General features: G+C 39.7%; 1 pseudogene; it reads right to left on the bottom strand.

Annotated features, from left to right (window-relative positions):
• Window positions 1–57,779: 57,779 nt before the first annotated feature.
• On the bottom strand, window positions 57,780–115,809 carry LOC149164304 (sialyltransferase-like protein 1 pseudogene; annotated as a pseudogene).
• Window positions 115,810–144,179: the final 28,370 nt, after the last annotated feature.

Below are 144,179 nucleotides of genomic sequence, written 5' to 3'. Positions count from 1 at the left end.
TCAGTGGTGGAGGTATGGAATGGAGGGTTAGGAAGCTGAATGGTGGCATGGGGGTCCATAGGTCTTCTAGACAAGTTTCTAGCCCTCTGATCCTTTTTTGGACTTGATTTCGAGTTCTTTGGGATTTCTACAGGAGCCTCCTGTAGAATGCATAGAGCCTCTTGAAGGATGCATAATCTCCAGAACAGGTGAGACCAGGGACTGGGAAAAGGCAATAGTGATGGATAAATGGTCTGTCAGGGCTGTATTTGGTTCCGCCATGTCCTTTTTTCTTCTGTGGCCCTCTTGCAACCTGTAATGCATTCAAAAGAAGTTAAATTTTATGTTCCTGTTTTTTCTTCTTCTTTTTTTTCCTTTTTTCCCTTTTTTTTTTGAGACAGTTGGGGTGCCTCCAGGAGGTTTTCACCCTCACTGCCTACCCTGAGCACTTCCAAGGGGAGGTTTTCACCCAGGGATCTTTTATTCTTCTCATTTTTCTTTTCTGTTTTTTCTTTTTTCTTTTTTCTTTTTTAGGGTGTGGGTGGATTGGAGGCAGAGACTTGCTCCACTACCAACACTTTTTTACTCAGATTCTCAATGAATTCTTACTTGGAGAGGGGATTCCTGTAGATTTTCAACCTATGCCCATTGACAAGCATGGGGATGGCTTCTTCATCGATGGTCCTGATCAAAATTGAACCGTTGTCATTGCACCTTTCTACTGTGTACGGTCCCAGCCATCTTGTCCTCAGTTTGCCCTTGAAATATTTATACCTTGAATCATACAGTAGTGCCCAATCTCCTTCTTGGAATTGTTTCTCTTTGAGGTGTCTGTCATGCCATATTTTCCTTTGAAGCTGGACTACCTCTGAGTGGAGAAGGGCCTACAATCTCTATTCATCCAATCCATTTAGCTGAAGTAATCTTTCCTTTTGTGCATGGTTGAGATCTTGGTCCAGTTGAGCTGCCATCCTTAGTGTGTTATATTCAAATTCTATTAACAGCAAAGCCTTCTTACCATAGACCAGCTCATAGGATGTGAACCCTGTGGTAGTGTTCCAGGTGGTGTTATAGGCCTAGGTGGCCTCAACCAATCGATTTGCCCAATCTTTTCTACTACTCCTCACTACCTTGGTCAAAATCCCTTCCAAAGCTCTGTTAGTGACTTCCACCTGTCCATTTGCTTGCGGATGGTAAGGGGTGGAATTTCTGTGCTTAATTTTGTGATGTGTGAGCAGGTCTTCAATCAGATTGGAGGTAAACTGACTCCCTTGATCTGTGACTAATTCTCTTGGATATCCAAACTTGTAGAATATATTCTCTCTCAAAAACTCAGCTACTTTTTCTTCTGTTGCTACCTTGATCACCTTTGTTTCTACCCATTTTGTTAGATAATCAGTGCACACGATGATGTAAGATTTCTTCTTTGAAGGAGGGTTGATAGGACCCACAAAGTCCATGCCCCACTTCTCAAATGGCTCGAAAGTCACTTGAGGTTGCAGGGGCATCTCATCCCTTGGAGTAGGTTCCCCATCCTTTGACATTGGTCACATTGGTTGATATATCTCCTTACATCTTGATGAAGAGTGGGCCAATAGTAACCTACTTGCAAGATTTTAAAGGCAGTCCTCTTTGTTGCAAAATGGCCCCCACAGGGCCCATCATGACAGGTTAAGAGAATGTAAAAAACTTCCTCCTCCCTGACACACCTCCTCAAAACCTAATCTGGGCCAAGTTTGAAGAGATTTCCCCCAATCCAGGTGAAAGGAACACTTTTCCTCCCGATTTTGCTCTTCTCTTTTGAGGACAGGTGTGGCGGAAACTATGCGGAAACCAAGTAATTTGCTATATCAACAAACCATGGAGAGAATACCGAGATAGAAAATAGGTGTTCATATGGCATTTGATCATCCACCATTCCTTCTTCACCTGCAGGCAGATCTATTCTAGACAAAAAATCAGCAACAACATTTTCCTTACCCGACTTATCAACAATGGTTAAATCAAATTGCTGCAATAAAAGAAACCATCTAATAATGCGAGCATTTACATCTGGTTTGTTCATTAAATACCTAATTGTAGCATGATCAGTGTGTAAAAATGTTTGATAGCCGATGATGTAGTGTCTGAACTTATTTAGGGAATGGACTACAGCTAGGAGCTCCTTTTCAGTTACAGTGTAGTTTAATTCTGCCTTTGACAAGTTTTTACTTACAAAATATATGGCATAAGGCAGCTTCTCATCAATTTGCCCTAAGGCTACTCCTATCGCTTTGTTTGAGGCATCTGTATGAATGTGGAAAGGTAGGGCCCAGTTTGGACCTCTCAAAATTGGGGCAGTCACCAATTTACTTTTCAAGGTATCCAGAGCTTCTTGACAGTTGTTAGTCCATATGAACTCAACATCTTTTCCCAAAAGACCAAACAATGGAGAGGCTAGCTTACTAAAATCCTTAATGAATCTTCTATATTACCCTGCTAAACCTAAGAAACTTCAAACATCTCTTACCTTTTGAGGAGGTGGGACCCTTTGGATGATGGCAATTTTGTTGGGGTCCACCTGTAATCCTTGCTGAGAGATTGCATGACCTAGCACGGTCCCTTCAGTCATCAGGAATTCACATTTTTCAGGATTGAGGGATAGGTTCATTTCAATACACTTGTCCAAAACTTTTCCTAGGTTAGACAAATCTTCCTGGAAGTTAGAACCATAAGGGGTAAAGTCATCCATATAGATTTCCATTGCATCATGAACCAATTCAACAAATATACTCAATACTGCTCTCTGGAAAGTGGCGGGAGCATTGCACAATCCGAAAGGAAGGACCCGGTATGCAAAGGTACCCCAAGGACAAGTGAAAGTGGTCTTATCTTGGTCTTCTGGGCTGATTTGGATATGGTTGTACCCGCTAAACCCATCTAGGAAGGAGAAAAACTTCTTCCCTGCCAGGCCATCTAACACTTGATCTATGAAAGGTAAAGGAAAATGTTCCTTCTTGGTGGCCTTGTTTAGTTCTCAATAATCGACACAAATTCTCAACTTCCCATTTTTCTTTGGCACTAGCACCAAAGGAGAGACCCATTCGCTGTCAGAGATAGGGTAGATGAATGATGCATCCAGTAAATTTTGCAGTTCTTCTTTGACAATGTCCTTAAGGGCTGGATTCATCCTCCTTTGAGGCTGCCTGACTAGTTTGCAATCCTCCTTAATGTAAATGTGATGAGTACATACTGAAGGGTGCACTCCCTTCATCTCCTTATAGCTCCAAGCAAAAACATCCAAGTGGTTTCTTAATAAGCTATAGAGTTCTTTCTCCTAAGAGGTGGATAGGGATGAGTTGATTTTCAAGGTTCTTTCTGGGCCGAATTCCATATTCTTAACTCAGAGAGAGGTTGGGTTAGCCACACAGAGATCAACTAAAGGATTGGCTTGGGTTTCTTCCACCAGCTCTTCTAATGGCAACACACTAGGGGTGGATTTTGGATCAAGTTTTCAATAAAATCATCCTCGGTTGGTGCCCCCCCCCCCCCATGGTAGCTTCCACTGCACACAATGGTGTGGAATAGAGTTCATCCTCATCTTCCTCCTCCAACTAGAGAGGTAAATCATGTTCTAACAACGGTTGGACAGGAGGATATAGGACTAGCTGCTTGGACATATGCCCATTCTTGATTTTCATGTTCCCAACTCGACAACTGATGTAGGCATCTACAGTAGCCAACTAGGGTCTTCCCAGGATGAGAGGATACCCAATGAGCTTTGCCTTTGGTTGGAGAACCAGGAAATCAGCAGGGTACTCCCAAGAATTGATGGAGACCATTACATCTTCCACAATCCCTTTAGGGGTCACGATGGAGCGATCTGCTAACTGTAGTATTGTTGTGGTCTTTCTCAGGGAGCCTTGAAGGTTGAGCTTGAGCATAGTGTCCTTGGTCATCACATTAATGGTAGCCCCTAGATCAATCAGGGTATGGGGGATTATGGTGCCATTGATGTGGACATCGACTACAGGACTTCCAAGGTCTAGATATTTCAGATAGATTACCTGCCCCAACATTAGGTCAGACAGTTGTCTTATGACATTGATAGTTGGAGCATCTCTCCTGCACCTGCCTAGGTGCCTGAAGCACTTCTCCTTGATCATGTTGTTGTATATAGGCACATCCTTTATGGCTTAAAGAAGTGGTATCTTTACTCATAACTGTTTCAATTCTCCCAGAAGTTCAGTTTCTTCTGGGGTAGGTTGTGTTGTTCTAGTTAATCTCTCAGGAAAGGGTGGAATGGCTTTTGGTTCGCTTTCCTCTTTTTCTTCCTCATCCTCCTTAGGGGGAGGTTGGTTATCTGGGAGAACCTTCCCAGATCGTAGGTTAATCTCCTGAATCTCCACAGCATAGGTCGAGCATGATTTTTCCCCACTATATACCTGTTGGGCATGTCTGTTATTCGAGTTCGGGTTCGGTTGAGCAGGTATTTGGGGTTGCCTTAATGGAGAAGGAGGTAATGGTTGTGGTTGACCAGGTGGTGGAGGCAAAAGAGTGGGAGGAGAGTTGTACTTGGGCCTCCACCCTTGATAAGGTGCATTCCACTGAGGCTGTGGCTGAGCATAAGAGTGAAATGAATGAGTAGCTGGTTGAGCATGGTAATGATATGGATATGACCAAGGAGGGGGTGTGGACCAGGAAGGATGAGCAGGGGGACCCCAAGAAGGCATGGAAGTGTTTTGATTGGGGTTGTAATATGTCTGGGATGTACCTTGCATTCCCTGCTGGTAAGGTCTGGGCCCATGTTGCCTCCTTTGGTTCATGAAATAGAGTGGTTCAGTGGCTCCTTCAGCCCCCTGGTATGCAGCTTTAAGTCCAGGCAAGGAAGGGCACTGATTTGTAGAATGGTCTTCTTCACAGACTGAACACACTTCTATAGAGTTCAATGGACATTCGTTCCTAGGATGCCTTTGGTGCATCTAGGACAAAAAATGGCCAAAGCCCTCTCTTCTTCCTCTTGTTTTCTTTTGATATGCAGGGTATCCATTTGCATGGCAAGAGTCTACCTCATCTCGCTCTTGAAATCTTCCAGCAGATTTTCAAATTCACCTCTAAGGGATGAACTGGATGAGGCTAAGGTTGACTTCCCCTACCTCTCTTTCTGGCTGCCCTAGAATGGTTTCTAAACACAGTCTTTATGTCTTCATAAGGTAGTTGGTAGATGTCCCCCCCAGCCAGCAAATGGAGGGTATCTAAAAGGTCTTCTGGGACTCCTCTGAGCAGGACCAACTTCAGAGATTCGGGGTCAAGTGTGCACCTGGCCCTTTTATAACTGAGCTGAAACCTCTCTTCATAATCTTCCAAGGATTCATCGCTTCCCATGGTCATTTGAAAGATTTCTTCCTTGGTATCCTTTGACCTACAGTAGTCTTGGTATTTGTTGTTAAAGGCTTGCTACATCTGAGCCCAAGTTGTGATGTTGTTGCCAGGTAACCCCATGAACCAGCACAGTGCTACATCCTTGAGGGTAGAAGGAAATAGTTTCAACTTCTGCTCATCTTCTGCATAGTCATAGGTTCGACAGATAACAAAAAATTCAAACAAAAAGGTATCAGGATCTTCAGTAGCTAACCCATGGAAGTGAGGTAAGGTTGAAGGACTTATGTTCTTCATTTTGGTGTCCCCATTGGTCTCTCGGATGGAAAAGGTACCCTCTACTCTTTCCCCATTCCCTCTAACATTTCTGTTTTCGTCCATGGTCTCAGGAGGGATGGTTTCTTCCTCTTCTTCTACTATAGGATCATTGTATATCTCCGGTGGTTCACCTATAGGTTTTTTGGATCACTGCCACTGAAGAAGAGAAAAGGGTGACTTTGTGATGTGGTGGGGGTGTTGGGTAAGAATTTTCCTGAATTATCTCTGTTTCTACGAGGCATGAAAGGAAATCTCTTTTTTGGTGATTTTTGTTTTTTTTGCTTGTACTTGAAAAAATGAAATTGATTGAACAAACAAATTGCAACAAACTGAAATGAACTTGCTGAAATGAAATTGCAGAATTGAAATGAAAGCAAGGAAATGACTAATCTACTTTGCTGAAATGGAAATTGCAGAATTGAAATGAAAGTGAGGAAATAGCTGATATACTTTTGTTGAAATGGAAATTGCAGAATTGAAAGAACTAGTCTACTTTTGCTAAAATGGAAATTGCAGAATTGAAATGAAAGAAGGAAATGCCTAATCTACTTTTGCAGAATTGAAATGAAACAACTACTCTACTTTTGCTGAAATAAACTACTTAGCGGAATGTTGCAGTAGAAAATAGAAGAAAGCAGTAATCACAAAATACTCTAAGGCTTCCCCAGCAACGGCGCCAAAAAGTGATGAGCACCAGTATTGCAGCAATAATGTTGCAACTCCTGGGGCTTCCTACTTTACTTTTATCAACCTGGTAGTTCGTAAAAAACTTGGAAGCGACGGTGCTCTATGCACAAGTACTAGCTCTTACTGCAGGTTGTCACTTGGTTAGCTGACGCAAGATCACTAGGAGATCAAGCTAGCTTCTATGAATTTCTAGAAGAAGCTTTTAACCATGATGAAAGAAATCTAACTCTATAGAGGCTATTCTATTTGCAGAAAGAGAAAGAAGACTGGAATGTAAGGCAAACCCTAGCAAACCCTAATTTATCCAACTAACCCTACTTTTTCAGAAAAAGAAATGAAAATTGATGAAATGAGTGCCATTGAATACTAAAAAGATAAATTGCATTTATTCCAGCTAATTCTGAAAATAAATGAGAAGAAAACATATTTTTGTGCTTTTGAGTGTTTTTATGTGACATTATTATGCTTGTGATTTATCTGGTTGTGACTGTGCAGAGGTTTGGTGGTGAAAGAAGATGGAGTTTGATTTTGCAGAGGTGGAGGAAGGTGTGGAGAGGTCCTAAGAAGCCACTAGTACCCTTTTGAAGACTTCCATTGCAATCGGATTTCGAAAAACCACTTACAGGGAGTTCTACAGGAGGCTACAGGGGATCTACAAGAGGAGGCCGAGAGCTATTCTTGGAGTTTTGAAGGTGGAGAAATGATGGGAAAGGGTAACTAAAGGCTAGATGAAGGTGTTGAGGTTTCTGGAGCTTGTCAAGGAAGATTAAGAAAGAACAGGATGGTTGGATTTGTTCAAATGGCAAGAGGGTAGCTTATGGAGAGAAACACAGAAATTAGGGCAAATTGGCGAAATGTTGCGAATGACTTGGGGAATCTGTGAATAGTGAGCTGGTGCTAGATGTTTGATGGATGTATGGTGAGCTGAGGTGTCCTGCAAGAGATCTGCATATCTACTTATGAAAACCGATCAAAGAAAGAACTAACTATACTATGAAAACATAGATTTCTCTAGCTTGACCTAATTCCTGACCTATAACAGAAAATGCTGAACAGTAACCTTGGAACAGAAAAATATGTATAGAGATCTATTGTAAAAGAACAGGAACTGATCTAGGCAACTGAATCTGAATCAATATATCAATCTTTTCCAAATCAAGTCATCACACTAGAAATTGCATGGAAGAGAAAAACTGTGTTTTTGGTGGCAGCAGTAGTGCCTTGATCTCAAATCATAGTCCCAAGAAGGGAGAAAGGAGATCAAGGCCTGTTGTTGGCCTTTTTGAATCTTATTCTATCACTGCAGTAACCTACTTGAGCAACTAAAACAAAAACAGCTAAGCAAACCATCAAAAGCAACCTAATCTAAACAAAGCAAAATGAATCTATGTAACAGAAATTAACTCATGAACTGAAGCAAAAACATATAAGTACAAAGCAAGAGGTGTTGGGAAACTTGGGTTGGGCCCTAACCCAATAGCTTCAGCCCTCTGAAAGAGATCAGTGCTAGCTCAAAAATTGTTTCATCTTCATTATCAAAAATAGCAGTCACATTACATAAACTGTTCTAAGAAAGGAACTCAAAAATGAGCTGAACAAATGTTGCACAAAAGTGCAAAAATTCTACTAATGACTGGCTAAAATCTGACTAACCTACTGAGGCTATAAGCCCCCTTATTTATACAAATGGAGTCCTCCAACAGTCCTCCTAAAATCAAGGAACTCGGCTTCCCAGAACTGGAGATAAACAACAGTCCTTCTTTACTTGCTCGGCTAATGAGAATGGTGGATTAAGTCAAATTAAGAGGCAAAATGAGCCCATATAATTACCCATTTCTGGGGCTCATGAGTAAGCACCGCTCCAAGTGCTATACATGACGCATCCACATGGACATGAAACTCCACATCCCATTTCGGGAAGACCAAGATTTGGGTGGAAGCCAGTTTCTCTTTTAGTACATCCAGGCTCTTCATGCGATCATCATTCCAACAGAACGTGACATCCTTTTCGACAGTTTCTCCATTGGCATGGTGATCTAGGCATAGATTTTGATGAACTACCTGTAGTACCTCATATGTCCCAAGGTAGCACGCAACTGTTTAATAATTGGCGGTGCTTCCAAATTCAGAATTACTGCAATCTTCATGGGGTCTACCATTAGTCCCTGTTTGTAGACCACATGTCCCAACAGGTTCCCAAAGGGAACGAGGAACGTACACTTTTTTAGGTTTAGCGTGATTTGGTGTCATCGGCAAGTATCCAGCATCAAGTGTAAGCTTGCTACATGGTGCTTAACCAATCCAAATACAGTCCAATCATCCAGATAGACCTCCAAGAATTTGTGGATATATTCTTTGAATGCTGCAACAACTATGCACGAAAAGATGGCCAACGCGTTCTTTAACCCAAACGGCATAACAGTGTATTGAAAGCATCCCCACTCAGTCGTGAAGGTGGTCTTGCTCCTATCTTCCAGCGTGATTTTAATCTGGTGGTACCCTGAGAACCCATCAGTAAACAAATATGATTCTTACCCGCTGACATTTTCCAATACTTCATCTGTGAACGGAGTCAGGAATGGGTCGTGCACAAAGGCATCATTCAATTTCAATTTCCTTAGGTCCATGCATATTCTTATCTCGCCCTTCTACTTCTTCTCATGTACTACCATAGAGCTTACCGAATCGGATTCTTCCACTGGCTCAATGATTCCTGCTGCGAGAATTTTGTCTAGTTCTACACAGACCTTTTCCTTGTACTTCGGATTCAAGCAATAAGGCCTCTGCTTAGCCAAATTCGTGTTGGGTTTTAGGGTGATATTCATCATCCCTAAATCACCAACGATCCCCTTTAAGTCTGTGATCTTGGTCGGGAATAAGTCTTGGTACTCGCGGAGTAACTCAGCGACCTTATCCATCATGGCATCATCCCAGTAGTCGCCAAGTGTTGCATACTTCGGTTCAGCCTCCGTACCAATGTTTACCTGCTTTGTTTTTATTGGCGTGGTAATGTCAGGGTCTTCAATCAATGGCCCTTGAACCTCGCGATAGCCTTCAGTTTCTAGAATGTTAACTTTGCGCGGATCTTTGTTGTCTTCTTCAATGTTTACGTTGTAACACTCCAGTGTGCAGCTCAGCTGGGTTGCCCATTCAGGCTGAAGCACTTCCATTGGCTCCTGGGGTATTTTAAAGATAACTGCTTTTACTGCTTGTAGCGCATCATCAACAGTATCCCACCAATGATCCTCAAACGTGAAGGTTAACAGGAATCCTTCGCGTAAGATATCCCATTCATTCATGCCATGGTAGAGCTCCATTTCTATATACCAATTCATGGGTATAATATCTAGGGTATGACAGAACAGGTGCACCCACTCAGGTTGGGGTTCTTCCCCATAGACCTTTGTCCATTTTGCGAGGTGTGCACATGGATCATCCTGTTCGTCATACTTATCTTTTAACCGCATCTGAGACTTCCCAAACCGCATGCGCATCATCCTTCTACATGTGTGCCAGTCCTCAAAACTCCTTTGGTGCGTACCACACCTTCTTGCAGGCGTATCTTGCAGTACCCATTTTATAACATCGAACCACTTCTGTTCCAGTACTTCTCTTTCCAATTTGTTCAGGAAGTCATCCACCTCACTCAACCCATCATACGTAGGCAGATCTCTTACCTCTATTGCTACGCAGCGCAGTGACCTTGTCATCATGTTATAGTTGAGCGTAGTTACCTCGTGTAACTGGTTCTGCCATCGCTCTATCTCCTCATTAGAATCTGATGTGCAGGAGCTTTCACGCTCCCAAGAGATTCGACCATCTACGGTTGGATTTTCCCAGTCTTGCTCGCATGCATTTATCTTGTAAATACAGTCCAAGTCATCATCACTGTCGTAGTCGTGCATTGGCTCTATGTAGCGCGATCCTTCTACAGGGTCTAAAGGTACCACTACGTGCAAAGAATTATTCTCAAATATCATCTTGCGCTTCTTTAGATTTATCACTCCATTCATGTCAGTGGCCCAATCTATTCCCAATAGCTCAAGGTAGGGATTGCTGTCATAAAAAATCTCTATCACTTTGAAATCTGCTAGCGTGCTTGCTCCTTCGGTATCTACTGTTATTCCCTGCAATCTCCCCATAGGCAAGATATTTTTTTGGTTTGCCATTCACAGTTGGATAGGAGACCATTGCAATGCAGGCTTGCCCATGCGCTCCCATGTCTACTTTGACAGGACATTCGCGTCCGACCCTAGATCCATAATTACTTGGTCCGTCTCGTATTCCCGATCTACGTGGTCAATCTCATATCCCTTTCTGTTCGCGTCGTGTGCTTCCTGAGATTCTGGACTACGCACGGTTCTCCTAGCGCAGTACCAGCGCATCTAGTTATGCGTTCTTGCAGCCCCTTTACAGCCTTGCTCTTGCGCAGCAGCTTCATGCATGTCTCCAAGAACCTAGTGAGCATCGATAGGTCCATTTCTGGCTCCAGTTTGTCTTTACTTCCTGAAGTGGAGGTATCCGCGAAGCTCCTATTAGCTTCCATGAAGGACTCCTTAGCACGCTCCAAATAAAATTCTGGTTCCTTTTTTGGAGCCTTGCGAACCCAGGTGCTTTCTTCAGGTTGCTTGCCTTTGTCATCCCCTGTCATAATACCACTCTGGAGCATGATATTTACATTAGGGTCTTCCTCGCATGGCTCAGACCTCATCATTTTTAGGTTTTGAGTCGGGGGAGGCTGGAGTGCTCCTTTATCGCGCAACCTCGTTATCAGTGTGGGACAATCCTCTGTCTCATGATTAAACAATGTACAATACAAGCATGATGGTTGTGTTGGGTTCATACAATCGTAGGCTTAATGTCTTGGCCCTTCGTAATTGTAACATATTAGGTGCCCGCGACCTCTTCCTAGTCGCATTCCACCTAGGCCTCGTCCGCCCCCCTGAAATCCAGTGCACTCCATTCCTGCATTTTGATCGAAGGGTCGTGTTTCTGCCTGAGCTCTATAGGTAGGAGTCTGATCCATCATCAGTTCATAACTTCTACAAGTGTGCTCATCATGGCCTACTGACCTACAGAAATTACAGAACAACTATTAGGAATTCTACGGATACTTCTGTAATAGATGGCAATTATCTATAGCATGCTTTCCTCCTATCTAAAAAATCGTGCACCATAATGCAGGCGCTATGCTTGGTCCTACTTGTGCCTCTAGTCTCAATGGCACTGGTCCTCCTCCTGCAAGGTAATTCGCGAACACCGGGTAGTGGTCCTTGTTGTGCCCCTGGTCCTTGCACTTTAGGCACCATACCTCGTCACACACTTCTGGATGAACTGTCCTATCTTGTTTCAAAGTATGCATCTCAAGGCACAAGTTTTTCAACTACATGTGAATCTGCTGAAATCCCAGGTTAGGATCTTGTATCGAAGTCTCGTGCAATCTCATTGCAACCTCCAAAGCCTCAGCCTGAGTGGTTAAACTTGGTTGCGCTAGCGCGTTCCATAGATGCGGCGTTAACGATGCTACAAACCCTTCGCAGTGTTGCTCATCTGTTAATGTCATGTTTGCTTCACGAATTGTGCACTTCAGTCTTTGATCCAACTCCCATGGGGTTTTTCTTGGTAGCATTGTGATTTCCTTGAATCAAATAATCGACTGTGCCTTCGATTTTTGCCTGTTAAATTCTTTGTTTAGCACAACTTGGATATCTACTATCCCCGCATTCGGATTGTCATTAGAATGCTTAATGTACCAGGTCAGCGCACGATCTTGTAGAGAGCTGACCAACGTTGCCTTCTTTATATTGTCTTCTGTGACACCCTATGCTTCCCATACATCTTTTATCACGAACCAAAACTGGTCTAGATCTTCATTCCCTACTCCCTTGAACACTGGTAGCTTTATTGCACTGGCCATACTGCTTCATGGTGGTGGCGGAGGTGGGATGGGTGAAGTCAGGGGTGAACACAGTGAAACTGGTGGTGGTGTGAGTGGGGATGGTATGCACGGAATTCTTTGCCTTATCAGATTGATCACACTTCTTGGCGAGACCTTCGCGAGCTCTTCTTTGCCTCCTTGTAGAGGTGAAATCAAGGGGATAGTCTCTAGTTCTGTGCTACCTTCATTTCTGTAGATTCTCCCACTTCGTGTAGCTCCAAACATCAATTTATTCGCATAACCTTCTTTTCACACAGTAGCATTTTAATCCAATGTTCAAAGATTTAACGTACTTACCTCGCGGTCCCTTGACGAAGCGTCATTCTGCCTCGCTATAGCTGACTGAAGTATCTACCGTGAATTCGGTGATGAATCCTCCTATGATTCGATTGAGCCAGTGGTCGATAGCGCACGCGATCTTATCCTCTGATGCTTCCAGTCTGCACACCAATTATGGAGTCCACACAATAGGTTTGTTAAGTTTACACCTTCCTTAGCTATCTGCTAACTTTGCGATCCACTCGTACGACTCAGTAGGGAAGGATGCAAAGAAAATTTCATGGATCCATATACAAGTAGCAATCTAACCACTCTTCCTTTGATAGTCATGGATTCATGTTTTCCTGCACTGCGAACTCATGAATATTTCTGTCCAACCAATCATCAATTCTTTTCTTTGTCAGATTCCAGTGATACGACATTAGACATCTCTATGCAAATTCTAGTCCCAACAACGGAACCATTTTTTGGCTTGTTGGGGCCTGACCCAGGTTCAGAGTTAATTAGCTAAACAAATCCCAGTACTACTAGCCCTTTCGGCAACAGTTCGAGGAGCGCGGACTAAGGTCTCACCCGAAGTAGTATGGGAGGGTGCTAGAACCATGTTTCCACACCCTGGAGATGTCTTATAAGTTTGATTGGTCCTTTGTTTGTTCCTGCGCGTAGGTGGCTTCACGCACCATCCATTCACGGCCTGATATCTCGCCTTTGTGCAGCCCTAACCAGGGGTTGTGCCACTCTGCGTTATTACCTGAGATCTTATATAACTTCCAGCATTATTTAAGCACCTTCACCTACACAAATGTCTTAAGTATACTTAACAATACAAAACATTCATATAGGTTCGTGCAGTAAATAAATAGTATATTTGCAAATTATATCCAACCATGCATTAAACCAGGAAAAGATACATAGAATTATAGCAAAACTTCTCTTTATTGATTCTCCAATGGTTACAGACTCAACTTGCCCTGTGCACTCAGCTGCGGACTACTAGGCCTTTGTGCACTTAGCTGCAAAGCCTTTTCCTACTCTACGACCCACAGACACACTTTACACTTTGAATCAATCACTTAGACTTCTCATTCGTTATTCCTTATTAATTATCTTTTACACTTAGAGCCTCACTCTATTTATACAATCCCATGGTCTGCGTACCATGGGTAGGTCTATCCAGCCGACACTACATTACAAAATTAGGGTGACAACCCTATGACTCTATCATACTTTCGCGCCCTATGCCCGCAATTCATGGAGCTTTTTACAACAAGATTTGGCCAAAACTTGGCTTTAAGCCCCAAAACATGCCTTGGGGGGATTCCATTCCCAACACCAGGCTTACAAGACAGAGGGGTTACGCAAAGTATATTAGTTAATCGTTGTGATGATGTGCCAGTTATATGGAATGGCAGACTGTGATGTCTTTTTCAGCATATGGGTCCCTCTCATGTATGTTGTCGCCACTCAAGGAACTATTTTTAACTGGGCAGCATCCTCTCATCGCCTTTGAGGACAAACATAGCTACTGCAAAAAGCCCACCCCTCGAGCAGCCTCTGAAATTTTATATGTCATCATACCTCCCTAATGTTGTTTGTTCGAGGTGCTACTTTGAGCACTGAAGCTACAATTGGGACACATCAATAGCCCAACCTGTCCACTACCACTAAAAAGTCTTCTAGGACACAGCTTATAGAAGCATGCTAGATGTAATATCCAAAACATTTATTATCTCATTATACAACCTACTGTTCGGGGAAGAATCACCTTGCATGTCACGGAGAGCCATGAAGATCGTGGTCAAAGTAGCTCATTGGTTCCCCATTGATGAAGGAACAGTCGTCAGAGTGTTCGGTACTCATAAAGCTCCTCACGCCCTTCCCAAGCTTGTCATGGATATAGGACACTTCTGCGAGAGGTCTGTTACCAAATGACGCAGAGTTTCTCAAAGGTTTTGAACAAAGGAAAGAAGAAACCATGGCCACCTTTTCCTCTCACTATTGGGGCATACGTGCTAGAAAACTTAAAACAGTTAGAAGCAGAAGGTGAAGAGTTGGATGGGAGCCATTTCGTGACCCTGAATTACCAAACATATGATCCCAAGAAAGTCGTAGTTGCCCATTGCAAGAAGGTGAAATTAAGTTGGTATTATGCCCACACCAAGAAGGACCTCGAGGATGGGATTATGAATTGGTATAACTCCACGAGGGAAATCAGCCCAAGTGAACAGTAGGCCATAGAGGATGAGCTCCTCAATGATTCCCAGGAGGATGTAAGCCTTAGAGAAATAGCTTCAACTGTGAAGAAACAACGACATGAAACACCAAAGGGATCTGAGGAATCAGGGAAACGCAAAGGAAAAGAGGTTGAAGACCCCCTAAGCGACAGCAAGGAAGAGGAAGTTACGCTCGCACAAATAAATGCCAAATTGGAAAGGAAGAATCGAGAGCTCAAGAGGCAAAGAGAAATGGAAAGCAAACAATCACAGGACTCCGGCGACCAGAGCCAAAATGAGAAAAGGAGAAAACAAGAAGAAGAGAAAAGGTGGCAGGAAGAAGAAAAGAAAGCATAAGACGAGATAGAGAGAAAGAAGCAAGAAGAAGCTAAAAAGAAAAAACAAGCAGAGGAAGCTGAAAGGAAAAAATAAGAGGAGCACAAAAGATTAGAACAAGAGCTGAAGAACATGTAAGAGGAACTAGAGAGGCAACGGGAACTAGTAGAGGGAGAAAAGAGGTAGCGGGAATAAGAGCTTAGGATGGACAAGGAAAAGGAAATTGAGAAAAATGAACAAGGGGAGACAAGCAAGCATACGACTTCGGCTCAGGACAAGGTGAACTTCCTCCCTTAGATGTACCTCTTGCTACTCCCCTCACTGGTGGACACCTTCCCCTCTGAGAGCTGGGCATCTCAGAAGATCAAGAGGAGGAGGTCTTAGATCTAACTAAAATCACATTTGATGAAATAAACCTCAAAATTATATAGGAGAGGAAGAAATATTTCAGCAGGAACCCAGCTGACCCGTTGTCAGTAACTACTATAGGTTTTAACCCAGTACAAAAATTACCTGCATACGAATTCTAAAACACATAAAATAAAAATGCAAGAGCATAACACATAAAACACATATACATAGAGATTTCCCCTGGATCCCAAAACCGGGACTACCAGCTTGAGTTTTCATTATGTTCCTTTCAATGCTATAATACATATTTATACATGTTGAAGCATCCAATACCATGGACCAAAAACCATCGCGTCCAATACCATGGATCGAAAACCATCGCGTCCAAAAAACATGTGCAAAAATCATGCACAAAACCATAGGTGAGTCCACCCCCCCTCTAGCCCCCCGGTTACCTACGTGGAATAGTCGTGGAAAGAATATAACACAACCCAACATTCTCCCACTTGTTGTTTTCTTTCCATAGGGGGCCACAAGAGAGCTTAGTCATTTTTCCAACCTTGAAATGCCCATTGTCTCTCTACACCAAGAGAACTTCTCAGAGCTCACAAATTTTTTCAATGCATCTACAATATTCTTCAAAGTGTCCACCTTTACCAGCAACACCTTTTTGTCTTCTATCATATCCCTCACAAAGTGATACTGAACATCAATGTGCTTTGTCTTTGAATGATATGTTGGGTTCTTAGCCAAGAACATTGCACTTTGGCTATCACAGTCAATCCTTATAGCTCCCTGTACTAACCCCATACTTGAACACAATCTCTGCAACCAAACTGCTTCCTTGCTTGCATGAGTGGATGCCATGTATTCTGCCTCTGTAGTTGATAGTGCCACTACAGATTGTTTCTTACTCATCCAGCTGACTGCACCTCCAAATAGGTTAAACACATACCCACTTGTACATCTTCTCTGATCCATATCTCCAGCCCAGTCTGCATCAACAAAGCCACGAATATCCAACACTCTGTCCAATCCTGGTCTTCCTTGGTAGCACAAACCATAATCATTAGTGCCATGCAAATACTTGAAAACCCGTTTCAGTGTTGTCTAATGCTCCTTCCCTGGTTTTGACATAAACCTGCTCAATACTCCCACTGCATGTGCAATGTCTGGTCTAGTACAGACCATTGCATACATCAGGCTACCGACTGCACTTGCATATGGAACACGGGACATGTCCTCTTCCTCTTCTTGTGTCTTGGGACATTGTTCAGCAGATAACCTCACACCTATAGGAATAGGAACGTTCACCGATTTACTATCCTGCATATTAAACCTCTGCAATATTGGCTCGACATACTTCCTCTGGTTTAACCAGAGCTTCCTCTTTGTCCGATCTCTTTTAATTTCCATGCCCAAAATATAGTTTGCAGCACCAAGATCTTTCATGTCGAATTTGGAGGACAAACGGGTCTTAAAATCCTGGATAATTTCTTTGTCATTTCCAACCAACAACATATCGTCTACATACAAGACCAAATAAATAACATGGTCACCAATTAATTTAAAATACACACAATGATCTGGTTTGCTTCTGGTGAAGCCAAGTCCATGTATAAATGTATCAAATTTCTGATACCACATCCTTGGTGACTGTTTTAACCCATACAAAGACTTCTTCAACTTGCATACTAGTTCTTTCTTGCCCTTCACCGCAAAGCCTTCAAGTTGCTTCATGTAGATCTCCTCTTCCAGATCCCCGTGAAGAAATGTTTTCTTCACATCCATCTGTTCTACCTCAAAATCAAAAGTAGCAGCAACAGATAAAAGTAATCTAATAGAAGTTTCCTTGGCAACAGGAGAAAAAATATCACCAAAATCAATTCTCGGCACCTGGGAATAACCTTTTGCTACCAACCGAGCTTTTTATTTCTCCACCTTTCCTTTTGTGTTTGTCTTCTTCTTGAACACCCATTTTCTGCTAATGGGTTTCCTTCCAGCCGGCAACTCCACCAGATCCCAAGCCTCATTTTTGTGCAAAGATTCCATTTCATCAACCATGGCCTCTTTCCAGAGTTTTCCATCCTCTGAATCCACTACTTCCTTCACAGTTTTGGGATCATCATCAGTAACAAACAAAGCAAAATTTGAACAGAAAGCAGATGGACTATACATTTCTCGCTTCCTTCTTTCTCGAACTGATCTTCTCAGACCTGGAGTTTTTGGCTCTTCATCTTCTGATTCCTCCTCTGTTGTAGAGTCTGATTCTTCCTCCTTTAGCTCAAACTCTATCTTCTTAGGTTCCTTTGGTTGGACTTCATGTTTAATAACATCTTTCACCTCTCTGAACACCACATCTCGACTGTACACAACCTTCCTTGTTACTGGGTTCCAAAGGTTATAACCCTTTAAACCATCCTTATATCCAATAAAGATGCACTTTTCAGATTTACTATCCAACTTGGTTTGTTTCTCCTTTGGAACATGTACATATGCATCACATCCAAATACCCTCAGATGTGAAAGAGAGGGTTTCATACCAGTCCATACCTCTTATGGATTTTTATCCTCCAACGCTTATGAAGTTGATCTTTTGACCAAGTAACATGCAGTATCCACCGCCTCTGCCCATAATTCCTATCCTAACCCAGAACCACTGAGCATGCTTCTTGCCCTTTCCATCAACGTCTTGTTCATTCTTTCTACAACTCCATTTTGTTGAGGTGTATATGGAGTAGTCTTTTGCCATGATATACCACACTTCTTACAGAATTCTTCAAATTCCTTGCTGCAAAACACTCCACCATTATCTGTCCTCAGCACCTTTATCTTCTTCTCTGTCTGATTTTCCACGAGAGCCTTAAATTCTTTAAGCTTGTCAAAGACTTCAGGTTTCTTCTTAAGGAAATATATCCATTTATTCCTTGAGAAGTCATCTATAAATGATACATAGTGCACAGACTTACCTAGTTATGGAACCTTCATAGGTCCAAACACATCATTGTGCACAAGCTCTAATATCTGTTTTGCCCTCTTACTACCAGAGGGGAAACTCACTCGATTCTGCTTCCCATATACACAATTTTCACAGAAATCAAAATCCAAAGAGCTATTACTCATACCATCTACCATACCTTTACCATGAAGTATCTGAAGGCCCTTCTCTCCAATATTTCCAAGCCTTTGATGCCACAACATGGTCTTCTCTCTAGAGACCACTAGATTTTCTGCTCCATTTTCAGGAACCACAGAACTGTTGCACCCATCAAAAACCGTGCTACCTTGCAGATTGTACAAAGTTCCAATCTAAACTCCCCGCATCAATACCAGTGCTCCTTGAACCATCTTGCAGGTATCCTTCTCGAACACTATTTTTACACCTGCATCATCCAACTTGCTTACAGAAATTAGATTTTTGGCCAATGCAGGAATATGCAAAACACCCAGAAGTGTTCTAACCCTTCCACCTTGCAGCTTCAACTTTACTTTTTCGTGACCAATGATTCTAGCCTTCCTATCATCTCCTATGAAGACATCACCACCATCGTATTTCTCATACTCGCAGAACCACTCTCTATGGGGAGTGAAGTGAAAGGATGCACCTGAGTCAATTAACCATGCCTCATGATCTACATGTGTACTTGAAGAAGCCAAGTACACATCCCCACCTTCATCTGAGGTGGTTTTCACCTCTGTAGAAGGAGCATCATCATATCCCTTTCCTTTATCAGGAGCTTTAGATTTACAGTCCCTTTTGTAGTGCCCTTCCTTTCTGCATTTCTAGCACACTAGCTTTACAGGTTTTCCTGGAGATTTAGATCTCCCACTCGATGACTCATTTTTGTTTCTGTTCTGGGACCGTCCTCGTACAGAGAAGGCATCACCATTCTGGCTCTCCATATTTTTCCGTCTCATCTCCTCCGTCAACAAGGATGAGACTATTTCATCAAACTGCAAGGTAGTTGCATTGCTACCTATTGCAATAACCAGACTATCCCACGAATCTGGTAGAGAACACAACAAACTAATGCACTTATCTTCATCTGAAATTTTAATATCAATAGATGCTAACTGACTTACCACAATATTAAATGCATTCAGATGCTTTGTCACCGAGTCTCCATCTTTCATCCTCAGGTTATAAAACTTTTTCCGCAGGACCAGTTTATTCACCAGAGACTTAGATTGGTACAAAGTCCCTAACTTGTCGCACAAAGCCTTCGTCGTAGCCTCCCCTGATACATTTAGCAATACTGAATCTAAGACACACAATCGTATTGTGCTCTTTGCCTTCTGATCCAACTTCTTCCATTCTTCATTGGACACTCCCGTTGGTTTAGTACTTGGATCTACCACGATCCACTAATCTTTATCCACCAACAGATCCTCCATCTTGAGTTTCTGTTACAGGGAAAAGTGTCTACACAGAACTACTTATCCCACTAAGGTGTGATAGCTACCTTAGAAACAAAAAAAGTAAAGCTACTTTCGTTCTTCCTTTATGAAATATAGATGAGAGAAGAACAAAGAAGACCAACCTTTGTCTTGCGCTAATCTCCTATTTCGATTCCTCTCTCTCTTGATAGTATTTCGCTACTTGTTCCCTTGCATGCTCAGCTTCACTTAGTACCTGTAAGATCACAGTAGCATAGCACTATACAAGAACATGGATCTATAATCATAAACAATCTAGGATCAGATGTAAATTGACCATACAAATGCAAAAAACATAAATGACACAAGAGTATGGAGGAAAACTTGAATAGCTTTTATTGATAAACAAGAAAGAGCCAAGAGAGTTACAACCAGTTGTTCTGACCCAACATCATCCTCTCAGCAAGGAAGCCCCTCTTCACCTCATACAAAGCTTAGATCACCCAACAATCTGATGTTGTCTCAAGAAACCAACAGCAATTCCTTACAATATGCAAAATTCCAGCCTCTGGATCTCTGGGATGAGGGATCCATATATAGATATCTGTAAGGGAGATGAGTCAGCTTGTGATTTGATTAGTGTCTTCCCTCTGATAGTTCTTGCTTCCACTTGGAAATTGATGATCTCTTACTCATCCTTGGTCGAATTCAGGGAGGCAAGTGTCACAGGAGAAGTTTCTGGAAGATTCCATGCCTCTCCACCTCGCGGAACGACACTGCCATTTGTCACTTCTCGCCCATCGCACCCCATAGAAGGGCTTTTTGAAATGCAATGCACCCACAGAGTGTATTTAGGTGAGATGCAACGTACTTTGCCTATGGAGCAACTGAAATGATCCTGTTTTGACCAGTTTTGAGGGGTTTTTCATGGAGAACTTCTGGGAGAAGCTGTAATCAGTTGACCTTGTTCCTTTAGGGGTTAGAACAAAACTTTTAGGGACTTAGGAGCCCTTGGTTTATGGACATTTCATGCTTGGGGTTGTAGTGCCCAAAAATGTCTATAACAGTTGCCCCCTAAAGCATGAGGTCGTTAATATTTTGATGTCGGGTGAAATGCTTTATTATGAGGATCCGAAGTTCTTTCAAGCTGGGAGGAGACTTGTAATAAGATACAATACAATACATTATCTTCATAATATTTTCATGATCTAGCTGAGGCGGGCATTCCCTTGCTCATCTTTATAAATTCATTTTCATGTACATAGGACAGACAATCGTCTGAGTGTAGACTGATGATTCTGGTAGAGCCATCATCCCATAGATTGGATGATTATCTATGTAGCAATGATGTACATTTGATGTCTTTATTTTCCTGAATATATATCGCAGCCCGGATGGACGAAACTAAATCTGGAATCTTCAATCTCGTTTGATATTCACTCAAAGTACAAGTCGATCCATGTGAGAGATGTTCTGGAGTCGAACATGGAAAGACATCGCTTGATTACCAGCCAATGATGTGAGCTGTTAACAGGCGCAAGAGGAATCACCGATAATGATAATGACCCTCAAGGTACTGCAGTACAATTCACGTGGTGTGAATAAAGGACTTGGCGTCGAACACCACGCAAAATCTTTCGGTCGAAGGCCATTGATGTAAACCTGTCGCCGGAAGTGAGAAACTTTCCATTGAGGCATGCAAGCTTCAAAGTACTGAAAGGGGTGTTCCTAGATCGACTTCTTGGATAATGAGCTGATTTCGACAAGAAGCGATCTGTCATAGGAGGGCCTTAATGAATCCCACATCAATGACACGGAATGGAGCAAATGATTTTAATGGAGGTGAAAACAGTCTGGTGATATAAGGTTCAGGGTGGCGGTCATGAAAGAATGGAGCGTAAATGTATTGCAGTGGGTGAGACACAAGTGAATTCTCTGAGTGACTTCTCTTGAACATATCGGCGACACTGACATGATGGATTGGTAGCATTAACCCCAAATGTGGATGGTGTGATGTGACCATGGTGATGTGACCGGTGAATGAAACAACCCAACCCGACTTGGATGCGGAGTGAAAGTGTCATGTTCAAGAGCGACTTGCTACCAACAAAGTTTCTTCAAGTTTTCTTCCCAATTTTTCCCCAGTCATTGCTGACCAGTACCTCTTTATTTTTGTCAAGCTTGAGGAGGATAACATATGCTTGTTCTATAATTTGCCCTTCGGGCAAACCCATCGCTATGTTTTAACGAGCCTAGCGATAGTGAAACTCATTCTTGTCTGCTATGGACAAGTTTGTCGCTATTAGGTTTTAACGAGTTTAACGACAAAGATAACTCGGTCCTTTTCAATTTTAGAGAGTCTGAAAAGGGACGTAAAGGAAACTCCAAAAATCTTTTTTCGTTATCTAATCCCTTAAGTCCAAAAAAGTATAAAACAATACAGAAGGGATGAATTTTCGATACTTTTAACGAGCTGAACAAAACAAGCGCTCGATCTTTTTGTGTAATAATCCCTCAGGTCCAAAAAGATTAAAATCTAAAGGAGGGATAGCACTTCCGGTCCCTTTAACGAGCTGGAGAGGCCAATGGCTCGGCAATCTTTTCATATTTTACGAGTCAGTTGAAAAGAGCTTAAAGAAGATTCGTCTTTGAGGAACGAGTGATAAATTTGGGTAGCAGATGATTCCAAGTAAGGTTTGGAATTTTCCAATCATGACAGTGTTACAAGGATGGCTAACAGGATCACTCTTCGCAGTTGTTCCTCAAAAGGGGTAAACAATCAAATGGAGGTGAATGATCGGCCAATACAGAGTGGAGGTGATGATGAGAACACGACCAAGGCTTCAAAGGCTGAAGTACTACATTCACGACGGTTATTTACCGGAAATTGGTTCATTTTTTATTGAGCTTAAACGCTGGGGGAAACATTTGCTCATTGCTTATGTTTATTTTTTAACGAGCATGAATTCCGCGTTAAAACTGCTCGATGCGGGTTTATTTTTTAACGAGCTTGAACCCTGCAGTAACACTGCTCGTGGCGGGTTTATTTTTTAACGAGCTTGAACCCTGCAGTAACACTGCTCATGATAAGTTTGCATGCCCCCAACATAATAACGCAAATCGAGGTGCATGCCCCCCAAGCTTCATTGCATTCAACTCGGTGGTTGGAATGAAGGTTTACCTTTGAGATTTGGAAAGGGGATTTGTTTCATTTTTAATGAGGTTGACACAGTAAAAGAACTATCCTCATGACTCCTTGTTTCATTTTTTAACGAGGTTGACACGAGATAAGAACCATCCTCGAAATCCACCATATTTACAGTATTTGATAGAAAATCAAAAACTGAAGGATGATTAAGGTTGCCGGAATAATCTTCACGGTAATTCGGAAGATGGGAATGATGGTGGTAACCTTCCCATGGTGCCCCGTCAATCATCATTGACTGAACAATTCCTTCGTCTGTGTAATGTACATGTGACCAAGGATCTGAAGAGGTGCCATATTCCTTAGACCTATCTATCCAAACACTCGATGAGCGTTGATTTGCCCCCCAAGCCAAGAAAATTGATTGCTACAATATTTCTATTAGGGCGATGATCCATGTCGTCAAAATGTTCAGGAAACTTCTGAATCTAGAAGATATAGAAGATTTCATATTGCAGGTTTCCACTGTGGCCACTTCCGCCAGATTACTCGGAGGCGGTAGGGCAAAATTACCCATAAAGGCAGGGTCTTTTAGGAGACCTACTTCGATATTTTGAAGCGAATGATTTCTTCCATGGATCATTGGAATGCTTCCCGTAACTTGTGAACTGTTGGGGAGAAATATTTGTTGGTCGACGATTGTAATTCCTCCTTGAAAGGGAAATGCAATCTTCCTGAAGTAGGTCGACACAACTGCGGCCATGGCATATATCCAGGGCCTTCCCAGTAGGATGTTGTAATCAAGGTTTCCGTTGATTACTTCAACATCAATTTCTACTGTTTTGCCCCCTAGTTCAACTTGAAAGTTACTTAAAATCCCGTATGGAGTGTATGATCGTCCATCAAATGCTTTTAACATTGTTGATGATCGCGACAAGGGTGGTGAGCCTAAATTTTTCGAGCAATTCATCGACATAATACATGTAGATGCCCCCTCATCAATAATTGTTCGATGAACAGTTTTGCTGAGGGCTTTCACTTGAATAAGGAAAGCTAGTTGAGCTGGTAACTGAGGGTCATATCCTTTGTGATTAAAGGATACAAGATTGGAATCCATTGGGTCAATCCCACCTATTACTGATAATAGATCCTTCTTTTGGGAGAGGCAATTTTGCGGTACCTCAAGTGTCGACATAGCGGACGACGATTGCGCCAGGTCCTCTACTATATTATAATTCTGTGCTACTTTTGCACGAAGATTAAATGTCAATTTGTGTACTACTCCCTTTAGCGGCTTTATCATTGGTTCAGGAATGATGGGTGGCACAACTTCGGTCAAAGTTGTTGTCGAACTACTAGGTTGTTCATTAGCCTTGTTATTCAACAGCTGTGGATTCCAGTAATCTTTATTCCTTGTCAAAGCATCATTTTGCTGCTTTGAGATAGACAACATAAGCACTTGGGATCGAGAAGCATTTTGATTAGCAACCAGTTTGGTTCCCGGGTTTGGAAACGAATCAGTCAATACCGCTGAGGTTTTTGAACTCTTAAAGAGTTTCTTAACTTCAGCTTTATGTGGACAATCTCTCGTCCGATGATCCTCATTGCATATATGACACCCCGCAGGGGGTTTCCTTTGCCCAGAAGGGTTTGCAGAAGGTTTTTCAGGAAATGACTCATCCTGCTTCTTTTTTCTCCCTTTCTTTTTCTTCTTGCCCCCTGGTTGCTTCAGTTGTTTGCCCTTGTCGGTCGACACGGCATTTACTTCTGAGGCAAGAAGTTCCTCATTTGCATTTTGATCAGAAATCTTACGGGCTTTCTTAGATGTAGCCTTTGTCGATTTCGTGCTTGTCGTACCTATCACACCATCGCCAGCATGAGAGTCTTTGTTTGATTTAGGAGGGGGAGGAACGAAAAATTCCGGTCTAGGAGCATCAGGTATTTTATCATAGAGCGTGCCAGACTGAGTATAGATCAAGTCTAGATATTGTGCACGAGCAATAACTTGCTCTTCAGTGACGACTCCTCCCTTTGCGACATCTTCTGTGATAGAAGGTAATAATGAATTAATAAACCATTCAGCTAGCAGTTGATCAGGAACATATGTTTTTACCATTCTGCGACGACGTCGCCACTCATGAATATGATCAGATATGTGAGTGGCCGTTGTTTGCTTGAAATTGGTAAGAAGTTCTGTTGTTAAAGAGGGAGTCCATACAGGTTGATAGACTTTTTTATTTTGAGGAAAAACCTGTGAACAGTTTTGAAACCAACGTTTCGGACTAGCTTAGTGAGTCCATCATCAGGGCAATGAGATTTGTTTTTGAGAAGAGAGAGCGTGAAAATTACGGAGCTTATTAATAGTTATTTGAAAAGCATTGTTGTTGTCTTCATTAGTAGTCGGCTTATAAATGGTAAATTAATTAATACTTATTTAATTTATTTATTTAGATAGGTATTTATTATATTTATTATTATTTATTTATTTAGTTATAATTTTGTTATATAATTGTTTATTTATATATATATAATTTATTATTTGAATTTCAAATAAAATAAATTTATTATCTATTTATTATTATTTTTATTATTATTATTATCATTATTATTTATTGATCTATTTTTATTTATTTATTATAAAAATAATTTAATAAATATCTATTTATTTAGATAGGAATTTATTATATATTATTATTGTTTATTTATTTGGTTATAATTTTATTATGATGATGATGATGGTGGTTAACGTCCGCTGAGACCAAATAATGATCTATCGGACCTAAAAAGACAAATTATTTATTTATTTTGATTTAAGATTTTATTCCTATGCTCAAAAAGCTTGGAGAGAAGCCTCCCGAGTTCACTATAATTTTGGCATTGTAAAAGGCTAGGAAGGTCAGTATTGTAACAAAGGTTGTGAAATTGAGATCTAATGTGGTTGTATGCAGGGCACTCTAAGAGGAAGTGGTTTTCATCCTCGATGCTCCCATTCTCACAAATATGGCAGATCCTTTCCATCCATGGCGTTTTAGGAACTACCCAGCGGCCAGTTTCGCTATGGAGCTCATGAGAATTCGTTCTAATCTTTGCTATATTAATTTTCTTTTTTGAGCTAGTTAGAATAGAGAGATACTTTTGATCTTCAAGGGTGGGGTTGATGACCTTCTTATAATAACTTAATTTTCTTTTAGACGCTAAATCTTTCTCACACCACAATTTTTCTTTGAACTTAGAAGTAACAATATCTTTAATGTTATTTATGTTTTGCAAAGCATCATTCTCATTGATCTCCCAATAGTTTAACCAGGCCCTTGTGTCCTTATGCCATCCTCGGTTAAGCCTTAGGTGATTTTGGCTGGAATTTAAAGCTAGCTTAGGAAGTCTATGATTGCCTATGTTATTGAGCTTGTGCTTGTACATCAGAAACCTGAGCATAGCTAGGCTATTATTGTTTATTTATTTAAATATAAATATTATTGTTTATATATATATATATATATATATTATATTATTTATATTTCAAATGAAGAAAATCTATTATTTATTTATTATCATTTTTAATAAGTACCTATTTGTTTAGATAGGTATTTATTATATATTTTATTATATATTATTATTATTTATTTATTTAGTTATAATTTTATTATATTATTGTTTATTTATATATATAGTTTATTATTTAAATTTCAAATAAAATAAATCTATTATTTATTTAATGTTATTTTATTATTATTATTTATTAATTTATTAACTTATTATTTATTTATTATAAAAAAATAAATTAATAAATACCTATTTATTTAGATAGGTATTTATTATATTTATTAAATATTATTATTGTTTATTTATTTGGTTATAATTTTATTATATTATTGTTTATATATATATATATATATACTTATTATTTAAATTTTAAATAAAATAAATCTATTATTTGTTTTATTATTATTATTATTATTATTTTTTTTTTTTTTCTAGGTTAAGACTAAACTAAGTACCCACGAGGAATTGAACCAGTGACCTATCGCAAGGAGTGCCTTAACAGCGCACCCATTCACCGTCAATCCAAAGCCCCGTGGGTATTATTATTATTATTAATTAATTTATATTTATTTATTTATTATTATTATTATTATTATTATTATATATTCAGTTATTATTATGTTTATTGCTTTTTTATTTTATTTAATAGGGGTTTCCAGGTGTCACTTAACTTTAGTTCTTCGTCTCTATTCATATTATTGGAGGATTTTTCGATTTCAATTGCTTCTTTTACTCTTCTTTTTAAATAATGGTCTTCTTTATGGATTAATTTTGCTTGTTCCATGAAAATATAATGTGAGGAGGAACAAGCGTGCTCAGCTAGCCCTGATTTTTCTAACCTATTTCTTGAGATGTCATTAATATGCTCTTTTAGCCTAATGCCAAAGGATCTTCCTGTTTCACCTATATATACTTTGCCACACGAACAAGGAATTGAGTATACACCTTTGTGATTTTTTGGGTCAATATGGTCCTTGGCAGAATCTAGCATGTTTTTTATGGTGTTAGGGGGTGTGAAGGCAACCATAATGTTATGCTTGGTGAGAATTCTAGCGATTTTGTCAGTGGTTCCTTTAATATAGGGTAAGGAGATTCTAGGGTTTTCCAGAGTCTTCCTTTTTTGGGGGTTGGTTGTGGATTCTTTGAATATTTTTTGGATAATGTTTTTCTGATAGCCATTGTTGATGAAGACCTTGCAGAGATGGTTAAGTTCTTCTTCTAAATGATCAAGGTCAGAGATTCTTGAAGCTCTGGTAGCTAGGGTTTTGATGACTCCTACTTTTTGCTTCGGATGGTGGTGGGAATTGGAGTGAAGATATTTGTCGGTGTGAGTTTGTTTTCTGAAGACCTGGTGGCTTAGTTTGCCATTTTTCTTGGTAAGGAGGACATCTAGGAAGGGGAGCTGGTTATCTTTTTCAATCTCAATAGTGAATTTTATGTGTTCTGAGAGGCTGTTTAAGTGGGATAAGAATTCATTAAGTTTATCTAAGCCATGTCTCCATTTAGCGAAAATATCATCTACATATCTTTTCCATTCATCAGGCGTAAAGGGGAAAGATTTAAGGGCCATTTGTTCAAAATGTTCCATATATAAATTGGCAATCAGAGGAGATAAAGGAGAACCCATGGCAACTCCATGAGTTTGCTCATAGATTTTACCTTTGAAGCTGAAGTATGAAGATTTTAGGCAAATGTCTACTAGTTCTACAGTTTCATGGTCTCTTTATCTACTGGAATCATAGTGTAGAGAGACACTACGTCAAAGCTAACTAGGAGATCATTGTCACTGATTTCCAGGTTTTTAATCCATTCTATGAAAGAGGCAGAATCTTTAATATAAGAGGGAGTGTTACCTGATAAAGGTCTAAGCTTGTTTGCAAGGTATTTTGCTAACCAGTAAGTGGGTGATCCTATGGTGTTCACAATGGGTCTCAGAGGAATTCCAGATTTATGGATTTTGGGAACCCCATAAATTCTAGGGATGATGGCACTATTTGGTATTAATCTGTTCTTAATAGTAGAATCAAGAGAGGAGTTTTTTATTTTGTTACTAACTAAGCGGAGAATTTTGTTGCTGGGGTCTTTGTTAAGAATTCTATAGCAGCCACTCTTGTTAAGGTGTTCTTCCATCTTATTGTCATAATCTGTCCTGTCCATAATAACAGTGGCATTTCCTTTGTCAGCTTTTAAAATTATGATGTCCTTATTCTTCCTGATGTTTTTTAAAGCTATGGATTCTTCTTTGGAGATGTTGCTGGGAGGAGGTCTGGCATTTCTGAGAATTCTAGCCACGTCTTGTCTTATTTCTTCTGCAACATTTTGATTAGTGTTTCTGATGATGACCTCAATGTTACTGATGATATCATACACAGGTATTTTTGCTGGAGATAAAGCAAAATTCAAGCCTTTTTCTAGCAGTGTTTTCAAATTGTCATCTAATGCCAGATTTGAGAGGTTGATCACAGTTTCTTTTTGCGTATTATTTATACTTTGCGCTGTCTGGCTGTTTATTTGCCTGAGAGTATTTTTAACCTGCGATTTGCCATCTATTTGTTTATAGATAACCTGAGTATGTCTGATGGGAGCGCCGTGCTGGATTTTATTGGTGTCTTCATTCTGCGTAAAATCTTCTGCAATATTCGTTCTCCCTTGCGCTGTTTGATTCTTTAATTTCTTGTTCTGTTCCTGTTTCGTACCTTATGGGTAACTGAAAATGGGTTAAAAAGATTGTGGCTAGGGTGTTGAAGTTATCGAATGAAGCTCTAGGCAATTCGATATACCATTTTGCTACTGGACCAGTTAACGTTCGCTGAAAAAGGCGAAGCCTAGTCGAATCATCGTTTAGAGTTTTAGATGAACACCACAGATGAAAGGTCATCACATGATTCGAGGGGTCTTCACCTGGATTTCCATTAAATTTAAGAATATCTGACGGAAGTTTATGCGGAATCGTCGGCCACCAAGGGGCATAAGCAATTGGATCATTCGTCAGCCGGTTTAGATCTGGTAATTCTAGAGTTTCTACAAAGGGCAACTGTTGATTCAGGTTAGGCGAAGCATACCCAGGGTAAGATGGAATCGCCTGAGCAGTGGGTCTTTGCATACCAGCATAATGTATTTGATGCTAGTAACTTTGATAAGGTTGATGGGCATAACCATTATAGTATGGTTGTTGATAACCGCTTTGGAAATGGAGTTGCCCATTACTTACAAAGACTTGTTGCTCAGGTCCTTGATATGATTGCTGGAATTGCGGTTGTTGAGATTGAACCAGCCCTGGTTGTTGGACCATTTGCTGTTGTCCAATATTGGATGATTGACCAAGATGAGGAGTCACAGTACTTGTTTGAGCCTGAGTCGCTCCAGATAAGGAGGCACTAACCTGAGGTTGTGATTGAGTCGTTGAGACAAGAGGCTGTTGTATTGCAACCTGAGAAACTTGGGGTTGACATACAATAGGTAGCGCTTGTACTTGCGATGTAGTCACCATAGCAGGTATAGTGGGAATATCCAACACAGGGTGGACTGGTTGCATTGAATATACAACCCTTGGTTGTTGAGGTAGTATTGGTACCCAACCGCTGGATGTAATTCCAGTTTGACCTGAACTTTGTTGTAAACTCCCATATGGTTGTTCTCCAGGAGGGAACAATGAAAAAGCATACTACCCTCCATATGGTGGCAATCCAGCACTTAAAGGGTAGATTGGCCTTTGAAGACACATTGGATCAATTTGTTGAGTTTCAACATAAGAAATACCAGATGATAATCCGGATGAAGAAATAGGAACTGACCATGTCGTCGAAACAGTCCCTGATTGGACTCCGGCTTGTTGTTGATAACTTGCCGGGACAGATGGTATACCGGCGAACATCGTTGGAGTAGCAGCAGGAGGCTCTGCCGCTGCTGCGTCGGATGACACAGTCCTGGATGTCGACAGTTGTTCAGACATATCTAGTCTATCCAAAAGATTTCCTAGCGATTCTACAAGAACTTGCGATGAAGGGAGACTAACTTCTAAGAACAACGAGGGAACAATGACGTTATTCCGATTAAAATAAATTTTAGACGCTTTGACACAACTTGTTTTTTCAATTTTTAAGAGTCGAGAAAAAACAAAAGATGACTCTAGTCGCCTTCGATTTTTAATGAGCCTGAAGTGACAAGTGCTCAGATGGACCTTTTCTTTTAAGGAGTCTGAAAAGGAAAGAAAGGGACTGCTCTGAAAATCTAGACAGAGGGATTACCAAACCAATCGCAAAACTGCAGAATACTTTTTATGGTACGGCAGTCAATCTTCCCGAATGCTGTGTTCAGTGCATTGCGATCGATAGGGCGGCAGACATGGCTTCCTATGGATAAAGGATTAAGCCTATTGTGGTCTCCCAAATATACTCGATGGTACATGGGAGCACAAGTCTGTACTGGCACTTATCGTCTCAAAGTGGAGGAATCACCCAACCATCAGTGAGAACAACAGTTACCAGGCTTTACGATGCCGGAATACATCTCTAGCCTAGACTTCTAGATGTTGTGCGTTAGGTTCCAAAGCGTTGTTAGATTCATTAAATTTATTTTATAGTTGATCTTGCTTAAGAAATTTGCCTTTCAGGTTCACCGCGAGATGTAGATGTACAATTCCTAAAATGCAATCTAAGATGATAAACAGTCTTTTATCTTCTTTGTGCAATGAAAATCCTAGCTACTAAGGAAAGAGAGACAGTATTCTTTCACAAAGAGCAAAGAGCACACACTAAATGCACTGTCCTAAATCAAACCAATCAAACAGTCTAAATGCAAATGCACATGCATGTATTTGTTTTCGGCTTTCTTAGTATGTGAACGGTAAAAAGAAAGCTAATGCACAAATCTGAATTACTTTTCAAGCGACAATTACTAACAAGTTTCTTTTCGAAATCAAAAATGGAGACAATCACAACACTTTATGATTTGGAAATGAATACTTTCTTTCGACACTAGAAAAACTACAAATTCAGACCAAATACAATAGTAACAGGGTAATCGACTATCAATAGCAACCAAACTCTTTCCTATGACTGAAAACGACACTTGCGACACTTTCAAATCAAAGGACGACAGTACAATTACGTTACTTTTTGCAAAGGAGAACTGAAAATGACTCAACAAATACACAAAAACATTTACAGTTCTTTGCACATTGGAGGTGGAATAACAGCAAGGAAAAGGGGTTTCAAACAAAGATATACTGATTACAGGTAGCAAAATTCATGAATAGAACTGAAAAGAATGAATCACAGAAACCAAAACTGAACAATGCCTAGTCTGATCAGCGCACCTGTAACACAATGAACTTGAAATGCAGCACACCTACTACACTCGGGAAGTGCGCTGAATTTCAGATTCACAGAACAGTACCTACGCTGGGCCAGAGACGAGACTTTGCTTGGGTTCCGGGTCATAGTTTGCAGTTCATTTCATGGGTTTTGGCCGAGAAAATGGTAATCAGTAATGCAACAATCAGGGGTAGATCTAAGGAGGTTACTAGAGCTACCACAAAGGGCAATTAGAGAGTTTGTAAATCAGTTGTTTAATTTATAAACAAAACCCAGAGATTAACTGAAGCGACATTTATCTACTTAGCATTTGCATAGCAAATGCAGTTCGAAAGCTACCTGGCTCGACTTCAGGCTCCGTTTGTAAGTTTATAAAATAAACAATCAAGGAAGATAAACAAACAAACTAATTCGTCCACAGTGGAGTCGCCATTTTGTTACAGGGAAAAGTGTCTACACAGAACTGCTTATCCCACTAAGATGTGATAGCTACCTTAGAAACAAACAAAGTAAAGCTATTTTCGTCTTCCTTTATCAAATATAGATGAGAGAATAACAAAGAAGACCAACCTCTATCTTGCGCTAATCTCCTAGTTCGATTCCTCTCTCTCTTGATAGTCTTTCGCTACTTGTTCCCTTGCACGCTCAGCTTCACAGAGTACCTGTAAGATCACAGTAGCATATCACTATACAAGAACATGGATCTATAATCATAAACAATCTAGGATCAGATGTAAATTGACCATACAAATGCAGAAAACATAAATGACACAAGAGTATGGAGGAAAACTTGAATAGCTTTTATTGATAAAAAGAAAGAGCCAAGAGAGTTACAACCAGTTGTTCTGACCCAGCATCATCACCTCAGCAAGGAAGCCCCTCTTCACCTCATACAAAGCTTAGATCACCCAACAATCTGATGTTGTCTCAAGAAACCAACAACAATTCCTTACAATATGCAAAATTCCAGCCTCTGGATCTCTGGTATGAGGGATCCATATATAGATATCTGTAAGGGAGATGAGTCAGCTTATGATTTGATTAGTGTCTTCCCTCTGATAGTTCTTGCTTCCACTTGGAGATTGATGATCTCTTACTCATCCTTGGTCGAATTCAGAGAGGCAATTGTCATAGGAGAAGTTTCTGGAAGATTCCATGCCTCTCCACCTCGCGAAACAACACTGCCATTTGTCACTTCTCGCCCATCGCACCCCATAGAAGGGATTTTTGAAATGCAACACACCCACACAATGTATTTAGGTGAGATGCAACACACTTTGCCTATGGAGTAGCTGAAATGATCCTGTTTTGACCAGTTGAGTGGTTTTTCATGGAGAACTTCTGGGAGAAGCCGTAATTAGTTGACCTTATTCCTTTAGGGGTTAGAACAACACTTTTAGGGACTTAGGTGCCCTTGGTTTATGTACATTTCATGCTTGGGTTTGTAGTGCCCAAAAATGTCTATAACAGTTTCCACAACTCAAAACTTTGACCATTAAATTTCTCGATCTCTATATTTCCACTACTCGCCATCTTCTTTTACCACTAGAATCAATCTCGTAGATCTCCCACTGAATAGGGTCTACCACAGGCCCGAGTGAAACCCCTCAGCAAAAAAGGCGTCCCCTTGAAGCCAAAACTGCTCCGATACCAAATGTAGGTTTTAACCCCATACAGAAATTACCTACATACGAATTCTAAAACACATAAAATAAAAATGCGAGAGCATAACACATAAAACACATATACATAGAGATTTCCCCTGGATCCCAAAACCGGGACTACCAGCTTGATTTTTCATTATGTTCCTTTCAATGCTATAATACATATTTATACATGCTGAAGCATCCAATACCATGGACCAAAAACCATCACGTCCAATACCATGGACCGAAAACCATTGCGTCCAAAAAACATGTGTGAAAATCATGCACAAAACCATAGGTGGGTCCACCCAACCTAACATAGGTTCCAAAACCAAAATTTTCTGGGGCGTTGCCCCGGACCCCATAAAGTGGGGTTACAGGTACACCTCAAACCCCCTGTGACCCCCCGGTACACAATCGGCGCAATGAAGGGGGGCCCTGCCCCCTCTCTAACCCCTCGGTTACCTACGTGGGCTAGTCGTGGAAAGAATATAACACAACCCAACGACTACGGAAATGGATATCGTGCCCAATATCATGAAAAATCCTCAAATAATCGCCTCTCCCAGAATATCTTTTGTGGCTGCCACAGTACAAAAATAGCCTGAATGAGTAAACAAATTTTAGACTTGCAAAACAAGCTATACCTATCTGAGCAAAGGGCCACCATGGTGGAATAGAAGAAGAAAAGAATGGAGGAGGAGAACACGACACTCCACTTATTACACACAAGCTCAGCAGAATTCCAAGCGGTAATCACATCAAAAACAGAGACCCTGGGGGAGACCATGGCAGTAGTTTATGAGGAAATGGAAAAACTGCACCACACTGTAGCACCCATCGTGGCCATTCAGACTCACTCAAAAGAGAGGGTCGCCATGCTGAAAGAAGCCATGACCACTTTGGATAGAATACACGAATGGTCTGAAAAGTACCCCGAAGCCCCAACAATGGTCCCTAGGAAAGATTGGATCGTTATGCAAAATACTAGGGTCCAAATTCATATCAAAGTTCAGTCTAGAGAAAATTTAGCCAAAGATGCAGAGAGGGTGTTGGCATCCTATAGATATTTGTTTAGCAACTTGGAATCAATGATCCAGCTACACGGGGCCCCCTCTATAGGAGAGATTGGACAGGGAAAAATTAGGAGGAGATCAACAATGAAGTACAAGCATTTGTAGAGACATATAAACAAGCAACCCGTTTCGGAGATATGTCGATCACCAGAGAAAATATCAAGCGTTATGTAGTAGAACCAGTGAGTCTCTACACCAAGTTGGGTACCTTGAATAATCATGTGCATGCCAAACGAAACACCCTCCTCCCAGATGCACTTGAGTACTTACATCGATATGATGAAGGCCAGCCACAGATCTCTCCTATTGCGGCAGAATACAACATATGGCGCACTTATATGACATAAAACCTTGGGCTCAACATTATGGAACTTTCCATCAGTAGATTAGTCAATTAGGTTGATAGCCATTTTTGTGACATTGTGTACTAAAGTAGCACAAAATTACATGTGAATGTGAAAGGTCATGTAGAATGCCAAGGGTCATCTGGTAGATGAAAGGTCATGAGGTAGCCCAAGATTCAAGGGTAGACCAAGGGCCACTTTTATCCTATAAATATAACCTCATGCCTCATTTGTAAGGGCTTTTTGCTGAGGACTATTTTGGAGATACATATATATATTGCTTGAGAGAAATGATGTCCTTCTAATTAATACAAGAGTTGATTGCACGTCTTCACTATTGGATTCTTAAAATATCTTTGTGCTTGTGCCATGAGTATTTTCTTCACTTGATGGATCGAATGTTCCTGAAAGCTATTTGATGTGTGGTATCCTCACATGCTGTTTCATACTCCAAATCTGGTTTTGCTACGTATGAATGGTATTTGGCTTACTAACTCTATGCTCGTGCTGGTGAACTATTTCTCTTGGTATTAGTATAATCTGTCTTGACTGCAAAATTATGTACGCTTATAAATGGTTGATTGTTGTGAACTAATTTGCAATCGTTAAGCATTATCTCTCTAATATACATAAGTCTTATCTAAAGTCCTACTAACAGTAACTTTATATAAGGCTGTGTCATTTACATTTTGGCTATTCATGGTATATATGGCTTAGGATATTTGTCAATTATCCTCTTCTGTTTATTAAAGTTCATACATTTTATTAATTTCATATCCCACCTCCATCCAAAGCCATCTCTACAAAACTGAATGGTAGTCGGGCCTACATACCGGAAGGGATCCCCAGTACACATGGTGCAGGCTTTAGTTGGGAACCTACACCGGGGAGATCCCCTTGACTGTTGGTGTAAAATTCCACCCCATCAATAGATTTGGCGCTAGAAGGAGGGCCATGGAAAGCACTAAAATCCATCCTCACACAAATACTTCCCATCAAGGAAGTAACCAACCTCGACCTCCCATGCCCCCAAAGATACCATACAATCCCCCTTTCAGGCTACCCTTCACAAAACCCCTCCGGGAAAAATCCCATATTCCCCTCCTTGAAGACGCCCCCAAAGGAGAGGAACTCCCTATGTACGAAGTCACTAATGAATAACTCAAGGCTCTACGCCCTATCACCCGACAATTCGCTAGAGGTCTAAGATGCATTCTCGCCACTAACTCCCTAGCCAATTCTCGCATCCCCAACCTTCAACATACGCGTCAAGATGTCCTGGTTAACTCTATATTGAAGTTAATTGGTCTAGACCTGGATGACTACGCGAACACTTTTGAGAGACTTTCTATCGAACGATTGGAAAGCCGGCGTGAAGATGAAGAAGGTGAGCCTAAGAATACCTTTACTGGAAAAAATAACCAGATACATCTAGAGGAAATACATGGGAACAACCGACGAATCACTGAGGAAACCCCCATTAACAATCAATCTCTCACTGGGGGAACTCATGGGATCTTGGGACAAGGAGCTGGGGACTATCTTAGAGACCGTATAAACTTCTACAACAATCAGTGTCCCCTAAGAAATCTGAGAAACACCTAGAACGTGAGAAACACTAGAGATCTAGGACACCTCAGGGTGCCTCGAAGAGAAGGCAGGCGTCCCCCTCACACCAGTAGGGGTTCAGGAATAGATAGTGAATCAGAAGGCAATGATCATTGCATCCTTTTCAACCCTAGAGCAAACTGTCATCCCCCACTGCTGGCCTAGATGGCTCAATCCCCTTTAAACCTTAGAGGCCTACTTCATGATATGCCTCGCCATTCTAAGAAACACCTCCAGAAGTTCAGCCCAGAGAAAGGGACCTCAGCCGATGACCACATTAGCAATTTCTACTTGGATTTGCAAATTATGAAGGTCCAGTTTGATGACATAGCATGTCATTTATTCCCACACAGCCTTGAAAATAAAGTGGCTACTTGGTATCGGGTGCTTCCTGTCACCTCCATCTTAATGTGGGACGAGTTCTGGAAATCCTTTTTGGAAAAATTCTCAAAAGATAAGACACCTTCCATGCTCCTCACCAAGCTCAGCACTCTAAAATGCCATAAGAAGGAGAAGGTGAACAATTTCAATCAACGTGTCACCACCATTCTCAACAAATTCCCCATGGATGTAGCCCTCGATGATTCCATCACGATTGATTATTACACAAGGGCCTTGCCACAGGACATTTCTGTGTTTGTTAAGCGCGAAGCAAAACTCACTCTGGTAGAAAATTTTGCCGCTGCACTTGAGGTCAAAAAGGATTTTCTTTCGATCGGCGCCTTAGAACACGAGTCACGAGAAGATGCAAAGTCCGCTGCTAAGAAAAACCAAACCTACTCAAGTAAAACGATGGATAAGGATAAAGACTCCTTCGATTTCGAGGGATTGACCAAATATCTAAAGCAACTAACTAACAAAGTATCTGAGCTAAAGCAAAGAACTAGTGATACTTCGGGAGGGGCCAAGCCCACTAAGCCCTTCTTCTGAAAGGCCAATAATCTTCCCCCTAAAGTCTCACAAAACCCCAGCTCAACCTTCAACGTGGAAGAGTTAGGAAAAGATAACTTCTGCACCTTCCATCAGGCCTCGCACTCTGAAAAAACTTGCCTGCAATGGCTCCATAACATGACCTCCATTGTCACCCAATTGTTAGAAGACTAGGCCGCCAGGGAAGCAGAAGAGGAAACTGACGATTCGGGAGAAGATGATCCTCCCCTTGGTGATGATTCTCTGTCTGCTGCATTAACTTTTAAGGTCATCCGTGGAGGAGACATGTGCACCACACAAGAAGCCTTCGTCGAGACGCTCTCCAAAAGCCTCCCAAAAGTTACAATCTCAAGAGTAAAGGTGTTGTAGTAGACCCTACCCTAGAAGACAAGAAAAGGGCTTTGTTGCGTAGGATCTTACCCCCGACTGATACCAGCAAACTGTCCTCCACCTCACCTGGAGGAATAGATGATCTATGCCTGAACAAATCACCAACTAGCATGAAAAGAGACCCTTCCACACCTAGGAATGCGTCCAAATGGGTTATTGCTAAAACCACCTCAGCAACACTGTACATAACGCAAGAATCTTCATCTGTGGATTTAGATTAAAATATCATCGAAGATTTGAAGAAAAAACGAGCTAATATCTCATTATACGAGTTGTGCAAATTGACAACCCAACGTGAGCGAATAGCCAAAGCCTTCACCTTTTATCCTACCCCTCGTAAACCGTCCACATCAAACAAGGGAAACTCTGCAGGCTGATCCCAAACTATGGTCGACCTCCAAGCTATAGTGAATGCTGCAAACACTAACTTGAGAGGCTCAACTCCCCCATATCTCTTAACCTTTGAGATGTTTAATTTCAATGTCCACAACTGCCTCATCGGTTCCAACGCATCATCCAACATTATGCCCTGGTCAGTATGCAAGAAGCGAAACATTCAACCAGAAATAACCGATGCCAAAATTATCCAACTCGACAGGTCTCAAGTCCCCGCCGTAGAAGAATTAAATAATTTCATCATTCAGTTATCTGTTGATTCCCGAGTTCACCAATGTATCAACATAATTGTCGTGGACATTCCAGAAGCCTACGGTCTTCTTCTCAGCAGGGATTGGTATTGCAAGCTTCAGGGCTACTTCGCCATATATTGGTTTCACTTTTGGTTGCCTTACAAAGGAAGGAATAACCAAATTAGGGTAAATAGTGAGCCTTGTATTAAACATACTGTAACCGACCTTGAAGGCTCTAATGAGCTAATCAGTTATGCTTACCAAGATCTGCGAGTATGCCTCCTTGAATCTTTATTCGGGTGTTATCAGCCTCAGGCATCAACCGTTTCCCCGGATACCCAGGTTGAAATTCCCATGCAAGCCTCTAGCTTCAATAGCAAGATTTTTTCCTTAAACTTACATATGTCAGGTTTACCTTCTCTCAGCACAGAGACGTGGATGTTGTGTTATGACGAATCAAAAACCCATGATGGAGTAGGAGCGAGATGTGTCCTGCTAAATCCCAAAGGGGATAGATTTTTTGATCTCTTGTAGGTTAGAATTCCAATGTACCAACAACACTATGGAATATGAGGCATTGGTTCTTGGCCTCAAAAAGGCCATCGACCTACAAGTAGACTACCTAAAAGTGATTGGGGATTCGGAAATCATTACGAGACAGGTACACAATACCATCCATTGTTTGTCCCCACATCTAAAGAATTACCAGAAAGAGGTATGGCATCTCATAAATTATTTTAAAGCTTTCAATATCATTTATGTTCCTAGATTTAACAATGCTGCTGCCGACACTCTAGCTAATGCTGCAGCTAGATTCACACCCCTTAGAGATGGTTTTTCTATTGAAATTATGTACAATCCAGCGGTACCAGACAACATAACTAACTTGCGTGTGTTCAATGATGACCAGCTGATTCTGGAGTTCATGGAAAATGCGGAAGTATTCAAAGACACGACTATCGACGAAGAGGAACATGAGAAATTGTTACAAGATAAGTGGATTCACGGAAAGGAAACCCCTTACCTAAATGGGTGGTGTTATTGTAGAAATTGTTCAACCTCCAGAATTGTTTCAAAGGTCTGCCGAATACCAAGACGCATAGTTCGACTCTCTCACACGGGCAAATAAACACGATTCATCAGCTTATTTCGAAATTAACATGATGTATTTGCTTGGGATTATGATGACATGAAGACGTATGATACTCAGATTATTTAGCATGTTATCTCTACCAAAGAAGGGGTCAAACCATTTCAGCAGAAACTGAGGAAGGTGCATCCCACGTTGGAACGCCTCATACAGAAGGAATTAAAGAAATTGTTGGATGCTCGCATTATTTTTAAGGTCAGGCACTCGACATGGGTATCTAATCTGGTGCTAGTGAGGAAAAAATCCGTAGAGGTACATCTATGTGTCGATTTCAGAAACCTTAATCGTGCGTCAAACAAAGATAACTACCCAATTCCCTCCATGGAGAAAATCCTCCAAACCGTCTCAAGAGACGAAGTATTCTCTCTATTGAATGGATTCTCCGGTTATAATCAGGTTCTGGTATCAGAACTAGACCGGATCAAGAGAACATTTCGGACAAAGTGGGGGACATTTGCATTTCACCGTATGCCATTCGGACTCATAAATGTCGGGGAAAATTTCCAGAGAGCTATGGATATCGCGTTCTAAGGGCTAATGGGTTAGAGTGTGGTGGTCTACCTAGACGACGTCACCGTTTTTTCAAAGAAAAGGAGTGACCATCTGTAGCACTTGAAACAATTTTTTGAAAGATGTCGGAAATATGGGATCTCTCTCAACCCTAAGAAGATCATATTTGCAGTTTCAGAAGGCAACCTACTAGGCCACATCATCACCAGGAAAGGAATCACATAGATCCCGACCGCATAAAAGCCATAGCAGAGATCCCTCACCTGACCACCAAAAAAGGTATGCAATCTTTCCTTGGAAAAATTAATTTCCTTCTCAAGTTTATTTCATATTTTACACAAATTGTTAAACCTTTAAAGAACATGATAAATAAGGATATAGTTTTCAAATGGGATCAGGAAGAAAAGGAATCTTTTGATCGGATTAAGGCAGCTATCACGGAAGTACCTTCCCTTTCCAGCGCCAATTTCAACAAATATTTTATCTTGTACACTTTCACTTAAAATTCATCATTAGGTGCGGTCCTTACCCAAAAGGACTGTGATCACGATGAATGTCCTATATCATTCATGAGTATAAGACTCCAGGGGGTAGAGATAAACTACCTAGACATCGATAAGCAGGTTTATGTAGTTTACAAAGTAGTGAAACATTAGACCATACATCCTAAAGAACCACGTCATGGTGATGCCCCCCCATCCAACCGTCAGATCCCTCTTTGTACAACTGGAGCTGGGGGAGAGGAGAGCCAACTGGATGACATCCCTCCAAGAATATGATTTATAATTTAAGCCCTCCCACACTCTGAAAGGGCATGGTCTCTGTAAACTGACCGCCGAGGCCATTGATCATTAGAATGTAGAGTCTAATCAACTGGCTAAAGAAATAGAAGGTTGGGAGCACGAGATCGAAATGTACCAAAATGAACTCCTCGGCTCACATGACTCCTCATCATGGTACGCTAATTTAAAACAATACCTAGTACAGGGTTCTTTGCCTGAAACCATGTCCGCTAAACAGAGGAGAGTCGTTAGGCTTAAAGATGCCTCATATCAAATGGTCCAAGGGAACCTTTTTAGAAAGCACCACCTCGGTATATTACTGAGATGTTTAGAATACGATGAGGCTCAACGGGTGCTGAAAGATCTACATGACGAACCAGCAAGAGGTCACTATGCAGGTGACACCACGGCTCACAAGGTCATGCAAGCAGGTTTCTACTGGCCCACACTTTTCAAAGATGCTCATGCCTATGTAGGAAAGTGTTCGATTTGCTAGAAGCATGCAGGCAGACAAACAAGGTCATCTGCTCCTCTACAACCCATAGCAGTCGAGGAACCTTTTCAACAATGGGGTTTGGACGTCATAGGCAAGATCATCCCTAACTCGTCAAAGCAGCACAGGTACATACTCACAGCCACCGACTATTTCACCCGATGGGTAGAGGCAATCCCATTGTGAAAGGTTAATGACAATGAGGTAATATCCTTTATTAAGCAGTACATCATGGCCAGGTTCAATGTTCCAACCTCGTTTTTTATAACGCTACTTACTTTTCATCTTTGAAATTATATGATTTTGCTCTAGAAAATAGCATTGTGTTAAAACATACGGCAAACTACTATCCCCAAGGAAACGACCCGAAAGAATCAACCAACAAAAAACTCATTTGTATCATCAAGAAAACCCTGCTCTCACAGCAGAAGAATTGGCACAATGTCCTCAGTAACGCTCTGTGGGCTGACTGGGTCACTCCCAAAACATCAATCCGCACATCTCTGTATTTTCAGTCTACGAGAAAGAACCCATCCTGCCACCCAATTTGTATCTCCCCACCCTTAGGGTGGCTCAAGAGTCACAAGGCAACCTGTGCCTGTCCATTCAAAGCCGAATCGATACCTTGGTAAAACTGGAAGAAGAAAGGTCCAAAACTAAGGAAAAGTTCGTCATCCACCAAGCTTGGATCAAGAGATGGTTTTATAGGAAATCCGCAGGGTCCCACAAGTTTGAGGTAGGGGACCTCGTGCTCAAGTGGGATCGGGTTCACGAGGATAAAGGAAAACACACAAAGTTTCAGGCTTTGTTGGTAGGCCTGTTCCAGATCGTAGAAAAAATTGGTCATCACACCTTCAAATTGCAAACCTTGGGAGGGCGAGTGGAACCCCCCCCCCCCAATGAACGACCATGACCTAAAAAGTTACTTCACCTAGAAACCCTAGAGTTGCTGGCCCCACCTTGTACTATAGTTTACCATTGCTTTCAAAGATAGTTGGCATTTGCTGTCAGTTAGTTTCAGTTGCTAATTTAATTGTTGTATTTCGGAATAAAGTAGAGATGGCAGGTTAAAGTTAAAGTAGCCCTGCACTTTGGCTCCCACAAATGCTTTCCGGATCCATTAATAGACCAAATCTTAAGTTGCGACAAGAGTATTGTGGGTTGGATTGGTGACAATGGGGAACTCGATGGCATGCACAGGTCCTCATTCATGCTCACGTCAGTCTGTCCCAGCTACTTACATGGTCAAAAATCTTGAAGTCATTCTAGCTCACCTGTAGTTCTGGGAATGAAAGAGAAACTGAAGAAACCAGTAATGAGCATACATATATCTCGGAAAAACAATAAGGTCTCTGAAAAACTAGAAACAACCTCTTTGCAAGTCAAATAAGTCGGGATCCCTCGTCCGCCCAGGCTTCAAGCCTTCATCAAATAAGTGCATATATGCACAGGCAAATAAGTTCCAATGAGCACCTCCATCCTTTCATAATAAGGGCTAAAGGACTAAGAAAGGCTTCCTGCGCAAAGAGGTGAAGCAATGACTCTGACAGGGTATTGTCGAAGCTCGCTAGTAGTAGAGCAACGTTTGCGATTTCTAAGTAATGACTCCGCCGAGGTACTGTTCAGGCCCGCTGGCAGCGGAGCAACACTAGAGTACCATGACCGATATAGTGAGAATACTTCAAAGCCCATAGTGTAACTTCAGTTTCCCTTTTGGTTCCAAGATAGTAGGAGGTAGTGCCCTATTGCGTGTGTAAAAATCATGTTAGGCCAATTGGGACAACCGATTAAGTTCGAAAGGGAGGCTCGGCATACCATTAGTGGGACCCACAACCCCATGAAGTGATATTTACTTAAGTCCCCTTAAGTGAGGCCCGTAAATGTCAGAGATCCTGGATTCTTCCATGAAATCGCTAATTGTTGTAGCTGCTACAACAACCACTCTAAAAATCCGGGCACCCTTAAATTTTTTAAGCCCCTACACTAGGTCAAAACCTTTAGCCCCGCCAGATTCTACCCGAAAAGTTCATCAGTCTCAGTAAACCTAAGGAGAAATCTAAGTTTTGGCTAAGTTAAGCCAAGTCACCAGTTCCTGCCTTGGTAGGTCGGTCAGAGAGTCAAAATGCGACTATGGCTAATAATTGCGACCATAACAACCATTGCGACCACGACAACTCACAAGTCGCAAGGTCGCGTAGTCACACCTCCACACTCATAACGTTATTATGACTTCACGACCTTCTGAGTCGCATAAGTCGCAAGGTTGCAAAATCTCCTTGATTCCCTATCAGTCATATGCGCGACTTTGCGATTATGTGACTCCGTGACTCGCAAGGTTGCAAGCTTGCAAGGTTGCATCACATCCTTCCATCCTCCGATGCGACCACGCAACCCATGTGACTTCTCAACCTCCTAGGTCACATGGTCTCATTGGTCGCGATAGTCGCACTCTCGACCCTTGCGACTGATGAGCCCCAATTTTTGGTACAATTTGGGCTCATATTGGCCTACTTACCTTTTTCAACCATTCATCTTTTACCACTTATGCATTCATTACTTAGTATATTCGTGTTGTTTGTAGGAAGAAGGGCAGGCATTATATCTATGTGACTAATACATGATGATTTCAGGTTCTTGGCATTAAAGAGAGCAAAAGACCACGCAAAAGGAGATAAGGAGACAGCAAAGGTGACATTGCGAGTTCATAGGGAGGTTTTCCACAGTCTTGATGACCCTCCTCGTGATTTTCACCTTAACTCCGAGCTCTAACAGCTCTCCCCACCGAGCTTAAAGGCAGCCAACACGTTCTACAGGATTAGCAGTTTTACAACAGTTTGACTTTCAGTTGGACAGCCAAGCTCCACGAATGGAGGAAGCCAGCTTGATCTTCATTTTGTATAAATATGAAGGCCGTAGCCTTTGTTAGGAGCTTTTTGAACTTTTGGACTGATATTGTAATTTTTGAGCATAGCTCGGTGTTTGTTTTTGTAAGCCAGTTTTGGCATGACATTAGACTTTTGATTATGAATAAAGGCAAGCAGATTTGGATCTAATTTTGAGCTTTTAAGGGAGCTATAGCTCTCAGGTTAGGGCCCAACCTGAGAGCAATAGATCTCCTCTTCTTGTAGTGTTATTTACCTTTCTTTCCAGCATTTTGTTTCCTTGTTTTGATATGCATTTCAGAGAACACAGTTTGCTTATTTGATTTCTTTAATAAGATTGAGTAGGATTAGCTTATGGTTAAATTACTTTCAGCTGCTTAGATTAGGATAGGAGGTTTGTAATCCACTGGAGCTCCAAGAAAAGGTTGTTAGTGCCTCCACTGCCATCTCTTTTTAGGGATTGGGGTGCAGTATATACCAACCACCAAAAAACACAGTCTTTTCTACTTTTATGCAAGCTGCAACACAGTCGGTTTAATCGTGGATCCTTCCATGCATTTTTCTCTTGAGCCATACTTCATCATTACAATTACATGCATGACTTTTCTTCATGATTTACATCGTTGTTCATTGGTTTAATAGCACAGGTAGCACTGGTTAATGAATTCTCGTTTTTGGTGCAAGACATAAGTAATTTGTTTTATTTACACTGCTCCATATCATTCTACTTCCTTCTTCTTCTTCTTAACCTCTCCTCAAGCCACCTACTCGACCTCTGTTCAGCTCGTTCACCTTCCAACTCTTCCATTGCCTACGTAGCTTCATCTTTTTGACCTTTCGTTGATCCCATCCTTCTATCCACCAACCACTTCGTGCACTCTTTCTCCATCCTGGTTCTCTGCCCCTGAGTCATCACAAGCTCCATCTCCACCTTACCTATCCACCCATACTGTTCCATCACTTCACCATCACCCAAAACTTCCACTTACAGCACATCCTGTAGAAGTTAGCAGATTTCCTGTAGAATTCCTTAGTTTCCTGTAGGATCCCCTGCAGACATCCTGTAGAAGCCTGCAAACTTGGTTGCCGAGCATCTGAACGTTGTAGACTTCTGTGGACTGATGCTAGGGACCCTCTGGGACCTCTCCTAGCCATCCTGACCTTTCCCAAGCTTTCTCTCCCTTCACACCACCTCTGCACAGCCAAACCCTAATAAGAAACAAATTCATAATCACTCCATCCACTTAAGCAAAAATACAAAAACAATGTTCTTTTTCATAGAAGTAGTTTGAGTTCATGCATTTCACATCATTAGAAGTAATGGCATCATTTGTAGACATTTTCACTCTCACTATTGCACCATAGAGGTTAAACTAGTCAGATTAGGGTTTACTAGGGTTTCCATGCTTTGGTTGGCTTTCAGTTCATTTTTGCAAAGTAGATCAATTTCCCTTGAGATAGCCTTCGTCCATCATTTAGAAAGCTTCTTCTGAGAGCATATAGAAGTTGGCTTGAGCCCTAGTGGACTTGTGCCAGCTGACCAAGTGACAGCTGCGACAAGAGCTAGTACTTGTGCATACAGCACCGTCGCTTCCAAGTTTGTACGAACTACCAGGTTGATAAAATTAGAGATAAGAAGCCCCAGGAGTTGTAGCATTATTGCTACAATATTGGAGCCCACCAGCGACCCCCACATGTGCGACTATATTATATATAAGAGGTCACCCAGTCGCATTTTTCAAGGCTTTGTTGGTCACATGGGAAGCTAGAAGCCCCTTCGACTCGAATTCACGCGCGCATCCAGCTTCAGTAAGTAATGGTCCTCCCTCCTGAAATCATTGTTTCCTTACAAGTGTCACTATCTTCCCCTCCCAACCTCTGGCTTATCTCTCGCACTAGGGTTTATCCTTTTTTACTTAACATTCCTCTCATTTCATACTTGATAGTTTTCCCTAGCCTTTTCCTCCTGTGCCTGCACCCAGAAAATGTGCTTTGTCTTAACCCTGATCCCCTCACTTTTATTAGTAAGCCTAAAATCTATCCCTTTGAGGGTGACCCTGGCCTCCCAAAGCCATTTAGTGCCTTCTCTGAGCTTTTCTGAGCCTTAGTCATGCGTCCCACAACTGCGATACCATTTCCCATGCGACTTCGCGACCTCCATCTGGTTGCGATTTGCGACCACCATCCGTTGTACGACCTACCACCAGATTTTTTGCACCGTGACCTTGCCACCTCATTTTCACTGTGACCTATGATCTTAGTCGCTCAGTCGCATTATTGAAATCTACGACTGTGCAACTTTCCTTCCCCGCGACCTTCCTATCACTGACTAAGACTCCTTTTTGTTTTGTGGTTTCAATTGATTTTCATGCCATCTATCTCATCGTGGAACTATGCTTTTGACATGCCAGGTGACGTCGAGCTTGAGTGCATATCCATTTCTTCTATCGAAGATGAAATGGGTCACTCGATTGCTAAAGTTGCTCAAGGCACCTCGAGAAGTGGGGCATGGGAGGTCAATCCATAAGAAAAGCCACCTATCTTTGGAGACACTACTTGCAACATAAGTAAAACCACCAGGCTCTCCTGGTATATGATCTATGAGGAATTTTCTAAAAAGATATTCCAGAAACACAGGAAGACTTCCAGGTATATATCAACATCAAGAAGTCAGATTTACATAAATTAGTGGCACATCCCCCAGTGTTCCCGTACACGAAAACCATTGAATGGATCTTGTAGTGTACAGATACAGATGACTGGATGATCAGGGGTCATGACGGGGCACCCATAGCCACCATCTCTCCAACAGACATCAACACCTACTACAGATTGCCTGAGAGGCAGTAGAATTTTAACACCAAGTGGCTCACCGAGTTCACAACCCCAATGAAAGACATCTTAATGGATTGGTGGAAAGACCCGGCAAAATTTCGGGTCAGGACAGACCAGGCTTACAAGACAGAGGGGTTACGCAAATTATATCAGTTAATCGTTGCGATGATGTGCCAGTTATATGACAAGGTAGCCTGTGATGTCTTTTTTGGCACATGGGTCCCTCCCATTTATGATGTCACCACTCAAGGAACTATTTTTAATTGGGCAAGCATCCTCTCATCATCTTTGAGGTCAAACATAGTTGTTTCCAAAAGCCCACTGCTCGAGTAGCCTTCATAATTTTATATGTCGTCATACCTCCTTAATGTTGTCTGTTCGAGGTGCTACTTCGAGCACTGGAGCTGCAATTGGGACACATCAGCAGCCCAACCCGTCCACTACCACTACAAAGTCTTCTACGACATAGCTTATAGAAGCATGCTGGATGTAATATCTGAAACATTTATTATGCCATTATACCAACTATTGTTCAGAGAAGAATCACATTGCATGTCATGGAGAGCCATGAAGACCGTGGTCAAAGTAGCTCATTGGTTCGCCATTGATGACGGAATAATCGTTAGAGTGTTCGGTACTCATAAATCTCCTCACGCTCTTCCCAAGTTCATCATGGATAGGACACTTCTGCGAGAGGTCTGTTACCAAATGACGCAGGGTTTCTCGAAGGTTTTGAACAAAGGCAAGAAGAAACCATGGCCACCTTTTCCTCTCACTATTGGGGCATACATGGTAGAAAACTTCAAACAGGTAGAAGCAGAAGCCGAAGAGTTGGATGGGAGCCATTTCGTGACCTTGAATTACCAAACATATGATCCTGAGAAAGTCATAGCCACCCATTGCAAGAAGGAAAAATTCAGTTGGTCTTATGCCCACACCAAGAAGGACCTTGAGGATGGGATTAGGAATTGGTATAACTCCACGAGGGAAATCAGCCCAAGTGAACAATAGGCCATAGAGGATGAGCTCCTTGATGATTCCTAGGAGGACGTAAGCCTCAGAGAAAGAGCTTCAACTGTGAAGAAACAATGGCACGAAACACCAAAGGGAGCCGAGGAATTGAGGAAACGCAAAGGAAAAGAGGTTGAAGACCCCCTAAGCGACAGCGAGGAAGAGGAAGTTACGCTCGTACAAAGAAATGCCAAATTGGCAAGGAAGAAGCGAGAGCTCAAGAGGCAAAGAGAACTGGAAAGAAAACGATTGCAGGACTCCGGCGACCAGAGCCATAATGAGAAAAGGAGAAAACAAGAAGAAGAAAAGAAAGCACAAGATGAGATAGAGAGAAGAAAGCAAGAAGAAGCTGAAAAGAAAAAACAAGCAGAGGAAGCTTAAAGGAGAAAACAAGAGAAGCACAAAAGATTAGAACAAGAACTAAAGAACATGGAGGAGAAATTAGAGAAGCAACGGGCACTGGCAGAGGGAGAAAAGAGGCATCGGGAAGAAGAGCTTAGGATAGACAAGGAAAAGGAAACCGAGAAAAATGAACAAGGGGAGACAAGCAAATCATTTGACTTCAGCTTAGGACAAGGTGAGCTTCATCCCTTAGATGTACCTCCCGCTACTCCCCTCACTGGTGGACACCTTCCCCTCTGAGAGTTGGGCATCTCAGAAGATCAAGATGAGGAGGTCTTAGATCTAACTAAAATCACATTTGGTGAAATAAACCTCAAAATTATACAGGATAGGAAGAAATATTGCAGCAGTAACCCAGCTGACCCGTTGCCAGTAACTACGGAAACAGGTAACATGCCCAATATCATGACAAATCCTCAAATGATCGCCTCTACTGAAACAGCTTTCGTGGCTGCCACATAACACAACGTAGCCCAAATGAGTAAACAAATTGTAGACTTGCAAAATAGGATATACACATCCGAGCAAAGGGCCACTGTAGCAGAACAAGAGAAGAAAAGGATGGAGGAGGAGAACGCGACACCCTGCTTATTACACACAAGCTCAGCAGAATTCCAAGAAGTAACTGCATCAGAAACAAAGACCCTGGGGAGAATGCGGCAGTAGTTTATGAGGAAATGGAAAAACTGCACCACACTGTAGCACCCATCGTGGCCATTCAGACTCACTCAAAAGAGAGGGTTTCCATGCTCAAAGAAGCCATGACCGCTTTGGATAGAATACACGAATGGTCTGAAAAGTACCCCGAAGCCCCGACAGTGGTCCCTAGGAAAGATTGGATCGTTATGAAAAATACTAGGGTCCAACTTCGTATCAAAGTTCAATCCAGAGAAAAATTAGCCAAAGATGCGAAGAGGGTGTTGGCCTCCTACAGACAGTTGTTCAATAGCTTGGAATTAGTGATCCAACTACATGGGGCCCCCTCTATAGGAGAGATTGGGCAGGTAAAAAATCAGGAGGAGATCAACAATGAATTACAAGCATTTGTAGAGACATATAGACAAGCAGCCCGTACGGGAGATATGTCGATCACCAAAGAAAATATCAAGCGTTATGTAGTAGAACCAGTGAGGCTCTACACCAAGCTGGGTACCTTGAATAATCATGTACATGCCAAATGGAACACCCTCCTCTCGGATGCACTTGAGTGCTTACATCGACATGATGAAGGCCAGCCACAAATCTCTCCTATTGCAGCAGAATACAACATATGGCGCACTTATTTGATAGAAAAGCTCAGGCTCAACATTCCGGAACTTTCCATCAGTAGATTAGTCAATTAGGTTGATAGCCATTTTTGTGACATTGTGTGCTACAGTAGCACATAATTCCCTGTGAATGTGAAATGTCATGTAGAATGCCAAGAGTCACCTGGTAGATGAAAGGTCATGAGGTAGCCCAAGAGTCAAGGGTAGACCAAATGGTCACTTTTATCCTATAAATATAACCTCATGCCTCATTTGTAAGGGCTTTTTGCTGAGGACTATTTTGGAGATACATATATATATATATATATACTTGAGAGAATTGATGTCCTTCTAATTAATACAGGAGTTGATTGTACGTATTCACTATTGGATTCTTCAAATCTCTTTGTGCTTGTGCCATGAGTATTTTCTTCACTTCATGGATCGAATGTTCCTGAAATCTATTTGATGTACAGTCTCCTCACATGTTGTTTCATACTTCAAATCTGGTTTCGCTACATATGAATGGTATTTGGCTTACTGACTCTATGCTCATGCCAACGAACTATTTATCTTGGTATTAGTATAATCTGTCTTGATTGCACAATATGTATGCTTATAAATGGTTGATTGTTGTGAACTGATTTGCAATTGTTAACATTATCTATCTGATATACATAAGTCTTATCTAAAGTATTGTTAACAATAACTTTATATAAGGTTGTGTCATTTACATTTTGGCTATTCATGGTATATATGGTTCAGGATATTTGTTAATTATCCTCTTGTGTTTTTTAAAGTTCATACATTCAATTAAGTTCATATCCCACCTCCGTCCGAAGCTATCTCTACAAAACTTAACGACAGCCGGGCCTACATATCGGATGGGATCCCCAGTGCACACGGTGCAGGCTATAGTTGGGAACCTACACCGGGGAGATCCCCTTGACTATTGGTGTAAAATTCCATCCCATCAACATAACCAGAGCATTTTTTTGGGGACTAGAAGCAAATGTTACTAGAGAAAGTAATTAGTCTATGTTTCTTTTCCATCTCTTAGACTAACCTTGGATTGCATATGAAAACCTTCTCGAAAACATTTGAATTTCCATCTCCCTCATTAAACTCCACATATTTTAATAGGAAAAAGGTAAGTGGCCCATAATCCACAGAAAAATTTCTTTTTTCCATGAAAGGAACAATCAACACTTAGTGTAATTAGAAGGATATTGAAAAGGATCATTGCATATCCACATCTTATCACACTTTGTATGTTCACTTGCATCACCCACTAAGTCCTCATACACTTTGTACTCAAGAAAGCCTCTAGGTTTGTGGAGCTTTGGGTACTTAGTCTATTTTGGCTTACAAAATCACTCCATAAGTGAAGTAAGACTCCTTAAAAACAACCATAACTTGAACCAAATAAATTTCCCATAGGGGCCACCAATTTTTTTTATAGTTAAAGTTAGGAACATTGGGGTTAGGCATCCCATAAGCCACCATGGTCATGTTACACCATTGAAACATAATTGTTGACTTTATGGGGAGCTTAAAAATCCTTTAATCATCCCAAGGAAAATAATGCTCGAGCATTGCAGAGACTCGATTCAGAGGGGGTTCAGCTTAGGTCTAGTGCATGTGGTACTCTTTGGGGCTACCTATCCCATCTAGTGCTCAGTACTGGTAAATTAATACCAAGAAGCTAAAGAATCGAAGGCTCATGTGGGATGAAGGTACTTAGTGACAAAATCTACGGCATCCTTTCCCTATAGGTGATGGTGCAAGCAACACTTGAGCCTCATTACCATTTCCTTGGTTGATTCTTCGACTGCTGGAAAGTGTCGCCAATTCTTTCGAGACGTTGCCCCAAGACCCATCAAAGGATATCTTCATAAGGTCCTGTTACTTTGAGAGTGGACAACATGATTAGGTCTTCATAGGACTTTTTATCATACGCAACAAACAAAAACCTTTTTCTTGTTTGCTTGATCACATAGTTTAAATTAAATGAAAATAAACCATTTATGTTTTCACTTTGTTTTATGTATTTGATGAAATTGCATTGATATTTATCTACTTCCTTCACCAAACACAAAGTAGCGCACACTCTAAATTGACACGACAGGGGACCTCACGACTCCCCGCCAATCTAGACATTTTGTAAACCTCCCCCCATTGTCAGGAGGTGTGCCAAGACTCCCATTGTTTAGGCAGAGAGGACGTCACTCAGCCACCATTATTGGGTTTTCCTTTATTGTTGCATCTTTGCTCAGAAATCCTCCTCGAAAAAGGACACCCTTCACCACTCTAGAAGGATCCTCATACGCTACCCCCTTTGGAAGCGCACACACCTCTCATCCAGACAATCCCCGAGGTACCCATCGAGGTAATTTTCCCATGACATCCCCACAGAGGACTTTGTTGCATATAATTGTCCAGAATCATTTTGCAATGGTAGGTAATGAACATATCCAATTCCTAGACTCTCTAAATCTACCAGATTTGAGCAAGCTAACCAATGAACCGATCGCCCATGGCCAAAATTAGCCAGCTATGCCCACCAAGCTCCCTTCAGACATTCCAAAGTTTGAGGGAAAATAGGGCAAAGACCCAGGAAACCATGTCATGACATTTCATCTATGGTGTTCATCTAATAGTATCACAGAAGATACTATTAGATTACAACTATTTCAACGCACCCTAATTGGGCCCACCATGAAATGGTATGTGGACTAGCCCTCTGCATCGCATGGGAATGTTAGCTCATTCGCTATTGCTTTCCTTACCTTATTCTAGCTCCCAGTCCACCACGATTCGGGTTTGGAACTCCTCACCAACTTTAAACAAACACCCGCTACTCACATCTCAGACCACCTCCATGAATGGTGAAAACGTTGTAGCCTGTGCAAAACCCAGTTTGAAGATAAAGTCCTCTTGGACATATTCCTGAGATCCCTCATATCATAAATCTCTTAGTACATGGAAAATTCATCCCCGCAAACTGAGGAATAAGCCATTAGTAAATCCTAGCAACTGGAGCTTATCTATACCAAGTATGGGTACATTTATAATGTGCTTCTAGACACCCCGCACCTGCAAACTTATAAAGAGATCATATGCACATCCAGTAGTGATAACATATTAATTAGGTCCCTATCCCAAAATCACCATAGCAACAACTACCAAAACCCTGGTTATTCGTTCACTGGCCAAGCATATGATGATACCCATAACACACCACCATTGCAACATTCTGGGTACTATAATGGTCAACCCACACCAATGCAGAATATAGTCCATAGGGTTAACCAATACCAACCCCCGCAAGGAGACTCTATCTTCCCCCTCAGGGAAACCAATACTTCTCTTGGAGTATGGACAAGATATCTGGTCCCTCGAGTCAATACGTTAACTAGTGATAAGGAAACCAATACTATCCTTTCCCAGTACAACAATAGAACATCCCGCCAACGCAAAATAATGCACGGGGGAATCTACTGCAATCTTCTCTTGCTTCACAACAACAACCAAAGGAACAAATGAATTCAACTAATCCTTCCGATGCTGCTAAGACAAAATAAAAAATAAAGCCAAAGGGAGAACCCGAGCAGGGGGGGGGCGGGCAGCAATCAGTTGCAAACCCCAAGGGAACCAGTAAAGTATAAACCCAACCGAAACCAAAACTAGGGTATGACTAGTAATAACATACAAAAACAGGGCCATAACACTATTCTCCAGTACGCATGCGCCATTTGTGGAGAGTATGGTCATTATACCCACCTCTATTCTAAACTTCCTGACTTAAACATGATACAAGGTAATAGGGGGCAAGGCGGTCAACAAGTTGGGGTGATGTTGGACCCCTTCCCCCATCAGGGAGTTGTTAACACCCAACAACAAACTCCCCAAACTCATCCATTTAGAGGGAACCTCCATAATGCCCCTAATCACGATATTTTCATGACAAGGGAAGATATCCTTTTGCAAACAAGGAATCAAAGTTATGAAGCTCCCCTAGAGACCAATCCATCCACCATGCCTATGACAATACCTACATGGCCATTAACCATCCCTCGAACTTCTATAGAAGCCATGCCGAAAATGGTCAAAGGACCTCTACGGCGCACAACACACAAATCAAAAGCAAAGCATAGCTACAACATAGCTGACAACTTAGCACAATCACCATCAGCTATGTCAGCACTCGAAGTCATCCAAACGTGCCCAACCCAACAGAAAGCCCTACTTTCTGCTCTAGGCGCAATCGACCCATGTGATTCTCGCCTCATGGTTTGTGACTTGGAAAAAGCAACTCTACGGCTACCCTTAGCCGTCGCTTTCCAAATCCCTATCTTAGTCTAGAATGTCAACATCCATCGTTGCATCATTGATAAAGAGGCTTCCACATGCATCATGTCCAAATCCATTTGGAAAAAATTAGGATCCCCTAAACTTAAGCATTCTAACATAATTCTCAAAGAATACGATGGATGCCCTTCAGCTCCCATTGGTTTATACCCTAGCATGCCAGTTAAGTTGGCCAAAAAAAAAGTGTTAATAGACATTGAAGTACTTGACACCCAGTTGTATTACAACATCCTACTAGGTCGAAGCTATATGTATGAAATTCTTGCAGCCACCTCATCAGTGTTCAGAACAATGATGTTCCCCCACCATGGGAAGGTCATTACCATTGATCAACTCACATACTATGAGAAGGCAACTTCACCCACACTATATGTCGTTTTCCCCTTAGTATCATCCTCCCAAGAGGTGGCCACCACTTACACTGAGCTCAGCCTGAGTTAGTTTAAGCCATCAACTAGAGTATTGGTGTGCATGATGACTTCATCAAACACCACCCCAAACTCATAACTAGTTTCGGATACCATACCCTCAGTTGTTGATAAAGTCATTACCTTACCTCCTAGCATTACGCAAACCCCCTTTTTAATGCCACCCACTTGACTTTGTCTCACACCAAGCCATGGAAACTCTTACATTACCAAATATGGCTCTCACAATACCAATTGGTACTTGGTCCCCATGACCATGTCAGATGAGATGAGACACATTCCGATAGGAAATATCCCTGTACCTCCACCTCAGGAAACCACCCTTACTCGAAACCGTCTTACACCTGCACCAACCAAGGCCAGAAAAAAGGCTAGACAAAACAGTAAAAAAGGAGAGTCCTCAAGCTCATCTAGGACCCTACAACCCTGCGCTTTATGTGAAGAGTTCAGGCACCCAACTCACATATGCTCTGAATTAGATGAGTTAAAAACTCTCATGAACTCCACCAAAACATCGCCAACTGCAACTCCTCCAAAAGGAGAAAAAACAATGCATTTGCATAACAAATAAATATGTACCAGCCATGCATGCACTATATGCGAAAAACATGGCCACTATACTTATCATTGTCCTGATATCCCTCGATACTAAAAAATGTTAAATACACTCATTCAAACCAACATGAATGAGCCAATAGCACCAACCAGCACACAAATGGAAAATAAATGCCAAAACATCTTCTACATTCAAGATGAGTTAGCTTCATGCTCTAAAAAACTGCCTACAACACACGAAGGCAGCGTAAGCAACAACACCCATCCTCTGATTTACCATGTGCTATGTGTGATGAACCTACTCATCCGGTGAACCTCTCCCCTAAGCTGCAGACACATTACCAGAACTACCTGCCTACCTAGGTTGCTTAAAACAACAAACCTAGATGCCAACAACATATATGCACGATCTGCGATGAAAACCATCATATGAAGAGGTGCCAACACCTTCCCAAGTTTCGCAAAGCATTGATTTTCATACGTAAACTCATGAACAAAAACCCTAATCTGTTGGATTCAGATAAAAATCCACAGAAGCCACTCTCCCACCCGGTGAAGAAGGAACCCTAAATGTCTTATGTGTGTTTGAAGAGAAAAGGTGGCCAATAAAGCTAGACCCCCATGATTTCACCTCCCATCACCATCACCAGGCCAGACCAAGACAAAAGCAACCTAAAACCAACTGGCTAGGAAATCACCTATCACATGTGCCCTATGTGATAAACCCGATCATTTGATCAATAAATGTTGCGAACTAAGTAGGTTCAATGACATTTTCCACTTAGTGGCCCACATTCCCCACAAACACCTCTCTAAACAAGAAAAAATCACATGATCTTATTGTCGCATATGCTCTCAATTCCACCACACAAGGAATTGTCAGTACCTTCCACAATTCTGTGCAGCAAGAGAAGCACTAATTCCAATCCTTACCAATGAACCATGCCATCACAAGACCACAACATAGAGATGGATACCCCCACAGGGTATTCTATCAAGAAACAACAATGAGATATCAACATCCCATACTATGAGTAGTGTTAGCGCTCAAATCTGCCTCAGGCTGAGGAAGGCAAAACTCAAGGCAACATCAAACCAAGCTCAGCCTCCTAGCTAGCCCTACGAGGACAGGAGAGGGCTCTCTCTGGGTCTATCTCGGCAGAAAAGTATTCAAAGGGGCTGAGATGACCAATAAGGAATACTGATTTTAGGCTAGTAAATGGATAGAAAAAGGAGTTTTAATGGATGATGGGGTTTTCTGGGCTGCATGGGGCAAAGAAACCGCTTGAACAGAGAAATATAATAAAAAACACAGATTATCTCCTGAGGCAAGGTAGGCAAGAAATTTTAACATCAAATTGAGATTAAATGGAACGGCAAGACTGCTGAGGAGTTGACAAGGGCATAGAAGATGAATCCTTGTCAAACAGAAGAAAACATCAAATATGAACAAACTTAAAGGCAGAGCATACAAATTATGAATTCTACCTTAACACTTCATTTGTTCAATTGGAAATGATCATGAAATGAAATGAACACATAACAGGCTACATATGAAACAAAGGATGACACAAATGTTAAATTTCATACCACAGGAATCTCAGGGGTCAGAGCTGCATTTTTTATTAAAATCTCTGTCAAAACTGTACAATAGAAGCTCTTTGTTCTCCTCCATGCACACCTTTCAGAACTCTCTCTCACTAACCTACAAATGTTTTTTAATACAATAAAAAGCTCAGGAGAAAACCGATCCATGAAAGGATGGAACTGTTTCAACTGACATTATGAAAAATAGTAAAAAGCCACTCATTGGTTCCTAAAGAACATCGCTACATTTTCTATGACCAATACAAATGTGGAAGCTGTAGTGTGAACCCTCCAAATCATAACTGAAGGCTAGGATAAGCAATCTGTTCCTATTTTTCTGCTCATGATCGATGTCTTCTTTCAAATTTTGTCTTTGACCTGGACTGCCACGTTATACTTTCCATTTCCTTTTGCTGTTAGACCAAAATATCATTGAAATGTGGAGGTCGCCTTTTGACAAGCGCATTGCAAATCAAGCCACGTTACCATTTGAAACAAAACCATTTTTACATACAATAAATAGACCAAAAACCTTTCCCCTACAGGTCGATGAAAAATAATGAGTTGTTTCAACTATAATTGTAAGAATAGGAAGAGTTATCCATTTTTCCTAAAAACAGAGCATCGTTTCCCTTGTTTCAAGTATAATTGTAAGAATAGGAAGAGTTATCCATTTTTCCTAAAAACAGAGCATCGTTTCCCTTGAATTCCTCTGGTGGCCAATTAAGAGATAAACACTGGAGCGCAGATCCATTTGGATTATTAACTGAAGCCCTTAATAGGAGATCGAATCCTATTTCTTCTGCTGAATCCTCTGACACGGCGTTCTCAAGATCATATTGAAACAATTTCAAATCGAATCTACTAATTTGCTGAACGTTGCCAGGCGCTGACACGTACATAAGTGATGCTCCTTGGCAAGTCCACATAGCAGTGAATTGCAGCGGCCACACCATGATTGTATATGAAAGACGTTGCTCCACCATATGCAATGGTCGACACATTCACACATCTCATGAAACGCATATAAACCCACAACCACAACGAATCCAAACGTAGATCTTTTAACGCAGAGTTTGCAGGGCGTCTAATGCAGAGATCCATAGGGGACTTAGGATGCTTCTCACGCAAACAAGATCATCCAGTTTGTTGCTATCTAATTTTTACATCGTGACACCTTTCATATTTTTGTAGTGTTCACGTGCTTCCTTCCGCAAATCAACTAACTTTAATAACTCCCATTTGCTGTAGTTAGAGCCCCTGCGCACAGGACTCATGTCTATTGAACCTGAAATAGGACCATTCTTAGAAGATGTTGTTGCCCAAAACTTACAAGCACTAAATGGTCCAACACTCCATGGGTGCTTATTTTGGAAACCTTTTAACCTCATTACAGCAGTATGAGCCCCATTTATCATTGCTCGGCTCGGAACAGTGGACCAATCTTGTTTTCTCTGTTCTCGCATTGGTGAATGGATTCTAATGACCCCAAAACATTCAAGAAGCTGATAATAGGCTCATCCCTGAAATGGATTATGCCCTTTGCGTGGGCTCGAGAAATAGCGTGTCCATTCTGTGTAACCTGGATCTACAGTGAAGCCATATATATCAACTGTATCACACATGGAAAGTGCTAATTCTATAGATTTCATTCCAGTTCCTTTTGCACCTTTTCGAAGGACCACACCTTGGAAAAGATAAACCGGATTAGGAAGCTCCTTGATCATAGCATTGAATTCTCTATGGATCACACTCTTAATAATCAGCACCTCATCCGCAGATCCATTGGCAACTGTGATCATGTTTCTTGCTACTCCCCTTACCAGAAGACGAAAGTTTATCTTCATGCCTACATACTTGGCATATTTCTCATTCACTGGAGCTTCATTGTCTCGAATAACTGCATCATGGTCATCTATTTCTCGACCAAACTCATTTTTCAGTAAATCTCCTGAGTTTCCTACAACTGCACATGTCTCATATTGACGTGGATGAAATGGTGGTTTGGATGGTAAAACCAAGCTTAGGTACTCTTCACAAAGAGTTTGATTGTAGCATTTTTCCATGCCCAATGTTGCAATTCGCTTTGCTGCATAATCCATCCAACCCTCAGGCCGAGCATCCAGGTACTCCCTTGTCAAGACTGTGGTCATGTTGCGATACTGTTCCTAGAGCAATATGGTCTCACAAACATCAAATGGGTACTTCAGTGGTTCATAAAATTTGAATTGTTCATTATACCAGGTGTTGTTTGTGCTTTCAGGGTATGCAAGAATAATTTTACAGTGGTCCACTATAATTGCCGTAAGCCCCAAACCATTCCTTTTCACGCATTGTTTGACTTGTTTCTGGAAGTCATAGAGAGTCTTCGTATTGTTTTTATTGGCATCGTATCCTTGAATACCAGAGAAGAGGAGGTACTGGGAAGCAAGGATCCCATTAAGCATGTATTCATAGACCAACACATTAGACTGCCTGTTGGACATATAACAATAGAGCTTCACTGCCACTGTTTCATTGTTGGGTATGTCAGCGCGATAAACCTTGCTGGATGCTCCACTTGCAATTACATTTGTTTTGTTTTCCGATTTCATTTGTTTTCTCCAGCCTATCTGCTTGGCGAGGAACATAACTACGGAAAAATACAAGTCCATTGACAAGTAACGAGGTGCATTGAAGACCTGCGACAGTAATTTTAATACTAATTTAAAACTGTCAGTGGGTGTTGATTCACAGTTGAGCTCCATGAAAAATTGAGCTATCTGTTTGCTGAAACTGGTGAAGATAATGTGGTGACAGAGTTGCCTTTGAAGCTGAAACAGGGCTGTCATTTGAAGAATTGGAAACTTTGAAACATTTTGACACATCTGATTATTTCTTTGGCTGTTTCTGCAGGGATTAGAGCTACTGAAGCTGCTGCCATTGAAGACTGTAGAGCTTTGGAACATTTACCTATTTATTACACAAACATATTTGATGATTTCTTCTTCAAAACACTGTTTTGAAGAAGAAACAATTTCACACTATTGACAATAAAAATAAAAACTTTCTGAAACTTTCCTACTGCCAGTGACGAGAAATGAACCTTGGTGAATTTGACTGCAGCGGACTGACAAGACGGAGTCTAACAAGTAGTACCACCCCCTCATACAATCTATTTTCTTAGTACCGAACCACTACAGGTAAACTATACCAATGCTTCTTATAAAACAAACGATACCTCTATAATGTACGCCTACCCAAAAAATCCATCCCTGGAAAAAGAGGATAAGGCCTCATTCGATGGCCATATCACCTCCCAGAAATTCATCGAGGGGGAGTTAGTCCTCCGCTACAATGTCGCCTAGGAAGCAGTAGGACTTGGGAAGTGGAGATGTGGTATTATTATGTTTTCTTATTCTTATCATTCATAAATCACTTCGCCTCATTACATTAATCATTTAAGCATATCATATAAAACCATAAACCATCATTGTGTTGAAACCAAATGCAACTGTAATAACTGCAACTCTAAAATAGATAATAAGAAAATATACACATGAAGAAACCAAATTACCGTGGTTCACCCCAATGTGGGGATATCTCCACAAGAACTGTTGCTTAATATAACGAATCTTTGTACAATAAACAGTTCTTGGTCTGTGCACTAAGTTGCAGGTTGTTTGCGCACTCAGCTGCAGACTCAGGTCTCTGTGCACTCAAATACAGAGCCTCTCATTCGCTACAAAACTACAGATCATAATAATTCAACCATAACACTGATCTGGATCAAAATCGATGATTCTCTTCTTATTATTTTACCCTATATATGCTATTACATCAGAGGGTTACATCATTACAATACCATGGTCCAAATACCATGGACTCCCTAAAACAAGAAACTATGGCCAAAAATCCCATTATCCTTTACAACATCACATACTTTTACAAAAAGGAGGGGCTTCGACCCACTCCGACGCCCTTATATTGTGCAGTATTTTCCAAGTGATCCACTGCGTGACCCACTTCATGTTCTGCTGCTCTACTGCACACTCCACTATGTGCTCCACTCCTCAAAATGCAGAGTCTTTGCCAAAATCTAGGCCAAGTTGAGCTACGCCCAACAAGTGTACAACCCGAAATTGACAAAGTAAATTTTGAGTAATCCTTTTTTCAATTATACCATCCAATAATTTCCTATATTACCAACCTAGTTAAATGTAAAAGGCTTTATAATTTTATGCCAAAATAAAGCTCGAGGCTCGATTAATGGTTCGAGAGGAATACCCATTAACTAACATTGTTGTCAATCATTTGGAAAGATTAAGGGGAGACCCTAGTGACTTAGCTACCATCTGACACAACTAGCAATACATTGCAACATAATTTCACAAGTTAGCACACACTTATTCCTTAGAGGCTCTCTTGGTGGCACACCATATTTGGCAGGGGTTGCGACCACTCTTATGGAATAAGCATCCCATGGGGTACCCTTATCTCAGCTTAGCCCTTAATCAGGCAATGTTCTATAATTAATCCTCTTTGGTTCCCCATTAGATTCTATTGATACCCAATCTAGTGGAATGACGAAGAAGAACACTCTAATTAGGCAGAGATGGACAAGACATTACGATACTATAATCCAAGGGAATTTTTCCACCCTACTTACAATTAGGGTGATTTACACATCGGACTCCCTAAAACATAATATTTTACATGAGGACATGCAACCAAGCTGGTTGGGTGTAGATGATGAATCACTTATTTAACATCCTTTTTTCTTATTAAACCATCCATTTTTGCCTAAATATCGCTCATTCTCCATATTTGATCACTTATATCTCTCACTGCTTATGATTACGGGTGTACATATATGCATTTGTTTGAGTATTTTATTTCTTTCACTTTGATTAAAATTGAAGAGTGTTTTAGAAAGTATTTGGGTGTGTGTGGCTCAATAGACACACACAAACACACATGATTTTCAATATAATAGTTTTTGGTGAACTAATCAATGTCCGAAAATCTCTTGAATATATAGGGTGGTTTTTTATGGCCATATACACCTGGCCAAGTATCAACAGGGTAGCCTTAATTATCAAACCAAGGGTTCTTTTATATGACAAGGGGTATGCCATTTTAATCAATATCAAAATATTTTTGCAAACCCTGGCGATATTTTTGCAGCAATGTATAAAATTGAGGTGTACACATTTTGCAGCCACAAGTATCGAGTTCCTGGTGATGCTTACACAAGGCCGAACTGCACAACAACACTGGGAGTCTCGAGCCTGTTGGCCAAATTTCTTATACATGTGATCTCTCTACTTGTGAAGATTTGTATAACATCGTCAAATCGTTGTTTTGCAATACATATGATATTTTATCATATCTTGATCCAACACTAGAATCTCGATTGATTATGTCGATAAATTACATCCAGGATTGATAGATGCACCAACACCTGAGATTTTATCGGTTCATTTGCTTAGTGCACGAGAACTAGAAGCCATGAATATCAAACATTACCAACATGATGTTGGAATCATTAGCTAGATGTAGTTTGATTTGTATTGTTTTCCTTGTTTAGTTCATTGAGAAGAAATGCTGTTGCTACTTGTTCTAAGTTAAGAATTATTCTTTTATATATATACTAGCACTTTGAAGCATCGGGCAATAGAGACATATACTCTGTTATTATTTTGTTTGATTAGTATAATGTTATGCATGTTTCTTTATGTTGTTACATTTTGTAGTGCTAGCTTGTATGTGCTTGGAGGTTTAATTTCTTGGTGAGCTCCAGTATTGCAACAATAATGCTGCAACTCCTGGGGCTCCCTACTTTACTTTTATCAACCCAGTAGTTCGTAACAAACTTGGAAGCAACGGTGTTGTATGCACAAGTACTAGCTCTTACTGCAGGCTGTCACTTGATCAGCCAGCACAAGTTCGCTAGGAGCTTAAGCCAAATTCTATGAATTCTCAGAAGAAGCTGTTAACTGTGATGAAAGAAAGTTAACTCGAAAGAGGCTATTCTACTTGAAAAAAGAGAATGAAAACTTGAAATGAAACGCAAACCCTAGTCTACTCACTAACCCTACTTTTGCAAGAAAAGAGATGGAAACTACTGAAATGGGTGCCATTGACTACTGAAAAGGTAAAATTCATTTATTCAAGCTACTTCTGAAAAGAAATGAGAAGAAATCATCTTTTTGTACTTTTGAGTATTTTTATGTGGAATTATTATGCTTGTGATTTGACTAGTTGTGACTGTGTAGAGGTTTGGTGGAAAAGGGAGATGGATTTGGCTTTTGCAGATGGTGAGGAAGGTGCAGAGAGGCCCTAAGAAGTCCCTAGTACCCTTCTGGATACTTCCATTTTGATCAGACTTTGAAAAATCACTCACAGGAAATTCTACAGGAGGCTGTAGGGGATCTACAGGAGGTTCTACAGGAGGATCTACAGGAGGAGGCTGAAAGTGGTTTTTGGAGGTTTGTAGGTGGAAAAATGATGGGAAGAGGGAAATGAAGGCTGGATGAAGGTGTTGAGGGGTCTATAACTTTGTCAATGAAGATCAGAAACGAAGGAGATGGTTGGATTTGTTCAAAGGGCAAGAAAGCAACTTTGTGGAAAAATGCAGAAATTAGGGCAGATTGGCAAAGTGTGGCGAATGAGTGGGGAAATCTTTGAGAGATGAATTGGTATAGGCTGTTCTATGGAGGAATGATAAGCTGGAGTGTTCTACAAGTGAGCTACACACTTACTTCTCAAAACTGACCCAAGCAAGAACCGAAAAACAGAGTTTTGTCTATTTTAACCTAAATTCTGACCTAAAACCAGAGAAATGTTGAACAAAGCTTTATGGACAGAAAACTATGCGAGAAAACCATGGTAAATGAATAAGAAATTATCTAAGCATGTTAATCCAAACTAATATCAGCTTCTCCAACTCGAAATCTCACACTAACAATTGCATTGGGAAAGCAAAAACAGTGTTTTTGGTGGCAGCAATATTAGTGCCTTGATCTCAAATCATGGTCCCAAGGAGGGAGAAAGGAGATCAAGACCTGTTGGTAGCTTTTTTGGATCTTTTTCTGTTACTGTAGCAAACTATCTAATCAACCTGAAGCAAGAACAACTATTCTAACCATCAAAAGCAACCTAATTTAACAAAGCAAAATTAATTCTAAACAACAGAAATCAACCTATGAATGCAAGTAAAAGCATATAAATACACAAAGGAGGTGTTGGGCAGCTTGGGTTGGGCCCTAACCCAAGAGCTTCAGCCCCCTAGGAAATATCAGTGCTGGTTCAAAACTTGATTCATCTTCATTTATCAAAAAATAGCAGTTACATCACAAAATTGTCTTCCAAAAGAGCTCAAAAATGAGTTGAGTACAAAGCTACACCAAAGTGCGAAAATCTACTATGAAATGGCTAACCTACTGAGGCTTGAAGACTTCTTATTTATACAAGTGGGGACTCCCAACAGTCCTCCTAAACTTAAGGAACTCGGCTGCCTAAAACTGAAGATAACAACAACTCTACTAGACTTGCTCGGCTGCCCCTTGGAATCATCATTGTGGGCCTTTGTACTCCGAGCTGCTGATGGAGAACTTGAGGAAGGGGTCATTAATGAAGGATACACCCCTCCTATAAGTCCTTAGCCCTATTTCCTCGAGTTTGGCTACCAATATGCTCATAAATGCCTAGTCCTAGTCCAAAAATGTCCAAAATTCTGCAATAAACACTCATTAGAGAATGTGGCAAAGTGACTATCCCCATTCACTCTATTGACATAAATATATTCAGAAACATGCACAAAACTACTGAGAATGGTGGATTAAATGAAAATAATAGACAGAATGAGCCCATATAGTTAGCCATTTCTGGGGCTCATCATTTCTCACCTGTGTTGAATGCTTAAGTGCATAGAGGCACAATATGGCCTTGAATAGGGGCCCACTCAAGGTACAACACTATGCCAATATTTTCTTGTTAAATCTGTAAGTAGGTTTATATTCTTATTTTACAATGTTTTGAATGCATTTTAAGTTTAGTTGATTTCCATTTCAAGAATGTATGCTATTTTAATGTCAAGAAAGTGTGCTATTTTCATTTCAAGCAAGTGTGGTTGTGTGATATATGGTTATCCTAGACTTAGTGGTTTGGGGAATTTTCAAGTCTTCTCTATGAGTAGAATCTACATAATTTCCTGAAATACAAAATACACTTGGTGACAATGAGCTAGTCACCCCTATAGAAAGTTTGGATGTTTTAGGTTCCACATAACTATGTCGTGTATCATACATAAGTATAAGCTCCCATTCAATAACAAATTCCCATGAATTTCCTTTGCAGGTCATTCAAATAAATGTGAGGAATTGTCTCGTGTATACAACATAGAAAATCTCACAAGTCTAATAACCCTAGTTTAACAATTAAAAATGAACCGTGTTACCTAAACCTTTGCTGAAATAATCAATCATAGAAATACACCGTCACAACGTTGGAAGAAAATGACCTTTTGTATGTTGAATCTCCTTCTTTTAAATGTTGGATGTATGTTGGAATGAAAATATCAGAATTTTTGATGAATTATCTTGAAGTAATTACCTTGTCCAAAGTATCTTTGATACATTGCTCAACAAAGTCTTGTAACAGTTCCATGGTAAATTCTTGTTTCACTCACATTTTGAATAACTCATCAATAATATATTTCAAATCATAACCCCTTGATGTACTATGTCAAATTGGTTTTCATTGTTACTAAAAAAATGAATTAACAATTTCCCTATTTGCTCCTTATGGAAATCAATAATTTGGTTAAATTCATTTTCCCAAGTGACTCTTAGTACATTAACACATTTCCAAATTTGCTCCATATTTAATAGCATCACGTCCATGATAATATTGGGTCCCTCCAATTCTTTCACTACCCCAATAAACTTAAAGAACAAGTTACTTCACCCCAATTTGATACTATCACACTTGGAAATTATTTCATGAAGTGTTTTAATTCTTTCTTTCCAGTAGGATTTTAAATGTTTGATTATTCCTTGTGATGGAATATTTTGTTCTTTCCTTTATGCTCCATACGTATATGATGCTTTCATGATGAATGTAGTTGATGCTTCTTTATATAAAAAAATGATATTTCGCTAGATCCTTTTGTAAATATTCAATAAGCGAGTTAATTCTCACATATAAGTTGGATGAAGTCATAGCCACCTCCCACACTTCTAAGATTGTATCAATTCTTTTATTGATATTGTCATCAATGCACTACTGGATTCCGACTAGCAAACTTGATGCCACTTTTATCCTTGAACTACTCTCTAGTATGTCCTCTCAAGCTAAAATTGGCTTAGCAATGGATATTGGTTTAGAAAACAATGGATTCTATAATAAATACATTCAAAATTCATTTATCCTTGGTTTTAATGTTAAATTTTCTACTTCTTGTTCTAAGATTAAGTGGCCAATACATGTCCAATTTCTTTCTGAAATTCAAATGATTTCAATGGATTTATCCCCTAGTTTAAATTTTAGACTTTAATTTTTTTACAAACTCATCATTTTTAAATTTATTTTCTCAAAATCTTATTGTAGGCTACGTGATACAGTCTCGTTGATTCAATTTCAAAATCAATTGGCTCTTGTTGAGCTAGTTCTTCAACTGTAGACTGAATTTGTAATACTTTCCCTTAAACCTAGTCTGGTTCTCTGGAGTTTCTTCAACTTTTCAATTTCCATAACTTAGATGTTTACATATTTGGGTGTGACAAGGGTTCTGCTTCTCTTCCTTTTGCAACTAACTCCAACAATGTGGGACTTTTCAAGGTTTAACCCTAGCTAATTCATGTCACCACCTACTCCAACAATATTACTAATATTATTGATTTCTCTTTCTTGATATTGGCCCTTTTGAGTAGAGGTTCTCTTTTGTGAGTGTTCCGGGGAAAAATGGAAATTTCAACTAACTATCCATGTTGCTGATGAGATAGACTAGTGTTGTACAAAGCACTTGGTTCTTCATAAAAAGACTATGAAGTGGTAACAACCCTGGTGAAAATTCCATGTAATAAAAGTTAATAAAGGAAAAATAATAATCATGGATGATGGGACACTTATTCCAAGCCAAATGTTGGGAAAAATCCTAGTAATGGGGATCACTTGTGATTGTTTATGGCTAAGGAAATTGGCAAAGGTAATGGCTAAGGATTTGGGAAGGCAAAAAGACATTTTTGGCACATTTATTTATGAAAATAATGGAAATTAGGAGAAAAAGGAGGTGAAAGGTCACATGTTTCATGTAAGGAGGAAAATGAAGGAAAATAATTAAAAATGAAGAAAATAAAGGCCTCATTCATAAAAAGGATTCTGAGGATCAGTTGGTAACCTTTTGTCAATTCATTTTTGGAGCTCTCTCATTATTCTCTCTCTCTCTCTCTCTCATACTCTTGGAGACTTAGATTTTTATTGGAGCACTCTTGGTGGGTGTGGCATACTTGGATTCTTGGAGAAAGAAGGAAAAGGAAGAGCAAGAAAGTGCAATAGGGCATCGGGATCAACAACTACATCATATTTTCTTGCAGGTACCGAGTTGCATGTATGCTTCCTTCACTAGTTTTGGCATGCATTGCATATGCATGTGAATTCTTGGTCATGGTCTGTCACTGGCATGGAGGATTTCCTAGATTGACAGTGGATTGCCTAGCCTTTACATTTCCTAGATAGCCATGGTGATTATGGGTTTACTTTCATTGTTTTTTTTGGTTGGTTCTCATGTTTCCTTAGCTTGGGTTGAGTTACTAGTTCCTGGAGCATTGGTTGTACAAACATTCTGGAGCCCTGTAACAGCTTGGGTTGAGTTACTAGTCCCATACCATTAGTTGGACAAATGCTCTAGAGCCCTTGGTGAGTTGAGTTACTAAGTCCTAGAGCCTTGGTTGGACAAACACTCAAGAGCTTGATGGGATTTGTGAGTTGATTTACTAGTCCTAGAGCCTTGGTTTGAATAAATGCTCTAGAGCCCTGGATGGCTGGGATATAGACTGATTTGATGATAGTTTTGTGATGTACGACTGTGAGGTGGAATCACTATTTGATGGGTTAAGGTGGATGGCCTCTAGAAGCCCTGGATGAGTTTTGATTGATGTGTTCTAAGAGATCCCATATTCATGCTTGGAATATGGCATGGGGGTGAATGGATGAAGAGAGATTTGGCTTAGCCATTCTACAGTCGGGTGGAACATGGAAGTCCCATCCCGGGTTTGGATTTTGCATCAATAATGAAAGGTTATTTCTCCTTGTATTTCCATTGGTATTTTGATGGATTATATGTGGTCTATATGGTTGTACTTTCATTAGTATTTCTACTGCTATTATGCTAGTTATGTATGTGTTTTATGACAACATCTATGTATGGCTTTCATCATGTTTTTACTTGTAATTGAATGATCAATGTAAATATGACCTAATGGATGGAATGGAAGTTGATGTGTTGAGGCATAAATGGTTCTTAGTGATTCTCAGTAAGTATGAGACCCTTACGCTCAAAATTTTCATTTACATTTGTAGTTTACATATTCGTGACATGTTTAACGAAATTCCTGTCATGGGTAGTAGGGGTCTAGTCAAGGTTTCATTCAAGCATTTGCTTTAGTACTGTCATTTCCATGTTATTTTATTGTTTTGAAGGTGTCATGAAATTGTGGGCAGTGACATGGGCTCTGGACCTGAAAAAGTGGCTCAAATCCTGGGGATGTTGGCATAACACTGACAAATTTAGTCTCTAGACGCTAGCAGGCAAGCCTGTGAGAGAGAATTTGGGTTTTTTGGACATTGTCATGCCTATAAAATGAGAGTGACTGATGCTTAAGTTGTCCAAAATTTCAGTGGGACCCAAGGGCAAGTTGTCTGAAGTGTTGGATTGGTTCTTGAGGGTCCTAAAGCTGATGTTGAATGTTTGTATGGTGTGTTTCCATCGGTTCCACTTCCTTAACGTGACTTAGGAGGTCGAATCATATCATAGTGGCCTCTCGTCGCATGTTCACCCCATCTGGCCAATTGCTTGGGTAGATGTGGGAGGAGGGTGTTACAGAGTGGTATCTAAGCATGGTTCACCCCTCCATGTGCTTGTTGCATTTGCATGATGTTGTTCATGGTGGTAGTGATGTCGTCATGTAGAGTTGATGTGTTTTACTGTGGGAGGCATCGTTGTGAGTGTATGATTGGTTACATGTCAATTTATGTCGCTTGCATGTACCATTTTAGTATGTTTGGTTACATTCTTGCATGTTTGGTTACATTCTTTTATTCTTGGTTGCATGTATCATTCTTGCGGGTTTGATTTCAAGTATCGTTCATTCATGCTTGATCATATGTGCTTATGCATATGTGCAGTTGGTTACATATTTCTTATGCATGTTCATGTTTGCATGTGGTCAAGTGTACAATGATGTAGTGGTTGTTGTCATGCATGAGGTCATGGTGTGTGTTGTTGTTAAGGTCATGCATTGATGACTGGACCCTAGCTAGAATGACGGTTGCATCGTCATATGTTTATGTATTAAGTTTCTATATGATGTCATGATTATGTTATACATGTATCATGCTGATTCGTTGATCTTGCAGACAAGGTATCCTCCCCGAGTTATACTAAGGTACATTGGTTTATTGTGATTTGATTTAGATGACATGATATACCTTGTAGGAAGAAATATAAAATGTCTAGCAAGATGGTTGACTACAAAGACTCTCCCTATGAATTTGAAGAGCAGTATGGTGTTGGGAACCCTTCTCATTGGTAGTTACACTGAGAAGCTTAAAGGAAGAAATAAGGAGTTTCAAGGCAGATAATGACAGAATCATGCAGGCACAAGAGAAACAACCAGAGGTGAATGCAATGATACTTCAGAGTTTGTCAGATTTGTAGTGACAGGGACCATGTTAGGTCAACTATGAGCATGAGGATAGAACTAATGGGGCATATGGTAGTTGGTTGCATGGTGGTCACATGTCATATAGAGATGACACTATCAGAGATGGAAGATTGTTGGACACTCCGGATGGGAGAGGGGATAGACATAGGTATCATTCTAGTTCTGATTCAGAGATAGAGAGATGAAGAAACCATAGGATGCAGAGGCATGGTGCTTGGCATGAGGAAATTCTTCAGATTGCATGATTATTTGAATAACATGAAAGCCATAGTAGCTACATTTAGTCTCAAAGGTAAAACAGACATTTGGTGGGAAGATGTGAAGAATGTCAGATGTATTCATGAGGAGGATCTGACTTGGAGTGAGTTTTAGTGACTATTCAAGAAGAAGTATTTGTCAGAAAGATACTTTGATGATAGGGCGAAAGAATTTTATGAGATAAAGATGGGTTCCATCACAGATGATGAGTAAAATAGAAAATTCTTGGAGTTGTTGAGCTATGTGCCTTATCTCATGGAGGAAAAGGCCAAGATTCAGAGGTTCATTACTAGATTACCTGTTGCATTTAAAGATAGGATTGAGTTCAATGAGCCTAGATCATTAGAGGAGGCCATTTAAAAGCTAAGGAATTTCTATGAACAATAGAAGCGTAGGTCCAAAACTAAGCTAGACTAGAGAGGTAATGCAAAGAATTATGGAAAATGGGACAAGAAGCGAGTAAGAGCACAAGATACAGGAAACAAGGAGTGAGTAAGATCATCGCAGGAGGGATTGTCCCTAGTATCTAAGTGGTAGGCATAAGTTATATAGTGCGCAGGAGGCACAAAATTTTGGGGATGTTGGTTAGAGTATTCCACGTATCTATGCATCATTGGATAACAAATAGGCAGAGAATCAGGCATCTATCATTGAGATGGATAGTAAGCCTTGTGATCAATTTATTTTTATTTTGACTTGGTGTATAAGTGTGGTTTGAGTAAGGAATTGCATGCAAAGTCTTAGTTAGTTAGTGTAGTTGGCTACAAGTATGAAGAAGTGAGTTCATCATTGGGTAAGAGCTTCTGCATTTGATTTGAATGGTATGCCTACCACAACACAACTAAATGTATTACTGTTGGGATCATACAGTATGTTGTTGGGCATGGATTGGTTGTATATTCATAAAACCAAGGTAGATTGTTATGACAAATCCATTGAGTGTGTTGATGACAATGGAGAATCAAGAGTCTTGCAGGGTAAGAAGAAAACCACATCAGTTAGGATGGTGACAACTATGCAAGAAAAGCATAGCCATAGGAACGGGTGCAAGCTATTCGCAGTGCACATTTCTAGTGATAAGGGTAAGGAAGTTGAGGATATAGATGTGTTGAGAAGGTACCTAGTTTTGCAGCAGTTCAAGGATGTACTTCCTATGGACATTATAGAGTTGCCACCTCACAGGGAGGTAGACTTTTCTATTGAGTTAGTGCCAGGGGTATCTCCAGCAACAAAATTACCTTACAGGATGAGCACACCTGAGTTGACTGATTTGAAGCTATAGTTGAAGGAAATATTAGACAAGGGATACGTTAGGCCAAGTGTATCATCGTGGGGTGCACCAGTATTGTTTGTGAAGAAGAAAGATGGTACTCTTAGATTATGCATTGACTATAGGCAGTTGAACAAAGTGACCATCAATAACATGTATCCATTACCGAGGATGGATGACTTGTTCAATCAGTTGAAGGGAGCAACGATGTTCTTGAAGATTGATCTAAGATCCGGATGCCATCAGGTACACATCAAAGAGGAATACATTTACAAGACAACTTTCCAGACCAAGAATGGGCATTATGAGTTTCTTGTAGTTCCATTTGGCTTAAATAACGCTCCAACTACATTTATGTGCTTGATGAATAGTCTGTTGCATCCGTATTTGGATAAGTTTGTTATTGTGTTCATTGATGATATACTAGTATATTATAAAAATGAGGAAGAGCATGTTGAACATTTAGCACCAGTGTTGAGGTTGTTGAGAGAGCATCAATTGTATGCTAAGCTCAAAAAGTGTAGTTTCTTTCAGACTGAGTTACACTACTTTGGACATGTGGTCTCCAAGGAGGGCATTGCAGTAGATCCATAAAAGATAAGATCCATCATGTAGCTCCCAAGAATGTAGATGAGGTGAGATCTTTCGTGGGGTTGGAAGGCTATTACAGGAGGTGCATCAGGAACTTCTCATAGATTACTTAACCTATTACATCATTGTAAAGGAAAGGTAAGAAGTTTCAATGGACATAGGAGTGTGAGGCCAATTTTGAGTAGCTCAAGAAGTTGTTGACACATGCACCAGTGCTAAAGATTGCAGATCCAGATAAAGAGTTTGTAGCATGCACAAATGCTTGCAAGAGAGGACTTGATGGAGTCCTTATGTAGGATGGATAGGTGGTATGCTATGAGTCGAGAGAACTGAATGAGGACAAGTAGAACTATCCCACACATGATCTTGAGTTGGTAATGATTATACATGCGTTGAAGATGTGGAGACACTATCTTCTGGGCAAGAGGTTTACATTGATGAGTGATCACAATGGTTTACGATATCTATTTGACCAATCGAATCTGAATGGTAGGCAGGCTCGATGGTTGGTTACGATCAGCGAGTTTGATTTCAAGATCATATATATCAAAGGTAAAGAGAATAGAGTGGCAGATGCTCTTAGCAGGCAGATACAAGTAAATCACTTAGCATCTATGAGCTCCTATGGGACAGATCTACAAATGGATCTTTCTAGTAGGTCAGTAGGATTTCAAATACATGGAGTTTATGCACAGGTTCCAGCAGAGCACAGGTATAGGTACAGGTGATGGTATAGGTAGTGGTACATGTATAGGTAATGGTACAAGTATAGGTACATGTACATGTAGTGTTACGGATATAGGTAGTGGTACAGGTACAGGTGCAAGTGTACAGGATGTGGATTATTGACTTACATCAGATGGATTGGTCAGGTTTCTAGACAGGCTATATGTGTCAGATAGCAGTGAGCTCAAGAAGGTGATCTTGAGGGAGTTTCATGCGACACCTTATTCGGGTCACCCAAGCTACGAAAAGACACTGACAACAATGAAGATATTTTATTATTGGCAAAATTTGAAGAGGGATGCAGAAGAGTTTGTGGCTAGATGTTTTGATTGTCAACAAGTGAAGGCAGAGTGTAAATATCTAGGTGGATTGCTACAGCCGATTGTGATTCTAGAGTGGAAATGGGGAGTCATTTCCATGGACTTCATCAAATAATTCCCGAAGATAGTGAGACAACATGATTCCATCATGGTTATTGTGGATATGTTGACAAAGGTTGTCCATTTCATTCTAGTGAAGTCTACATTCTCAACTAGCAATGTAACACAGATATTCATCTAAGATGTGGTCAAATTGCATGGCGTTCCAAAGAATATTGTGTCAGAGAGGGATGTGAAGTTCACTTCCAAATTTTGGAAGGCGTTATTTGCAGATTTGGGCATGAAGTTGGCCTTCAGTATAATTTATTATCCGCAAACAGATGGATAGACATAGAGGGTCAACAGGATATTGGAGGACATGTTGAGGATGTATGTGATGCGTCAACAACTAAAGTGGGAAGAGTATCTTCCATTGGTAGAGTTCGAATACTACAACATGTATCAAGAATATTTGAGGATGAGTCTATTTGAGGCATTGTATGGGCAGAGTTGCAATACTCCTATTAGTTAGAGTGATCCAGTTAATAGGGTACTTATTGGACCAGATGTGTTGGCAGACATGGAACAAGAAATGAAGGTAATCAAGAAAAATACAAAGGTAACACAGGATAGGCAGAAGATCTATGCAGATAGGAATAGGTTGTTCAAGGAGTTCCAGGTTGGGGAATAGGTGTACTTGCGCATCAAACTAAAGAAGATCTCATTTTAGATTGGATCATGTGCCAAGATGGCACCATAGTTTTGTGGACCCTTTAGTATCATTGAGAGGATTGGGCCAATAGCCTATCAACTTGCACTGCCTCTAACAGTGAAAGTCCATGATGTTTTCCATGTATCATTGCTTAAGAAGTATGTTAAGCATGCGGATCATGTGATTGACTGGTCTGTATTGCAAGTGGAACCAAATGGAGAATTCTAGCCAGAGCCTTAGTGTATATGGCTGAAAAAGGTGCTCATGCTCTTAAACTAAGAAATCGAGCAAGTTAAGGTGTAGTAGAAGCACTTTTGGCCTGATGAAGTTACATGGGAGATGGCGGATCAAATGCGAGCTATGTATCCTTCCTTATTTTCTGGTTAAGGTAAAGCAGTTTTGGCTTGGTGTTTTGGTATGGTGTTTTGGTATATGCTTTGGTATATGTTTTGATATATGTTTTGTTGATGATGGTTTATGCACAAATGTATATGGATGTAAATACCTCCATGAGATATGTTATAAATCTCCAATAAGTGGTATGGGTGTCATGTCATTATGATGTTATGCTTATATGTTTCATGTTGGTTTGCTTCTCAACAGGTTAACCATTGTAAATACTGCATCGAGCTAAGTTATAAAGCTCTATCGGTGGTATATTTTAATTTCAACAGTTTTGTGGTTATAGGTGTTGTTGGACATCGAGGACGATGTTTCCCCAAGGGTGAGCATTCTGTAAGAACCCTGGTGAAAATTCCATGTAATAAAAGTTAATAATGGAAAATTAATAACCACGGATGATGGGACACTTATTCCAAGCTGAATGTTGGGAAAAATCCTAGTGATCGAGATGTTTATGGCTACAGAAATTGGCAAAGGTAATGGCTAAGGCTTTGGAAAGGAAAAAAGGCATTTTTGGCACATTTATTTATGAAATTAATGGAAATTAAGAGAAAAAGGAGGTGAAAGGTCACAGGTTGCATTTAAGGAGGAAAATAAAGGAGAAAATGGAAAATGAAGAAAATGGAGGCCCCATTCATAAAAAGGATTCTGAGGATCAATTGGTAACCTTTTTTCAGTTCAATTTTGGAGCTCTCTTATTATTCTCTCTCTCTCATACTCTTGGAACTTAGAGTTTTCTTGGAACACTCTTGGTTGGTGTAACATACTTGGATTCTTGGAGCAAGAAGGCAAAGGAAGAGAAAGAAAGCACAAGAGGGCATTGAGATCAGCAGCTACATCAAATTTTCTTGCAGGTACCGAGTTGCATGTATGTTTCCTTCATTATTTTTTTCATGCATGGTATATGCCTGTGGATTCTTGGTCATGATCTGGCATTGACATGGAAGATTTCCTGGATTGACAGTGGATTTCCTAGCCTTTTCATTTCCTTGATAACCATGGTGATTGTGGGTTTAATTTCATTGTTTCTTTTGGTTGGTTCTCATGTTTCCTTAGCTTGGGTTGAGTTACTAGTTCCTGGATCCTTGGTTGGACAAATGCTTTGGAGCCCTGTAACAACTTGGGTTGAGTTACTAGTCCCGTAGCCTTGGTTGGACAAATGATCTGGAGCCCTTGGTGGGTTGAGTTACTAGTCCTGGAGCCTTGGTTGGACAAACACTCTAGAGCCTAGTGGTAGTTGTGGGTTGACTTACTAGTTCTGGAGCCTTGGTTGGAACAAACTCTCTGGAGCCTTGGATGGTTGAGATAGAGACCGATCTGATGATGTATTTCTGATGTCCGGCCATGAGGCGGAATCACTATTTTATGGGTTGAGGTGGATGGCCTGTGGAAGCTATGGATGAGTTTTAATTGATGTTTTCTAAGATATCCCACATTCATGATTGGAATATGGCAAGGGGGTGAATGGTTGAAGAGAGATTTTGTTGGGTCCCTATAACACTAGTGATTACCCCATTACTATTGTATTTGTATCCATTATTAATATTTTTGTGCCCCTATTGTCCCCATATTGTTATTACTGTGCCCCATAGAATCCCTCTATTGTTATTTTTGTGGCTTTATATTATTATTGTTAGGTCGGCTAGGTTATATTGTGACTCCTTAGACTCCTATATATAGAAAGGAGGTTTTGTCATTTGAATATCCAAGAATTGTTCATTTGTGTAATGTAAAGGAGGTTTCCCCCTTGAAGAGGCTGAATCCTAAGGCGTTGATCTCTCTTTACTATCTTTTTGTGAGCTGGTTTCATAACATTTGGTATCAGAGCTTTGAATTCTAGGGTTTCGCTACTCCAAATAGGTCATCGCCGCATTTTCGCTATAACTTCTTTTTTGCAACGTTTCAAAAGCTAAGAAAAAAACCCATTGGAGAAGAAATCGTGTTGAATCTTAGGTCTGAGTTTTAGAGCTTTTTGCGCTATATTTGCCGATATATGATCTAAGGAAGTTGGTCCTTTTGTAGACTCCTGAATTACATTCCAAACAGGTGACCTGGGGAAAATCGTCATAACTTTCTCTCTGAGCATCAGATTGAAATTTCGTAAGAAGGTACAGAAAGAGGACAGACTATAGTTTCTTGTATATATTTTTCAGAGCCAAAGGTTGAAACAATGACTCGTGGCATGTCGTACAAGTTTGCTCTACTGAACTAGTCTATAATCAAGTCATCTTGGGAGATTGTGCATAACTCTTCCTTGGAGAATCCAATTTGGAACACAATGGTGGTATTGGAAAGAGGACACAAAGGGCTACTACAGATCACAATTTCAGAAATGGATGATCCGAAATTACAGAGATACATCAGATTCAGTATCAAGCTTCTACAAAGTGAAAAAAGGTGTATAGTTTTTTTAAAATTTTTGCATAAGCTTGGTTTGAAAAATTAGTTTGAATCGGTAATTGATGCCCCGAGGAAAGAAAATGCAAACACCTAGTAAGCAACCTGAAAGCTCTAGCATGACTCATGAGGAAGAGGAAGAAATGAAACATGATATATCAAAATTACGAGACCAAGTGCAACAAGTGTCACTTGCACAAAAAGCAACAGAATCTAAGATGCGTGGTTTAAGGAAAGATGTAGAAGCTAAGATGGATGGTTTAAAGAAAGGTGTAGAAGATAAGATGGATTGTTTAAAGAAAGGTGTAGAAGCTAAGATGGATGGCATGGAAGCTAAGATGAATGGCATGGACACTAAAATTGATGGCATGGATGATAAGATGGAAGAATTGAAGATAAATATGAATAATTTGCTACAAGAAATGGTCACTAATGGTGAAAGGGTAGTAAAGGAAACTCATGATGAGAACAAAAGAAATGTTAATCATGATTCCATAGACTCTAATGTTGGATCGAAGACCCACCATATTCCAAAAATCGATATGAGGAAGTTTGATGGCAAGGATCCCGCAACATGGATATTACAGATGGAGCAATTTTTCGATCTCAATAATGTGCAAAACACACAAAAGGTATGTATTGCAACTTTATATTTGGAACCAAATCAGTTTTTATGGTATCAATGGATTTGCTCTCGTAAACAAATTATCACTTGGGCAATTTTTACGGAAGAATTGACAGCATATTATGAGGATACAAAAAGCAACACTTATTTTAGCCAATTGATAAGTCTCAAACAAAAGGGTTCAATAATGGAGCACATTGAGGAGTTTCAAAAATTGAACATAAGGGTAAAAAGTATTCTAGAGGAGCATAGGATTGATGTGTTCATAGGGACTTTAAAGGATAATATCCAACATGATGTTCGCCTTTGGGAACCTGATTCATTAGAGAAGGCATTCAGGTTAGCAAGAAAAATGGAAAGCAAAATTATGGCAACTAGGAAGCATACCACTCACAACTATAAAGATGGAAGTGTTGTTGCTCCTAGTCTTCCACAACCTATAAGGTTGACACCACAAAAATTGGAAGAAAAAAGAGCAAAAGGGCTTTGTTACAGTTGTGATAGCAAATACACTAAAGGTAATAAGTGTGCTGAGAAGAAATTATTCTACATAGATTGTGAAGAGGAAGAAGAAAAGGAGCAAGAAAGGTCAAAAGAAGAGGATATACTCCAGGAACAAAGCCTAGATAAAGAAGAAATGAATCCGACCATATCTTGTAATGCATTGGCGGGAATTACCACTCCTCAAACCATCAAGATAGAAGGACAAATCAAGAAGAAAAAGGTAATAGTGTTGATTGATTCAGGAAGTGCCCACAATTTTGTTCATTGTAAGGTAGCAAAAGAATTGAATTGCTTCTTATATCCAGCACCAGAGTGTCAAGTGATAGTTGCAAATGGATGAACAATAAATTGCTCTGGAAAGTTCCATAATATCAAGCTATCCATGGGAGAATATGTATTAACTAGCCCAATGCTTTCCATTCCAATGGGAGGTGTTGATGTCGTACTAGGAGTCCAATGGCTACATTCCTTGGGTACAATAACTTTTAATTTTCAAGAACTTTTCATGAAATTTTCTGTGGAAGGAAAGGAAGTTGAATTAAGGGGTATTGCAGGGAAACCAGGAAAGATAATCAACTCTAACGGTATGACAAAGCTTCTAAAAAAGGAACAAAGAGGTGTAATTGCACAATTATGTTCGCTAGATGTTTCCACGTTGGAATCATATATTTCTCCAGATCTCCAAAAAGTCTTGGACAATCATTCCAAGGTATTTGAGACTCCCAAAGGTCTCCCACCTATTCGTGATCATGATCATGTTATTCATCTGATTCCAGGAAGTGTTCCTCCAAACATCAGGCCGTACAGATATCCCTATGCCCAAAAGAGTGAAATTGAACGTATGGTTGCAAAAATGCTAGAGGCTAGTATAATTCAACCGAGTCAAAGTTCTTTCTCTACTCCAGTAGTATTGGTGCACAAGAAGGATGGATCATGGCGCATGTGTCTGAATTATAGGGAGCTCAACAAGCTCACTATTAAAGATAAGTTTCCCATTCCTGTCATTGATGAATTACTGGATGAATTGCATGGATCAATTTACTTCACCAAGTTGGATCTTCATTCAGGATATCATCAAATCAAAATGAAGACTGAAGACATTCTGAAAACAGCATTTAGAACTCATGAGGGTCATTATGAATTTTTGGTCATGCTTTTTGGCCTTTCCAATGCACCTTCAACATTTCAAGGTTTGATGAATTCCATTTTCAAACCATTCCTTAGAATATTTGTGTTAGTATTTTTTGATGATATACTAATCTACAGCAAGTCTTGGAACGATCATGTTGAACATGTTGAGAGGGTGCTACAACTATTGGAGGAGAAACAATTATATGAAAAAAGATCCAAATGTTTCTTTGGAGTATAAGAGGTGGAATATCTGGGTCATATTGTATCTCATGAAGGAGTTAAGGTAGACCCTAGCAAAATTAAAGCCATTAAGGAATGGAAAATCACCACATCCATAAAGCATCTGCGAGGATTTCTCGGGTTGACAGGGTATTATCGCAAGTTTGTTAAGAATTATGGGAGAATAGGAGCACCTCTAACAACATTATTGAAGAAAGATGCATTTTCATGGACTCCAAAAGCAACAAAGGCATTCGAGCATCTTAAAGAGGCAATGTGCCAAGCACCGGTCTTAGCTACACCCGACTTCACAAAAACCTTTATTGTGGAATGTGATGCTTCAGGAAATGGAATTGGTGTTATTTTAATGCAAGATGAAAGACCCATTGCTTTTGAAAGTCATCCAATCAAGGGAAAGTTTTTACACAAAGCTATTTATGAGAAGGAAATGTTGGCAATACTCCATGCACTTAAGAAATGGTGACCCTACCTAATGGGAAGACACTTCAAGGTAAAAACAGATCATGATAAGCTTAAATACTTTTAGAACAAATATTATCCTCTCAAGAGCAACAAAAGTGGGTCACAAAGATGTTGGGTTATGACTTTGAAATCATCTACAAAAAAGGGAAGCAAAATTTGGTGGCAGATGCACTCTCAAGAAAGGATGAGGATGTGGAAGCATTGTTGTGCACCATTTCTATTATCCAACCAGATTGGATAAACGAAGCAAGGGAGGAATGGAAGAACGACGAAGAAGTGTGGGCACTTATTCGAAAGTTACAACAAGACTCCAGTATGTCTGATACATTTAGCTGGCAAAATGATTCGTTATGGTACAAAGATCGCTTATACCTCTGTAAGAATTCCTAGCTAAAACAAAAGATTCTTATGGAATTGCACACTTCTCCCTTAGGAGGGCACTCAGGATTTTTAAAAACTTACCACAAGGTTAAGAAGGAATTTTTTTGGGAGGGCCTTAAATCAGATATTTAAAAGTTTGTGGCGGAATGTTTGGTTTGCCAACAAAATAAAGTTGAAACAATTAAGACATCGGGTCTATTACAACCTTTATCCATTCCAAGCCAACGTTGGGAGGAGGTTTCAATGGATTTTATCACAGGTTTACCCAAGTCTGAGGGAAAGAGTGTCATCATGATGGTAGTTGACATACTTACCAAGTATGCACACTTTTGTGCATTATCACATCCATTTAAAGCCAATACAGTTTCTATTGCATTTATGGAAACAATTCAAAAGCTACATGGAAACCCAAGATTATTGTAAGTGACAGAGATCCCATTTTCACTGGAAATTTTTGGACAGAATTATTTTCTTGTCTTGGTACTTAGTTAGCTCATAGCTCATCTTATCATCCTCAATCTGATGGGAAAACTAAGATAGTAAACAAATGTTTGGAAGGATATTTTTGTTGCTTTGTATCTAATAAATAGACACAATGGGTCAAATGGTTGCCTCTGGCTGAATGGTGGTATAATACTTCCTTCCATACAGCAACAAAAATGACCCCATTTATGGCACTTTATGGATATCAGCCACCATCCATCACATCATATTTAAGAGAAAATTCTAAGGTTCAAGCAGTGGAACATCACATCGAACATCAACAACAAGTCCTCCAACTCTTAAAGGATAACCTCGTGTGTGCACAGAATAGAATGAAACAACAGGCAGATCAACATCGCAGCAAAAGAAATTTTGATGTAGGTGATTGGGTATTCCTATGGCTACAACCATATAAGAAAATGTCCCTCAAGCAAGCTAAGAAGGATAATAAATTATCACCAAAGTATTATGGTCCGTACAAGGTGTTGCAAAAGATTGGTACTATCTTCTTATATCCAGCACCAGAGTGTCAAGTGATGGTTGCAAATGGAGGAACCAAAAATTGCTCTGGAAAGTGACATAATATCAAGCTATCCATGGGAGAATATGTATTGAATAGCCCGATGCTTTCCATTCCAATGGGTGGTGCTGATGTTGTACTAGGAGTCCAATGGCTGCAATCTTTGGGTACGATAGCTTTTAATTTACAAGAAATTTTCTTGAATTTTTTTCGGAAGGAAAGGAAATTAAATTAAGGGGTATCACAGGGAAACCAGGAAAGACAATCAGCTCTTAAAGCATGACAAAGCTTTCAAAGAAAGAAAAACGAGGCGTGATTGCACAATTATGTTCGCTAGAGGTTCCCACATCGAAATCATCTATTTCTCTAGATCTCCAAAAAATCTTGGACAATCATTCCAAGGTATTTGAGACCCCCAAAGGCATCCCATCTATTCATGATCATGATCATGCTATTCATTTGATTCTAGGAATTGTTCCTTCAAACATCAGACCTTGTAGATATCACTTTAGCGCAGAATAGAATGACACAACAGACAGATCAACATCACAGTGAAAGAAGTTTTGATGTAGGTGACTGGGTATTTCTACAGCTACAACCATATAAACAAATTTCCCTCAAGAGAGCTAAGAAGATAATAAATTATCACCAAAGTATTATGGTTTGTACAAGGTATTGCAAAAGATTGGTACTATGGCATACAAATTGGAGCTTCCTGCAGATTCCTGAGTGCACCCAGTTTTCCATGTTTCATGATTAAAGCAGGTTATAAGTGACAAGATCCCAGTTCAAACAATATTGCTAGAACTTGACGAGAAGGAAAAATCATATTGGAACCGAAAGCAGTCATAGAAACAAGAACTCGATAGCTACAAAATCGATCAATTTTAGAGTATCTCATCAAGTGAAGAACTTACCTGCTGAAGATTCCACATGGGAGGATGATTATTTTATACAAAAGCATCTAGAACTACTCAAATGTTGAGGACAACACTTTTTTGAAGGAGAGGGGCATGTTAGGTCCCTATAATACTAGTGATTACCCCATTACTATTGTCATTGTAGCCCTTATTGTTATTGTTGTGCCCCTATTGTCCCCATATTGTTATTATTGTGCCCCATAGAAGCCCACTATTGTTATTGTTGTGCCCTTATATTATTATTGTTATGTCGGCATTATATTGTGACCCCTTAGACTCCTATATATAGAAAGGAGTTTTTTTCATTTGAATCATCCAAGAATTATTCATTTGCGTAATGAAAAGGAGGTTGCCCCCACGAAGAGGCTTATTTTGAAGTCGTTGATCTATATTTTCTTCTATTTTGTGAGCTGATTGCATAACAAAATCCAAATAACCAAATGTATGAAAGTTATTGTTTTGTCTGAAAAATTATTTTTCCTTCTAAAAGGAATTCACGAGAGCATCTTCTAGAAAATGGAACAATGAGCATTATTCTACATTTATAGAGAAAATAATTTGCACTGAATAAAAATGGAATTGTGCCTTATATATCCAAAGGGATGGATACCAAAACTAAACAAGGTCTAGATCGAACTTGGAATGCCATGACCTTGGGAGGCCTTCAAATATGTTGTAATAAATAATCGAATATACCATTTAGGAACACGTAAAACTTTTTTAATTGATTGAATTTCCCAATTGATAAGAAATTTATGCTAAAATTGCATGGGAACAATTATATATGACTCCCTCATGCTCAAATAATGTAAGACAAAAAAATATTTATGAACAAATTTTGTTGATTGTTCATCAATAACCCAGATGGATGACCTGGAAGATTCTCTATATGGTCTGGGTGGTGCTCAAACCTCAATATTGTTGGTGTTAACCAACTCCTTGGTTTGGTTCTATAGGACCTTCAAAAAATTCTATGCTTTAATATAATTCATATGGAAGGCGTTAGCTTCTTCCACTTTCAAAACTTGATTGGGTTTTGTACGCCAAATAATTTGCTTGAAAACACTGGGGGTCAGAGGAATAAGAGTCTTGGAAGATTTGGCAAGCCATATATTCCTTTTCCTAGCATCAAATATATCATTGTACCATGAAAATAATTCAAAATTTTTGAATAATTCAAGCATGCACCCAACATGCATAATACTTGAAGGCTAGGCTTTGTTGGTGTTCCTTTCTTCTAAATTAATATTTTAATACCATCTGTAAGCCACTAACCACTAAAATTCATGATCCTTTTCCCCAAGTATTTTGAGGGTGTTTCAACAAAAGGCTTCTTGTACTCTATTTGGCATGTCTATTTGATACTTATCAACACTTGTTAAATGATTGAATAAATCAAAAAGTGGATAATTTGAGAGATTGATGTATTAAGTATCTTATTAATTCTTGCCATGTGGATTAGTCCTTGGGGGGCAGCTCAATTGGAAAGTGCCATGAAAATGAAGTGTTATGTACCAAGATATTTTAGGTTCAAATCCCCCCAACTTGCCTATGTTTGTGGGAGGGGAATGCATAGGCACCTAGCTGTTATAGTGGAAATAGATGGAATCGACCCCATGGAACGTAAGTACAAAACCAACCCAATTTCTGATTCATCTAGTCACAAAAATAATTCTTGCTATGTGGATTCATGAAAATGAAGTAGTTTAATAAGTGACAAGTATTGCATTGATGCAGAAAGATAATGAAATCTTAATGAGAAATGAGCCTCATTTAATACTAGAAAGAATTTTAGTCTTGTAAGGGATGCACTGGAATTAGCTTTTAATGTGTCTTGAAAGGAGAAAAATTTTAATGAATAAGGGGTGTTGGATGTGGGTTGCAGGAAATAAGAATGGGATATTACTTAGGAATGGCTCCTACATCCACACATGAAATAAACTAGATGATAAAATGACTAAGTGTTGGATCATACAAGAGTGATTCATGCTGAAGTCCAATGTGTTATGGAATGTGTTCAACCTGCATAGGAGTGAAACAATTAAGCATGGAAATATTTGAGGGTGTCATGCGAGATGAATTCAGGTAGGATAAAAGGTAAATAAAAGTCATTCATGAACCCACATGCAAAGGAATATGACTAAGTACATGAATGGTGCAATTTGTAGGTTCCAAGAATGCAGGTGAAAAGTAAAAAACATGCAATGTGAGTGTAGGATGACTTGAAGGAAAAGAGGGGAAAAAACTGTAAACATAAAAATGACTAAGGAAGAAAAGTTCATGCAGACTCATAGTATGTGAGAGAAAAATGGGCAAAACATTGTTTGACAACCTGCAAGAATAAACACGGTTAAGTGCTAGGAAAAGAGGCTTAAGGATGAAATATATTATAAAGGATTATAAACATATGATCAAGGAATCATGGTCAACAAGAAAGTGCTAAGGCAATTACAAGAACCTAGTAGAATTATATTATTATTACTAAAATAAAGGCCATAAGGTGTATAATTGTTGGTAAGCTTTTCCATGTTCCTTATGTGGAGTAGATGCAATTGCAATCATTTGATGTTGAATGAAATAATCCATGTCTAGAAACCAAAGGTGTTTGATGAAGAAGGGGCAATGTAAATACCTTTCTTCTAGCCAATAAGAAGGATATAGAGATAAATCAAAGGAAAATCCACATTTCTCATGGAAATAGAAAAATTATTCACCCATTGCAAGTTAGGTGGTCATAAAAGGTAGAAGTGTTGGGTATTTCATCTTCATCTTCCTCCCAAGAATAGGAAGGGGAAATATAAGAGGAAGACATGGAATGTTAGAGAATATAAGTGGAAGATGTGTTAACCAACTTGAATACAAAATTTAAAGAAGACCCACCTTCTCTATAATAAATATAAGTGTCGCTACATCTGCAAAGGGTGATTCTTTATTATTCATGATATACATCAACAAGCACACTTGTTGGAGGTATAAGCATATTTTCATTATGATATTTAGAAAGAGTTGGTTTCTTGGTTGGAAAATATCTTAGGTATATGCTTAATGAACCAAAGACTATGTTGATTAAAGGATGAGATGTATGAGAATCCAAAGAATTACTAAGGGAAATAGAACCTTTAGGACATATTTGTTTATTATTGTAAGAAGAATAAGTTGACACACACATGGTAAATCCTTAGTGAAGGAAAAATTATCTCACTTGTGCTAACCTAGCATGGAAAGCATGGGAAAGCCTTTTAGAATAGGAAAAATCAACATGACACTTACTAGGGAATATTAATAAAGAAGGAAGGCTTGAATAAAAGGAAAACTTTAAAGCCATACCAAAATTATTATATTCATTTGGATGTATTGTAAATAAGACAAACTCATGAGAGGTGAGATTCAAAAGAGATTGGTTGATCTGTCAGGCTAGGTTTGTGTAACTTTGAATGAATGTGTTTTTCATTAAGACAAAATCATGAATATATACAAGGAAAGGGAGACTATTGGAATTCATATTATAATGTCTCTTCATATTCTTTATTTCTTATTTACGTTATTTACAAGAATTTCCTAATCCCAAATATTAGGTGTCAACATTCCCCACTTTGATATGAAGGGATGTTGGTGAGTCCAAGCATCATTATGAATATTTCAAACGTTTCTCTTCTAAACGCTTTGGTAAAGATGTCTATAGTCTCCTCATTTGTGGAAAAATGGTGTAGGTGAATAGTATTGGCCTCAACACGATGTCGAATCACATGATATTTTTTATTGATATGCTTGGTTCGATCATGGAACTTTGGATTCTTGGAAAAATTTATTGTTGAGTATTTTCAATTAAAAGAGGAGTAGAATGCACTTGTTTCTCCTGCAAATCTTCAATAATTTTCTTGAGCCACACAATTTCCTTCGTTGCTTCTACAACTACCACATATTGTACCTCAGTTGTTGAATCTGCTGGAACTGACTATTTTCCTCACCTCTAGGAGACAACTCCTGATCCAAGAATCATAACATAACCTGAAGTAGATATTCCATTTTCTTTATCTCCATGAAAATCTGAATCATAGTATCTAATCAATTTTAAGTCATCCACATATGTATACTTGAGTCCAAAGTCTTGAGTTCCCTTCAAGTACCTTAGAATTTTTTTTTCAATAGACCAATGACCCTCACAAGGCTTTTGCATAAACTTAAAGAGGATTCCAAAAGTAAATGAAATGTTTGGTCTAGTAGTAGTCAAGTAGTTAAAACTTCCTATGAGTTGTTTGTACTTTATTGCATCCTCAAATTCATTTCCTTCTATGGATGTGAGCTTTAAATTTTTCTCCATTGGAGTGGTCAAAGGATTACACTCAACCATGCAAAACTTGTTCAAAAAGTATCCAATGTACTTCTTATGAGAGAGGAATATAAACTTCAAATGTCGGGTCACTTCAATACAAAGATAGTAATGAAAATATCCTAAATATGTCATTTCAAAACCTTTCCTCCATTCTTTCTTTATGGATGTAATATAATTTTTATTGTTCACTACCATCAGAAGATCATCTGCATACACCACAAGATATAAAACTATTTTTCCAACTTTCTTGAGAAACAAAGTTGCACCATCAAGATCATAGCATTTGAAATTTATTTTCAAAATATGCTCATTCATTTTATCATACTAGGCTTGCGGTGATTGTTTGGGGCCATACAAGGATTTGACAAGCTTACATACTTTGTGCTCCTGTCCCTTCACAACAAATCCTTCTGGTTGGGATATAAAAGAATTATCTTTTATATCTCCATTCTGGAAAGCAATTTTTACATCCTTTGGATGGACTTTCCAACCATTCGGAGCTATTAAGGCAAAGAGATTATGGATGGAAGCCCATTTTTCTATGGGGGAAAAAGTGTCCTCATAATTGACCCCCTCCTTTTGTGCAAAACCTTTCACCATGGGCCTAGATTTATGCTTGTCAAGTGATCCATATGCTTCATATTTTTTTCTTGAATACCCACTTGCAACCAATTAGTCTTCTTCCTAAAGGAGGATCCACCATCTTCCAACTTCCATTCTTTATCAAAGAATCATACTCTTTCTGCATTGCTTCTTTCCATTCATCATGAGAAGCAACTTCCTTGAAGAAAGTTGGTTCATAATCTATAGAACCAATTTAATTCACAATCATAAGAAACATCCATATCAAGAAGTAAATTATAATATTCTACATCACCTTCGTTATGTCTAGTAGAGATTCTTGTTCCTGTCTTTCCAAAGTCATCAGGACAGAAACTTTCAAGTGTCTTAGAGATCCATTTTGGAGGACCTTTCTGAGATGGACTAGGTTGCTTAGTTGACTGAGATGGGGCTGAATCAAGATTTAGCCTTCCAATTCTCTCAATCACATCACTCAAAGTGTCTTCTTGGTCAATGGCTAGAGCTTCATGAGGGGGCAAGATTGCTTGAAAATGAGATTCCAAATATTGATCCAAGATACAGATCACCACTTCGAGGTGTGGAATCTCATTATCAAAATCTTGAAAATATTTTTCATTAAGAAATCTATCCAAGTGATCAAGTTGCCAGTCAATAACATTGTCAACCTTGGAAGATTCAAGAAATGTCACATCTTTATATAGTATACACTTTTTGTTTTCTTCGTCATAGAGATGATATACTTTGGAGGTATCTAAGTACCCCAAAAAGATACATTTTTGACTCCTTTCACCAATTTTGTTTCTCTATTCCTTAGGTATCAAGGCATAACAAGTGGAACCAAAAACATTGAGATGCCTCACCGAAAGAATGTGGCCATACCACATTTCATAGGGATTCTTGTTTTTGAGATCATGAGATGAACACATATTCTTAATATACACTGCACATAGAACTGCATCAAGCCAAAACATTTTCTTTAGATTTTGAAAAACATCATTGAATGTACCATATTTAATATTGTCCTATTCATTCTTTCGGCTATGCCATTCTGTTGAGGATTAGAAGGCACTGTTGTTTGATGTTTGATCCCATGCTGGCAAAGATAATTTTAAAATTCATTTGAAGTATATTCTTTTCCATTATCAATACGAATAGAGCCAATATGAGATTGTGTATCATTTTCAATCCATGCATGTAAGTTTTTGAAAGTTTCAAAAGCTTCATATTTTTTCTTCAATAGATATACACAACACATTCTGGTGTAGTCAGCAATAAAATTCATCATGTAGTTATTACCATTTGCAAAAGGAATAGGCATAGAGCCACACAAGTCATAATGAATGAGTTTAAGCTTCCTATGTTCTCTATAATGAGAATCATGAAAAGATTGTTTGTTGTGATTTACTAAGATACAATAATCACATTGCTTAAGTTTCCTAAGAATGGTTGGCAAACTAGTAACACCATTTCTCTTCAATAAGAAAAGACTGTCATAGTTTAGATGTCCAGATCTAGCATGCCATAAGAGACTGGATGGTATTGTACCTTGATCAAAATAATAACTATATGCAATTTTTTTTGCACGAGTAGACGTTCCTTATAGCTTTCGAAGTCTTTCTTCTTCTATCCCAATCATGGAAAGTGAGTGGTATGATGATTTTATTACCTCAACCTTGCCATCAAACATGTGGATGGAGTGTCTTTGCTGGTGAATGTGAACCAACGATAAAAAGTTTCTTCGCAAGTCCATGAGATAGAGAACATCATGTAGAAGAAAGTCTGGGAGACCAGGTAGTTTGAGCTTGATGGTGCCAATCCTGATGGATTGAGTTTTTACTTATCTACAAAGTAGACTACTCCATCAACATTGCCACTAAATTATTCAAAGAAATATCTTTGAAAATTCATGTGGTAGGTTGCTCCTGAATCAAGCAACCATGCATCTTTCCACTAAGGAAGTGAAGCATTAAACAAGTCTTTAGTTACTCCAATATTTCCGTTGTGCAAAAATATAGTAAGCGAATTCACGTGCTTTACCTTTCCCTTGATCTGATGATTTTCCTTTCTCTTCATCCCTTTCTTGTCTGATCTTGTTCCAAGAGAGCTTTTAGGTGGAAGCATCATGTCCATTTATGTTACAACATATGCAATGAAGATCAAGCATTCCTCCTTGATAATGTTTGCCCCCCTGCCTCTAGTGTTCTTCCTTCCATGCCCCCTTCGACCACATCTTCCTCTAGAAGAATCTTGTGCCTGATTCTTCTCTTTTTGTGAAAGGAAAAAAAATTATTGAGAAGTTTGAGTAGATTTCTTCTTCTTCCCAAAATCTTTCTCTCTTTTAGCAAACCTATCCACAAGAGAGTCAAAGGAAATCTCCTTAATTTTTCCACTAGCTTGTAATGACTCAAGATAATGAGAATAAGTGGGATATAGTGCCTTGACAAAATCTGTGAGAGGAACATCCATTTTAACACTAGTGGGTTATATATCATGCATAATGGCTCTTATTTCAAAGGCTAAGTCAAGGGGATCATCTTATTTCAATTCAAAATTGAACAGTTTCTTCATCAATTGGACTACTTCAAGCTTATAGAGCAAGTCATATAAATATTTCAACTTATTTAAGGCTTCAATTTTTTTTGTAAATGGTGTAATATAATGACTTACCTCTTCATTGAATGATGCTACAATCAAGTCATAGGCCTTATTGTTCTTATTCTCCCATATGGCGATCTCTTTGCCTGAATTGGGCTTTTCTATAGGATTTATAGCTTCTCCTTCACAAACTCCTTTCTAAAGTTGATTAAAAATAAGGGTATGCTTTATCTTCCTAGACTATTCATGGTAGTTATCTTTTCTAGAGAGAACTACTCCAACTATAGAGATGAGTGAATGCATCATCAAAATGAACTATCTTCTTTCAATTTTCAAAACAACCACAACCTTATTCTCTACATTTTTTTTTTGTAATTCTCTGAATTGATTCAATGTAGTATGTGTAGATGCAAATAGATTTAACACAATATACTCAATTCATATACCATGAACCTCACATATACCATCACATATAATATAGCAACGCAAATATAAGAACCATTTACCAAACATTACAAATACATATATGATATGTACCATCATCACATACCATACACACCTTCATACCATATACAATGCATATATGTCACCATCACATACCATATGATCCAAGGTATATACATTTCAACGCACTGAGAGTTCGGCCATAAAAAACTTCAACGCACAAAATGCCATCACATACCATACAGGATCTTCAAAAGTGTAACATGGAACAATTCCAACACATACCATAGAGAGCTCAACATTCATCAATGCAACAGTCAGTACAATACACAATATAAAATACCAGTCAACCATTGTATTCGCACATAAATTGTATACCATAAGAAACAACATATACACCAAACACAGTTCTCAATATTTCTTTAGTAGATTCACAACAGAGACCATACACTTCATTCCAATGCTCATTCTGTTCATACACAAGATTTGAATGCACATTCCAGTGTTCAAATCATCATAGGGTTTGAATTTACAAATCACCGAGATAAAAAACATGGGCAATGTTCCAACAAACCAATGTTTAAATGAACGAAATAGAACTTGTTAACACCCAGGTTGTTCCCTATGACTCCCAAGGGAATACGGCCGGGGTAACCACTAACCAATCTTTGGATTACAGTTTCTAGCCAAACTGTAATCAGAGAGGGCTCTCTCTTTATGATTTGTCTCTGTTCTGATAGTATTTTAGGCTAGCTATTTATGCTCAGGTTTTTGGTTTGTGTTTTGGTTGAAGGACTTCTTTCAGTGCTTAAGGTGTAGTGTTCAGACAGTAGTGTATCATTGGGCAATGGAGTCTAGAGCTGTGAAATGCTTTGAAATGCTAGAGTGATGATGTTCAGACTGCAGGGCCTATTGAGTATCTCAAACAAACAAAATTTAAACTTAAGTGGTGATGTATGGTCAGCCAACAGAAAGCAATTAAGAATTTTCCATTAAGCTGGTGATGTGAAAGTGAAAGATGTTGCTCAGGAGCAAACTTGAATTCCTGAAACAAAGGTCACTGTGAAAGATATAATTTGAAAGTGCAGCAATTAAGAATTACACTTATCAAGATTATAGCTGAAGAAAACATTCATTAACAACATAGATTGAACTCAGGGTATTGCATAAATAAGTCCTGAAGGTTATTCTTTTTCTTTGTTGCTGAACACTTAGAAATTAGAAACATATATGGATTGTAACAGATTGAAACACATGACAAAGAGAGTTTACAGAAGAACTTATTGTATTGTGAGGTACACAGGAATCCTGCAGTTTTCAACAGACACCAGGATGCATTCAACACTTCAGAACTCCGAGAAATTCCATCACTTTCTTTATTAAACTCTGAAAGGATTACAGCTTAAGAACTTCTTCAAGAGAAATCAACAACAACCCCTGCAAGCTTGTGCGAGGGGCAAATATATACAATCGGTTTACAAAATATCTGAGTGCTAAGTTATCTTAGAAATGAATACGTTCACCAACTTTTCAAGATATTTAGATTAGAAAGTTATTACATCATTGAATAAAAAGTAAATGCATCTTTATGCTTGTCAGAAGATATTTTGGCCTTTGGAGGCCACTGAGTCGGTTGGAGTGATCTGCATTAATGCTGAGAAATGCGCTTTTGGAGCTGCTCTGCTGTAGCTTCTCGGCCTGGACACCTGTAGCTTCTCACCTTGCTTTGTTGGTCGTAAGTTTTGCTGAGGTGGCTCAGCGTTCATCTTTAATGCATGCTGATTCTTTTTAAACTGTCCTATGTATGACAGTTTGCATTTTCCATAAACAAAATTTATTGAATGGCTTCCTGTTTATAAAATCATCTGTATGGCCTTAGTCCACCATTCTAGTGTAGGTAGTTGATGCCTGAGAATTGCATCCATAGTCTCCTCTGCCTCTGTATATTTGTAAAAATTGGGAGGCACCTCAAACAGGTGTTTAATTTCATTCATTATAAAAAATAAACTTTCTACTCTATTGTAGAGAGTCTGTCCTGTGGCTGGCCCTGTTTCCTCTGAGGTGCTGGGCTTCTCATTGATCTGACTTGTGGCAAATGCATTAACCCTTTTGGCATACTGCTCATGAGTGAACAGTCTCCCTGCGCTGTTCAGTAAGCCAGGGAGCCCTCTGTTTTCTAATACCTGAAATTTCTCCAAAAACCTGTTTACCTCAGTTTGCATGTCCTGGGTTCTTCTCTCTAATGTCTGCACCAAGTTTCTCAGTGTAAGAACCCTCTTGATTAACTGAATGTGCTCAGTTCTGTTTGAAATTCCCATGGCAGCCAACTGAGTACTTGTTCTATTGTTAAGCACATTAATCATCCTGGTAGCAATTTCAGGCATATTGCTTAGAGCAGCTCTTGATCTCTGAATTTCAGCTTGTGCTTTTGGAATGAGCTCTAACTGCTCATGGATTGTTTCAATATACTGCCATTGGTCATTAATAGATTGGCCAATGTTAGCCCACAACACTATTTTAAGCTCAGCCACAACCTTATCTAATTTGAGCTCATTCTCTAGCTCTTTAATCCTGTCCTTGAGGGTTTTTATCTCCCTGCCCTTTTCTGCCACAGTCTGCTTGGACTTGTCATATCTTTCATTGACTTTGGCTAGTTTCTCCCTAGCCTCATTCAATTCTGTCATTTGTGCTTCCAAGCCCTGGATCTCATTCCTCAGCTTTTGCATATCCAAGCTAGGGGCCTGCTCTGTTGTTGGTGGTGCTGAAGTAGATGGTGCTGCTTTTTCAGTCTGTTGAGGAGGAGGAGTAGTAATTGGAGCAGCTTCCTCAAGGTTAATGATTTGAGGAGGAGGCTGGGAGGTCTGGCCTTCTTCTCTTTGTTTCAGAGTTGCTTGTAACGCTGCCTGTGCAGCCTCTGATTCTCCCAGTTTTTCTTGTGCCTGGATAAGCTGTTTATAGAGAGACACCAGCAAAGTTGTGGCATCTTTATCATGCCTTTGTTGAGCTACTTCATCTGTTTGAGGGTGAATTGTGGCTGGGAGTTTGATCTTTCTCCTCAAAGCTGCCATATCTGCATCCCTCAACTTTAATATTTCTTGTATGCCCTTGATATCTTTGGGATCATGCCCAATCTCAATAATTATGTCTTCTAAGGACCTTATTCTATTGTCCTTTGCTTGAGATGATGCCCTTTCCAACTCCAGTTGGGCAGCTGTATTATTAAGGCTATTTTCTAGCCTGTAGTTATCTAATGTTTTGTCTGCCAAGGAAGCATAGACCATCTCACCTGTTTGTTTATGCAATTCAATTTTATCCATTGGGTGGATGTCCTTGGCCAGGACCTCAAGATTGGTCCTTAAGTAATCTGAAGGGGACTTTGGCTGCAAAGTAGTTGGCATGAAGTGACTCATGATCATCTTGCCCTCCTGGACATCATATGCAGACATTACACGCTGCTGGTTGGTGGGAGCCATATTCAACAGATGGTTATACAGCTGTATTTTTATGGGTTCATTCCTTTTCTTTATTTCAATGAACTGTTGTTTAATGCTCAGTTCACCCCCTCTCTGCTGGCTCGAGGAGCTGACTTCTCCTCCCACTGTTCTCTCTTGTTCCTGTTGGAAGGAACTTGCAGATGCCTCCAAACTGGGCGGGCCCATACCCAAAGATTGCCCTATAGGCATCTCTTCCTCTGAAAGGGGATTCATCCTGTGCCTCTTCTCACCATGACTTATTAATGTAGTCAAGGGAGTCTCTCTATCCCTTTTCCTGCTTACATCCTCCTTTTGTGGAGTTTGGAGGACTGAGGTTTCATTAACTGCTTCTTGCCTTGGAGGTACTATGTTTTGAGCCTGCTGCTCAGTGAGAATTGGGGCCTCAACTGCCCCTTCTTGATGTGTGGGCTGCTCTATGTCATGCTGCCCTACTCTTTGCTGTGATTCCTGTTGTTGCTGTTGCTCTACCTGCTGCTGCACTTCTTCTTGTTGTTCCATCTCTTTATTTGTTTGTTCTTCAGTCATGGGAGGTGGTTGCTCTTGTTCCACTTGCTTTCCTTTGCCTTTGCTGCCTGTCTGTTGAGTGTCCATGGCAGCTTGCTGATGTGTTGTTGAAGAAGAGGCAGCTGCTCCGAGTTGCCTTTGATATGATAAGGAAACCTGCCCACAAGTTTCCAAGTCAGCCTCTTTTTGCATATTCCTAGCCTCTCTCTCTAGTATCTGCTCTCTAGAGATTGGCTCTTCTAGAGTGCCCTCTTTACAGCCTAAAGAATTTGCATACTTTTCAATATGAGGCAGCCTAACATGTGAATAGTTACCCAATTTGTGTTTTATCCTCTTGAGGGAAATAAAATGATTACGGTCATAAGGTGACCATTTGAAACTGGTTTGCAATTTGAAACCCTCTAAGATCATATTTGCCTCCTTCCATCCCTCCTCTCTTTTGTTGTACAAAAAAGGGCCTAGCTGGCTCCTTACCTTCAGTTGTACCTTCTTGTTTTTGCTTTGGAAATGGAAGTAGTCAACATATCCAAACTGTCTGAAGTATTCTAGGGCAAACAGTCTCATGGGGACATACCTTGGCAGCCTGTAAGGGTCCAATTCACAGCCATATACTCTGATTACTGTGTGGTGTTGGTAAAAATACCAATCACCAATGCTGTAGGATTTGGAGAGATGGAGAATTCTTTGCATGTCATCGGTTAACCTTGGAGGAGGGACACCATACAGCAATGTCATAGCTGGGTGAATGAACAGGTCTATAAACGCACAGTATGTGTATGGTGATTGAGAAACATCATGGAAAACTGAAGTCCAAAACACAACTGACCTTGGATTTCCCTGGGCATTAAGTTTCTTGAGGGGAATGGAGAAACTATCTGGCTGATAAAACAAGAACAGGTGGTAGATGTATGAGGTGTATCTGAACACCCTTTCCCTTGGTAGATTCATCAGCTGCTCATGGATCTTTTCTGCAATATAGGTGGCATAGTCATAGTGTACAGCTGGAGGCTTTCCAGGAGAAAACATGGACAGCATTGCCATTATAGTGCCATCAACATCCTCAATTCCCTTATATCCCAGGACATAGCTGATCAAATCTACTAGCATTCTGCCCAGGTCATTCAGGTAGTGATATCCAATAGGAGGAGTCCTTATAGTTTCAGAGCTTGGCTGCACAAATAACTGGTTAATTTTGGTAATCTGGGCACTTGACAAATTATTTCCCTTCTTTATTAAATCCAACATGGAAAGAGGGGTTAATGGCCTTGCAGTATGAAAATGCAGCATCTCATTTATGGTTTCTGGGGTGATAAAGAACAAAACTGAGTCTGTAGGACTGAGAACAGCTCTCTGGCAAGGATCATAGCATTCCTGGCATTTGTGGATCAACTCTGGGAGGGCATTGACTTGAGGGAGGTTGTAGATGGGCAAATTTGAGTCCCAAATCCCTAAAATATCAGCTCCATTAAGGTGTTGAGCTTTCAATTCATTTAGCATATGGATATTGAACTTAGAACCCATGGGAAACCAATCTAACATCTGATAGTCTACATCTCCCATGGCTTTCCATGTTATCTCCCTTTGAGGGGCATTCAGAGGCTGGATATTCAGGGCTATTGGTGTCTCCATGGCTAGTAAAGTTTCTGAATTGTATGTAGACTGCTCTGAGTGAGCAGAAAATGCAGAGGAGTTTCTAGACGCTGTGACTATGAATTGTAGGGAACAAAGGGCAATTTGTACAAACAGCAATTGAAATACCGTTTATGGGACTGATAGAAACAGTAGTAGAAGTGACTGGATTGTTTCTATGGTGAAATTATGTAATGGAGGTTTCTAGTTCACGACTGCGCGAACTACCAATGAATTCAGGCCAATTTTGTCAAATGCTGGCTCTGCAGAAGGTTTATTGTCCCACCAGTTCGAAATAGGTGCAGGTCACTGGGTGATTGATGGTGAAAACAGTGTTTTTGGGCCTCCTTAAACAGTTTGCTTGCAGAAATACGATAAAACCAGGTAGAGGGGATTTATCTTGAGAAATACCTTGCAAATGGCCGATAACAGGTCGCAACTACAGGTACAATGGAGGCGCTGACGGTTTCGGAATCAAATTTGGCAGGTTGGCGCTGGTTTGAACGTAAACAGCATGCAGAATTATCAACAGACTCTTTTGGAAAAAGTGTGAAAAAACGCGAAAATTGGCCTAAATATGGATTTTTGGCATATTGGCGCGTTTTTGGAATGACGTCAGCATGACATCATCAGGTGGGGTCGAGGTCGGATGACATCAGCGTGACGTCATCGGGTGATGTGGCGGGCTATGATTGGTCCACGAGGATAGTGAGGTGGCGGACATATCTGTGCGGGGGCGGACGAAGGAGCTGACGCGACGGCGGGGTGGCACTGACGTAGCTCTGACGCGATGATGACGCGGGCATGCAAAACTGGTGGTAAACGGAAAAGCGGTAATGGTTTTCTCGGAACGCCTACCATACGGCGATGGTTTTGTCAGAGGGCAACCCGAGAAATTGTGAGGGCGACGCGTGGCAGAGGCCTGCCGTCACCCTCTGACAGTTTCTCGGGTGCTAACTGTCGGACGTCGGGCCCAACCCGATATGTATAATGGCCGTCCGATCAAAAGCGCTTGATCGGATGGTTGACGGGTTGATGAGGTGATCGATCAATACGGAAGGGGATGAAGATTAAAATAATATATATTTTGGGGCGCGCGCTCAGCGGAAAACCTTGGGGATATGGTGGTTTGCAATGCTTTCCAACGTAAAAATAATGCGGCCCCGACACTTTGGATAAGCGGAAAAAAGTGGGTTTTTGATATTATTTTGCAATTTGAAGCGGGTATGGGTAAAAATGGGTTTTTTATAAGGTTTTCTCAGCAAATGAAGGCTTTGATGGGCGAAATGAATTCAGAAGGGGGGAGGGGGTTAGACTTAGGTTCATCAAAGTGACCAGATGCCATTTTGATCCCTGACAGAGGGCATATGGCTATAATGCCAAGGGGAGGGATATTTATACAATGTTTGGGGTTTATACACCATGGTGTTATAATACTAGGGAAAGGGTAACATAGGGGGTTTATATAATAAAGTTAGGGGTTAATATGGATGAAAGGAGTGGATGAGGGGAGATAATACTAAGTTTATTTGAAAATAACTTAGCTCAGGGAGTAGAGCAAAATGAAAAGAGTTTTTAGACAAGAAATGTGGCTTTTGAAGGAACAAGAAACATCATGAAACCACCAAGTCTTCCATGAATCTCAACTGATAATGGGATGTTAGTAATGAATGGGAAAAGGGGAAACAGGGAGGTTAGACATGCTTCTTTGGTTTGCTGCAACTTGATGAAGAAGAACACCTCTGAATCCATTGATTTGACCTTATAAAATAGGTTAACACACATACAATTTGTAAGAAATGACATTTCTGCAACCCCATCTGCCTACCCATCTATTTGCCTATCATTTTTTGTTTCTTCTTGGAGGGTGCATTTGGACTTGCAGACCCTTATTTGCCTTTTCTTTTCTTTGGCCTTTTTCTTTTGTTTTTCTATCTACTTCTACCCTTATTTCTTCCAAGGTCCCAGATTAAGCTGTTGGGAGCCTTTCTTCTCTACCTAAACTACTTGTCTGCCAAGATTAAACAGTTTGGACAGACTTCTTTCTCTATTCTACAACTGAAAATTTAAAACCTGGCATGATCCAGATTAGGCTGTTGGACCATGCATCGAAATTGAGTGCTCATCAAGCTATATACAGATTTTATTCTCTTGGAAATATGTGATCTTTGCATCATCAAAGCAGAGCATATTTGGACCTTTTCTTGCTAATCATGAAATATGAAACCTATTGGTATAGGTAGCTAACAGTGGCTCCACATGGGGATGGTTTTTCATTTGAAAGACTAAGAACAGCAGGTCATATTGCCTTGCCCCTTGACTGCTTGTATCAAAATTTTGAAGTTTTGCTGCTTTGATATGCCAAAATTGTGTGCTTCCCTTTTTGGTAGACCTCTGATCCTTTTTACCTTTTGCTGATAGTCAATAAAACTTTGAGAAATTGCATTTTTACATCTTAACAGAAAGTAATATATACATCTGGATATGTACAAGGGAAAACTCAGGTTGCACTTATGGGTGATATTCAAAATAGTGCTTCAACATCCTGCCATTCACAGGGCCTTCATCCAAATCAGTTTCATTAAGACTTTTAAGGAAATAAGTGTTGTTTCCTTGTACTGCTTGGACAGCAAATGGTCCTCTCCAAAGGGAATCAAATTTTCCATGTTTTCCCTTATCCTCTCTTCTTGCATCCCACTTGAGGACTTTGTCACCAATGTTGAAATCTTCTGCCTTAGTTCTTCTGTCGAAGGCCTTCTTTAATTTTTCTTGTAGAACTTGAACTCTGCTGAAAACTTGATCTCTAGTTTGCTGTAAACATATTATTTGATTAATCCTTCTTTGCATATCATTTGGTTCAGCTTGGCTTTCTTGAAGAAGTTTCATAACAGGCACCCCTAGTGATGAAGGAAATTTGGCTTCTAATCCATAAACCAACTCATATGGGCTGGTCCCAATTGATCTCTTGGTGGTTAGTCTATCTGCCCATAGAGCATTCACCAGCTTCTTATGCCAATTCTTTTTGTTCTCTTCTAGCACTTTCTTTATAATGTTTACCAGGCTTTTATTTGATGACTCAGCAAGGCCATTTCCTTGGGGATAGTATGCAGTAGAATGGCCTAAGGTAATGTGAAATTTGTGGCAGAAATTCACCATTTTCTTGGATCTGAAAGCAGCAGCATTGTCTGTTATTATTTTGTCAGGACAACCAAATCTAGCCAATATGTTATTCTCCAAAAACTGAATGATTGTTGAATCATTTGCTTGTCTGCATGGAGCAGCTTCAATCCACTTGGTGAAGTAGTCTGTGGCTGTTAAGATCCATCTATGTTGGCCTGAAGATGAGGGATGAATTTCCCCAATGAAATCCAAGCCCCATTGTTGAAAAGGTCTCTCTGTTGCAATAGGCCTCAAGGGAAGTGGCAGCAACTGTCTCTTTCCCTCAAACACTTGACATTTATGACATGAGGTGGTGAATTTCTTGACATCAGAGAACATGGTGGGCCAGTAGTAACCAGCCCTTAGTATTTTATCCACAGTGGACTTCCAGTATAAGTGTCCACCACAGTCACCTGCATGAAATTCCTTTATGATATTGTCAGTTTCATTCTCAATTAGGCAGTTTAGCAATATCCCTTCATGGTTTTTCCAAAATAAATTTCCATCCATAACACAGAATTTAGAAGCTTTCATTCTTAAGAACCTACATTTAGTTCTGGACAATCCTGGGGGAGCACACAGGTTTTGCAATACATAACATATATCAGAGTACCAAGGGGATTGTTCAAAGGCTACATTGATCTTTGGAGTCGCCAGCTCCGGTTCACTGTCCAGCTGATTGATGTCTAAGGCTTGGAAATTTGCTTCTGTCATTAGTTTGGCCAAACCTTGCCCTTTTATTAGTTTTGTAGGTTTTATCTCAATATCAAATTCCAAGATGTTGGCAATCCATTTTCCTCTTCTGCCCTCTAGGTTTTCTTGGGTGAGAATGTCTTTGACAATAGGACTTGGTACATAAGCTATAACATGTGAATAAAGGATGTAAATCCTAAAGTCCTTAATGGCTTTAACCAAAGCATAAGCTTGTTTTTCCATGATTTGATATTTTAAAGGTGCATCTCTAAGAGCTCTGCTAAAGAAAGCAATTGGCTTCTCATTTCCTTGGTCATCTTTCTGTAACAAAACAACAGCAATAGTATGCTGGGAGGCAAAAGAGAAAATGATAAATTCTCTGTCAAATTGAGGATTGGTCAAGACCGGGGTTTGGGTAAGGGCCAGCTTTATACCTTCAAAGGCTTGATTTTCTTCAACTGTCCATTTCACTTTTGAATCTTTCTTTAGCATGTTGTTTAGCAATCTGATCAGTTCTGCTAAGTTTGGGATAAACCTTCTCAAGAAATTGATTTTTCCCAAAAATCCCTGCAATTCTTTGATATTTCTTGGGTGGGGCATTTGTAGGATAGCTTGTATCCTATCTGGATCAATTCTTATGCCATCCTTTGAAATGATATGTCCTAACAGCTTACCTTCTTCCAAACCAAATAGAGACTTCTTGGGATTCAAGGAAATTCCATATTTCCTACATGTTAAGAAAATCTGTCTTAAATGTTTCAAATGTTCTTGATCTGATTTTGAGAAAGGTGTAAGGTCATCTAAGTAAATGACAAGGAATTCATGAATCTCTTTGGCAAAAGCAATATCCATTGCTCTTTGAAAAGTTGCCCCTGCATTTTTCAATCCAAAAGGCATTTTTACATATTTGAAAGTTCCCCATGGGGTTGTGAATGCAGTTTTGTCTTGATCATCAGGGTGTACTAAGATTTGATTAAATCCTGAGAATCCATCAAGTAATGAGATCCTTGAGGCCCCTACCACTCTTTGGAGAATGTGATCCATCTTGGGTAAGGGATAGTTATCTTTGAGGGATACTTGGTTCAGATTTCTTAGATCCACACACAGCCTTATTTCACCAGTTTTCTTTCTTGTAGGGACTAAGTTTGAAATCCACTCAGAGAATCTGATTGGTGCTATGATGCCTGCCTTGAACATTTTTTGTACCTCTTGTTCCATTGCTGGGAGAAGCATAGGATTGATTCTCCTCAATTTTTGTTTAAAGGGCTTTTGATCAGGCTTGAGAGGGATAGTATGCTGGATAACAGAGGTATCATAGGACTTTAGATCCTCATAACTCCATGCAAAAACATCCTGGAACTCTTTAAAGAGATCTATGTATTTAGGCTTTTGGTCAGGAGGTAAGGAAGCAGACAATTTAATTATTTTGGGCTTGTCAATGGTACCAATGTTGCATTCTTCAATGGCTGCATTTAAGGGCTGCATTTTTGGTTTTCTGGGAATATCATTTGAATCAAAGATGTCCTCTAGTGGAGTTAGGCATGTCGGTAGAAAATTGTCTTTCAGCTCTATGATGTCAGTTTCAGCATTGGCCACTTCTTCACAACTGATTGGTTGGATTTGCTGAATGTTTTCCTTGTTGAAAATAGTTGGATTTAGCATTTGTTTTGATGTTCTAGGTGATATTGGGTGAGTAATCTGTTGAAACTGTATCTGTGATGGACTTGCTCCTTCAAGTATTTGTGATTGACTTGCTTTGTCAAGTACTTGTGATTGACTTGCTTTGTCAGTGTCAATATTTAATCCTGCAAACTCTTGTTGCAGCGTTAAAAAATTGTTTATTTGCATATCATCCTCAAATACTTGCCAATCTTTAACATTGTTTGGAATGGAGGGTCTGTGTTTTATCTCAGCTGTGAAACAATTATTAGGTTCCAATGGTAATTTTCAAGTACTAGCAAATGTGGCCAAACTATGAGCATGTAGATTATGGGTTCTAGGAATTTTAGTGATTTGGAATTCAGAGAAAAAGTTTAGTACCTTAGCAACATCAGACCTATAAGACCTTAGTCTTTTGTCATTGGTGACAAAATTTCCCTTTACTTGTTGGATAACTAAATCTGAATCACCCATGATTGAAACCCTGGCAGCTTGCAGGAATTTTACTAACTTGAGGCCTAGTAAAAGGGCTTCATATTCTGCCATGTTATTAGTACATCTGAAGTTTAATCTATAGGCTCTGCCTTCTGCATGACTGTTTTCTTTATTGTGTACCCAAACTCCAGCTCCTGCCCCTAATTTGTTGACTGAGCCATCAAATTCAAGGAACCATAGAATATCTTGTTGTGAAGGAGATTTAATGATCTGTTCATGGGCTGGAAATGTAAGTTGAAGTTCTGGTTTTTCATCTGGCTTGTCTTCTAGGACAGTCTCATCATTTGATTGGATATGCTTGACAACTAGGGCAGCAGCAGTGTCTAGTGTTTGATTGACTGTTGTTTCATGGGTGGTAATTCTTTCATTAGAGTCTTCCTCCTGTATGAGTATTTTGGTTTCAACATCATTTTTTGAGAGAGTTGTGCTGTCATTGAAGAGAATGTATGAGTCTATGTCTGAATGGACAACATATATGGGAAAGTTTTGAGGCTTTTCTTCACTACTGACCATGTATTTCATGAGTGTTTCTCTGTATAGTCTTTTTGGTTGCCCAAAAACAGAGATGGTGGCATATGACATGTCTAATTGTAGGGAACCTTGGAGTTTAGCTCCCCATGATCTTGATAACAGCATCCCATACTTAGGTGGGATATCAGCAACTACAACATCCATCAGAATTGTTTTGTTTGGGTATTGAACCAGAGACACACATAAATATTTTATGAGACCTAAACACTTGACTTGGCTGGAGTCAAAGGAAAATAGGTCCTTGTAAGGTCTTTCCATGACTGCTTTTGGCATGAGATTGTGAGAGGCACCTGAGTCAAACATTGCATTATGTAATATTTTATCATGAATATGTAGGCTGACATAAAAAGGCAATACCCCTGTGACTACTGTTTTTCCATCCACTTCTGGGCCAAACAGTAATTCTGGGGTGTCATCCAGCACATTGACATCATCTTTGTTGCCAGTGAGTTGAAGGGACTTCTTGATCTGTAGTTTATAGATGTCATGCTTGGCTAGTTCTGAGAGAGGAATTGTTATCTTTAGTTTGCCAATTTCAGTTTCTAGGTCAAAGGGTTTTTCAGATTGGGTCTTAGGGTTATGGATAACAGTCCTTTCCTTGTTCACTAAATCTTCTTGTTGATTCTTATCTTCATTTTGGGACTTGTCTTTTTTACCCATCTCTCGAGGAGTAACATTTAAATTAGGGTGAGAGGATGAAGTAGCCATAGGCTGCTGTTTTAAGGACAATGGTTCAGTGATCTCTTCAATGATTACTTCTTCTGCAGGTGAATTTGCTTTGTCATTAGACTCTGTAACTATGGCTCTTTTAGGCTGTTGATTATCCTTTATCTTATCAGGCTGATTTACATTCACAGTTCTGCTCCTTAGCTTGTATTGTTTATGGACTTCAGAAACAGCAGTGTCATAGCCTTGTTTAAAGTCAAAGGATTCACCTGATTTGGTTTGGAACAATTTTATTTCATCATCCTCATGATCTTCTTGTGTTAAGAAAACTTGACTTTCACCATCTAGACCCATTAAATTAATCTGAGAATCTTCATTGGGTTCAGTTGATGTGGAAGTTTCAGCATAGTTTTCCTGGAAAGGGGGTCTTATGTCTTGGTCAGCACTGGTCTTGCCAACGTTTGGGTTTTGAGTTCTCATAAAATTTGGATTCCTAGGAGGGTTGTTTTTTGGTGCTTCCCATGATGATTTTCTCTCAACCGATTCCACTCTATCACCCAATCTTTTCATTCCAGTGAGTATTGCATCTAGCTTTTGATCAAAAGCAGAGGGTTCTTCTTTGAAGGCTGTTCTCTTTTCCAACCTTGCTCTGTTTCTTTTGGCAATCAGGTTAGCTTCCACCGTGACAGCAACCCTTTGGGCCTCTGCAAGGGTTTGAGGGTCTCTTTCCTTTAACTGATAGGCCATGTCAGGGTCAAAACCATCAGGGAATTTGTACAAAGCTAAATCAGGAGGGGGTCGTAAATTTTGTGGGATCGCGTTATATACATTGTTGAATCTTGCACAATACTCCAAAACAGTCTCTTGGGGACCTCTTTTGATAGTGTCGTATTCACCAAGTATGTGCAGAGGATCCTTCTTCTTCTCCCATCTGCTAGTAAAGGCTTGATAAAGCTCATCAGGAGTTGTGATGGAATTTGCATTCAGGGATCTAAACCAAGTTCTTACATCCCCAGTTAGGCTTTGAACAAACATCCTCATTCTCACACTGTCATCATCTATTTCATAGGTCTCAAAATGGTCTTGCATCCTTTTGGCATGCTGGACAGCTGTCAAAGGGCCATTGGAGTCAAAATATGAGATTTTGGTTTGGTAATCTTGGGGTAGAGCTGCAGCATTAGCTGGTATTTGCAAGGGTGCATATCTGTTAGCCATATTCACAGGGTTTGGGGGATTTACAGGGGCAACTGGGATAAGAGGAACGGTGTGTACTACAGGGGTAACAGGTGTAGCAGCACCTAGGGTGTTGTTCAAGGGGATATGTGCAGTGGGTGAAGATGTGTAAGGAGGGCTTTGAGATGTGGATGGTGAACTGGGGGAGACAGGGGTAGAGCGAAATAGAACCTTGATAGGGGTAGGAACTAGTTCAGGGTGGGCTATCTCAGGACTCAAATCACTAGGATTTTCCTGCCTTTGTTGCTTCCTAATTATTCTAGGGATTATATTAGGATTCTCAAAAACTGCTGGATTTGGGTCAGGGTTAGACCTAGTGTGCCTGGTTTCCTTTTTAGGAGCCAGCTTCTGAATTTGTTTTTTGGTATTTTCTAAGATTTTTTAGGATTGTTTAAGGGACTGTTTAAGCCTTTTAGAACCACTGTCTATGGACAGACGACGGTTCAAAAAGTACTGCTTACTCCCCAGTGGAGTCGCCAATTATGTTAACACCCAGGTTGTTCCCTATTACTCCCAAGGGAATACGGCCGGGGTAACCACTAACCAATCTTTGGATTACAGTTTCTAGCCAAACTGTAATCAGAGAGGGCTCTCTCTTTATGATTTGTCTCTGTTCTGATAGTATTTTAGGCTAGCTATTTATGCTCAGGTTTTTGGTTTGTGTTTTGGTTGAAGGACTTCTTTCAGTGCTTAAGGTGTAGTGTTCAGACAGTAGTGTATCATTGGGCAATGGAGTCTAGAGCTGTGAAATGCTTTGAAATGCTAGAGTGATGATGTTCAGACTGCAGGGCCTATTGAGTATCTCAAACAAACAAAATTTAAACTTAAGTGGTGATGTATGGTCAGCCAACAGAAAGCAATTAAGAATTTTCCATTAAGCTGGTGATGTGAAAGTGAAAGATGTTGCTCAGGAGCAAACTTGAATTCCTGAAACAAAGGTCACTGTGAAAGATATATTTTGAAAGTGCAGCAATTAAGAATTACACTTATCAAGATTATAGCTGAAGAAAACATTCATTAACAACATAGATTGAACTCAGGGTATTGCATGAATAAGTCCTGAAGGTTATTCTTTTTCTTTGTTGCTGAACACTTAGAAATTAGAAACATATATGGATTGTAACAGATTGAAACACATGACAAAGAGAGTTTACAGAAGAACTTATTGTATTGTGAGGTACACAGGAATCCCGCAGTTTTCAACAGACACCAGGACGCATTCAACACTTCAGAACTCCGAGAAATTCCATCACTTTCTTTATTAAACTCTGAAAGGATTACAGCTTAAGAACTTCTTCAAGAGAAATCAACAACAACCCCTGCAAGCTTGTGCGAGGGGCAAATATATACAATCGGTTTACAAAATATCTGAGTGCTAAGTTATCTCAGAAATGAATACGTTCACCAACTTTTCAAGATATTTAGATCAGAAAGTTATTACATCATTGAATACAAAGTAAATGCATCTTTATGCTTGTCAAAAGATATTTTGGCCTTTGGAGGCCACTGAGTCGGTTGGAGTGATCTGCATTAATGCTGAGAAATGCGCTTTTGGAGCTGCTCTGCTGTAGCTTCTCGGCCTGGACACCTGTAGCTTCTCACCTTGCTTTGTTGGTCATAAGTTTTGCTGAGGTGGCTCAGCGTTCATCTTTAATGCATGCTGATTCTTTTTAAACTGTCCTGTGTATGACAGTTTGCATTTTCCATAAACAAAATTTATTGAATGGCTTCCTGTTTATAAAATCATCTGTATGGCCTTAGTCCACCATTATAGTGTAGGTAGTTGATGCCTGAGAATTGCATCCATAGTCTCCTCTGCCTCTGTATATTTGTAAAAATTGGGAGGCACCTCAAACAGGTGTTTAATTTCATTCATTATAAAAAATAAACTTTCTACTCTATTGTAGAGAGTCTGTCCTGTGGCTGGCCCTGTTTCCTCTGAGGTGCTGGGCTTCTCATTGATCTGACTTGTGGCAAATGCATTAACCCTTTTGGCATACTGCTCATGAGTGAACAGTCTCCCTGCGCTGTTCAGTAAGCCAGGGAGCCCTCTGTTTTCTAATATCTGAAATTTCTCCAAAAACCTGTTTACCTCAGTCTGCATGTCCTGGGTTCTTCTCTCTAATGTCTGCACCAAGTTTCTCAGTGTAAGAACCCTCTTGATTAACTGAATGTGCTCAGTTCTGTTTGAAATTCCCATGGCAGTCAACTGAGTACTTGTTCTATTGTTAAGCACATTAATCATCCTGGTAGCAATTTCAGGCATATTGCTTAGAGCAGCTCTTGATCTCTAAATTTCAGCTTGTGCTTTTGGAATGAGCTCTAACTGCTCATGGATTGTTTCAATATACTGCCATTGGTCATTAATAGATTGGCCAATGTTAGCCCACAGCACTATTTTAAGCTCAGCCACAACCTTATCTAATTTGAGCTCATTCTCTAGCTCTTTAATCCTGTCCTTGAGGGCTTTTATCTCCCTGCCCTTTTCTGCCACAGTCTGCTTGGACTTGTCATATCTTTCATTGACTTTGGCTAGTTTCTCCCTGGCCTCATTCAATTCTGTCATTTGTGCTTCCAAGGCCTGGATCTCATTCCTCAGCTTTTGCATATCCAAGCTAGGGGCTTGCTCTGTTGTTGGTGGTGCTGAAGTAGATGGTGCTGCTTTTTCAGTCTGTTGAGGAGGAGGAGTAGTAATTGGAGCAGCTTCCTCAAGGTTAATGATTTGAGGAGGAGGCTGGGAGGTCTGACCTTCTTCTCTTTGTTTCAGAGTTGCTTGTAACGCTGCCTGTGCAGCCTCTGATTCTCCCAATTTTTCTTGTGCCTGGATAAGCTGTTTATAGAGAAACACCAGCAAAGCTGTGGCATCTTTATCATGCCTTTGTTGAGCTACTTCATCTGTTTGAGGGTGAATTGTGGCTGGGAGTTTGATCTTTCTCCTCAAAGCTGCCATATATGCATCCCTCAACTTTAATATTTCCTGTATGCCCTTGATATCTTTGGGATCATGCCCAATCTCAATAATTATGTCTTCTAAGGACCTTATTCTGTTGTCCTTTGCTTGAGATGATGCCCTTTCCAACTCAAGTTGGGCAGCTGTATTATTAAGGCTATTTTCTAGCCTGTAGTTATCTAATGTTTTGTCTGCCAAGGAAGCATAGACCATCTCACCTGTTTGTTTATGCAATTCAATTTTATCCATTGGGTGGATGTCCTTGGCCAGGACCTCAAGATTGGTCCTTAAGTAATCTGAAGGGGACTTTGGCTGCAAAGTAGTTGGCATGAAGTGACTCATGATCATCTTGCCCTCCTGGACATCATATGCAGACATTACACGCTACTGGTTGGTGGGAGCCATATTCAACAGATGGTTACACAGTTGTATTTTTATGGGTTCATTCCTTTTCTTTATTTCAATGAACTGTTGTTTAATGCTCATTTCACCCCCTCTCTGCTGGCTCGAGGAGCTGAATTCTCCTCCCACTGTTCTCTCTTGTTCCTGTTGGAAGGAACTTGCAGATGCCTCCAAACTGGGCGGGCCCATACCCAAAGATTGCCCTATAGGCATCTCTTCCTCTGAAAGGGGATTCATCCTGTGCCTCTTCTCACCATGACTTATTGATGTAGTCAAGGGAGTCTCTCTATCCCTTTTCCTGCTTACATCCTCCTTTTGTGGAGTTTGGAGGACTGAGGTTTCATTAACTACTTCTTGCCTTGGAGGTACTATGTTTTGAGCCTGCTACTCAGTGAGAATTGGGGCCTCAACTGCCCCTTCTTGATGTGTGGGCTGCTCTATGTCATGCTGCCCTACTCTTTGCTGTGATTCATGTTGTTGCTGTTGCTCTACCTGCTGCTGCACTTCTTCTTGCTGTTCCATCTCTTTATCTGTTTGGTCTTCAGTCATGGGAGGTGGTTGCTCTTGTTCCACTTGCTTTCCTTTGCCTTTGCTGCCTGTCTGTTGAGTGTCCATGGCAGCTTGCTGATGTGTTGTTGAAGAAGAGGCAGCTGCTCCGAGTTGCCTTTGATATGATAAGGAAACCTGCCCACAAGTTTCCAAGTCAGCCTCTTTTTGCATATTCCTAGCCTCTCTCTCTAGTATCTACTCTCTAGAGATTGGCTCTTCTAGAGTGCCCTCTTTCCAGCCTAAAGAATTTGCATACTTTTCAATATGAGGCAGCCTAACATGTGAATAGTTACCCAATTTGTGTTTTATCCTCCTGAGGGAAATAAAATGATTACGGTCATAAGGTGACCATTTGAAACTGGTTTGCAATTTGAAACCCTCTAAGATCATATCTGCCTCCTTCCATCCCTCCTCTCTTTTGTTGTACAAAAAAGGGCCTAGCTGGCTCCTTACCTTCAGTTGTACCTTCTTGTTTTTGCTTTGGAAATGGAAGTAGTCAGCATATCCAAACTGTCTGAAGTATTCTAGGGCAAACAGTCTCATGGGGACATACCTTGGCAGCCTGTAAGGGTCCAATTCACAGCCATATACTCTGATTACTGTGTGGTGTTGGTAAAAATACCAATCACCAATGCTGTAGGATTTGGAGAGATGGAGAATTCTTTGCATGTCATCGGTTAACCTTGGAGGAGGGACACCATACAGCAATGTCATAGCTGGGTGAATGAACAGGTCTATAAACTCACAGTATGTGTATGGTGATTGAGAAACATCATGGAAAACTGAAGTCCAAAACACAACTGACCTTGGATTTCCCTGGGCATTAAGTTTCTTGAGGGGAATGGAGAAACTATCTGGCTAATAAAACAAGAACAGGTGGTAGATGTATGAGGTGTATCTGAACACCCTTTCCCTTGGTAGATTCATCAGCTGCTCATGGATCTTTTCTGCAATATAGGTGGCATAGTCATAGTGTACAGCTAGAGGCTTTCCAGGAGAAAACATGGACAGCATTGCCATTATAGTGCCATCAACATCCTCAATTCCCTTATATCCCAGGACATAGCTGATCAAATCTACTAGCATTCTGCCCAGGTCATTCAGGTAGTGATATCCAATAGGAGGAGTCCTTATAGTTTCAGAGCTTGGCTGCACAAATAATTGGCTAATTTTGGTAATCTGGGCACTTGACAGATTATTTCCCTTCTTTATTAAATCCAACATGGAAAGAGGGGTTAATGGCCTTGCAGTATGGAAATGCAGCATCTCATTTATGGTTTCTGGGGTGATAAAGAACAAAACTGAGCCTGTAGGACTGAGAACAGCTCTCTGGCAAGGATCATAGCATTCCTGGCATTTGTGGAACAACTCTGAGAGGGCATTGACTTGAGGGAGGTTGTAGATGGGCAAATTTGAGTCCCAAATCCCTAAAATATCAGCTCCATTAAGGTGTTGAGCTTTCAATTCATTTAGCATATGGATATTGAACTTAGAACCCATGGGAAACCAATCTAACATCTGATAGTCTACATCTCCCAGGGCTTTCCATGTTATCTCCCTTTGAGGGGCATTCAGAGGCTGGATATTCAGGGCTATTGGTGTCTCCATGGCTAGTAAAGTTTCTGAATTGTATGTAGACTGCTCTGAGTGAGCAGAAAACACAGAGGAGTTTCTAGACGCTGTGACTGTGAATTGTAGGGAACAAAGGGAAATTTGTACAAACAGCAATTGAAATACCGTTTATGGGACTTATAGAAACAGTAGTAGAAGTGATTGGATTGTTTCTATGGTGAAATTATGTAATGGAGGTTTCTAGTTCACGACTGCGCGAACTACCAATGAATTCAGGCCAATTTTGTCAAATGCTGGCTCTGCAGAAGGTTTATTGTCCCACCAGTTCGAAATAGGTGCAGGTCACTGGGTGATTGATGGTGAAAACAGTGTTTTTGGGCCTCCTTAAACAATTTGCTTGCATAAATACGATAAAACCAGGTAGAGGGGATTTATCTTGAGAAATACCTTGCGAATGGCCGATAACAGGTCGCAACTGCAGGTACAATGGAGGCGCTGACGGTTTCGGAATCAAATTTGGCAGGTTGGCGCTGGTTTGAACGTAAACAGCATGTAGAATTATCAACAGACTCTTTTGGCAAAAGTGTGAAAAAACGCGAAAATTGGCCTAAATATGGATTTTTGGCATATTGGCGCGTTTTTGGGATGACGTCAGCATGACGTCATCAAGTGGGGTCGAGGTCGGATGATGTCAGCGTGACGTCATCGGGTGATGTGGCGGGCTATGATTGGTCCACGGGGATAGTGAGGTGGCGGACATATCTGCGCGGGGGCGGACGAAGGAGCTGACGCGACGGCGGGGTGGCACTGACGTAGCTCTGACGCGGTGATGACGCGGGCATGCAAAACCAGTGGTAAACGGAAAAGCGGTAATGGTTTTCTCGGACCGCCTACCATACGGCGATGGTTTTGTCAGAGGGCAACCCGAGAAATTGTGAGGGCGACGCGTGGCAGAGGCCTGACGTCACCCTCTGACAGTTTCTCGGGTGCTAACTGTCGGACGTCGGGCCCAACCTGATATGTATAATGGCCGTCCGATCAAAAGCGCTTGATCGGACGGTTGACGGGTTGATGAGGTGATCGATCAATACGGAAGGGGATGAAGATTAAAATAATATATATTTTGGGGCGTGCGCTCAGCGGAAAACCTTGGGGATATGGTGGTTTGCAATGCTTTCCAACGTAAAAATAATGCGGCCCCGACACTTTGGATAAGCGGAAAAAAGTGGGTTTTTGATATTATTTTGCAATTTGAAGCGGGTATGGGTAAAAATGGGTTTTTTATAAGGTTTTCTCAGCAAATGAAGGCTTTGATGGGCGAAATGAATTCAGAAGGGGGGAGGGGGTTAGACTTAGGTTCATCAAAGTGACCAGATGCCATTTTGATCCTTGACAGAGGGCATATGGCTATAATGCCAAGGGGAGGGATATTTATACAATGTTTGGGGTTTATACACCATGGTGTTATAATACTAGGGAAAGGGTAACATAGGGGGTTTATATAATAAAGTTAGGGGTTAATATGGATGAAAGGAGTGGATGAGGGGAGATAATACTAAGTTTATTTGAAAATAACTTAGCTCAGGGAGTAGAGCAAAATGAAAAGAGTTTTTAGACAAGAAATGTGGCTTTTGAAGGAACAAGAAACATCATGAAACCACCAAGTCTTCCATGAATCTCAACTGATAATGGGATGTTAGTAATGAATGGGAAAAGGGGAAACAGGGAGGTTAGACATGCTTCTTTGGTTTGCTGCAACTTGATGAAGAAGAACACCTCTGAATCCATTGATTTGACCTTATAAAATAGGTTAACACACATACAATTTGTAAGAAATGACATTTCTGCAACCCCATCTGCCTACCCATCTATTTGCCTATCATTTTTTGTTTCTTCTTGGAGGGTGCATTTGGACTTGCAGACCCTTATTTGCCTTTTCTTTTCTTTGGCCTTTTTCTTTTGTTTTTCTATCTACTTCTACCCTTATTTCTTCCAAGGTCCCAGATTAAGCTGTTGGGAGCCTTTCTTCTCTACCTAAACTACTTGTCTACCAAGATTAAACAGTTTGGACAGACTTCTTTCTCTATTCTACAACTGAAAATTTAAAACCTGGCATGATCCAGATTAGGCTGTTGGACCATGCATCAAAATTGAGTGCTCATCAAGCTATATAAAGATTGTATTCTCTTGGAAATATGTGATCTTTGCATCATCAAAGCAGAGCATATTTGGACCTTTTCTTGCTAATCATGAAATATGAAACCTATTGGTATAGGTAGCTAACAGAACTTCAACACACAATATTCAAATGTGTGAGGAGCATCAGAGTTAACACAGGGTATCAAGGAGCCAACACACTAGGAGATAACAACATAACCAACATACAATAAGGAAACACCAGTAGATAAAGAACAAAGAATTCATTGGACAAAGAACAAAACAAGAAATATAGCAATGGATAGGAGATATGTAGTAGGGAAAAAAGCTAAAAGGGACCTGTATCTGTGATACCATGTTACACCAGGTTTGTGTAAGTTCAAATGAATATTTTTTGCATTAAGAGAAAATCATGAATATATACAAGGAGAGGGAGACTATTGGAATTTGTATTCCAATTTCTCTTCATATTCTTTATTTATTATTTACATTATTTACAAGAATTTCCTAATCCCAAAGATTAGATGTCAACATGATCAACATTCCTTAATCAAATTGAAGGTAATTTTTTTCTCTTTTCAATGTGCTAGATGACCCTCATGAAAGATCCAAAAAGTTTACGAGTTTAAAATCAATTTCAAGATGTGGTGCTTCCTTATAGAAGGCTAACCATTATGGTTTCCCCTTTAGAAAATTATAGTGTTACTAAGGAGGAGTATATACTATGTGTTTATCTTTTCATTTGATATCCCTATGTCTCAAATACATCCAATACTTTACATAACCTAAAATGGAGGTAATTTTCCTAAGATATTGCCAATTTGATCCAAGAACCCATGGAGTTAATCCACCTATATCATTTTCATTCTACCTTCTTAAATTTATCCATTGTATCCTTTCTACATTTTTATCCTTTTACCATTTACCTTTTACATTTACCATTTATTATATTATATTTTGCATTTATCCTTAACCGTTTTTTATTTTCCATTATTTTTTATCTATCCTCGTATTATTTTGTAATCGTAGCCTTTCCACTTCCCATCTTCCTCTATTTTTCCTTTTACCATTTATATAATTGTTCATTTCCATTTCAAAGTAGTTTTTCATATTCCTATATTTCTATTATTCATAGTTTTGAAAAGGCTATTTTATTTTCCATATGATCTCTTTACTTGAAAATATTTCCATACTATTTCTATTCCCCCCCACATCTAATTTCCATACTATTTCTAGTTCCCCCACATATAATACCTTCGTATATGTTATTTTATTTTTCAGCATCACTTTTGTCGAGTTATGGTGCATACTCTCACCACACATGCCTTCCCTCTGCACATGCCTTTCTTCCACACATTTCACACACAATTTTCCTCTACACAAGTCTTTCCTTTGCACACCTCACACTCCATTTGAATCTCACCTATACATTATTTTATTATTATTTATCATGTCATTTTATCCTAAGTTCCTTTGGCATATCTCCTTATGACATGTGGTATTTGTTATCACTCCATAAATTTCCCTAGGTTGAGGAGAGAAATTCCAAAGGTAACCACAAACCACTTCAAGGCTAGAATCTAAACCTTCTATCCTTGGAAAGGGCTCTCTCACTTAGGTTGCTCAACTAATCTGATATTAGGCTAGGTATAATGTTAAATAAAGGTATGTTTTCAAAGGTCTGTTGATGAGAAAAGAGACAAATCCATTGGGCATGGAGTCATGTCAAATCTATTTTGTCTAGTGAGATGATGAAGAGAGGAAGGGTTATCTCCACAGGGGCAAGGTAGGTAGTCTTGGTGATGAAATCGAGTCAAATTGTTGTAGGAGGGTGAGTGTAAGCAAGGTGGAGGACAACACAAAGAGCATCAACTATAGATGAATTCTAAATGTTGTTTTAAGAGGAAAAACATTAATCACTTGGAAAAACTAAATCAGAGCACCATTAAGATGAATTCTGAATTAAACATCTAATTTTTTCCAAGAAATAAGACATACATTTAAGAGATGTAAACACATAAGATGAACTTACAAGAATAAATAAGCACACATCATCAAAATATGACATAGGAATCCCTACAAATCACCTTTTGTCTTTCATTCATTCACTATCAAACTTTTCAGAAAATACAATGCACAAAAGTCTATTTCTCTCTAATCTAACCAGCATAACCCATTACCATTTTTTTCATCTATATATAAATCATGAGGTTTGATCTCCCACTCTAGGTGGTCGAAATTATTGACCAAAACAAACTTCTAACTAGATACATCAAAGTTTTAGTGCATATACTGAAAAATAGGAGTGGTTTTTCTTACAACCAATCTAAGCCTAAAACATCACCAACTTGGAATATTTGAAAATAAACATTAAATAAACCTCCTAAGACAATATTTCACCCATCCACATGATCTAAACTACTTCTAGAAGCCAAAAATTCTAAATTTGAAATGAAATGGTGTTGACTGTCCAGACTTGCAGCGCATTAGCTAGTTTCGCAGCAAATTGAGGTAGCCCTCCATGTTTTGTATGGTTGCAGCCTTCCTCTATCAAAATAGAGAAAATGGGTATGCTTCAAATACCTCTATGATGGTACTGAACCTCTTATATAAGATTCAAAGTGCTTGCATACCTCCTTTTGGACTATCCCCCACTTTTGCAACAAGACTGTCTCCTTTCGCAGCGCCTTCAAAAATCTGAACATATGGTGACTTTTTCCTGATATAAAGTGTTGGACGCATCAATGTGAATGTTGTAGCCTTCATATAACTTTCCCTCATGAAAATCAAAACATTAAAACTTCATTATCCCACCAGTACAAAAGATTATATAAAAAGTGCAGCAAGCCCCTTGCTGCGATTTTGAACGCTTCACCAAAACTAACCATTTTTCTTATCTCTTGAGCCATAAAAACAAAAATTTTGAGTTGAATGGCATCCTCCTAGTGAAGATTCACTTTTGTACTGGCCTCTTATAATATATTTAACTTTCCCCTCTTCCTTTTCCTTCCAGATTCTTTGGCCTCAATGAGCTTCTGCGTTACCAATTTGAGTCTTCTTTTTAATACCAAGTTCTGTGTATATAAATTCCTCACCTGCCTATGCAAAGGCAAGCTCCAATTTAAGTTATATCTGGATTTATCAAGGACTAGTTCAACAACTTGTACTTGCTTAAACATTCTCAATTTATCCCTATGATCCTTCTCTGCAAGATGATCTACCTACTATTGAACTCCATCAAGTTGTTCCAATAGTTTCTCAAATTATTTTTTTCTCATAAAAAACCATCCTCTATTAAGGATGAACATTCTCCTTTACTAGAATTTTCACCTTGGTAGCAGACCTAGTTCTTGGTCCCCTTGAATGCTCAACTGCCTCCTTTAATTCTTGAACATCAATGACCAATTTACCTTTTCCTTTAGCAACATGTGCCAATGTTTCCTTTGATGGTTCTCCTTCACTGGGCTGAACATTTTCTTGTGATAATTTATGCATAATTTCCCTATTCTCTTTATGTAAATATGATATTGTTAGATGAGCCTCGTCCAATTGATCTTGTAAGTCTTTAATGCTCTGGTCCCTTTCATCAATTTCCACTTCCTTCTATGTACTTTCTGATTCCACAACTTGAATAGGTGTAGATGGAGGATCTACGAGAAATCTCTTGGCTACAACTCTTGTTCTGGGTACCCTTGCCACTTTTTCTACTTCATGTGAGAAATGAAGCTTCTTAGCACTTCTCTTATCAACTGATTTGATTTTAGTCGAAGGCATTTTGACTGAGCTTGTTGTTGTAGGTGAAACTTCTTTGATCACAACTGATGGGGTGTCTTTCTTGGTCCTCTAGCTGTTTGAATATTGTGCTATCCACCCTAAAGAAACCAAAAAGTCTTGCCATGACTACTCCTTCTTCTCAAGCTCCTTTATCACCAGCAATTTAGTTAATGAAAAATGAAACAAACTAGCTTCAATCTGATTTCCTTTTGTTTGAACTCTGTCAGCCATCTTACATAGACTCTTAAACAAATAATAAGGAAGATTCAAAGGTTTCTTTCTAGTAAAATGCATTAAGAGCCTAATGTGATAATGATACACTTTACTGAACCTTCGTTCACATGTGAAGTACCTTTAAATCACTTCCAACAATTTACGAGGGTGGTATTGTAGATGGATTCTTGGAACAACAAAACCATATCCTTTCCACTATTGGTTTGAGAAAGTATTTGAAATCAACCAAATCAAAATCCATACCCTTGAACCATTATTCTCCATTAAAATGGATCTCAGTGGCATCGACTATTGATTGAGCTGTAACTAGAAAATTTAGAGTTCTCACCTTTGCTTGCAAACCGTCAAAACCACTAGAAAACTCCTTTGTCAACTGTAGATGATACCCTTGAATCTTTTCACAAAACCGCATACACCCTACTTGTTCAAAAGCCATTCTGATGGCCGGATTTGCATTTATGGTTGTGATATCTTGTGGCTCAAATCGTACAATGGCACCTCCCTTATGCTTCTTGTCTTCTGGAGTTGACATTATTTTTCTTTTACAACAGTGAATAGTTTAGGGTTATGAGAAATTGGCTTTGTGTAATGATGGAGGTGTTATGATATTTAAAACCTCTGATAATGACTTAAGATACAACAAGCAATTACACAAAAAATTTAAACAATGCAGACTTCCTCAAGAAAACCCCACAGAACTTGCAATTTCACAACTGTTGGTAGAGAATTTAAAGGGAATTTGAAGGTATTTGATTTTTTAAACACTTTCAAGCATAAGCACTTAAGGGAAGAAACTTTGATTTAGTTTTAAACTGAAGTCACCTATTGCATGTAGAGGCTTACACAAAGAAAATGTGAATTGGTAGTGACAAATGATGAATATAACAAACTGTGTGGAATCACAATGAATTAGGATAAAACCCAATGCAAAGGGAAAAACGCAGTGATTTCTGAAGAGCAGTAATGGTGAGTTTATCATTCTTTCAGGATTTTTTTATGGTTTTTCCTAGCTTCGACATGCAATTTGAGAGTTCACTCAAAATTGAGGAACAAAGATAGACTTGTATTTGCATTTGTGAAGAAGGTTTGATCACCGGCATGAAAGAATGGTAGCACTATGTGAATTCACAGTGCCCCTGCCTCCCTTCCGCAGCGAATAAAATGAGAAAACCAAAGCCTCTGATGAAAATGGTGAAGAGCCGAGCATTGTGGAATGGAGATGAAAGTTCAAACAGACATGCAAAATGTCCTAGAGTGGAAATGGGTGCATTGGTCGTGATAGGAAAAGGAAAATCATGAATGCACAGCACCTTCTAAAAACGTAGCGCTTTGGGAAAAGGGATGGACTGTCCTTTTTACCATTTTTTCCCGCTCAAATCATGAGTTTTCATTAAAATTACATTCAAATTGGCTCCAAAGAGCCTCCAAATTTGTGCCTAAATCATCTCATGATTGCGTTGATGTAGACATAGCCTCTAGGCTTAGATGACCCACTTATAATGACTAAGGATGGTGACTAACTCATAATAACTAAGGATTTGTATAACATGATTTTTGTACTCTTTCCACGGTGACCAAAGGCTTGCTATGATTACCCTTTAGTAAGGAAAACACATGACTTTAGACATTGGACACTTAGCAAAATAGACACCCTTACATGACATTTAATCTAAACCTAGACCTCTTTGAACAATAATAGCTAGGTCATCATGACTAATGTTTAGAAATTTGACCTTAGATACATAGCAAGACTAACATGACCAAGATTCCTAGACATAGGATCCTAACAGTATGTAGCTGGACATATCATATAGTGGAATTTGGAGTGCATTGGTTGGATGCTAATGATTAGGTGATAAGTTGGCAGACAAAGGAAAAAATTTTGCACTCTCCAAAAACTACAAAGAATTCCTTGAATCTCTATGATTAATATATGAACAATCTGGGGGAGATTATCTTTATAAATATATTGAAGTATATTACATCTATGAATGTAGGATTAAAATATCGACTTGTAGGTCAATGACTAAGATCCACCTTCAACCAAATTAGTGGTTGTTGAAATGTGAACTTTTAGAAGCCATAACTCAAGCTCTCTATGTCCAAATGAAACAACTGAGATCTTCTTGGAAATATGGAAGCATGAAGAACATGTTGGGATTGATTTCCATGACTAAAATTATAAATATGTTTCAGAACATTAAAATAAAAGTAATGACAATTTTGGGCCTATCCCCAAATTGTTTTGAAAATGATCTAGTAAATAAAAGAAATATAGAATATCTAAAGTGTGACCTAGTTTAGAGGATGATTTTGTAACTTCATATTTTTAAAATGGATCTTGATTCAGTTAATGTAAAGAGGAAAAACCTAATCATCAAGTAGTTGCAAAGAAGAGAAGATTATAAAGGGAGAAAATCATATTTAGAGAGGTGGTAGGGGTTTTTGCTGAAGATGAGTTTGCTTTTCCAAAAGATCTTGTGAATTACACTACTAAACTTTTCCTCTCATCTATTCTTCTACATTTATATTTTCATCAGGTTTTGCATATATGCACAACAACAAGAATATCTAGGTTAGATTATTTCTTCTCATCTCTTCCATGCACTTCGTATTGTCTTTTAGGTTTATGGGATTATAGTTTATCTAGTTGTCATTTAAGAGGAAGTTTCAGTTTCATACAATGTTAAACTTGTTACATTAGGATATTATTACTAATTTCTCTCACAAAGAGTTGTGCATGTTTTATGTTGTAGGCATGAGTCTGTAAGGTGATGTATTGATGGATTTTTGGGAAATTGAGGCTTTATGACTCATTTTATTGTTACACATCATTTTTTTCGCATTCATGGCAATTGATGTCATACCCCTATCCTTTGTCATCCAAAGCATAATTTCCATTAATACCTAAATAATATGGATGAAAAACCATTCTATGGAAGATAAGGATCTTGTGAAAATACATTAAAAAACCCTAATTCAAAAATATGTCATAGGTTATACCATGATAAGCATACAACACTACTATGTTGTTTCATTTTTCATACCTCCTATTATGTGATAATGTCACACTTTTCTAGGTCATAGGGTGCAACATTGTTTTAATGAAGGTACAAACAAAAAAATATGAGAAGCTTCTAGAATAGAAGCCTCATGGATGAAATCTCTTCCGAGCAGTTTGGATCTAGATTTCCTCCCTAACTTGTTGGAACTCAACCTCTATTCCTTATCCTCCTCTTATCCTTTCCTAAGCCTACAAGTAAAATCATCTCCTGGCTAGTTAGAAAATATCAGAAAAGATTTTTTCTTTGCTAACAAACTACTAAAATATCAAACCTTTGATCTCAAGACTTTTGAAGGAAAGGCATTGAAATAGAGAACAACTGGAAAGGGACCTACAACATCAAGGTGACTTCAAGTTGTAACATTTTCTTCATTATAATATAGTTACATGTTTCTTTCCCACAAATCATTGTCTATTTATTTGGAAATCTTTGGTATATACTTCCTTGATCGTATATATAGGTTTTGATCAAATCATTTTTGGATTATATGTGCTTTGATGGTTTGTTTGTTTGTGTTATTTGGAGGCATTTTTTTCAGATCATTGAGAAAAAAATTAGAAGCTACAACAAACAATCAGTGAGGAAAACCTTCAAAAAAAAGTATGAGTTCATCCCACTCTCATTTCCATTGATAATTTGATTTCAATTAAACCTAGGGAAAGTTTCTTATTCATGTATGTTTTGTTCTAGATATGGTTACTAGATCAAGGGAGATAACTCTTTTCTGCAAGAGGGATTTGTCCATTAACATTTATTCTAATGTATGCAATCCTTTAAAGATCTTTGAAAACTTATCGAATTTATTTTAAATTATTATTTCAGTTTTCAAAATCATAACAGATTCTAGTTTCATGTTATTTTAAAGAGGAAAGGAAAATACTTGTTGAAGATAGACCCCAATACATAAACTCTTTATTATCATATTAATTTTCAATGGGTTTAATGACTAAATCTACTATATGAGAGATTTGTTGGATGATGTATTAGGGTTTGATGTTTAGTATTTACCCATCAAAATCATCTAATACCATGATAATACTATTTAATATATAAAAAGAGGAGTACTACCTCTCTAAAAACAAAGAGGGGATCTCAATAAGTTCTTTTATATTTCCCTACCACCCTCCAAGACCCTGGAGAACAATGATGCAAAATCATTTTATTCGGGTACTCCCAAGGGTGGTCGTACAAAAAGGACACGATAATTAATTTGAATTAGATCTATTATATATGTCATTACGTTATTGGTTTCTGAATGAGGGATATTCCGAGCATATATTATGTGTGTCATTATGCATTTCAAATTGAGTCATTACGTTCAGTCTATATAAGAGCTCCTTTTTGTTTAGAGGGTCTTTCCCAAGCACAGGAAAGGCCAAAACTCAAAGTTAAGGAATGTAGTTGCTTGTCCACACCGAGCAAGGAACCATTCTATCAAGTCATTATTGAGAAACAAAAAGCAAGCCTTTACGGATAACCAATTAATTTTCGAATATCTGAGAGATACTTCATCCTGACTCTTGTCCATAACAAAAAAAGAGATCAACATTTTTGGTGAACATACTAGGGAGATGATGTTAGGTCCTTATAATACTAGTGTATCCCCTTTATTCTTATTATTAGTGCATCCCCTATTATTATTGTTGTCACCCATAGAAGCCCATTATTGTTATTTTTGTGCCCTTATTATTATTTTTATGTAAGATCTGATTATATTGTGACCCATTAGACTCCTATAGATACTAAGGAGGTCTTATCATTTGTATCATCCAAGAATTTTTCATTTATATAATGTAAAGGAGGTTTTCCCCTTAAAGAGTATAATTTTTAAGTCAATGATCTATCTTTTCTTTAGTTTTGTGAACTGGTTGCATAAAATTTGGTATTAGAGCTTTGGATTCTAGGGTTTCGCTACTTCAAACATGTCATTGTGGAATTTTCACTATAAATTTTTTCTATGGAGCTTAAGAAGCTGAAATTTCGATCACATGGATTTTAAATCTTAGTTAACTTCATATAGAAATTTCATATATTGTTTCACTACATTTTTTGAGATATGGTCCGAAGAAATTAGGGTTTTTGCATGCTTAAGAATTCAGTCTCAAACATGTGACCTAGGGAAAAGCATCGTAACTTCCACTACAGGAAACCGATTTGAATTTAATAAAACTTTATTGAAAGTGCACACACTGTAGTTTTTTGTGTATCATTTTCAGGGCTAAAGGTTGAAATAGTAAAACGTGGCATTCCATACAAGTTCACTCTACTGAACCAGTCCATAATCAGGGTATCATGGGAGATTAGGCATAAATTTATCTTGAAGAATCCAATCTTGGTATTACTTGTAGCGTTGGACAGAAAATTAAAAGGGATATCATAGAATTAAATTTCAGACCTTGAAGAGCTGAAATTATAAAGATACAATAGTTTCAATAACGCGCTCCTAAAAGCAAGAAAAATGTGTGTAGTTAAAAAAAAAAAAAAAAAACTTGCATAACTTATGATTGAAAAATCAATTTGAAGTGATTCAAAGGGCATAGTGAAGCATAGATATTGTTTTTTGATTCCATAATGACTTGAAACAAAACAATGGATATGACTAGTAAGAAAACATAAATATCTACTATGAAACATGAAGAAGAGAAATAAATGCAACATGATATATCAAAATTACGAGACCGAGTGCAACAAATTTTTCTCTCGCAAAAAATAACAAAAAAAGAATTGGAAGCCATGACAAATGTTAAGATAGATGGTATAAAGAGGGACATAGGAGTTTTGAATGATGGTTTAAAATCAGACATGGAAAAAATGATGAATGTCAAGATAGAAGGGTTGAAGGAAGGTTTAGCAAAGTTGCTAGAAGAAAGGCTTCCTAGTGGTGACAAAGTAATCCATGAAAGTCATTATGAGGACAAAAGGAATATGAATTGTGATTTCAGATACTCCATTGTTGGGTTTAATACCCAACACATTCCAAAGATCGATGTGAGGAATTTTGATGGCAAGGATCCGGTAACATGGATACTATAGATGGAGCAATATTTTGATCTCCATGATGTGCAACACACACAAAAGGTACACATTGCATCTTTATATTTAGAACCCAATCAATTTGTATGGTATTGATGGATTTGTTCTTGTAAACCACTTATCACTTGGTCAATGTTTACGAATGAAATGATATCACACTATGAGGATACAAAGAGTAACACGTTCTTTAGCCAATTGATAAATCTCAAACAGATGGGTTCAATGGCGGAGCACATTCAGGACTTCAAAAAATTGAATACTAGGGTAACTGATATCTCATAGGAGCATGGGATTGATGTCTTCATAGGTACTTTAAAGGATAACATCCAACATGAGGTTCACCTTTAGGAGCTTGATTCATTGGAGAAGGCATTCAAGATGGCAAGGAAAGTTGAAAGCAAAATTATGGCAACAAGGAAGTCTATCGCTCAGAACTATAAAGATGGAAGTGTTGTTTCTCCTAGCCTTCCACAACATACAAGGTTGAAACCAAAAAAATTGGAGGAAAAAAAGAGAAAAAGGGCTTTGTTACAGTTGTGATAGAAAATACACTAAAGGTCATAAGTGTGCTGACCAAAAATTATTCTACCTAGATTGTGAAGAGGAGGAAGAAAAGGAACAAGAAACATCAAAAGAGGAGGATATACACCAGGAACCAACCTTGGAGAAAGAAGAAATGAATCCAACCATATATTTTAATGCATTGGTAGGAATTACCACTCCTCAAACTCTCAAGATAAAAGGATATATCAAGAAGAAAAAAGGTAATTATGATCATTGATTTGGGTAGTACCCATAATTTTATTCAATGTAAGGTAGATAAGGAATCAAATTGCTTCCTATATCCAGCACCAGAGTGTCAAGTGATGGTTGTAAATGGATGAACTATAAATTTCTCTCAAAAGTGCCATAATATCAGGCTAACTATGGGGGAATATGTATTGAATAGTCCAATGCTTTCCATTCCAATGGGTGGTGTTGATATTGTATTAGGAGTCCAATGGTTACAATATTTGGGGGTGATAGCTTTTAATTTTCAAGAACTTTTCTTGAATTATTTTTGGGAAGGAAAGGAAGTTGAATTAAGGGGTATCATGGGGAAACCAAAAAAGATAATCAGATCTATTTGCATGGAAAATCTTCTGAAGAAATAATAATAGGGCATAATTTCACAATTATGCTCACTAGAGGTTCAAACATCGAAATCGTCTATTTCGCCAGATCTCCAAAAAGTCTTGGAAAATCAGTCCAAGGCAATTTAAAACTTCGAAAGTCCCCCCACCTATTCATGATCATGATTATGTTATTCATTTGATTCTAGGAAGTGTTCCTCCAAACATTAGGCCTTACAGATATCCCTATGCCCAAAAGAGTGAAATTGAACATATGGTTGTAGAAATGCTAGAGGTTGGTATAATTGAACCTAGTTAAAGTTCTTTGTCTACTCCAATATTATTGGTGCACAAGAAGGATGGAACATGGCGTATGTATCTAGATTATAGGGATCTAAACAATCTCACTATTAAAGAGAAATTCCCCATTCATGTCATTGATGACTTGTTGGATGAATTACATGGAGAAATTTACTTCACCAAGCTAGATCTTCGTTCAGGATATCATCAAATTAAAATGAAGACTAAAGACATTCAAAAAACAACACTCAGGAATCATGAGGGTCAATATGAATTTTGGTCATGCATTTTGGCCTTACTAATACACCTTCCACATTTCAAGGTTTGGTGAATTCCATTTTTAAATTCTTCCTTAGAACATTTGTGTTAGTATTTTTTGATGATATACTAATCTACAACAAGCCTTGGAAGGATGATGTTCAACATGTTGATAGGGTGCTTAAACTATTGGAGGAGAAACAATTATATGAAAAAACCTCCAAAAGTTTCTTTGGAGTATAGGAGGTGAAATATTTGGGTCATATTGTATCTCATGAGGGTGTTAAGGTAGACTCTAAAAAAATTAAAGCCATTAAGGAATGCAAAATCCCCACAACCATAAAGCATATTCGAGGATTTCTAGGGTTTACAGGGTATTATTGCAAGTTTGTTAAGGATTATGGGAGAATAGTATCACCTATAATGACATTATTGAAGAAAGATGCATTTTCTTGGACTCCAGAAGCAACTGAGGCCTTTGAACATCTTAAAGAGGCAATGTGCCAAGAACCAGTCTTAGCTAGCCAGACTCACATAAATCTTTATTGTGGAATGTGATGCCTCAGGAAATGGAATTGATGTTGTTTTAATGTAAGAAGGAAGACCCATTTCTTTTGAATGTCATCCAATACTACATTCACTAAAGAAATGATTACCTAACCTAATGGGAAGATACTTCAAGGTAAAATAGATCATGATAGTCTTAAATACGTTTTGGAACAAATATTATCTTCATAAGAGTAGCAAAAATGGTCACAAAGATGTTGGGTTATGACTTTGAAATCATTTACAAAAAAGGGAAGAAAAATGTTGTTGCATATGCACTCTCAAGAAAGGATGAGGATATGGAAGCATGGCTTTATGCCATTTCTATTATCCAACTTGATTGGATAATTGAAGCAAGGGATGAATGGAAAATGACAAAGATGTGTGGACACTCATTCAAAAGTTGCAATGAAATCCCATTACATTTGATACATTAAGATGGAAAAATGATTCATTATGGTACAAACACCGCTTATATTTTTGTAATAATTCCCAAATCAAACAAAATATTCTTTTGGAATTGCACACCTCCCCCTTAGGAGGGCACTCGGGATTTTTAAAAATTTACCACAAGGTCAAGAAGGATTTTTTTGGGATGGCCTTAAACCTGATATTCAGAATTTTGTGGCAGGATGTATGGTTTTCCAACAAAATAAAAATGAGACAATTAAGACCCAGGGTCTGTTACAACCTTTAGTCATTCCAAGTCAGCATTGGGAGGAGGTCTCAGTGGATTTTATCATAGGTTTACCCAAGTCTAAGGGAAAGAGTGTCATCATGGTGCTAGTTGATAGACTTACCAAGTATGCACACTTTTGTGCATTATCTCATCCTTTTAAAGCCAATACAGTTGTTACTGCTTTTATGGAAACAATTCAAAAGATATAGGGAAACCTAAAGATTGTTGTAAGTGATAGAGATCTCATTTTCACTAGAAATATTTGGATGGAATTATTTTCTTATCTTGGTACTTAATTATCTCATAGCTCATCTTATCATCCTCAATCTCATGGGAAAACTAAGATAATGAATTTTCTTTTGGAAGGATATCTTTGATGCTTTGTATCAGATAAAAAAACACAATTGGGTCAAGTGGTTACCTCTAGCCGAATGATGGTATAACACTTCCTTCCATACTACAACAAAAATGACCCCATTTATGGAACTTTATGGATATCATCCACCCTCCATCACATAATATTTAAGAGAAAATTCTAAGGTTCAAGTAGTGGAAGATCACATTGAGCATCAACAAAAAGTTTTCCAACTCTTAAACGATAACCTCACTTTGGCACAAATTCGAATGAAACAATCGGAAAATCAACACTGCAGTGAAAGAAGTTTTGGTGTAGGTGACTAGGTATTTTTACGTCTACAAAAATAAAAATAAATGTCCCTCAAGCAAGCTAAGAAGGATAATAAATAGTCACCCAAGTACTATGGTTCTTACAAGGTGTTGCAAAAGATTGGTACTATGGCATACAAATTTGAGTTACCCGCATCTTCCCAAGTACACCCAATTTTCCATGTTTCATGCTTAAAGAAGGTTACCAGTGTTAAGCTCCTAGTTCAAATAGTATTTCCAAAACTTGAAAAAGAAAAAAGAACACGACAACTCCAAAATCAATTAATTTCAGAGTATCTCATTAAGTGGAAGAACTTACCCGCTGAAGATTACACATGGGAGGATGATAATTTTATATAGAAGCATCCTGAAGTACTTAAGTGTTGAGGAAAACACTTTTTTGAAGGAGAGGGGCATGTTAGGTCCTTATAATACTACTATATCCCCCTTATTGTTATTGTTAGTGTAGCTCCCTATTGTTATTTTTGTGCCCATGTATCCCCCATATTTTTATTGTAGGCCCTGATTATATTGCGACCCCTTAGACTCCTATATATATCAATGAGGTCTTATCATTTGTATCATCCATGAATTGTTGATTTATGTAATGTAAAGGATGTTTTACCCTCGAAGAGGATAATTTTTAAGTCATTGATCTATCTTTTCTTGTGTTTTGTGAGTTGGTTGCATAATAGAAGATTTCAAGAAATATGATACTTTCATTTAAGGATTAGAAATTATTGAGAAACTACAAGCTCTTTAGTTCATGTTTTTTTTTTTTTTTTTTTGCTTTTTAAGATTTGGTAGATTCTAGCAACATAGTTGAAGATGAACTCGTTTCTTCAAAACCTTGTTCAAAAAAGTTAGAGGACATCAATATTATGTAAATTCAACTATAATTATGTTATGGAAATTTATTGAAGACCAAAAACCATCCACGAATTTGGAAAATGAGCTCCTTTGTGACTCCATTATTGAAGCTTTTGGTTTTGACGAAAGATGCCTCGATGAATCCATTGAAAATATCATAGAATTGCATGAAGATATGTATGGAAAATCCAATAAAAAGTTTCTTCCATGTTGTGATGATAGTTTTCCTTCCCCACTGAGCCTATAAAGATTTGTCTAAGCTTTGTTGAAAGGACAAGGTCCCCAAAGAAAATAATTTAGTATAAAAAAGTCCCCTCAATTTGCAAGGAAAGATTTGTCCCTTGCCAAATATTTCCATGAAGAAGTTTCCCATGTCCTTTGGAGATACTTTAGAGTATGCACAAAAGCATTTGGTTAAGCTTTATGGTGCATATCATAGATGATGTTGTTTGTAAATTAACTTTATTCATTTCTGCCTCAAACCATCACAACCTAGGATGTATTAGAATATTTATTTGTTGATGAATATTTTCAAGGAAATACCCATATTCTCTTTTCCTGAAGATGGTTGAAATTTGGATGAATGAAAAAGAAACAATCAAACACTTCACTTTATAATTATGAAATTCCTTAGTTCAATTGGTTAGAGTACCACCCTCCCAAGAGGAAGTTGCGGGTTCGAGCCCCGCAAGTCGGATCCTTCATTCTGGACATAACCCTACAAATCTCTGCCATATGGAAGAAATATTCTTTCCCTAGAATGACTGAGGCCGGGTTTTTGAGGTTAGCTTGCCCTCGTAGGGTTGCAACCCCCAAATAATAATGACGATGGAATTTTTCCTATAGATGTTGTTTTTATGCCTGTTCGCGATGTGAATTATAGTATTTGTTCAAAATGGGCGAGACAGAGCATAAGGAGATCATTCCAAATCATTTCTATCTAGACCAATTATCTAATCATTTTTTTCATCTTCTTCTAAAAAATAGATTCCTCAAGAAATGTTTCCAAACAATTTCATCATTTTCAGTTGCTATGTGATGAGCCCCAAAAATGGGTAACTTATTGGGCTCATTTTTCCTACTTTTCTTCATCAATCCACCATTTTTCATAGATTATGCATTTTTTTTGAGTATGTTTATGTTATTTGAACGAATAAGGGTGGTCATTTTACCAAGGAGGCTAATACGTGGTTATTTCAGGTTTTTTGGACAAATTTTGGAACAAAGCCAAGCAATTATGAGCCAGGTGACAGCCAAGCATGAAGGAACAAGGGTGAGGATTTGTAGGAAGGGTGTCTCTTGCATTAAACGGCCCTTCCTTGAAATCTCCACCCTCAACTCGAAGCTCAGCAGGCCACCAAAACGAATCCTAAAGGCAGCCGAGCAGCTTTGTGAAGAGTGACTGTTTATTGGCAGTTTGAACAGCCGAGCCCCTTGAGTTAAGGAGGGATGCTAGGACCCTCGTAGGGCATAAATAGGAAGGCTTCAACCTTCGTAGTTTACTTTTTGAACTGTTGGGTTTTTCACTATAGTGCTATCATTATCTCAGCTCATTTTTGTAGCTACTGCTGTATAACTTTCTTGTGACATGATTATTTTTTAGTAATGAAGAGCAGCTTTACTTGGCATCAGTTCTGAGTTTTTCTTAGGAGCCTATAGCTCTTGGGGTTGGGCCCAACCCAAGTGCCAAGGCTTCCTTTATGTACTGTTATTTGCTTTTTATGTCTTTGCAAAATAATTTCTGTTAAGTAGATTAAAATCTTGCTGGTTATCTAGGTCATTGTTGATGATTAGAAAGGATTTTTATGTTCAGATTGAGTTGATAGGTTATTAACAGGGAAGATCTTCAGAAAATGGCCATCAAGGACCTATGATCTCACCTCTCCCTCAATACGATCATGAGATGGGACAAAGGTGACCTTGCTGCCAACAAAAACACTGTCATTGCCTCACCATGCAATCATTAGTGTTAGATTCTCATTTGTATAAGTTGATACCAGTTGTGGTTAAGCGTTCAGATTCATGATTGCTCAGTTTTCATAACTATTTCACGTGATTTCATTGCAAATAAACATCTGTTCATTTCCTTTGCTGTTACGTAGGCCAGGTTAGAATAACGTAGCTAGGTCATTGGTTTTCCAAGTCATTGTTTGTTCAGTTTGAGAAGTAACTTGCAGAGCACCTGTAACACCTCTCCATCTACCCGTACTCCATCAATCCCATCTGCTCCATCCCCTAACTCTGATTCTTGCCTCACATTTGCTACACCTTGACCTAGTTTCCATATTTTTGTGCAACATTGCTCCACTCCTCCTTGAACAAATCCAGCCATCCTCATCTCTCCTCAGCTCCATCCACCAAGTCCTGGACCTCCTCACACCCTTATCCTACCTCCATACTCACTTCTCCACATTTCTCTCTCCATCCACCCTCCAAAATCCCTTCTGAACATCCTGTAGAAAATACAGAACATCATATAGAACCCCTGCAGAGTTCCTATAGAAGTTCACGGGAGCGGTTTCTTGATAGCCAAACTCGGTGAAACTCTCTGTAAGGGTGCTAGGTACCCCTTAGGCACCCTTCTAACCTTCCCAACCTCTTGCAAGCATTTCCTCTTGCCAATCCACCTCTGCACAGCCAAACACCAGTTAAAAGCACATGCATGATAATTCTGACACTTTACTCAAAAATACAAAAAGAATTTTTTTTCAGATTTTATTGTAGAAGTAGCTTAGACACATGCATTTCACCTTCTCAGAAGTCAATGGCATCTCCTTCAGTAGCTTTCATCCTCTTTTCTGCATCAGTAGGATTAGCTGGTAAAATTAGGGTTTGCTAGGGTTTGTGTTTCCTTTCAGCTTTTCAGTCTCTTTCTGCAAATAGATTAGCCTCCTTTGAGTTAGCTTCCGTCCATCAGTTAGAAAGCTTCTTCTCAGAGCTCATAAAAGTTGGCTTAAGCTCCTAGAAGACTTATGCCAGCTGACCAAGTGACAACTACGGCAAGAGCTAGTACTTGTGCATACAGCACCGTCGCTTCCAAGTTTGTTACAAACTACTGGGTTGATAAGAGTAAAGAAGAGAGTCCCAGGAGTTGCAGCATTATTGCTGCAATATTGGAGCCCACCATCTTTTTGGCGCCGTTGCCGGGGAAGCGTCAGAGTATTTGTGATTGCTGCTTTTCTTCTATTTTTCTACTCCAACCTTCTGCTAAGTAGTTTATTTCAGTTTCATTCTGCAATTTCATTTCTACAAAAGTAGATTAGACATTTCCTGCTTTCGTAGATTATCCTTTCAATTCCGCAAGCGTAGAATAGCATTTCAATTCTGCAAGTGTAGAATAGCATTTCAATTCTGCAAGCATAGTCTAGCATTTCATTCCTGCAATTTGATTTCAGCAAAATAGATTAGTCCTTTCCTGCTTTCATTTCAATTCCGCATTTTCATTTCTGCAAGATAGATTTTAGTTAGTTGCAATTCCATCTGTTTCAGTTTTGCAGGTACAAGCAGAAAAAAGCAAAAGCAACCAAAAATATTTTCATGCCTTGTAGGAACAGAGATAATACCGGAAAATTCCTACCCAACACCCCCACCACTTCACTGAGTCACCCTTCTCTCTTCTTTGGTGGCAGTGACCCAGAAGAACCTATAGGTGAACCTCCTGAGATATACGAAGATCCTATAACAGAAGAAGAGCAAGAAAACATTCCTTTTGAGACCATGGCTGAAAACAGAAACGATAGAGAAGATGATGAGAGAATAGAAGGTACCTTCCCCATCCGAGAGACCAACGGGGACATGAAGATGAAAAACATAAGTCCCTCAGCCTTACCTCATTTCCATGGATTGACCACTGAAGACCCTGATACCTTCCTATTTGAGTTTTTTGTCCTTTGTCGAACTTATGACTATGCAGAAGACGAGCAAAAGTTGAAACTCTTTCCCTCTACCCTCAAGGATGCAACATTATGCTAGTTCATGGGGTTACCTGAAAACAGTATCACCACATGGGCTTAGATGCAGCACGCCTTTAACAACAAATACCGGGACTACTGTAGCTCCAAGGAAACAAAGGGAGAAATCTTCCGGGTGACCATGGGAAATGATGAGTCCTTAGAAGACTATGAGGAAAGGTTCCAACTTAGCTATAAATGGGCCAGGTGCACACTTGACCCTGAATCTCTAAAGTTGGTTCTGCTCCAAGGAGTCCCTGAAGACCTTCTAGATACCCTCCATTTGCTAGCTAGAGGGGACATCTACCAACTACCTTATGAAGACATAAAGACTGTGTTTAGAAACCATTCTAGGGCAGCCCGGAAAAGAGGTAGGGGGAATCCGCTTTCAGCTAGTACCGCCTTCTCCAAGCATGAGTTTGCTAATCAGATGGAAGACCTCAAAAGTGAGGTGAGATAGACCATTGCCATGCAACTTGATACTTTCCGAATCCAACAAAAGAAAGAGGAAGCTGAGAGGGCTTTGGCCATTTCCTGTCCCAGATGTACGAAGAAGCACCCTAAGAATGAATTTCCATTGCACTAGTAGAAGTATGTTTCGTTTGTGAGGAAGACCACCCCACAAACCAATTCCCAACCTTACCCGGATTTAAAGCCATGTACCAAGGGACTGAGGCAACCACTGAACCTCTCTACATCCTCCACCAAAAGAGGCCACATGGGCCCAGACCTTACCAGCAAGGGACATCCCAAGCTTATTATAGCCCCAACCAATCTGCTCACATACCTTCTTGGGGTCCCCCTGCTCATCCTTCTTGGTCCGCACCTCCTCCGTGGTCTTATCCATCTCAATACCATACTCAACCCACTGCTCATTCGTTTCACTCACATGTCTAGCCATAACCTCAGTGGAATGCACCTCAACCGGGGTGGAGGCCCCAATACAACTCTCCTCCCGCCATTCTGCCTCCACCACCGGCTCAGCCACAACCATTACCTCCTGCTCCTCCAAGACAACCCCAGATGCCTGCTCAACCGAACCCGAACCCTAACAACCGACAAGCCCAGCAGGTATACACTGGGGAGACAACATGCCCTACCTATGTTGTGGAGATCTAGGAGATCAACCTGCGATCTGGGAAGGTCCTTCCAGATCGCCAACCTCCTCCCCCGGAGGACAAGAAAGAGAAACATGAAAGTGAACCCAAAGCCATTCCACCCTTTCCTGAGTGACTAATAGTAACCACGACACCAAACCCAGAGGAGACTGAACTTCCAGGAGAAATTAAACAGTTGTGTGTGAAAATACCACTTCTCCAGGCCATAAAAGATGTACCAATATACAAAAAATTGATTAAGGAGAAGTGTTTCAGGCACCCAGGCAGGTGAAAGAGAGATGCCTCGACTATCAATGTCATACGACAACTGTCCGATCTAATGTTGGGGCAAGTAATCTGTCCAAAGTATTTGGACCCTGGGAGTCCTGTAGTTGATGTCCACATCAATGGCACCATAATCCCCCATACCTTGATTGATCTAGGGGCTGCCATTAATGTGATGACCAGGGACACCATGCTTAAACTCAACCTTCAGAGTTCCTTAAGGAAGACCTCGATAGTCCTGCAGTTAGCAGATCGCTCCACCGCGACTCCCGAAGGGATTGTGGAAGATGTCTTGGTCTCTGTTGACTCTTGGGAGTACCCTACAGACTTCTTAGTCCTTCAGCCAAAGGCAAATCTCACTGGATACCCTCTCATTTTGGGAAGGCCTTAGTTAGCCACTGCGGATGCTTACCTCAGTTGTCGAGCTAGAAGCATGACCATCAAGAATGGGCCTATGTCCAAACAGCTAGTCCTATACCCTCCTGCCCAACCTCTGCTAGAACATGACTTACCACTCTGGTTGGAAGAGGGAGATGAGGATGAGGTCTACTCTGCACCATTGTGCACAGTAGAAACCACCAGGGGAGGCCCTCAAACTGAGGATGACTTGATTGAGAATTTGATTCAAAATCCACCTCCCAGTGCACTGTCCTTAGAGGAGTTGGTGGAAGATACCCAAGCCAGCACTTTAGTGGACCTCTGTGTGACTGATCCGACCTCTCCCAAAGTTAAGAATGTGGAATTTGGCCCCGAAAGAACCTTAAAGATCAGCTCCTCCCTATCTCCCTCCCAGGAGAAGGAGCTGTGTAGCTTACTGAACAATCATCTGGATGCTTTTGCTTGGAGCTATAAGGAGATGAAAGGAGTCCATCCTTCGGTTTGTACCCATCACATTTACATTAAAGAAGATTGTAAACCAGTCAGGTAGCCTCAGAGGAGAATGAATCCAGCCCTTAAAGACATTGTCAAAGAAGAATTGCAAAAATTGTTGGATGCAGGATTCATCTACCCCATCTCCGACAGTGAGTGGGTCTCACCTCTAGTGCTTGTGCCCAAGAAGAATGGGAAGTGGAGAATCTATGTAGATTACCGAGAACTTAACAAAGCCACCAAGAAATACCATTTCCCTTTGCCTTTCATAGATCAAGTGTTGGATGGACTGGCAGGGAAGAAGTTCTTCTCTTTCCTAGATGGGTTCAGTGGATATAACCAGATCCAAATCAGCCCGGAGGACCAAGATAAAACCACCTTCACTTGTCCATGGGGTACCTTTGCCTACCGAGTCCTTCCCTTCGGGCTATGCAATGCTCCTGCTACTTTCCAGAGAGAAGTATTGAGCATATTTTATGAGTTGGTCCACGATTCGGTAGAAATCTATATGGATGAATTTACTCCTTATGGGTCCAACTTCCGAGAAGCATTGACTAACCTAGGAAAAGTCTTAACCAAGTGTATTGAGATACCTGTCCCTCAGTCCCGAAAAATGCGAATTCCTGATGACTGAAGGGACTGTGCTAGGCCATCCAATTTCCCAGCAAGGATTACAGGTGGATCCTAACAAGATTGCTATCATCCAGAAGGTCCCACCTCCTCAAAAGGTGAGAGATGTTCGGAGTTTCCTAGGCTTAGCAGGATATTATAGGATATGCATTAAAGATTTCAATAAGCTTGCCTCGCCATTGTTTGGCCTCTTAGGAAAAGATGTTGAGTTCAAATGGGCTGACGACTGTCAGGGGGCTCTGGAAGCGTTGAAAGATAAGCTGGTGTCCGCCCCGATCTTAAGAGGTCCAAACTGGGCCCTACCTTTCCACATCCACACTGATGCCTCAAACAAAGCCATAGGGGCAGCCTTAGGACAAGTTGAGGAGAAACTACCATATGCCATATACTTCATCAGCGAAAACCTGTCCAAGGCAGAAATGAACTATACGGTAACCGAAAAAGAGTTCCTGGCTGTATTCCGTTCCCTAAACAAGTTCAGACATTAAATCACTGGTATCAAAAATTTGTACACCCTGATCATGCTACGATTAGATATTTAATGAATAAGCCTGATGTAAATGCTCGTATCATTAGATGGTTACTTTTGTTGCAGCAATTTTATTTGACTATTGTCGACAAGCCAGGTAAGGAAAATGTTGTTGCTGACTTCTTGTCTAGATTGGATTTTCCTGTAGGTGATCAAGGGACAGTGGATGACTAGATGCCAGATGAACACCTGTTTTCTATCTCAGTACTCTCTCCATGGTTTGCTGATATAGCAAATTACTTGGTCTCAGCACAGTTCCCTCCGCATCTATCCTCAAAGGAGAAGAGCAGAATTGTGAGGAAGAGTGCCCCGTTCACTTGGATCGGGGGCAACCTGTTCAAACTTGGCCCAGATCAGATCTTGAGGCATTGTGTTAGGGAGGAGGAAGTCTTTGACATCCTCCTAACCTATCACGATGGGCCCTATGGAGGCCACTTTGCAGCAAAAAGGACTGCCTTCAAAATTCTACAGGCAGGCTACTATTGGCCTACTCTTCACCAAGATGTCAAAAGATACATCAGCCAGTGTGACCGATGTCAGAGGATGGGGAAACCGACTCCAAGGGATGAAATGCCTCTCCAACCTCAAGTGACCTTTGAGCCATTTGAGAAGTGGGGCATGGATTTTGTGGGTCCTATCAACCCTCCTTCAAAGCAAAGTTCTTACATCATTGTGTGCACCGACTATCTGACAAAGTGGGCAGAAACAAAGGCAATCAAAGCAGTGACAGAAGAAAAGGTGGCTGAGTTTTTAAGGGAAAATATCTTCTACAAGTTTGGCTACCCAAGAGAGTTAGTCACCGATCAAGGAAGCCAGTTCACCTCTAACCTGATTGAAGACTTGCTCGCTCATCACAAGATCAAGCATAGGACTTTCACCCCATATCATCCACAAGAAAATGGGCAGGTGGAAGTCACTAATAGAGCGTTGGAAGGGATTTTGACTAAGGTGGTGAGCAGCACCAGAAAGTATTGGACAGATCACCTGGTTGAGGCCACCTGGGCCTACAACACCACTTGGAAGACTACAACAGGTTTCACACCTTATGAGCTGGTCTACGGGAAGAAAGATCTACTGTCCATAGAGTTCGAGTACAACACATTGAGGGTGGAAGCTCAGCTGGACTTAGATCTAAACCATGCTCAACGTGAAATATTACTGCAGCTGAATGGATTAGATGAACACGGAATGCAGGCCCTCCTCCACTCAAAAGTAGTCCAACTCTAGAGGAAGATATGGCATGACCGACACCTTAGTGAAAAGAAATTCCAGCCGGGAGATTGGGCGCTGCTGTATGACTCAAGATACAAGGATTTCAAAGGGAAGCTGAGGACAAGATGGTTAGGACCATATACAGTGGAAAAATGCAATGACAATGGTTCAGTCCTTATCAGGACCATTGATGAAGAAGCCATCCCCATGCTTGTCAATGGGCATCGATTGAAAATCTACAAGAAACCCCTTTTGAGGTAGGAGTTCATTGAAACTTTGGAAAAATCAGTGCTGGTAGTAGAACAGGGCTCTGCCTCTATTCCACCCACACCTTGATCATCCAAAAAAAAAGGGGGGGGAATAAAAAGATCCTTGGGTGAAAACCTCTCTGAGGCGCCCAGGGCAGACAGTGAGGGTGAAAACCTCATGGAGGCACCCCAGCTGTCTCTCAGAAAATAAAGAAATGGAATAAAAAAAAAAAGATCCTTGGGTGAAAACCTCCCTGAGGCGCCCAGGGCAGATAGTGGGGGTGAAAACCTCATGGAGGTGCCCTGGCTGTCTCTCAAAAAAAAAAAAAAAGAGAGAAAAAAGAAGGAAAAAAAAAGAAAAAGAAACAGGCCTAATCTCTGTAAAATTATTGCAGGTTGCAGGGAATACATTGCAGATAAAGAAGGTTGCGCAAAACGAGGACAGGGGTCCATACCAGGCTACAGGACCTCCTTACAGACACTCCCTCCATGGCCACTCGCTTTTCCCAGGATTTGATCACATTCGGGTCGAGATTCCACCTCCTACAGGAAGTTCTGGGCTTTCTACAGGAAGTTTTGGGCTTTCTACAAGAAGTTCTGTATTTCTACAGGAAACATCCTGTAGAGCCTTCGGGCGGGCCAAATTCAATTTTGGAAGGGGATTTGAAGCTTGGAGTCTGTTGGTTAGGCCTGCAACCACCCCTCTCTTCCATCCATCACCTGTTTCATCTCTTTCCACCGCCATTGCAACCACCTGGTTATGTGTTCCTGCAGTCATACAAGAAATCTTGTTTTCTTCAGATGGACAGAAAATTTTCCAGTGACAAATCAAGCAGCAAAGGCCCGCACACTCTACCTGTTCAAGCTCCATTTGGACTCTTCATCAGCGAATTCAGCCCTGCTCGTTTAGCCTGCATCCTAGGAGGAGAAGCAGCTACAGGACATCCTACAGGAATCCTGTAGCGGCTGATCCCTCTTGAAGACATACTCTAGAGGCAAGGGCAGCTGAAACCAGCAAAAGGAAACATGTAAAAAGGCTCTTCCTGGACATGAAAACATCCTCGACGGCTGAAACCAAACACAACATGTTCATGCAGCGTTGCCAACTGAGGATTGGGTTCCAAAGCCATGCATACCGCATCAACAAATGAAAGAATGAGTTCTAGCACCTGTGCACGAAGCAGCAGCGAGCGAAGCAGTCGTTCCAAGTCCCGAAGCCTACAGAACATGTCCACGGCCACATAGGTAAGTATCTAACCTTATTCGTCAAATTGCATAGACTATATTTCGAAAACTGCATGTCTGTGAAATGGTTCAGATTGAACGAATTCGGTGGCCAGTCAACTGGCCACCCACAGTCAGTCGCATAGCTTCGTGGGATCCGATCAAGCTCGATTACGTTCGAATTTGCCAACGAGACATGTAGCCGACACTTGTGAAGTTTCCAGTCAGGGAGAATCGGCGGGACTGGCAGTGGTGGCGGTGATTAATGGCAGAGGAAAGGTAATGGTGGTTAGGGACACATAGAGGAATGATGGCCATGACGTTGGCTAACGGATCGGCTTGGCCACCTCACCCCCTCGCCACGAATTGCGCCGTAATTCAAAAATTCTCGGTCGAACACTCGCGTTAACTACTGTCCATTTGCACTTGCAACCGTTCTCAGCGAAGTACACATCCTCTGCCTCCACAGTCTGTTAGCCCGAGCTTTTCGACCTGTTTCAAAATTCTCCCGCGTCCCAGGCTCTTTCAGAAGCATCGTGACATCCTACAGAAGTCGGCAAAGCGTTCTACAGGAAGAGGCTCTACAAGAAATACAGCATAGCCTTCCGGAGCAGAGAGGTCTGGACTTTTCTTTGTCAAATTTGGAGTTCCGAGAGAGGTAGGCTCGAAAACACTCCTCCATGCATGGTATATTTCGAAAACATGGTGAATTGAGTTGTCATGAATTGTAGGGTTAGAGACAAGTCTTCCTATGAGTCAAAAATAGCAGTTTACTTGTGGTTGAATGGAATTTCTTCATTGTTTTTGCGTCCAAGTTTTCCTCCACAGTTCCTGTTAAGAAAATTCCTCCTGTAGAAAAGATAAAGCACTGTCAGGGCTAACCTGTGTAGGAAAAATGTGAATTTTACATGGTTATATGTATGCTGGGGGTGGAAATTGAGCTCTGCACTCTGTCTGGGGAAACCCAAGTCTTCCTTTTATACACGGACAGTCGAGTTTTTAGAACCAGGGAATTGGTGCAAGGTTAAAATATAAACACCTGAGAGATACTGTCTTCAAGTTCGAAGGAGGAAACCATAAAATAGCAAGTCCTCTCTGCTCAGAGCACAAAATAGAGCACTCTCACCATGCCAGGGGGGTTTATCAGGAAGGAACCTGTTGAAGCCCTGAAAATCGGGTCGACAACAAGGGGGATACCCACCCAGTCTGGACCTTGGTTGGCAGCTCCTTATCCGTTTGGTATAGCGGGTCCGACTGGGGATAATGGGACCAGTTCCCCAATCTAAGGGTGTGTGCGTGTGTGTAGAGTTGGATGATGCTGATCTAAGAGTACTTAAAGCTAATTTAATTCAAACTTCTAAATTAACTCTATGCTATTGTAATCTAATAAGAAACAACACATCTAATCTACGCTAACCCGGGGTGAATTTCTTCTATTATGCGATCTAAAGAGATTTCAAACAATAACTGGTAATAAAGATCATTCAGCTATCATAAGAATAGAAGTCAATTAAGATAAACCACTTTGCATAAAAAGTTAGGCAAAACAGTTGTGAACAACATATCGCATAATAAGTTATTCATATATTAAACATAAATACATGACTCCACCGTATAGAAGTGCCAAATGGTAACTCATACATTCATGCAGTAACATATAAACAACTGAAAACTGTATATCACTTTAAGAATATAAGCAGAAATGGACAAGAGATAAAAGTACCATTTATGACTAATCCTACCCATAAGCTTCAAGCAAAAACGATTTATCTCTACTTGTTCTAACATCTACTAAGAGTACAAAAGTGCAACATCAGTAGCAGACATTAAAATGCAAACATTAATAAATCTCGATCCATCCATTCATCAAAACCTCCTCTGAGGGTGCAGAAGTGCATGTTCCAAGGACATGTTTTTGACAAATTTCTGGACCCTTCTCTAAATGCATGAGAAGGGTTAAAATACTACTTCCTAATTCTAATAATAGTGTTTTTACAAAATTTAGGATGCGGTTTTCAAATGACTGTCCTTTTTCTAATCTAAATTAAAAGAAAAAACAACATTCTAAAATAAGGCTACTTCTAAACTTGGTCTTTAAAGCTGCAAGTGTTCATCATGGGCTTGAGGAGAGTCGGCTGGCTGACTTCTGCGCTGAGCTGGGCTGCAAAAACAGAATCTATGAGAGCTGGCACTACTTTTTTGGCCACGTTTATGATGCATTTCACAGTCATCCATTGACTATGCGGCTTGACCAAGTATGCCCAGTAATACTCCCAATTCAACATGTTTAATGCTTGGATCGCTTTTCCCTTTTCCTGTTCCTTCTGTTGAATCCATTCTGCTTCCAGTCATAGCTTATTTGGTAGGTACCCCGGGGTGGTCTCTTCGATTAAATTGGCCCTGTGTAAATTCTCATTTACACAGTCGATAAGAATGCTTGCTTGTGTGGCCGCTGTCTCCGCTGCTTGTTCCGCCTGCCTGATTTGATCGTCCCATTTATTAAAGAGAAATTATTTATGATTCTCGTTTATTCTGGGTGAATTTTCTCTTTTCCCTTCATCTTCATCCTGCCAAGCTAAGTATTCCGTCACTCGTCTGTCACTCTGATCATAGTCACTCCACAAGTCTACCACTTGATTGGTGATTTTATTGCTCAGCTCGCAATAGTGACTCCACTGTAATATTTTACGTCCCAACTCTTCCTGTTGCTGCAGTAGTTGCTCATTTAAGCCAATAGATTCTGAAATAAATTTCGCAAGCTTAGGCTCATCTTTATGCATTTCTTGTAAAATTTGCAATTGCTTTCCTTTCTCGTCTAGACTTCTTTGATAGCCTATCTGCATCTGCTGAAAATCTTCCTGCAGCTCCTCGAGTTGTTTGGAAGCTTCAATATTAGCATTGGCTTGTTGCAACTGACATTGTAGTAGCTGTATTTGATATTCTTGTTCTTTCAACAGTTGCTGAACTTCCGATGCCTTGTCAATAGTTGCAGAAGCATATGCTCCTGCGATCTGAGACAACTTAGTGAGATTTTCAGTTGGGTTATTATTGGGGTCTTTCCATAAGACGTCCAAATGTTCAGCATCTTGTGACAGTGTATTTTCTAGTTTTCTCTTCTTCTTCTGTCTCCTTACAACTGCTTTATGTTGGGGACTATAGAATACGTCCAGTGGGGGAATTTCTTCTACATTAAGTAGAAGTTCAGAAGGTGGAGCGATAGGAATGTGCTCCGTCTCTGTGACACCGCTGACTATGGTCGAAACCACTTCTTGCGCTACCTGTGTATTTTTCACAGGTGTTCTTGGGGCTTGCCCTTCAAGATTGATCAACTCATTGAAGGTTTCCCATTCTTTTTCCAGTTCTGTTGTGACGAGTGGAGCTTCAATGACAGGAGGAGGGACATCTCTTGGCGGGGAGGCGATAACTTATTGTTGCGACATTGCACTTGACTGAGCTGTATCTTTAGCTGTTTCTTCGTTTTTTCCTTGGTCGCTTCCAGACCCTTTAGAATTTTCAGGCACTCCTTGAGCAGTGTTAGATTTAGATCTGGAAGTGCTAGAGTTTCCGCTGAGGCTAACGCTTGGAGTTGGTTCTCTGGCAGGCAGTCGCAGATTCTCTAGAGGAACACTGGCCAGCCTTCTTTCTCTGTATAACATGAATCTTTGGAGGTCATCTGGAGACAACTTCGACCGAGCTTCCCGCAAAATTTCTTGGAGTGAGCTTCTACTCTAAAACAAATCATCAAACAAATCTTTCTTTCCAACGAATACTTTTATTTTGACGTTCGTAGTGAAATCTTGGGCAACATCATTTGGGTCAAATGGCCTTGCTGGGAATTTAAATAATTGTAGACACGTCACATTCTCCATTTCGGTGAAAGCGTGTCCTACATCGAACAATGAAAAGGCCCCACAAGCTATAGGAAACTGAGGCCATATGGCCTTCTTTTTGTCTTTTAGGTCTTTGGTCAGGCCGCCTTCTGAGTAGGTTTGATAAGCAATTTCCCGAGCCAAAAGTTTATCGGGGATATACAGAGGCAAGACATGAGGAGGTACAGTGCTTCCAAACACTGTAATATAGGTGAACCATTCTTCCCCGAACCATCTTGCGATGGGGATGATGTCTATCTATGCCTCGGGTGAGCACCTCGGGGGGTCTTCATCGTACATCATTTTATACAAGGGTAAGATAATCCCGTGACAAATCTGGTAGAAGTGCGGGACGAACTGAGAATCCCATAACACCTTATGATAAACATGGATAGGTAATGGGTCCTGGGTAGTCCATTTCCAACCCATAGTGGGAAATTTAGACACATAACAAATAGAATCCATAACATAAGCAGACAGATAAAAAGGAGGATAGATCCTTTGAGACAAGGATCTTTTAGACCGGTAATTGATAATAGCCGTGTATAGATTATCAGAAAAGATCTTAGCCCAATCCATAATATCGGCATTTGTGGCAGCATCTATTAATGGTAGCCATTCAGACGAAAACTTATTGATATCCGGCATCCCAAATAATCTACAAAGCATGGCCGCAGCAAAACAATACGGAGAGGTGGGGGAACCAGTGCTGTACATACCGTTTTTGTCTTTTTTGAGCGGCTCCTCTTTTCTGGACCAATCTTTGGTGGTCTCTGCTAGGTTTGGGTTCTCTGCCACAAATTTCTTAACGAATTGTGCATTGTAAGTCGCCTGCGGTTCAGGAAGATGATACATAAGATTTAAATCTTGTGCAGTGAATGATCCGATGAGCCCATGACCTTGAACCTTGAATTGTCTGTTGTTCATCTCTGCATTGTCAAGTATCCACTTGATCATATCCGTATATGGTAGAATTTTGGGCCTTGCTGCTATCCGGTGAAGAAATGAACATGCTAGTTCCTCTAAGGACGCCTCGGAAGAGTGTTGTGAGCCCGCGACAACATCAACCTTCATTATTCTAGGATTTTCTTCTTCAAGCAGCCTATACATGCTTTCCCATGTCGATATCCATGCGTCTCTGTTACAGGCTGTGTCTGTATATAAAGGCTCCATCTCCTTCGTCTTTTCCTTCGCCTCAGAGCCTTGAGCTTTATTTTTCTTTCCCATTTCTTCCTGCGTTTGGCTTTGAATCGTCTTAGCTTCTTCGTTCCTGCAGATTACGAGTGAAATGGAAATGACTGATCAAGAAAGGTGATGGGAGAGTTTTAAATGCAATAGATATATCAAATATGCCACCTTACGTGAAGTAATTCTTTACAAAAGCACGCGTCCTCATTTCATTTAATAGCTGACAATTAATTCATTTACTATCATTAAAAACGCATGATCTTGAGTCAGATTATGGTAAGTGGCTTTTCTTTGAATAGCGTGCCCGAAAGATTCGTGATGAAGTGACTTATGATTTTCTTACGTAACATCGCAGATCGCGCCATCGCAAATCGCACCATCGCAGATCGCGCGAACATAATATCGCAGCAATCGCAACATTGCAGGTCGCAGAAGTTTAATGTTTGCCGAATCTTGCCAGCTCATTTCTGCGATATGCGATCTTGCGATCGGTGTTATCGCAGATCGGTAAATCTTGGAGTTTTTTCCTTATGAGTATTACTTTATTGCGATGCGATATTATGCTTAACACGAGAGTCTTGCGCATACCGATTTTATAGAGAAATGGAGGCATTTCCTATCTTTTTGCAACGTGGCTTTTAAAGACATTTCCCTTATCATAGACTTAGGTTAAAGAATATTCAAAAGACCTTTCTAAGCTTACGATGGTAACCTTATTTTGAAGAAAGGAAACTCTTTCTTTTTTCTTTAAAATTTAACTAAGGGTCCCCATTCATTTAGTATTTTGGATAACACTTAAATGAACAAGGGGGGGGTGTTGCTGGCCACAACAATTGGCGATTCACTTGGGAGAACCAGTTATCTCTGATCTTCTATTGACGTTTTTCAAACTTCCGAAACAAAAAATTTTCTCAGAAAACTTAAACTTTATTATAAAAAGATAAAGCATATTATACTTCAAACTGTCAATGATATTTTGTTTCAACCTCTTTCTATTTTAATTACTTGCATCCTCAGCTTGTCCTTGCATTTATATCAGCCATTACTTGGTCTTGTAAAACATAAAATAAAGTTTCCCCTGTGTAGCAGCTTTTTAAATATGCTCCTTTGTCGCAGGTAGAGCCTCTGCTGCCAGAAGGCGTCCATAGCCTCGACAGGGTTACCTATTACCCAGTAATGATCCTTTATCTTGCTTAAGGCTATTTACAACTTTTCAGAAAAAAACCCATCTTGACACTTTTTTCCTTTTTTATTCTCTAAAGAACAATGTCTTGGTTTGGTGGCCAAATTATGACACAGTCATTCACTTGATTTACACTTTTGCTGAACAAGCTGGCTCGTGATGAGACCCCTTGTCTTTTGATTGCAACAATCTTGAGTCGTTGCCCTGTTTTGGTGGACAGTATTGGCAAAGTCAGCAAGTTATAATATCTGTGATCATGATAAGTCGGCTCATGATGAGACCTCTTATTCTTTGAGATATAGTGTTTTTTGGGATTGTTCCTCTGAATGCTGCGATTTCCTTTAGCAGGGAGGAAGTCAAATTTTCTTTCCTTAAGAAAGTTCTGGACGACAATAATAGAGTTTTTTGGAAATGGTTGTTTCTACAGAGAATCTTTATTTCAGTATAGATACCTTTCATTGTACTGACATAAAACAATTTCTTCACTAAGATAGTTTTCTTCAAATTTCTTGGAGTTGAAACTAGTATCATATCTGAGTTAAAGTTCTATTGATAATAAAGATCAAGTTTCCAAAAGATTTGTTGTTCATAGAAGCAGAAGTTCAAAATCTTGATAGAGAAAAGGTGTCTTTAGTGAATGTCAAATGCTGTTAACCATAGAAAATTTTATTATGGAGAAAAATATTTAACGAAATGAGAGGTAGACATTCCCTAGGGTTATGTACAGAATAGGGATAATCTCTTCTCTTATTTTACCTACCAACTTATTAAAAGTAAACCTAATAACCTAGCTAAATTACTCCTACTCCTATTCTAACTATATACAGAAAATTAACTAGGTGAAATGATATTTCCAGTGGAACCATCTTTTCATTTTTATTCCTACACGTATGTAACTTTCAAACATCAGCATTAAGAAAAAAACTTTTCTTGGACTGTTAATGTTGGATGTGGAATAAGAATGTGTAACCTTAGTTGGAATTCTATCTGAAATCTCTTTCTCATGAAAACTTCTTTCCAAATGGATACCTATTGGATCATAAAAATCAGGATGAATTTCTGTTATGGATTGATGATCTCGTAATAGGAAAGATGACAAGCCAGGTTGCGAATATGATTTTTTAGTTCTAATGGCCTGTAACCTACTGTGGGTTGAAGTTGAGCTTTTAGCAATTTCTTGTAAAAGTAAAGTTTCCATATATGAATCACTAAATAAATCAATGAAGAATAGATGGAAATTTCTGGAAAGAGATTTATCAATTGGCGCGAATTGCCGACAAGTTTCGAAAGGTAATTTCCTTCGTTGATGGTGTTTTGGATGCCAAATAAGTTTTCTAAGGAAGTCTGATATTGTTTGATCTTGGAATTGAAAAAGTTCTATACTTCCTTGACACAGTTTAGCTTTCCAAAATGGTAGCACATCTTTCGAATGTTCTTTGATAAGGTGCTCAACATACCACAGTAATCTATCAAAAGTCTGAAAATTTAAAACACAATCCGATTTTGTACAAAATGAGTGCAAGTGAGAGAGAAAGAAATGATTATCTGTACAAACAGTGTTACAGCACAACTGGGATTGACTTGGAATATCTTGTTTTTCACAAGAACTGGTCAGAATTATGGGATCCGAGCAATTTCGAATTCCGTCTTGTGAATCAGAAGACAAGTTATGATTGTGAACAGGCATGGGGGTTTCCTCATGATATGAATCATAGATCGGGGTATTGTCTTGGATAGTAAAATCATGCAAATGATCTTTAACTTTGAAATGAGGATTGACTGATATGATTTCTGAATTAGAATATCTCTCATTATCTGAGCTTTGTTGAGTTACTTGGGATAAATCAACAAGATCATCGTTGTCAAAGTAGCTATCATAAATGATTTTACAGGTTTCCCTAGATTTCTCTTTTTCGTCATATATTTTCAGACAAGGAAGGTCAAGCGGCTCTTGTTTGAAAATGATCAAAGGATGTTCTATAGCTGTCTTTTTATCTTGAAAACCTAATGATGACTCATTTGAATAATCCTCTGTACTTTTTGAGATATCATTAATATTGAGAGGGGAAAAATTATCATCACTAAAAA

Source organism: Pinus tabuliformis, chromosome 5_1 (genome assembly GCF_031772625.1).
Source record: "Pinus tabuliformis cultivar Carrire ecotype Pingquan chromosome 5_1, CPIR1, whole genome shotgun sequence".
Lineage (NCBI taxonomy): Eukaryota > Viridiplantae > Streptophyta > Pinopsida > Pinales > Pinaceae > Pinus > Pinus tabuliformis.
The sequence above is the reverse complement of the archived record's forward strand: the minus strand, read 5'-3'. Positions and strand labels throughout refer to the sequence as shown.